Source organism: the organism of the source record quoted next, unplaced genomic scaffold (assembly GCF_019419815.1).
Source record: "Pyrus x bretschneideri cultivar Hongxiangsu unplaced genomic scaffold, Pyrus_bretschneideri_v1 Contig21, whole genome shotgun sequence".
NCBI classification, from domain to species: Eukaryota; Viridiplantae; Streptophyta; class Magnoliopsida; order Rosales; family Rosaceae; genus Pyrus; species Pyrus x bretschneideri.
In genome coordinates, this window is record NW_025999513.1 from 6,439,780 (window position 1) to 6,578,391 (window position 138,612).

Sequence of the window (138,612 nt, forward strand, 5' to 3'; positions counted from 1 at the left end):
TTCTGCTTTTTTTCATTTCTTTCTTTCTCAGTGAGGATCTCCCCTACCATAGCTGTTTCATGACTTGTGTACTTAAATCATTTTGCCTTCCTTACTGAGAAATAATTTCTGTTCCTTATTTCCTCCAAATAGGTGCTCTTGTGTAATTAACTTATGCCTATGCTATGTATGAGAGACATAGATAGGTTCTTATATATTTTGAGATCGGAGTTGTGTCGCTTATACTTAGTAAAAGTGCTTTAGAAATATGTGTGTGTCAGTGTGTGCTTCAGATGGTGGTTGTATGGGTGGATTGTGGAAGAGGAATGCTGTTTCTATACTTTTTGTAACCTGTAGTTAAAAGTAATATATCAGTATGGTAGTTCCTGTGAGTCTTACTGAAATCCAAGATATTTAGCTCTAAAATTACAGAATGCCTTTGCAGTTTGCACTCTGCCTTGCAGTTGGGAATATAGTCATTCTAACAATTATTGTCCGAATAGTTGAAGCTGTAGTCATGGGTCATTAAACATGAAATGTGGGTGTTTTGTCAGTTCACATGTTGATTATGTCAATTGATCACAAATGTAGAGTGCACTTCATTTCCTGAAATATAAAGAATTTCAGATTTAAATTAATATTTTGAGGTTTCTTTCCTCCGTTAGGGTGTTAGTTCCATCTAAGTGTTCTTAATTAGGTCCTTTTTCCTTGGGTCGACACAGGAACTTATTACAGATTTTGAGGTATCTGAAGGGATATATTCACGAGCTAGCATTGACGATACCGATTCAGTCTGTTTATGGCTGGGTGCGAACGTCATGTTGGAGTATTCTTGTGAAGAGGTATGCCACTTCTTATAGTAGCTGTTTAATACTTTTGAGTTTAGGACGCGAGCATCAGTTCTTCTGTAATACTTTGATGCAGGCTACTGCTCTTCTACGAAAGAACTTAGACAATGCTAGAGCCAGTTTAGAAGTTCTGCTTGCTGATCTACAATTCTTGAGAGATCAAGTGACAATAACCCAGGTACTAAATCTGAAAGAATCAGTTCAAGGATTTATGCTTTCTATATGTAGATGCTTTACGTCTTTTAATTATCGGCATTAAGGAGTATGAAATTTGTGATAGTCTAAGGTCTATAATCAATTAATTATGAACTTGTAATGCTTATATGCGTCTGTTTATATTGCTTATCGCTGGAAATCATGACGCTTTGACTACTATTAATCAGGTAACAATTGCTCGGGTGTACAACTGGGATGTTTATCAGCGCAGGATTCGACAAGCTTCCCCCAAGGATTCATGAATTGAATTTTAACCGTCACCAATTGGGAGTATGCTTCAATTCTAAACTTTAGTGACCGAATTGACCACCATCTATATATTTGCAAGAATCGTACTCTTTCTTCATTGTCACGCGTCAAGTTCCGTATTTTGCTTCGTTAGAGAACATTTGTTTGTGGAGTTTTGGTACATGGATGGAATATTTATGCTTGTTCTGTAACGTGTAAAATCACTACAACTCTCGATTGATAGGGCATGCTTTGTTGTTAAATAGATATTCAGTTGTGTTTCAACCCGTGTCTCATTTTCTTGTTTGTTAACCAGTAGTTTAAGACAACTTCCAGCCAGTTATGATCGTTCTATACGAGCAATACTGGGGAAAAGTCGAGACCTAACTCAAGACCTCAGTGCACGAGGTGAATGCTCTTAACTAACCGGCAGGAGTCTATGAATTAAATTTAAAACATTAGGATGGAAAATTATGTTATGGACCCACGGAAACTCCGATGTGAAAGAAGTTGGTCGGCAAACCCCGGCAGAAATTAAGGTGGCGTAACGCTGGGTCTGTAGTGATGTCAGTGCACATCTTTTTTTTTTTTTTTTTGAAACGCGATGTCAGTGCACATCTAATCCTTCCTCAAAAGGGTCGTAGATCTGGACGGTTTCTGATATAATATTTGCAGTCCTACACTTTTAGTCAGAAATGACATGATGTTAAGGCCTTAATGTGATGAAGTCAACTTATACAATGATTAATTTTTGAAGAAAACCCTAGTTGCTTTTGAAAGAGGGAAAATTATGTTCCTGTTTGTATAGTTTTAGGAAAAAGTTTTCCTCTCAGGCAATTCATCAGTTTAACTATCGAGTTAATACCCTTCTGTTCTTGATTAAGTTCAAACAAGTTGGTGTGATTGCACTTGATGATCTTCCGCCGAATTATTGTTGCTAGCTTGACACAGTCAAAGTTGGAATCATGAAAGAGCCGTGTTAGTATTAGTCCTAGTGTGGATCAATCACTGGTTTACGTGAAGACTCACATTAATCAATAATAGACATGTTGAATTAGATTTCCATGCGCGATTGCCGTTAGCATCTTTCACAATGCAGTATTTGCTAATGATTTGTGTGATACTCATATTAACTAACAGTAAAAATTTCACGGCACTTATCAAGACGACTGATACTAGCATCTTTCATCATGAAGTAGGGAGGAAGAAGTCACTGCTGTTCTTGTTGACCTTCGTAAAGCATACAAAATAAGCAAGTCATTGAGCATCTAATGTGAAAGCATTGGCAATTCTTCATCTTTACTTTTTTAGGTAAATCAAGCCACTTCTTAAGTTAATGTTTTATACATGAGAAAGTTTGAGATGGGATTTTTCTTGTAAGGTTTGTGTTTTGCACTTTTGCGTAAAGAGTTAGCTACTAAACTCATACAAGTTCATTCATTGCCTATCTGGTCTTTTCTGTTCCTTTGAATATATATTGTAGTTCTCCACCATTTCGAGTCCTTGTAATAGAGGATTAGAATTTGAAAAGGCAAACTATTTCAGACACGATGTGTTTTGCAATGCTTTTAAAATGAATAAAAGTGTTCAGATAATGAAAATTTATTTATAAAAGTATTTGCCGGAATCAACTAAATTAACTCTTAATCGTAAAACATCTTCTATTACCTAACAAAAAGAGTTTAGGAAGCAATTTCCAATATTTTTCTACAAGCATTAGGGTTTTTCATAAATTTTTGTTGCGTTTCTTATTAAAAAAAAAAAAAAAAAAAAAAAAAAAAGCACATATGAGCTATAGTACTTCTTACAAAAACAATTATAAACGAGTATGTGGAAAATTTTTAAATTACTTAGCACGACTGAGGTTGTATGCAGCCGTGATCAGCCAACAAGAAAGTTTTATTACTACAATAAAAATTAAGAAAAATGCTAGGGAGAACATGTTTTAAGATCATATTCTGTAAACCACATGATATGACAGATGATGATTAGATTTTTTTATATTAATGGTTAAAGAAAAGAATCCAACCATCAACCGCAACATCATGTAGCCTACAAAATATGATTCAAGTACATGATCTCTTTAGCACCGCCAAATAAATGCCCCATAAATAAATTAGAAAATTTTTTTTGGTGGTCCTGTGGATTAGTTTAGTTTAGGTTTGGGATAACAAAACCAAGAACACCTACACAAAATCCGGCGGACCACAGAGTTTGGTTCCCGTGAACCACCACTACCACACAGTTTATAACTCATATTAAACAACATTAATGTGTATATTTAGTCCAAGTCAAGATTCTACGTCCATAAAATTAAGAACTTAAGTTTTATTTTACTTTTTTTTTTAGGGTGCCAAATTCAGCACGACAAGAACCAAGTTGGAGTTCTGGTTTTTGGAGCTCGGTCTATCTTCACGCTTAGTTGACCTTGCAAAGAAGGGACCGCAAGTAATAAATTGATCGTTGCTGTTTGATCTGAATAATCCAACAACCAACAACAAAACAAATCTCACATTCTTCTTCTAACATTCTCATCCATCCATCCCTTTGCTTAATTTTATATATACATATATATATATATGTATATGTTTGTATATCTATAACGGAAATTGTAATTAGCATTCTAAAAATTTCATTATATATTCCTCATAAATGTATTTTTTTTTTCTAATTATGAAAAATTTAAAATGTAAAATAAATTTTTTAAAATGTTAATAATAATTCCTTTTATGAAAAATATATAATAAGATGTACAGTCCATTCCGTTGGACTAAAATACAAACTGAGCTTTAATTAGTTTTGACTCCGTCAAAACCCGCATTGTGGCAGGGCTTAAATTTTTCGTAAAGCTGGAAAACAAGTTGCAAGTTAATGGACTGTTCTTGAAAGACTTTCGTTTTCTTTCATGACTTGGACTTTTTAATATCAATCCTTGTTTCATTGATTCTTATAATAAATAATCAGAAATTTTGAAATCACATTAGAATATATAAGGTCAACTCTACATTAATATTGTGAAATAAAAGTTATGGTTAAGTTCAAATAATTACTCAATTTTTAAGGGTAATTCTAAATTAGTCATTAACTTTTTAAAACATTTCAAATAACTACCTAATATTTTAAAAAATGTACACATGTTAGGTTTACTAGCGTTAAGTGATGATGTGTTTTAACTCTCCAGTCATCTATACAGCTTTGAATCTCCAAATCGACACATTTTAGCTAAGCAAACTTATGGTTTAACTTGCCTAAAAGGGTTGATTTTGGAGGAGTAGAGCTCCAAAGATAGTGATGAATGAAAACTAACTTAAGTATTTGTTCACCTCATCATTTAATGCTTCACTTAATGTTGGTAAAGTCACCATTTAACGCTGATGACCTAACAAATATTAAATTTTCAAAACGTTAGGTAGTTATTTAAAATGTTTTAAAATATTGAAACTAATTTGAAATCATCCTAAAAGATTGAGTAATTATCTGTCCTTACCATGTAAGTTGATTAGATATCTAACCAATGATACGAAGAGAATGATGTCACTAATCAAATGATGGAAATATATGCATTTTCAAGTTTTAGGCGTATTTTTGGAACTTTGATATTATCCTAAATTTCTTTCAATTAGGATTCTGAACGAGTCTGGAGTTGAGTAGGTATAAAAACATTTATTATCATCTTGTTATCTACATATTATTCATACAACAATAAGTTTTGAGGTTTTCATATTTTCAACTGAATTCCAGACATTCGTTCTTTTAAAATCATGGTTAGATTCTTCCATTGATTGTCAGGTTGAGTCACTAAACTTGGATAAACTTAGAGATCCAAGTTATCATAAACAGAAGGAAATTACATAACACAACTGGGCAGTTTATTTGTAGCAATTGTCCAGAAAGACGAATATATCTTTCATACCCTAGGTAGTTTTTGTATCAAGTTTTTTATGGCCAATAACCTTCGACTAATTTCCAGTAGCTTTTATTTTATTCTTGGTTAGTTTACGAGTTGAAAATTTGGAACAGGTGTAAATTAAATTACAACAAGGTCGAGGAAGAGCAGGAAAACACGTAGGGTTTTACGTGCCGATGCAGAAGTACGCAAATCATGGCTCGAAAAGGAGAAGGAATCACACAAAACTTTTTGAGGATGCTAGCTACCTATTTTCCTCTCGTCTTTCATTTTTTGTACATTTTTCACACATTATATACTACGTGGACATTGCTTTCGCTTAAGATTATATATTTACAGAGTGTATTTTTGCTGTTAAATGTGTTTAAATTTTGATATACCTACACATTGCACATATCGTAAAACTAAAACTCATAAGTGCTGAACATCACAGTTATTTGAGGGCTTCGAACAAAAATATTCTCCATTTTTATAGAGCCGTGCACGCAAACACTGGTGGATTTGTCCTTATAATAGAATTTTACGGGATAATTTTTCATTGTATTACTTCCTTGAAATATATACAAATACAATCCTTATTCTATATGGAAACAATAATCAATAAAGGACACAACACTTAAACCTTCCTAATAAAGGACTCCTAACATTTACAATATATTTACATACTTATTTTTAATGACTCACGTTTACACTCTCCCTCAAGTTGGTGCATAGATATCACACATGTCTAACTTGACAAGTGAGTCACCGAACTTTCGACTACATACTGCATGAGTAAGAATATCTGCAAGTTGCTCCTCTGAATTCACAAACGGTATTGATACAATCTTCTTTTCAAGCTTCTCTTCAATAAAATGCCGATCCACCTGCACATGCTTCATTCTATCATGCTGCACTGGATTATCAGCTATATCTCTTGCTGACTTATTGTCACAATACAACTTCATGGTCTCTTTCGGTTTAAACCCAAGTCTCAAGAGAAGTTTTCGTAGCCAAAGGATTTCACAAATTCCTTGAGCCATTCCTTTATATTCGATCTTAGCTGAAGACCGTGACACCACTTTCTATTTCTTACTTCGCCATGTCACCAAATTCCTTCCAACAAAGGTAAAGTACCCAGAAGTAGACCGTCTATCGGTTACATCACCTGGCCAATCTGTATCAGTAAACCCTTCAATTCTCAAATGCCCGTGTTTCCCATAAAATACTCATTTTCCAGGTGCCAACTTCAAGTATGCCAAGATACGCATAACAGCAGCCATATGATCCACATTTGGTGAATGCATGAACTGACTCACAACACTCACAGCATAGGCAATATCAGGATGAGTATGAGCCAAATAAATCAATCTCCCTATAAACCTCTAATATCTACCTTTTTCAACCGGTTTCTGACTCGGATTCAAACACAAATGATGTTTCTCAACAATAGGAGTCTCTACCAGCTTACATCCCAACATACCAGTCTCTTTTAATAAATCCAGTACATACTTACGTTGAGACAAGAAGATACCTTTAGATGAGCGAGCAACTTCAACTCCCAGAAAATATTTCAAATCTCCTAAATCCTTCATTTCGAATTTAGCCACAACCGCAAGGTTTCCTTGAAACTTGGACATCTCATCAACGTCATCTCTATTATAATCATGTCATCTACATAAATAATCAAGGCTGTTACTTTATTTTGTTTACGCTTTACAAATAAAGTATGATCAGAATAACTCTGACGATATCCATTCCTTTTCATCACTTGAGTAAATCTATCAAACCATGCATGAGGTGATTGCTTAAGCCCATAAAGTGACTTACGCAACCGACATACTCCGGTATTCCCACCATTGCTATATCCAGGAGGAAAATCCATATATATTTCTTCCTCCAAATTCCCATGGAGAAACGCATGCTTCACATAGAACTGTTTTAATGGCCAGTCCATATTTGCAACCAAAGAGATAAGAACACGTACCGTATTCATCTTTGCAACTGGGAAGAAAGTCTCTTGATAATCCACCCTATATGTTTGAGTATACCCTTTAGCCACCAACCTTACTTTGTATCTGTCTGCAGTTCCAACAACCTTATATTTAACTGTAAATACCCATTGGCATTCCACTGTCTTCTTCCCTGCGGGTAGCATCATCACCTTCCAAGTATTATTTTTCTGTAATGCCAACATCTCCTCATCTATTGCTCTCGTCCACTTAGGATCTTTTAGAGCTTCCTCCACTCGAGTTGGTACTTGAATAGACTCCATATTACTCACCAAGGTCTGATGTTTTGGTGCAAGCTTGTTACAGGATACATAATTGGCTATCGAATACTTCACCTTCCCTTTAGGAGAAAACCTATGATGAGGCACACCTCGATTTTGTCTTGGTGGCAATTTATAAGTACTCACATTATTACTTAGATTAGTTACACAATCATTTACGATACTTACCTTAGGCATATTCAGAGAAGATGTATTGGGTGGCACGTCGAAACTAGAGAGATAGGGTGTACTGGGCTCGGCAAGAGGAGGTGTAGTGGGCTCAGCAAGGGATTGCTAAACAACAGGACATTCCTCTACACTAGCTGGCCGAGACTCTCTTATGGGTTCGGTCAGATTCAACCTCAAATCACCAACATCATCTGAGTTGTCAATACACTCGGTACCCAATGTACATTCGGCACCAACAATTCCAGGTCCTACACACTGTTCAATAATCACATCTCCCCCTAGATCCAACCAACTCAGATTACCAATAGTGTTCTCCCCCTGATGATCTGAAGTGGAAGATACAGAAGTGTAGAAGTATTCTGTTTCAGAGAAGGCCACATCCATGGTTACATACATATGCCAGGTTTCAGGATGGTAACACTTATACTCCTTTTGGTGAGAAAAGAAACCTAAAAAGACACACCGTCGTGCACACGGATCCAATTTACTACGATGTATTTTCTGAATATGAACATAAGCCACACAACCAAAGACTCGAGGGGTAAGAGTATTACTGGACACCACTGGAGCATGTTGTGTGAGGACTTGAAAAGGTGTTTGAAACTAACCACCCGCAATTAATAACATACACGACATAGGTAACCGCGTCAGGCCAAAAACGATGAGGAACTGAGGCTCCAAGGAGTAAGGCATTGGCTGTTTCCAAAATGTGGCGATTTTTACGCTCTGTAACCCCATTTTTTTGTGGAGTATGTAGACATGTGGTTTCATGGAGAATCCTTGATCACGGAGAAACTCCGACAACTCAAAATTGATGTACTCTCCTCCATTATCAGAACGGAAAACCTTGATAACAGAAGAATATTGTGTTTGAATCATCTGAGCAAATGACCGAAATATGGCACTAACATCACTTTTATTTTTCAACACATAAAGCCATGTCATACGAATGCAATCATCAACAAATGTAACAAACCACCTAATTCCGGAAGAAGTAGTAATTGGAGAAGGCCCCTAAACATCGGAATGCACAAGATCAAACGGAAACTGTCTTTTATTCATACTAGGAAGAAACGAAGCACGATGGCTTTTAGCAAGAATACATACTTCACAATGTAAGTTTGATTCATTTATTCCACTAAATAAACTAGGTAACAGATGCCTTAAATATCTAAAGGATGCATACCCTAATCGACGATGCAATAACCATACTTCTTGTAGATTACTATCACGGAACACTCGTATTGCATGAGCTCTGACAGAAACGACATCATCCATATAGTACAACCTCTCTCTCTTAGTGCCACGCCCAATTATCTCCTTGGTCTAAATACCCTGAAGTAGACAAAATGATGGATACATTAGAACAACACAATCCAATTGTTCAGTAAACTGTGGTATGGAAAGTAAATGATGTGATAAAGATGGAACAAGTAAACAACGGTGTAAGGGGAGAGAGGCCGTGAGATACACGGTGCCAGCACCAACAACAGTGGTACAAGTACCATTGGCAGTGGCAATATATTCCCTGTGAGATGTTGTCATACATTGAAACAGATTTTTATCACGTGTCATATGATCTGTTGCACCAGAGTCCAAAATCCAACAACCTGTATGATGCTCAGTTTCGGAGGCCAAAAGACCATGCCCTACAATACCTGTGGTGGAGGATGAGTCATCATGGGTAGAACGAGTCAACAAGGTTTGACTCGGGTTATGAGAAGTAGGCTCGGTCTTCTTAGCCTTCGGTGAAGCAGTGGCTAAGGAGGCATGGCCTCCATTATTGCCCGCACTTCCACGCTCATTTGCACGTAATTTTTTCTTCAATTCCAGAAACCAATCAGGCACCCCATGCTTAGTAAAGTATCCTCAGTATGACGGGTTTGTCCACAGAAAGTACACTTCAAATCATCTTTATTTTCTCGGTTGAAGGGAAGAGAATTTAGAGATTGATTAGAAGGATTATTAGGACGATGAGCACCAGCTGGGCAAGAGATCATGGCCATGGACGGTAGCCCTCATTGGTTGTTACTTCCACCCATCATAGTGGCATGTCGTTGTGCTTCACGTCGAACAACAGAAAACACCTTCTCAACAGATGGTAAGGGTTGAGTACGTAGAATATCACTACGTACCTTATCAAAGATATCATCCAAACCCGCCAAAAAAGCATACACACGATCAATTTGAATTTCTTCTTGAAGGGTCTTGACTCCATCTTGATTGGTCTCTTTTGGTCTAACTCCTGCCAAACGAACTTGAGGTCAGCGTAATACACACCAACGTGTCGGCCCTCTTGACAGAGTCTGAAAGATTTAACCTTCAATTCATAAATTTGAGAAATACCCGAACCATCATAATAGGTCCGAGCCACCTATTCCTAAACTTTTTTAGCAGTACACAGGTGAATAAAAAATCCCATGATAGCAGGTTCCATGGAATTGATCAACCACCATTTCACTATTGCATTCCTTGTCTCCCACATCTCATACTCAGCACTATCCTCCGCATGTTCCTTGGTACTCCCTGTCACAAAGCCCTTTCTACCGCGTCTAGCGATGTGCATCTCCAAAACCTTGGACCAAAGAGGACAATTTGATCCATTTAACTTCACTGTATTTGGTACAGCAGACGCATCGTTTTGAATAACCACAGGATTCACCACGGGATTATTGGTTGATGGGCGGAAACCACCCTCTAACTCCAAGGCATAGGTTTCTTCCACAGAAGTCATTCTGTTTCACAAACAACAAAAAACTGCACAGCAGAGCCCTGCGCAATACTCCAACCTCACGATAAAATGCAACACATCAGGCTTGCCCCCACACGGCAAGATCACACACTCACACGTACACAGCTTGACTGGATTTGGCAGAGAAGATCACATAAAGCTTGTCGCCGAGTACAACAGCAGCGGAAAAATATCGATTTACAGATTCTAGGGTTACGACAACCTAGGCTCGGATGCCAAATAGAATTTTACGCGATAATTTTTCATTGTATTACTTCCTTGAAATATATACAAATACAATCATTATTCTATATGGAAACAATAATCAATAAAGGACACAACACCTAAACCTTCCTAATAAAGGACTCCTAATATTTACAATATATTTACATACTTATTTTTAATGACTCACGTTTACACTTGTTGCCTAGTAGTTAAAGTCCCTTTGTCGTTTTGTTCTAGAAACGCGTTTTAGCATTATTGCAATTAGAATACTTAATTATATTCATTTTATTTTTTAAATGAAATAAAATTGTTGACTTTTGACCTCCCGTGTGCGGCCGAGATCGTAAAATACAGAGATCAAAATACGAGTCCAAAAAGATGTTATAAAAATATGGTATCTCAAAGTGGGTGATTTAAAGAATTGAAAAGAGGGATTAGAGAAGTTCACCTAAAAAAAAGAGAGAGAGAGATTAGAGAAACTTGAAGCTGCCGCAATCATCGTTGGGGTGTTCACTCACATCAAACATCTAGAAGTGTTACACAGTCAACGGCTTGGAATTGTCTCCACACACAGCATATATATAATATATATCTATGATAGCATTTAAGATTAATTATTTAGAGCTGTCAAATTTTTAGTGTTATTCTAAATTAATTTTAATGTTATTAAACATTTTAAACATTTACATGTTCATCTTTTTCTAGAATTTTTAATTGTGCTTAAAAACATATCGACTTTGGGCCATTTATCCTTGCAATTTGATAGAGGTTCAAACTGTTTATGATTTTGTTAATTTATTTCTTAATTCGATTTGTAATGTGTTAAGAAGTCTCCGTTTGGTATACAACTAAAAGAATGATATTTATTTTCTACAATATTAGAAGAGATTTCGAGTTAGAATTTAGCTTAATAATAACAGAAGAAGGAAGGTTTTCTATTACCATCGATGATTAATTAGTTCTATACATGTATGGCTTGTAAAAATGACACGTATACCTTTTAGTATGATCTTTGCATCTTAATTTCCAAAGGGCATTAACTTTTGACATTGTATGATCACCATTAATTGGTCCCAGAAACTGGAGAGGACTTATTTGTGGATGTCTAGATCAGCAACATTTATTATATTGTTGGTCAAGGGTCATTAGGTCGACCTTCAAGACCTTTAGACAACGGTCTTATTCTGGTATTGGAATTGGAAGGGTTGGAGGGACAGAGACTTCTAACTTCTAACTTTTAAGAAGATACATATGTTGACCTAGTGAAAGGATAAGTTCAGGGGTTTACAACTATAAATTTAATATGGACTAGGATTCTCTCCCCCTCCTCTTCCCATCTCCTTTCATTGTCTCCTTTCACATTCTTTACTAGAATTCGGGGACACACGCTTTTGACATACTTTTTTGTGAGCCCCACTTTGTAATGTATTTCAATAATCTAACCGTATATCTTTTATGTTTTACTTCAAAGATAGTGTCTATCAAAAATCACTCAAATCCGAAATCGATGACTGTTGAAAAATTTAGTGTTCCTTCATAAAACCGTATTCTTCTATTTTCTTCACTCCAAATAAATGTCTTAATGATTTTGTTTAATTTTTTACAAAAATAATCTATTAATGATATACTAAAATATAGACGGTTCAAATCCTTCAAATACATTATGAAATGGGTCTTACAAAATTAATATCAAAATATGTGTCAAAATCGTATGTCTCTGGATCCTAAACTAATATATAATATGTTAATTAATAAAGGAAAATCTTTCAGGATCCTGCTTATGCTTAACTAAGCAATTTATATAATGAAAGAAGAATAAATGGTAGTTCCATATATGCTTTAAAAAATAATAATACTTGGTTACTCATTAGTGAGTACTTACTTTTTAATTTTGTCCAATGATATTTTGACACATGTTATTTCTTTGAAAGATAATGGACATGTTATTGATTTTTCTTGGACTTTAAAAAATAAGGAACACTTGAAATTTTTTTTTTTCAAAATTAAGCTAAACCAGAAAGTGGGTACTAGACTACTCACCCGTGAGTACCTAAATAATATCCTATAAACCAAACAAATTTGATTTGGGTTATGCTTAATTAAATGATCAGCATTAGTCATATTTAAACTTCTTATCACCACAATGATTTTACTTTGATATAATTTTATTCTGTCAAAAATGGGAATCAATGGGCATTCAGAAAATTTTAAATTAATTTCATAGACATCGACCGAGTAAAACTCATTTAGTAAGCCGATTCCAAACATTTGGTTTTCAAGTATGCTATTTGACTATTTAACAGGAAAATCTAAAGGCAATAGAACTATCGAACGTATGCACCACAAGGTCCACAACCATTCAATATTTCCAAAATATAAATATAAATATATAAACTGCAGGTTGACCATATGCATGTCAATAATTCAGTCCCATCTATCTGCATACCTAAAATTCTATGAAAAAAACAAGTGAAGCCGTATAAACCTTACGAAAGTTCACACCTTAAATACTGAAACACATACATAAGATATGAAGTATAATAAAGTGGTCAGCGACAAGATATATGTTGGCAGGTTTGATAGAACTCAAATGGGGCAGTTGGAAGTTAGGGTTTGATCGGTCAATGCTGCCAATCATGACAGCGGCCACCAATGATTCTTCTGCATTTATAAACAATAATGTGGAAGAGAAAGAGAATCTTAGCCCTTTTTGTTTATAGAGAATGCACTACAAATGTGTTCTGAACAGGGACGGCCCAGGCCCATTGCGGCCAGGGCCACCGTTCGAGATCCAAAAAAATTAGAGGTACTAAAATTATTAATGTGATATATTTATATACGTTTTCATAAGAGTATAAATTTATAAAATTTGGTTTAATGATAAAGAAATTTAACTAGAACCTGTGATTTTGTTGTTTGAAATTAATGAAGAGGTCTTTGGTTCAAAACACCATGTGTGCTTATTTAAATTCCAATTTTTATATATTTCTTTTCATAACAGTATAAAATTATAAAATTTGGCTAAATGATTAGAAGTTTAATTAGAAGCAATGGTTTTTGTACTTAACATTAACGAGAGGTCCTAAGTTTGAAATGCTATGTGCATTTTTTTTTAACGAATTTTTGTTTGGTTGTTAATTTATTTTTAATTACTAGCTAGTAACTATGTGGGTTTCTATTTTTAAACATTCGTTCTTTTTCAAGTCTAATCTTCAACAAAGGGTGATGCGTAGACTAAATTCTTAGACCAAATGTGCAAATCATATGACATGTCATCAAAAAGTTTAATTTGGTGCCCATTCATTACTTATACATATCCTTAAAGACTCGAAAATATCATTATTTTTTTAGTCTTATATTGACAAGGTTAGTAAATAAGAAAAAACACCTCACGATTTATACAAAACACTTTCAAAGTTCAGATGGAAGACAAAACTCATAATCTATCTACTTGTAAACCTGAAGTTTTTTTGTTTCCTTCTCTCGACACAAAATAATTTAGATTTTTTTGTGTTTCTAAATTACTAAGTTTGAAGTTCTTTTTTAAATATAATTTTATCGATGTCTTACGTGTAAAAACAAATATTTTTTTTTTATATAAAGTGAGGGCACATTTTTTGACGTCACCCCGGACCACAAAAATCTCTGGACCGGCTCTGGTTCTAAATCGTTCTTAGTGATCAAAAGGCCAACCGCATGCAATATCTGATGCCTCTTAGTTCAAGATAAAAAAAGAATTTGCTGAAAAAAAAAAGGTTAGGGCTTATTAATTTATTGAATTCAAGACACAATTAATGAATTATATACCTGTGTACTAATTAATTTATATACGTGAACAGGGAATAATACTGTTCCTGGTATATATTCAAGTTTGGAATTTATAATTTTTTTGTTGGAGGAATTTAGAATTGGAATGTGACAGCCCGTTCCGGATTTTCGAATTGTATGGGTGAAATGACGTTTTTGCCCCTAGTGTGGTTATTTCGTTGTGTGGTTGTTTTTGGATTTTGTTGGCAGGTTTTGGACCACACACACACTCTCCCACACCCCCTCACTCTTTCCCCTGTCCTGCATCCCTGTCCCGAGCCCTCTATCTCTCCCTTTCCTATCCTCTATGTACGGACACACCCAAAAACACACCAAACCTTCACAGATCGAGGAAACAAATTACATATTCATGCTCGTGAGGTCCTTGGGAGTTCAACCATACCCATTTCAGGTAAGGATACTTTCGTTTTCACGTTGAACTCGGGATACCCCGATTTGGTCACTGTTCATGCACACGTTAATTCTTATGTTTTTGGGAATTTCAATCTTGTAGGAAGCTTGGTGAGGTCCTTAGGAGGCTCGGGGTGGTTCGTTTGAAGGTTTTGGACGTCGGGATCGTGAGTTTCAAGCTTAGCCGGAGTTGGTGGTGTTTTCCCGGCGAGATTCTGTGGATTTTAGTGCTTGAAAGTGGTATGGATTTGTTCCTCTTGTTGTAAGCTTCATTTTGGTACCAATTTTGTGAAATTTGATTGAAAAACGAAGAAGTTACAAGGTTTTAAAGTTTTCTCGATTTTTCGGCGCCGGCGACGATGCCGGAGCTTCGCCGGAGAAGATGACGGAATATTCCTAACGGCGTTAATGGAATCCGTTAAAGTTAACGGAATATTCCTAACAGCGTTAACTGACGCCGTCAGTGTGCTAGGCACGTGCCTGCGCGTGGCCGGCGCGTGTGGCCGTGCCTTGGCCGATGCGTGGGGGCGCGTGCGGCGTCAAAAAAATTTTCTAAAAATATGGGGATGTTCCTGAGGTTGAGTAGATCACGTTGGTGTATTCATACACCCCATTTGAGCTTTGTATGAGAAGTTATTTCATAAGGTGGGTTATGTGTTCTAAAATTAACGTTTTTATAGTTGTTTCGCATATAGGTGAGACCTACCCCGAGGGCGAGCGCGGTCACTCGAGGCAAGGGGGTTACGACCCTTCTACATACTAGTGAGTGGGCTTTTGGTTTTCCGTATGTACCTATATACTTATGCTTTTCCCAGAAAAATGAATTGAAACGTTTATACGTTTACATGCCATGTTTATTATTTGCCATTGAAATACGCATCATTAATCGCATATGTATATATATATATATATGTTTGATGCTGCGGACGCACAGGTAAGTGCCAGGTGAGTTATGATTTATGTTATGTTCAGTAGTGATTTGAGATACATAGAGAGCTCATAACCTGCACCCCCGATGTTAGTGCTCCTGCCCAGAGTTGGGCACAGTCCTTCATGTGATGTTCACCTCCTGCACCACACGCTCATCTTGGATCCAAGTTAGGTGCACAGTCCTGTTGTACAGACCACTTTAGGTGGTTCCGACTCGTAGGTGACCCGCAATTAGTCCCCCAGCCTTCACGTGATCGTAGCACTTGAGCGTACATATATTACACCCAGTCCTGTCGTTCAGACCACTTTAGGTGGTTCCAACTCGTGTGCAGGTACAGTTAGTGAGATACAGATTTGAGCTCTAAATTCAGCCGTACAGGTCACGTTAGGTGGCTCCGGCTAACAGCTTACATGGCATTGATTAATAATTCCTGAGCACTTGCATTCTATTTAGAGACATTTGGCATGGCATATTTCCGAGCATGACTTATATATATGTATATTCTATTTTTCTGAGAAGTATACAGGTTTTATGGCGAGGGGTTAGAATCTTGTTTTTGAAATGGTTTTTGAAAAGCTTTGTTTTTGCCCACTCACACTTTTTGTTTTGCGCCCCTCCAGGTTCTAGTTGGCTAGCACTTTTGGTGGCTCCCCAGAGGATTTCCCTGGCATATCTGACAGATTATCACCAGTGTAGGACCACCTTTGGGTGTGTTTACGTAGTGTTGTCTTTCCTGGACTGCATTAGGTCTTCGTACTTTTATTATTATTTTATTAGCTTCCGCACTGTGCACTTGGTTACGTCACTTCCACGTGACGGCCAGCATGCCCTGATCTTGATCGGGGTGTGTCATGGAAACTTGAGGAAAAATACCTACAAGAAATTTCGGCTGCCACATAATCTAAAATTATAATTTTCCTCCAAGACTGTTCTTTGTATCAGATCCTATAGTGCATAAGCTTTTGGTAGTAATGAACAGTAGCCATGCAATTGTATGAACAAAAATGATGCCACATAAACTTTTGGAGGTTTGTCTCTCCTTCTCATATAGGATGTGGGACAACTTTCAATCACACAGACGATTATTACGAATACTAGTAGAAGACGCAAGAGTTTTATTCATTAGTTTGGAAAATTTTCTTTCTCTATAAAATGAATTGTATTTGGACCATTTTGTTTGATCTAATGCGAAATGATTTTATGTACACCTCTATTATCATTATGCAAACACCCTTATTTATTTATGTTCCTTACCTAATTTATTGTTGATTTATTCAACTCAAATGCAAAAATAAGCAGCAATGTGCACACAAAGAGATGAGTATGCATATATAATTACTTTCTAAAATGACATTACTAGACATGTTTAATTAATCATGTTGGATAACTTGACACAACACTATGCTTTAACTTACTAACTTCTGGTGTATTTAGAAGTGTTTTTAAAATGATTGAAATGACTTTTAATGAAAGTGTTATTAGAACCAATCTTTAGTAAAAATGTAAGTGAATATTTTTTTTCAAATGAACTTCAAGAGGTTTTGAAACCTAAAAACTCTTTCACCAAAAGCATTTAGTCATGTTTAAAAAAATTTCAAACAAGTCATTCGTATTAGTTTTGAGGAGTATATAAAATGTAGCTATATTTCCCTTAACCTCTTTCATTTTCCCAATAACTTGCTCATTGACTTTTGGCTTAAAAAGAAACCAAAAGAATGCAATGCAACATGGATGTAAAGGCATGAAATATGGTTATCACAGAAGCCTTGTAAGTTCAAGGTAAACATAATAAGCCACCCCAAATCCCACTTGTAAAAGTGCTCGAAACCAAAGCTGTTTTCTGTGCAGCAAACAAGAACAAATAAAAAGGAAAAGATAAAACAACGCTGTTTGGTGTCGTTGAGCAAACAAATATTCAAAGATTTGACTATTGACCTATGCGTTTTGAGTTTTTCAGATCCCCACTGCATGTGACTCGGAAACCCTTTAGTCAAATTTAAATTATGGGTCACCTTCGATGTTTTCTAGGGGAGTCTATGAACATCTATCAGATCATCAGTGAGTCACCACGCCCCCAATGCATGTCGTGCTTTACACGATCTCTAAATAGTAGGGTTTCTGGTATTTGGTGTTGTTGAGATGTATGTGAAAGGAATATATGTGAAACCCTAGATACTGTTTAGGAATTCAATTTGCCCTTTGTTTTTCGGTCTCTCACGTTCTACCAAGATTACCTACTAAGCAAAACAGAGTCAACCAGGTCTCAACTATAACAATTTTGTATTTTATTTTTCAAAGTGTTGTGATGTGATTTTAAAAATACATACACTAACAGAAGAATCTTACTTCAATGGATATTGTATATCCTTCTGTGTTTATTTGGCTTATCACACGACTAATCACGTAAAAAAATGAATACAAATCGATATACATCTCGTTGTAGATAAGTTGTTCCAGCTACTAGTTCCTCACTTCTTAGACAGCCACCTATTCTATTAATACAGAGTAACTAAAATGTTAGCTAAAGAAAACTCTAATCTGAGTGTAATTAGTTACGAACACACCCAAAAAGTAAAAAAAGAACGCCCACATATTACGCAAGTTTTATGATATACATATACGTCAAATCTCGTGGAATATTGCAAATTTGGAAAACTTTTTCAGTAAATTAGGTGGTATATAATAAGGGAAAATATCTTAGCTAGCTATGAAGTGATGTCATGCATGACGACCCTCACAATCAATTACAACTGTAATTAATCAATCAAAAACAGGTTTGTTTTGTTTCCAAAAAAAAAAAAAAAAAAAAAAAAGGGGTTTCTTTTTGGAGTGTCTTTGTACATGTCAAGCAATTTTAGTTGGTTAGGTATGTTTAATTTGTAACACTTCTGTTAAAAGCATATTCAACTGACATAGCCTAGCTAAAAAATAATAATAAGACATGACATCCATGTACTCTTGTTCCTTTTTCCAAATCACACAATATATAAAATAAATAAAAAGAGTTAGTCTACGATACTTCTAATAATTAAAAAAAGTTATTGGTATTTTTTTTAGTTTGAATGATGATTTTGTAATATGTTCATGGATAACACTTTACAATGATAGTGTAACAATGTAAACTAATTCGAATCAATCACAGAATACAGAAACCAGAGAGAAGATGATCAGAGAAAGAGAGACAGAGAGAGTTTTTGAGATTACAGGGAGATGAGTTAACTTAACAACTATATACATTTCTAAAATTTAACAACTATAACAGCTTCCAAGATAAGCTAACTTTGTAACTGCCTATGTTATTTACTGACAAGTATCAAGCTTATAGCCATTGATCATATACTCCTAACATCCCCCCTCAAGCTCAGGAGCTGAAAACTGAAGCCTAAGATTGAAGCAATGCTTCTAGAACAATGGTGCAGATACTCCTTGGCCAAAATATCAGCAAATTGTTCATTGGAATTTACACACTGAACTTGCAGAAGTTTCTTGGCCATGCTCTCCCTCACAAAGTTGAGGTTCCACCATAAAACCAATTTGCAATATGGAGAGTCATTCATCCTCTTATAAGTCATTGCAAGGTTTCTTCTGGTGACAATGTGAGACTCTTTTACCTTCGCATTCTCACACGCCTCCTTATGTGTGGCAAATTTTCAAGTGAAACACATAGACAACACGAATTGGATAACGTGGAGCACGTATGGCTGCTGGGCGTCACACGTGGGCCAACCTGACCCTAATACCATGTAAACCAACCATAATCAATCACAAAATATAGAAACCAGAGAGAAAGATGATCAGAGAAAGAGACGACAGAGAGAGTTCTTAAGATTACTTAGAGAAGAAGAAAGGAAATGTATCTCATTCACATTAACCCTAATACTTCTTACAAGCTTAACATATATACATGTCTAAACTTTAACAACTATAACAGCTTACAAGATGAGTTAACTTTGTAACTGCCTATGTAATCTACTAACAAGTGTCACGCTTATAACCATTGATCCTATACTCCTAATAAATAGAATGTTCACAATGTAAATACCAATCTTCTTACAATATTAAGTGTCATTGAATGACATTGTAAACTATAACACTTTTATTATTATGTAACCTTAATTAGACTGTAACCCTTGCGATTGTAGCGTAACACTACATTTGTTGTAATCCAGATGTTGATGTTATCATCATATTAAACTTGAATGTATTGAGTCCAAAAGTAAATAATGATGATTGGTAATTTTATAACGTCCACTAAACAAGGGAACCGATACCTTTTTTTTTTTCTATAAAATGACCCAATGAATTTTTTTTTGTTATTTTGTACACTTCTAAACACATCCTAAGTCGAGTTAGTAATCTAAGATATGTGCTTCTAGGAGGCTAAACACAATATGTCACTGTCATATGGACATGACAATAAACATTAGTTAATTACATAATAATAAATTAATAAGGAATCATTTGCTAACTATTTTGTTTTCAATTTTTGGTTTTCTGTTTCACCTTTTTTAAAATTGAAAATTGAAAATATTTTTGGTAACTACTTTTAGTTTTCAAAAAAAATAAAAAATAAAAACCAAAATATGAAAATTCTAGACCAAATTTAGAAAACTCAAGAAAAAAGTTATAGTTTTTAACATTCCATTTTTTTTAACTAAATATTGAACGTAGTTACCAGAAAATTTTCAGTTTTCAGTTTTACAAAAAATAAAAACTAAAACTAAAAAATAAAAACAAAATAGTTATCAAATAGCCCAACAAAATTCAAAACGGTTTTCAATTAGTTTGCGGGAAGGATGATGCATCATTAATTATCAATGACATTTGAGATAGATCCATTTCTTCCATAACGTAGCTGAACCATAAGGTAAACCACAATAGTCATTGGTGTATTCCTGCAAAATTCAAATACGGAAAAGAAATTTCCCAGAAGACGAAGAACAACAAGAAAATATGATAAATATAATTAAATATTAAAAACTTGATCGTGAAAAGAAAGAAAATAGGATAAAGAAAAGAAATGAAGAGAAATGAACAAAAGAAAGAACAAAGAAAAGGCTCCAGACACTCGAGTGCGTGTAATGGAAGCAATCGTAGAATATTTATTACTCAAACCGCGTAAAGTGCATGTGATTTGAAACTTGGAAGCCTGATCAGATAAGAGAAATGCTAAGGAGAGAGTCTCCGTAGCATGCCAATATTATGGATTTCCCGCCAGTTCTTGTTTGTTGGCACAATTTTCATGTAAATATTATAAAATATTGTGCAAAAAACATAAGATTTCAGATAATTAGTAAAAAATTTCACTTTAAGAGAGTCTCCTAAGAATTTCTCCATCAAATAAAGGTGAACCTTTCGGTTTGATCTCTAAGCATCCCTCTGCATAGTATATGCTCCACAACTTTTTATATAACATTATTAAGTACGAATACATTATTTTTTTTTGTTCTTTTTTTTTTTTTTTTGCAAGGGTGTCGTATGAAATATTATGTGTATTCTGTTTTTTACATTGATAAGTCCCACTTCGAGTACTGAAAAATGATGACTTGCTTGTAAGGGTGTCGTATGAATTATTATATTAGGGGCCTATGTCGTGGCAATAAATTAGTATAATTACAGTAAATAATTTCTGTCAAAATTCTAAGAGAAATACTAAAGAGACTCTCTCAAAAATAAAACTCGCTACCACCTCATGCTTTTAACATAATATTTTATAATATTAGTATAAAATTAATGTAAAACTATAAGTTGGCAGAGAGTTTGATTTTGAGAAGTCCCTTAACATTTCTCAACTTCCAAAAACAGTCCAGTAGTCTGTTACTAATTAATATCAACATTATCTTGAACTAAACTACTTGTGACGTCCAATAAGTTTGAGTTCATCAAGTAACATGCTTCAACAACTTCCTGGAATAAAAATTAACGTATCCTTTTCATCGAGTTACGACACTTTTTGACGCTCCAGCTATTTCATTACACGACGATATATATACGTCCAAATGATATACTTATCTTGATGAAAAGATTTTAGTGACTGAAGCAAAATAATAGAAAAGATTTTCTCCTTCAAATAAAATAAAAAATGGTTCCAAAACAATCTTGAACTTTGTCTTTTAATAAACAAGACAACAAATGGATTCATACAAAAGAGTTATATATCGGTTTTCATATTATCATAATTGTCATATAAACTGAATAACTTGACGTTTACCTTGCTGTTGAAAGTTTGTTTAAATTTGAAAAGTTTCCAAACCGCTTATCAGATATTAACGGGTGATAAATACATAATCTCTTAAGAGAAAAGTAATTTCCAAGGATCGAGAAAAACAAAGAAAAAAAATATCTCCCTTTGTCTTGTAATCGGCAGCAATCTTTATTTAACTTTTTTCACTCTCTCTCTTGTCATTTTATCCTTTCTTCTAATCATCTTGATCCTCCTGTCATGTCGCTTTTTCTCCGACGAGAAGAGTTTTTGTACTTATCGTCGCTCTCTTCCTCTGTCGAGAAGAGCTTTTGTATTGTGGCTATGCCTTGTAGGTCATACTCGGAGCTTTGAGGGGCGATTGTTGTTCATAGTTGAGGTGGTGGATTAAGTCTTTCCAGTGGTTTGCATGCATGAAAAATGACTATGAGGATTTGTTCGAGCTGACTCATTGCAATGCTTCTTGGTCGATAATTGTAATACCATCAGAGGATGGTGCGGTATTTCTTTGTGGTTCCTTTTCGCTAATGTTAGCTCTCAAATTTGGGAGGTTAACAAATTAAGACCACTGCGATCGGCCCTTGGCAGGAAGGGTTAAAATAATAAGAACTGTGACAACAAGTATTAAGTGGTTCACCTCTAAAAATTGTGCTACATGCATTGAAGTGCTCGTATATATTGAATAAAGGTTACAAGAAGCTCTCGGTATAGTCTAAAAAATATCCTTTTGTTTTCTATCCTGTTTCCGATCCGTCACAAGAGGTACTTATCCCTCTTATATTGGTCATCAATGAGCCAAAAGTCTTTGGGCTCGAAACTCCACCGCTCTCGCATTTAACAAACCAAGTACGTAAACGTGACTTGCTAGCTACTCCTTTATCCTTTAGTTGACACATGGTAGTGAAATGACGTTTGTTCAAGTCTAAATGCATGTTTTCCTAGGTCAACGCGTACCAAGAGCCTTGCTCAAGTTTGAGGAAACTAAAGAACATGAAAGTTGATGATTGATTTATTATTTAAGCGTTAATAAATGTGTTCATTCATATTGTGGCACGTTATTTAGTTTACAAATTTAGTTTTCCTAGCATTATCCATAAAATAATATTAAACATATGAGATTGAGATATTTTAAAAATATTGTATGAGATTGCAATGGACTACAAATTTGAGCTAATAAATGTAATTTATCCTTCATTTTTTATTGTTTTAGAATTTGGCGTTTTAAAGTTAAAAGGCAAAGCCGCGAAAGAAACTTGAAGAATGGTTTCGAGATAGCTGCACATGCATGCAGAGAAGTGAAACCTTTATGGTAGCCCACGTGTACCTGCAAAAGTTCAACCCATCCACGATTTTTTTTTATTGTGCCCCGACTAAAAATAGTATATCACGAATTATTATAAAAGAAAAAAAAATTATATATTTTAAGTTATTAATCTTTTAATATAAATATTTACTACTTATATAGTGATACGGGGTAAATTCCCACTGACTCAAACGGTTCCGCACCAGTCAAAATCACGGCTAGAAACGACTATGAGCCCTCCTCCGCTCCGGAAGGGGCCCACGCAGTATCCGTTAATGCTCGGCCACCGTCCCGTCGACATTCCCCGTCCGCTGGAACCTCATGGACCCGTGTCTGTTTGGGTGAGAAACGTCTCCCAGCCAAGCTGTTATCCCAATCCCTGCCCAACTCCTTTCACACTTTCAAAAAATAAGAAAACTTTTTTTTTTTTCTTCTTTTATATTTTGGTTTTATAAAATAAAGCAAATAAAAACATCACTCGCTTTCTCTCTATCTTCCTTTGTACATCTCTCTCTCTCTCTCTCTCTCTCTCTCTCTCTCTCTCTCCTTTCTCTCTTTATATCTCAATATCTGAGAGACTGAACAACTTCAAATGGGGAATATGTGCTTCTGATTTCAAAACAATCCATGGATGGTAGAGAAGAAAAGCTAAAGACCACCGATCGTAGCAACAGCATGGCAAATTCGACAGTTTTCTCCGACGAGATTCCGACCAACTTTCCTTCTTTTTCCGGCATGTTCGACATGCCATCTTCGTGCGAAGATCAAAAGGTTTCTCTGGGAGGGTTAATGGACTTGCTCGGAATCCCAGACTACGCTCCTTCTCTATTCGATTTCACTCAAACCACGTCGTCGCTCATGATGATGCCACCTCACCACCATCAACAACAATCACTCCCCTCTCCGGCATCTACTTCTACAGTTGTAGCGCTGCCGGAGAGGGAGAGTGCTACTACTACTAATACAACCTCGGAGATTTTGAATAATAGTACGGCGCCTACAACGCCGAACTCGTCTTCGATCTCTTCGTCGTCGAATGAAGCTGCGGCGAATAATAACGAGGAACAAAAGATAAAACTACAGGAAGAGGAAGCCAATGAGCAAGATCCGGAGAAAACCCAGAAACAGTAAGACCTACTTGTTAATTATTCATTTGATTGTTTCTAAGGTTTTTGTTTATGTTTTGTCCTGTCTAATATAGTGCAGACAGCTACCATATAGCTAGTATAGTTTCTGTTTTTCTTATGTTCTTTTTATAATCAAATTTTTTGTGTGATATTGATTTTTCTTTGTTGATGGGTCACTGAAAGTTGTTGTTTCCTTTTCTGATTTTTACGATTTATGTGATTGATGATGGAAAAACAGATTGAAACCGAAAAAGAAGAACCAAAAAAGGCAGAGGGAGCCGAGATTTGCGTTCATGACAAAGAGTGAGGTGGATAACCTAGATGATGGCTACCGATGGCGAAAATATGGCCAAAAAGCTGTAAAAAATAGCCCTTATCCCAGGTATATATATTTTCTCAAAACCCTCGACTCAAATCTCTCGAATAACGCAGACTTGAACTTTAGTTAAGTTGACTACAACATTTGCTCTCTCACCGCACCCAAGATTGAAGTTTTGATTAAATTAGAGTAGACTACTGGTTGTTTAAAACAAAAATCTCTCCAAATCGCTTACCTTCATTCTCATCCCCCTATTTCAATCATTCATTCAATTTGTTAAAAAAAAAAAAAAAAAAAAATTCATTCATTGGTTCAGTGTATTGAATTTTCACGCTCAATTCTATGGGGCACGTAATGATTAATAATGTTAATTTATTTTGTAATGTTTGTTATTTATACGCAGGAGCTATTATCGTTGCACCACTGCGGGCTGTGGCGTGAAGAAGAGGGTGGAGAGGTTGTCCGACGACCCCTCCACTGTGGTCACCACATACGAAGGCCAACACACGCATCCAAGTCCCATTACGCAGCGTGGCACAATGGGAATTGCACGGCTGCCCGATCAGTCTACTGGGTTTATATCTGCTGCGGCGGCTTCATCAAATCCCTTTGGTTTTCAGCAGTTTTTACCTTATCAACATCACTATCAACAACAACAACAACAACAGCAGCAGCAGCAGCAATATGCTTATATGTATCAATCCTCCCCTTCTTTGAATATCAGCTCATCCCCTTACGGTGGTGGTTCTGGTGGTGGCCCTTTTAATATCTCCTCATTTTCTACTGGTTTACTTCAAGAGAGGGATAATTTGGAAGGACCCGCTTTTTCTTCTTCGGCTTCCAATTTTCTTAGAGACCATGGACTTCTTCAGGATATCGTGCCGCAGATTTGAAAGGATCATATAATATTAATTATCGTTTTATGTGTTAATTCCTGTCATGGTAAGTAATTCGATCTCTAACTGAATAGCTAGCCAGTGTACCATTCAGGTTCTCATTCGTACGTACCTTGAGCTTTTAATGGCGTTCTTTGTACTTAGATATATCATCGTGGAGATATTACTTAAATTATTATATGCTTTTGTACATCATTTTTTCTTTATGTTTCTCTTCTCATTAGCTGTTCATCTATCTTCATCATCTTCCTACTCTTCGTTTTCTTTCGTGTTTAATTTGGTTGGACCCTCGCATTCATATAATGAAGGGGAGGGGGTTGAATTTATCACAATTATAAATAGGTTTAGGGTTTTCATATTTATCAGCAAAGTGATCAGGTTTGGAAATGTTTACCTTGTTTTTCCATGTCTACTACCAGTAGGATTTTATGGGGAAAAGGTGGAATCTAGAATGAACATGGGAACTTGATCCTATACTTTTTGGTCAGTAATGGTAGGAAACCCTAAAAGGTATAAGATGGTTTTGAAAAAGTCTACATAGCCAAATTAATGCAATACCTTAGGGCATGCATAGATAGATATATCATATATGAGAATTGATTTTTAGACACTTTTTTTTTTTACACCCTCGATTATTTTTGTCCATGAATTCTCTTTGATTTATTGATTTAATAACAAAAAAAATAAGCAAATGTGTGTAGGGAGAGACAAAAAGAGTGTGACAATCACTTTAGTACATAAATAAATGGATGGATATGTATAAATTATATATGTATAATTAATCTTACTTGGCTGCCATCAATGCTAACTTTTTTATTTAATGACATTCTCTTCCTCTTTGAGTAAAAGAATTGGGGTTTGTTTGTCATTTAAGAATGGAGTGAGCTTCTTGGCAAGGAAATAGGATTGGGTTCTTGATTTGAGAGGATGGTGTAAGATTTTGGGGTGCAATGTGGGTTGCTTTTAGGATTGTTGAAGATAATATGGGGTTTCTTACCCATTGGAGTTCATGAAGTCCTCCATATCGTGCTGTCTTTGCTAGCTAGGGGATGGTATTAAATTCTTGAGTTACTTAAAGCTATACAGCACTTGAAGCCACATAATCTATGTGTAAGCTATATGTATAAGAGATAAGCATTAGATGCGAGCTTTCAGAATTGCGCCATGCATGCATGTGTAGCTACCCTTATCCCAATGATTCCTCGGATATATTTTTTCTGACCATTGCTGTTATGCGGGTTTAATTTTAACATTTGTGCAATACATTTAATCATACTTAACTAACAACAATCAGTGTGGTGATGATGTTCACCACTAATTTAGGGCAGTGAGCAAAATCGCATTAGTAATATTGTTTTCTTATTTGGTACTACAAATTAACAATCAATACAAGTGATCTTGTATAAAAGTATATAAACATGCAGCGCTTTAACTGGTGGTGAAAGCAAATATATGCTTTTGCACCATGGTGTGGGTTCGATTTCTACCGATTCTCCTTCATTCTAACAACTTACAATTAATCCACTATTGCTATCGTTTATCAAAAAATAAAAAATAAACATGTACATATAATAAGTAAACAAATGTAGGATTTAGCGTATGTTTTAAACCTGAACTTTTCTTAGTAGAATTAATGCTTTAGACAAATTTGGAGAACCGCACGTTTGTAGGAGGATGTTGAAAATTCGTAAAGATCTTACAAGTCGTCTTGTACAAAATGTCTAGCTCGTGCTTTTCTCAGAGTCCATACCAAAGGGATCTAATAAGTGGAAAAAGTTCGGCAAATTCACTATATATAGCTTTTCTACCATTTCAAGTTTCGAGTTTTGGTTTCTTCAAACAATGCATTTTGCAATAGATTTGTCTGCACGCATTTGCACATACAGCGATTTCATGAGTCCAAAAGTAGTATCAAATCTAAGATTAATAGAACTAAACGAGCAACTGTAAATATTGTGTTTGCCATCGCGACTCGTTGCCAAAATGCAATTTCAAACCGTTGAGCACATAAACTATGTATTCAGAAAAGTTTAGACATTGGCTCCACATGCAGCAGTGCAATAAGTTCAATGCTACCTAGATAATCAGATGCCTAAAGGAACTCCAAAAGTGTGTCTATATATAATCAGAAAAAAAAAAAAAAAAAAAAAAAAGGTGTAATAATATTTGGATATTCTTTGTGTAAATTTGATTCAAACAGCAGGGGAATACGCTTCAAAAATATGAACAGTTCGATTCCCATTAATTCACTGCTGCATGCCGACCTCGATCGAATTTGAGCTAATTGTGATTTGTGAGTGCGTCTTCAAAGTCTTGTCTGGCTGTACAAAATCATGTGAAAAGTTATCCAATATCATATCATATTCCCTCCGTGCCTGACATTCTTTTAATTTCGTGAGATTTAGAAATTAGAGAAAAGGGAACAAAATGCTTTTCAAGTTACCAATTAGTCAAAAGTAGATCCCTTATGCAAATTTAGTTACATATGTATTTGTGTTTGAGATGCACATGAATCCAAATTTGATTGGATTCCAAAATCTAAAGCTAAAATTAACCCATACAAAGCATGCAGATGCAGAAACTAAATGTACAGCCCAAACCCACTAGCACTCGGCTTGATATTTCATCTAACAAACATTTAAGTCATGTACATTTGAGGGGAAAAAAATCTGTGCAGAATATCCAATTTTTACCCAAATAAATACATACATACATATATACAAATATACGTGCGTACGTATGTACATACATACATTATACATACATATATGACCTCGTGGGATAAAGTAACGTTTTGAGCAAATTGTATGCTTTCCATTAAAAAAAAAAAAGAGAATGATTTATATGTAACGTGTTCACGGCCACGTTCCGTCCTCTGTCCAATATAATATATTTTCATGAGCAAATTTTTATCCAGATGACAATGCACTGGTGAATCGGAACACCACGTGATGGTAAATCTGTTTCATGTAAATTATTCCCTTAATAAAGGGGTAAGGAAAATCAAACTTGAAATCTCTCTTCAAACAATTAGAGCATAGATCATTATACCAATACCTAATTAATTACTATGTGATGTGCAATTTGATGGCCTACGTGCCACTTTGCCATCAACATTTACTTGCTAAAAATTTATCACTGAGGTAGCTATATGAAGCAAAGTTACTGTAAACACGAAAAATTCCGAAATTTTGATGTCTACAGTTACTTTGCAGGTACGGAGTTGACAAGGTAAATTCAGTTTGTCCCACTTGCCTTGTCACTTATATTGGAGGAATTCGAATCCATAACTCATTTCCCACCATCATTAACCACCTTGGATAATCTCAATTTTCTTCAGCCCCCTTTGCCAGCATCCCTCGGGCATACAATATCAACCCCCTTAGAACCTGGCATCACAGAAATATAAACACTATGGATCATTTTAATCATTGAGTGCAAGCGCACAGTGCCTTTCTTTGCTCGTAGGATGTTATTCTAAACCGGCCTTTTAAGGCCCTTAGGGGGCGTTTGTTTGCCCTCACTAAGTTGGACTGAACTGGACTGGACTAGCTATTAGTCCAATACTGTATTTGTTCCATGTTGGGACTAACATTAATGAGACTAAAGGGGACTAGCATGGACAAAACCCTTCACTAAGAGGTCTTAGCGAGACCCCCCAATAACCATGGGACTAGCTAAGACTATCCTCTCTTTCTCGTCCTCGTCATGCTCAACGACCACTCCCTACAGACTCCTCATCATCTCCGGTCACCTAGATCAATCATTAACTTTCTGACTCTCTTTCAGATCCATTTCACAACCAACTTTCATATAAAATATACCAAATTGAAGCTGGGAGTGACAAGATTACGATTTTACCTGAATCGAGGCCAAAATGTGGTCGAATGTGGCCGGAAAATAGCCTGGAAGTCTCGGCCTGTTTGGGCTTCTTCAAATCCATGACAGATTCGAGCATTCAAAGCTAAGATCTCGGTCTAGGGATGGTGATGAATTTTTTGGCGGTGCTAACTTCATCCAATTTAACGAGGGTTGGCCGGAAAACACATCGGGAAACCTGCAACTCGTCGGGAAAATTGGAGCCGTGAGGTTCCATTCGAACAACGCATTGCTAGAGAGGGAGGGAGGATAGAGAAATAGAGATTGGAATCAATAAGGAGTTTGACCAGGAATGAGAAAAAGACATGAATTGAGAGGTCTAAGAGGAAAAAGAGAGGGAGAGGGTGGGACGATGAGAGAAGAGGAAAAGAGTGGGACGAAAATGGTAGGAAAAGATGAAGAAAAAGATGAAGAAAAAGATAAGATCATAATAAAATATTAATAATTTATATATTAAATAATATAATATTAGAATTTGTTATTATCCAGCTTCTTAGTCTAATACTGCACCAAACGTTTCACTAAGTTAGTCCAATTTAGTCTAGTCTAAGCCAGTCCAGCTTAGTCCTTGAAGCTAATCCAGTCCGAGATAGTCCTGCGCAACAAACGCCCCCTTAAGGTAAGAAATTGCACGAACTTATTCAAACCCTATCCAATTGGAGTGCATGATTTCATTCTTCTAGTTAATGATGTACCTTCAATCGGATTAGAGTGATCTACACTTAATTACCAAATTAGTTAATTTGAAACCAAAACATGGTATTTCCATTATCCCAAATATTGATATACACGTGCATATGCGCTCATCAAACAATGACCTCTTATAAAAGCTTAATTGACCATGTCTCTTAACTATCCTCTGAACATGCTTGACTGTTCACATGTAAGGAATATTCTCGTTAGGTACGAGTCATAGTCTGACACATAAATATTATGACATTGTTCTGATAAAATAAAAAAAATAAAAAATAAAAAAACTTTAGGACATTGTTGGGCACTATCTTAAGAAGGAGTCATTCTTCATTCTTACAAATCACAGTTTAACGCATATACATACATAACTCATCAAAACACACATGCCAATTTGTGATTGAAATGAAAGTAGGAATGCCTATTTCTAAAGGAATAAGCCAAGTATCATCCTACAAACTAACCCGTATTTATAAAATCACAAAAGAAAAGATTATGCACATATCAAACCAATGAGGAACAAATCTTTACCCTTAAACAACCAATAATAGTCCGTACCCATTTTGCCTTTAGACCTCTTTCACAGACTCAAACACCAAATCTCAACGACCAAATCTCTCCTCGATGTTACTAAACCCTCCCATTCAACTTCTTTATAATACAAAAACTTCTACCACCCTTACTCGCCTTTTCACACTCCCTAAAGTACTGAGAGAATAGAGAACAGCTAGAACACAATATGGCCACGAAGTTGGCTCTCTTTTCACTATTCTGAACGTTGTGATTGTTCTTGCAATCGTGCCGAAAACCATGGGAGGAGGAGGAGGAGGAGGAGGATATGGAGATGAGGATTGTGGTGACCTCTTGGGAAATGATGTGTACAACGATAGATGCCCGGAGGCAGAGGCCATAATATATGCAGCTGCTGGGATCAGACTCAATGTGTTTGAAGACCCAAGAATGGCAGCCTCTCTGCTTCATCTCCATTTCCACGACTGCTTTGTTCATGCATGTTTTCTAGTTTCCACTATTTTATACATTATCATATTGCTAAATATATATACTTTTAAAATGATGTGAATTGTGCAGGGCTGCGATGCTTCAGTATTGCTAGATGACAATGAGAACATTGTTGGTGAAAAAATAGCAGCGCCTAACTTTAACTCTCTGAGGGGTTTTGGAGTGATTGATGCAATAAAACAGGATCTTGAACTTGTTTGCCCTCGAACAGTTTCATGTGCTGACATTATTGCAGTTGCTGTCCGAGACTCCATCGTTGTGGTGTGTGCGCTAAGAGCTACATATTTCATGTTTTTCTTTGTTAACAAGAAAGGGGTGCAACAGGAAGACTTCTCAGGAAGCCCAGATATGCTACCTTCGAGTTTCGACTAAAAATTTGAATTTGAACCTGCAGTCTGGTGGACCTAGCTAGGATAGTCAAATGGGAAGGAAGGGCAGCTTCACTGCTAGCAAATCGTTAGCAAATAACAACATTCCAGGCCCAAATTCTACTGTTGCACAACTGCTATCCAAGTTCCGAAATGTAAACCTTTGCTTGAAGGACATGGCTGCACTCTCTGCTACTCTCAATATTGTGCTTCATTTGAGTGAAAAAATAAGACCGACATTTTCCTCTGTTTGCCGCGGGTGCACATAAGATGGGAAATGCCTGCACCACCTTCACCGCCCGCCTACAACGCTCCACCACGGCTCTTGAATACATTCAGTTGCTGCGGCAGCTGTGCTCAGAATCCGACATTGACACGCTGGCAAACCTTGACCTAGCAACCCCAGCAACGTTTGACGACCAGTACTCTCTTATGCTTCTCTCCGGGGAGGGTTTGCTGCTTTCCGAATAGCATCTCGCGACCGGAGACGATCAAATGCGTGAACTGGTAGAAACCTACGCACAAGACCCGTCCGCCTTCTTCGAAGACTTCGAATATTGTATGGTAAAAATGGGAAGCTTGGGAGTAGTTACTGGGATGAATACAGAGATTCGTAGGAATTGCCTAAGTGTCAATTGACCTTTTAGCCTACAGTGGTAAACCACTTTCCTACAGTGGAAGGCTCAATTAGTTAGCTTTGTAATGCAAATTATGGCAAAGCTAATGACATATTATCTACCAAATATTTTATTTTTTGGGTTTAAGTACAAGCTAAACTAATATTTATCTGATTTCTATGTTTTACAATTATATCCTACGACTCGATTTTAGGCAAATGGTTGCCCAGTACTAATGGTACACGTGTTCAATTCAGTGAGCCAGTAACTGTAAACAGTTAAAAAAAAGGCTCACAAAAAAGGAACCGAAGGGCCGAAGAACGTTTCCACTACACTACACACATCCTACTCAGCATTTTCAAGCTCTAACAAGGACCCTTGGCTGCATGGTGATCAAAATTCATACAATTATGCTATCGTTCGGCTTCCTCCGAGCATCAATTCTTTTGCCGACGACGTGCCACCTTACATTCTGCTTGACCACTTCAAGCGCCTGGAGATTGAAAATATGTTCACCAATTTAGAAAGGGGTTAAAACAGTAGACAAATGCTCAGCGCATAAGACCCGAATATTTGACATTTCTTCTCATTCTATATAGACACAATAAACCTAGCCCTTTCTAGGAATTTTCCAATTTAACCATTACGAGTCCATTATCTTGCTAGATCAGTTAGTAAAACCCAAACTGACATCACAATTTGAACGAAAATAATTGATTAGAACCTGTTGGTTTATTCTTCCACATCCACTCCTGAGCAGCCTGAAGACCCTTGGCAGAAACAGAGAACTAAAGTTAATTTGTGATACTTAAAATACACTGAGCACCTGGATTTAAAAACTGAATACCTGTTGGTAGCGTGAAGGATCACCGACTGAGCTAGGTGTGGATAATTGTGAATAACTTCCTTCCTGGAGATACAAATGATGAAAAGAACCAATTAAAAATGGACTGTTTAGGGGAAAACTCAATATTTTTATTTTTCTTGCGAATGTGAATTATTTGGGTAATAGTAGGTGCAAAATTTACCTGAACATTTTGGTGACCTATAATTCCAGAGGCCTGATACTGGAATTCAAAGTAATGAGTTAGTAACCACAATCAAATCTTTAACATTCGAGAAACCATGAGGAAACACTGACCGATGAAGAAAACGAGGGCTGTTGTAACTGCAAGTTAGTCCGTAGCTGTGGTTGAAGCTGAGATTGATGATGCAGCTGTTGCGTTTGAGAAATTTGCTGTGCAGACCGATTTGGAGGGAGCGATGCGACATGAGGCTGCTGAACTGGTGCCTTTTGTTGCTGCTGTTGCTCAAACAATATAAGTTCGGCAGGTTTCTCCCACTACAAGTCACGTGAGCAGCATCAATCAGATTGAAGTCAAAAGGCCAAAAAGAGGGAATCTGAGTGACAAAATCCTTACCCTGCTTTCACCAGTTGCATTATTGTAATAGTACTTGTATCCATCTGGGGAGGTGTGCTCTGTCCAAACACATTTTGCAGGAGCTATAGCCTGGGATCCGGGAATAGCTGGAGCAACAGATGTGGTTGAAAGCACATCCACCGCCGGTGTGGAAGCAGTAGTGCTGGCAACTGTATGTGATGCAACCCCAGTCCACTGAGACTGCAGGAACAAATATAATGTTCAGCTTCCAAGGTTGGAGATGGTTAAGACAACTAGAAGAAGCAATAGAGCATCACAGACAATTTTATCCGGTTGACAGGCAACCAGCCAAATGCAAAGATCGTATAGGGCTTAAACTTCTAACTCTGAGAAATACGAATGGTATCATAAAATCAGCAGCAGGCAGGTCAAAATGATTAGGTTGACAGGCAACCAACATACACTCGTGGGGCAAATGTATGCAGAAGCTAAAATGCACAGCTTACTAACCACAGTTACAGATACAACCGAATAAAAAAACAAAGTGGCAAAAAAAAATGAACCTCTACTTCCATACATGTTCCCATTAACGTTCCTATATTCCACGTTCCTAAGTGTATTCCGCTCTCTTGAACCCTACCCTCCTGTCCTATCTTCTTTGCCCTCCCCTGTCTAGTAAAGTCAAAGTACTACTTTACTACTTTTGCATGTCCTGGGTAAAGTTGATGTGAGCCTGCTTCCAAACAACTTTGAGTAGAGTCGTTCAAAAATAAGTTTCTACGGCCCCCTTGCTCATTTAACACAGCATCCGGGTGCCAATGGAGATACAGCGACCCTTGCTCACTTATCACTGTGCTCGGGCCACACATCGCGCCACTTACAGGTGACGACCTAGCTTTAGCCATATTTTGGCAATCAAAACAGCATTGTTCTACAGTTCTATAGCCACAAGTCATGCAATCAATCCATTTAAGCAACTAAATTTACAATCCTCATGGTACCGCATCTGGGACATCCAATTACCACATACTCCTACAAGATAACAATTGACTAATTTTAAAGTACCTGTTGCTGTTTGTTAGCCTGGGGATTCTGATGCATTGCCAACCCCTGATTTGATGGTTGCATTTGCTGCAGCTGTTGTTGGAGCTGGGAGAACGCCTGCTGAGATGATTGAAAGCTTGCTTGCAGAGTTTGTGTCTGCTGCGACAGCATCTGAGCTAACGGAGAGGGTGACTGCTGAAGAGGCTGAATCAGTTGTTGCTGAGCAGGAGCAGAACCAGACTGCTGTTGATTTGATGCAGTGGGCATGGGCCGAGGTTGTAAGCTGATATTCAAAGGGGCTGGTAGTGCTGTAGCAGAAGGCGCATTCTTCTGAGCCTCAGGCTGAGGAACAGACAACTGTCCACCCAAGCCAAGAAACTGTTGTGGCGGTAATGCTTGACTAAATGGTGTTTGACCAGCAGAATGAGGAAGTTGAGCCTGACCAAGCTGCCGTACTGTTTGTCTGTGTGTGTATGATGCCGAAGTTTGAGGGTGCTGTTGGAGGGGTGGTGGCAAATGCTGAGGTGACTGAATATGCTTCTGTAATGGAGATATTTGCTGGCCAACATGTGGCATGGACTGGTTAAAACTCTGAAACAGATCCAATCAAACCACACTGAAATACGGGTAAATAAGAAATAATTATTTCGACTTTAGACTACCACGTAGATTAAAATAAAGTTCTAACACCTTGTACCTTTTGTGATGTTAAAGAAGACGAAACTGCCATTCCAGGAAGAGGACCCTCTGCAGAGCCGCCATGGCCACCCTAAAAATTCAAAGAGCAAATAATTAGATTTTTAAAGGCCATTAAGCACACTTATAACAAAAAACTCTAATAAGAAACTAGCATCATATAGATCGTGAATGTAAACAATAAAATCACAACGCCCCTGCAGCCACCCTTTCATCTTCAGCCGCAGATGGTATGAAAAGGTTACGGTAATATCATCCAATCAAGAATCACTACAGATGCGTTACTTACGGCATCTGTATGCCTTCCCTGGATGTCTTACGCGAACACAAGAAAAGGGACATTTCTTAGAGGAGCAATGTTGCAAAATCATTGAATTATTCTTACTGAATTCAAGGGAAACGGCATGTCTCCAGACCGAGGAAGCAAATTGCCCCCAAAGCCACGACTACCAGGATTGGTGGATGATCCTAAGTTTGGTGGACTCATTGGATGCCAAGTATTAGTTGGAATTTGGTCGCGCATAGGATCACCAAAGTTAGGCATTGGTCTGTTTGGAGTAAGTTAGAAACAAAGAATGTAAATGGCTACAACAAAGAGAATGCAGACAAAAAACTTCACAACAGCATTCGGATCATTGGGGGGATTACCTGGGCCCTGGGGCTTGAAATCGAGGACCAAAACCTGGACCCCCAAATGCAGGACCCCTAAACAAGAACACTGTCAGAAACATCTAGGAATCCGTTACAAATTGATATCTGCACATTGCTAAATATAAAAAAGAATCAATTAAATCACTCCAACGAACAATAAGATTTAACCAGTGGCCAAAAAAATATAAAGAAGCCTCAAGGCATGTCTAAGAAAAACAAAGAGGAAGAAACCTTGAATCTCCAAGCCTAGGCCTTTTAGGATCAGCAAACCGGACGGTTAGTGGTTGATCACAACCCTGAGGTGCAGGAATAGAAATATATGTGTGATATAATAGGATAGCATTTAATAACACAGTATTATACTAAAGTAATTCCAAAGAAAAAGACAAGAAAACACTCACTCTCATTGTATATATCCCATTAAGACCATTTATAGCTGCCAATGCCATATCTCTCTGGGAGTACTTTACAAATCCACATCCTAAACACGAATGGTTCAAAGAATGCATAAATCTCATATAAAGTGCTTTCCTTATATTTGAAATTTTAAATATGACTAATAAACACACCACGACTCTGCTTCAATTCATCACGCATGAGGTAAACATCTTCAACCTGACCAAATGGTGAAAAAATCTGCAAACAGAAAACAGCAATTGGTTTCTTTCTTTTTCCAGCTGCATTTATAACTTCCAACGGTAACATTTACTCTACTAAAATAAACTGAAGTTAAGATTCTTTTGCTTTAAGTTGAGAGTATATAAATCTCCTCTGAATTAGAAAAGGACATGTCTATAAAGGAAAAATAGGATTGTGGTTCTAATAAAGAGAAGATCTAATTTGTTTCAAGAAGAGAAAAGAAGACTGGAAAATAATAATCCTAGAAGATAACAGATATTGGTGTACAACATACTTCCTCAACTTCCTTTTCTGTAGCTTGTTTGTTCAGTGATCCCACAAATAATTTGTACTCAACCGCACCTACCATCAAAAAAGGGTTGACATCAACAAGGGAAAAACTATAAATTAATTAGATATGTGTGCAAATACAGAGGATATACAAAAGTTCCCCCATGGATACCACCTCATTCACACTACGGTCTTGATGAAAAAAATATAAAACCAAAGGTAACAGCATAATTGGTTGAGGACCACTCATAGGTTAGTAAGGGCTTAAGAGATCAAGAAAAATCAAGCACAAGATTACTGTATGTTGAAAGAGGTTCCTTCTCACTTATCATGTCCTCTAAGAAGTGGCTCCAACTCAAGCCAAGATATGACTGACCATTTGAGCCAGCAGTGTATCTAATATTTGGGGATGTGTGTCTAAAAAGGCTATACACATTTCATAATACAATTTGCACATAAAATGGAACAATCAAACATTCATACTGAGATGACAATTACCAAGGCGTTCTCGTTCACCATCGGCATATCTGACTTGGATAGGACCCATTCCCTGAAGGAACAAGAGTGTGGAACAACTATAAATTAGTTACAAGACGATTGAAAATCAAACGGTAAAAAAAAACTTACCCCAGGAAGAGTGTGTTGATTATGCAGAGCTCTAATTGCCCTACCAGCTTCTTCTGAGGTTGCATATTTTATAAAACAACAACCTGCATATGCAACTTATACCCTTGTAAAAAAGCCAAAGATAGGTAGCTAGGTTGATATCCATAATAAAATTCCCATTGAGAAATTTTAAAAACACACACATGGAACCTTGTATTCACAAGCTAATAAGCTAGTAAAACTATCATTTCAAAAGAAACAACTAAAAATAAAAATGATATATCACACACATCATATTCCTTAGTGCATGTACAAGCAAAAGGAAGAGCAATGGCTAGAAAAACGGTGTGAGAACCCATAACCTTAAACCACACATCTAGGAACAACCCAAAACACGTAAACAATCCATGGTTGTGGCGTTTCAAGATCATATCGGTATAAAAGAAAGGTATTTGTCAAACCCTTTCTTTCCAAATAACATAAGTTATCAATACTACAACTTCAAACAAGATTGTTATCTTAATAATATTAATGGCTCATTCATACGGGGCACAATCATTAAACCCAGAGGACATTAGCTAGGTAGAACAAGTGCATAAAAAAAAGCTTCATACATCAGATTTTTTCAGAACGCTTATCATGTACCAAATTTGGCTCATAATGGTGGGAAGCTTGGGGAGCCAAAAGAAACCATAACATCAAAAAAAAAAAAAGAACAATTCAATCTTGATTTCAGGATCATTGTCCTCTAATTGGAATAAATCACAAAATTAGACATCAAAGTAACATTCATATACCATCAGAATACACCATTCATCAAAAGTTTTGTAAATCCAGAAAGGAATATCCTGATAAAACAGCCACCACACAAGCCATCTCACGCCAGATTGGCTGTCTCAAAAGTAAGATCTTTCATCCGACACAACAGTCAGATTTAAACGAAAAGTTGATTTCAGAAGAGTGTCCTATATGATTAATATCACTGCTTGTTCAACATCCTATTTAGACATTATCAAAGCAATGTCCAGGAAGAATCAGGCCTGAGGAACTCTCCATAGGAATAGTTTAGAACAATCAATAACAAGTCCGGAACGAACATATGCACATGTTCATACCATGACAGTTCATGAGTGTACCAACAATTATGAAGCATCGATTGGGGAATTTAGAGGCCACAAATACCATCTTCAGAAGCCAAACCATGGAAATTATACAAGCTTTGCGTTTGTATGCCCTTGTTACTATGATTCTGGATGAGAAAACTTGGATTAAGTTCCACCTCCCACGTCACACTACCAGTCAAATCTCTAGACAAGCCAAGAGTCCTCTATACTAATATTGTAGGTGATAAACCTCAGCACAATAAAGGATGACAAGATCATTCAAGCAAACCAATAATTGAAAGAAAAAGCAACTCATTTTCTGCCATTAACAAAACTGTATCCTATGATACAACAAATCCCAGAGAAAGACTGTTCAGCTACACCATAACCAAAGACATAAATCATAAGTCTACCATTGCCTCACTAACTTCACCAAATATATGATGAACTTTCACATTACCAACAAGTCGACGAATGAGATAGTATTGCCCAATGCAAATCTTGACACTTAGAACCACATGGATATGATAAACAAACAAAAAATCAGCCAGATTGATGGCCGAAATTCGCAACTCAAAAAAAACTCGTACATTCACCCACACGAACAGAAATGGAAAACTACCAACTCAAGATACACATAGCATCAGAAAGTATAGAAGATTTGACGCAATATTCCCATACCAAACCTTCAGAGTAGTTTTTCCAACGCTTTCATGCATTCACAGGGGAGGTAAGTTTCAATAAAAGACTAAGGAAATTATAGAGAATACTAATTTATGATGATACAAAACAAAGGCGATACTTGCTCAGAGCCTCCTATCACTTGGGAGTGGGAACAAGATCAGCTCTAAAGTTGGAAAGCCCCAACTGGTGATGGAATTCCACAACCAGAAAACTCAGTTGCACTTCACAATAAGATCCCTGAATTCTACAAAGTAAATTTACTACAAGGACAGCTAAAACTAATATAAAAATCCACAAGGCCAAACAAAATACTTGCCCTAGAAATATTACAAACCTCAACAATAAATAACCTTACAAGAATTAAACATCAGCCCGCTACTGAAAGTGTCTTGCTATGTCAACACTACTCAAAACATGAGCCGCATGAGAGCTACTCAAGAGTACCAACTTCAAATAAGGTAACAACACACAACCACATTTTCCTTATGGTGGCACATCCAGCATCATAAAGAGACAAATGAGTTTCAACTAACACATCCAAATGCAAATCGGATCTCTTGCTCCAAAAGGAGGTATTTGCCATGCATACAACCATCCAAAGACCGTACCAGGAATAAACAAATAAATAAATCTAGTTCTGCCACACATTGATATCTTAAAATGTGTACAAGGAGGGGGGGCATAAAACCACCATATTGAAATATCCATCCCCATGTGCACACATGAAAACACGCCGAAACTTAGACAGTGAAAGATGTAAAACCAACAAACTCACACAAACCATCCAATAATCATCCATCCCTTCCAGAACATCCAACTTCACATCCATCACATCCTGTCAATCTCATAAAGTGATACATGACATTCCAAGTCATTCACACAGAGCACTCCCGCGTTCACCAAGATAAGAATAAACCAAAGAAATCCTCCAAATTACATTATGATTAATACTAGTCAAAAGCAATAAACCACGTATGTTCTGAGTCAATTTTCTGTACAACAGTTGCACTTCTAAACATCCTAACATAAACAAGCAACAGCTATGGCAACAGACACTCCCATTACAAATAATTTGTTAGGTAATGCCCCCACTGCTGCAGCCACTATCAGAAGCGCATGACCTAAGTGTCTTCCAAGATCCCAACAGCTATTCGAAAACTGGTTTTTAGTTGGTTTACATGTCTTGCCTTCTTCTTCTTTGAGAGGACGGACATGAATAAAAGGTTGCAAGCAAAACCAACAAGTGTGAAACTTGTTGCAAAAACAAAGTGAGATAAGGTGAGCTTTGGCATGCTCCCATCTGCCTCTCAGAGCACCTGAAATAAGATATTCCCGATAACAATTATATAATAAAATTACGCACACAGGTACCTTGCTGCTGTCCTGTTTTCTTATCTTTGATCAGAGCAACCTCTAACACTTCTCCATGTTCTTCAAACACAGGACGAATCTGACATCGTATAAAACCAACATGCATAAACACCATGGTGTAAACGTTACAATTTAAACATAGCACCATTTCATACATATGGAAAAGTCCAACAACAACATATATCGAGCATTTTGGTACAGTAATAATAGGCTAACTTACATCTTCCTCGGTGGCTGTCCTAGGAACTGATCCAATAAATAGTTTGGCAAAGCTGCCTCTATCGAAACGATCTGAAAGATATTCAAACTCATAAGCAACGCAGAAAGTAACTACAGCATAAACAAAATGAAAAGATACAGCCTTTTAGCTACTTGAGCAAGATTTTAAAGCAAAAATCAAACATTAATTGCTATTGACTAACTTTACAAACTATCTTCCCACGAGTTAAGTACATTGAAACTGCTTAATAAACTTAGCTCAAGCAAAACACAACATAAATGCAAGAAAATTCATCAAAGTTGCAGCAAATAAATTTCATTTTTCACCAACTTCTAAAGTGCTCTGAGGCTTGAAAACCGCAACATGAAATCCCAATTAAAGAAAATTAGAGAAAATCAGAACAACGCACCTGGAGAACCTCCACGAGTAAAACCTCGTTTCTGACCCGATAGCGGAGGCGGGTCCTGGTAGTTCGGGCCAAACCCTCCGCCGCCGCCGCCGCCGCCCCCAAATGACCGGAACCCACCGGGAGAGTCACGAGGTGGGGTGTCGAAGCCACGGTGTGGACCACCACTACCACGACCTCCTCCGCCACGATAGTTAGGAGGGCTGCGGCGAGTGTGGTGGCTCTGGTGGTTCATAGGCGCGTCGGAGAAGCGAGAGGGTCGACGGTAGGGGACCGAGTCCTGGTGGTGGTGGTCGCCGTCGTCGTTGTCGCCATAGCGGTCTACTCTGTACCTATCCAGCTTTACAAAGTTCTGCGTGCCCTAACCCTAACCCTAACCCTAGCGCCAAGACTGGTGCTTGAATTTCGGAAGAGAAAGACTTGGAGGTTAAAGACAAAGTGAAGTCCTTTCGTTGTGAGAGTGTAATAAGTAAAAACTCAGAGGGAAGCACAGATACTCTATGTGCTGTTTGCTGCGTCCAGACTCGAGGCGTTCGAAGGGTCGGTTCGGGTCAGACCGTCATGAGCAATCACAACGGATCCGACCTCGGTTCTATAGGTTCCAAACGGGACTTGCGCGGGTAGGATTGGGCCGCAATGGCGGGCTTCCCCTGGGCTTGTATTACTTTACGCGGCCGGTGAAAATCTTGAAAGTCGACCTTGGTCAACGTTTCGCCCCTTAGGAATACGGTCTAGTAGTATTATCTTTTACTTGTAATTGAAATGTCTTATGTTCAATTCTTATCAAAGGTGAATTTGACCCACATTATTTATGATAATTTGTTTGTAATGTGCATATCACGTGGGTTTTTTTTGTTTTTTGAGGAAGAAAGAAGATTAAAATAAAAAGAAATCTCGAAGACACCCAAGGCCTCAAGAATCATACAAGAGAGTTTTTTTTTTTTTTCTTGGGTAGGAACACAACCATCCCAAACATATGAATTTGTACAATTATGCCCACGAGAAGTGATGGCGTCCCCTGTGAAGTTTACTTCCCTATATACATGATTTCATTCTATCAGCTCGAATGATGAGGCAAGTCGTTTAATGTCCTCAACAATGGACCTAATTCTCCATGGAACTGCATCAATGACACAACCTTCGAGTCACCTTCCATCACAATTTTTCTGATTTGACGTTTTTTGGCCAAAGCCAAGGCATCCTAGAGAGCCTGAGTTTCAACCATGGTGATAATGTTTGGTCCAAGCTGTCGAGCACCCACGAGAGAAGGTTGCCTCCGATGATTTCTAATTATAAAACCCATAGCTGCAGAAGCGCCCTCGACCGACCCATCAAAATTGAGCTTATAAAAGCCTTCAACATGTGCTTTCCAACTAATGGTGTTGCTTGAGATCTTAGTATTCCTTGGTTTTTGTTTCAAATTAGCCTTCAAGAACTCTTTACCAATTGTAGATGTTGCCATCAGACAGTGAGTTGGATGAGGTATAATCTGTTTAAAAATAAAATTATTTCTGTCATTCCACATTTGCCAACAAAGAATTGAAATTTTACTAAGATGAAAAAGATCATCACTATATAAAGCTGACATCCCCATTTACCAATCATTCATATTGGTAATGGAGGAGGGTGGAGACATGTTATTACAAAGCTTCCAAACTTTTTTCGGGTAAATTATCCTAAAAGGAAAAGTTGCAATATACATTTGCGTCTTATATTCTTGTTTTACACAAATCATAGTCACTTACCATTAAAATTTGATATTAGAAATGAAAAATAAATGAATGCGCTTTTAATATTATCAAATTCAAAGACGAATAACTGTACGTACACGACAACTCTAATGTATATTCATTCACAATTAGTTGTTTTAATGAGGTGCCATTTACATGACTGACCAAATTTCGCACTTGATTTCCCATCAATTCCTTCACGCGAATCAAACGGGCCTAGTTACATAAGCAACGACAAACTTCTCAATCCATTTTTTGTCTTGCGAAAATGAGGTACTGAACATGGCTTATCCAACTAGCATGTCTAGTTCTAATCTTTCTTCCCCTAAGCCATTGCAGTAGGGCTGTGACCTTTCCAATGGATGCCAACTAATCGACCAAACCTGCAAACAAAACACCAGACTACAATCTCTGCGTCTCTTCTCTCAAATTGGACCCTCGAAGCGCAAAAGCGGAGGTGACCGGCTTAGGGTTCATCACAGTTGACATGGCCAAGGCTATGGCAACTGACGCCGGGAATAGATTTAGCGAGCTGCTTAAGCAGAGCCTCAGTGCCCAACCTTTAAAATCTTGCGCTACCTTTTACCATACAATTCTGGTAGCTGATGTCGCAGAAGCTAGTCAAGGTTTTAAGTAGGGTAACCCCTAAGTTTGCAGAGCACGGCTTGAACGACGCTGCCGGTGCGGCTGAAGCATGTGAAAAGGAATTTTCCGGCAAATCACCAGTGACCGTTGAGAACAAAGTTGTCCATGACCTTAGTAGCATGGCTGCAGCAATTGCCAGGCGTTTGCTTTGATGTATTTGAAAAAAATCATGTTACCTTGATAATCAATAATTTGTCTTAGCTATATATACTATATTTAATTCTTGTTCGTTTGAGAAGTAGTCGGGGGTGCGGGGGCTGTGATCCATGGTGGGGGAGGGTGCTTTGTGGGCCGCCGGGGTGTGGAGATTTCAAGTGGAGCTGCTTGCAATTTGAGCAGGTTACAAGTGGAATCTGACTGTTTGGAGGCTGTGGCCGCCTGCAATGGAAGGACAATGGATTTTTCAGGTCTCGCGTTTGTTGCTTCTGATATTAAGGAGCTCGTTTCCGAGTTATAAGAGTGTAATATTTCGTATATTCCGCGGAATTGTAACGGAGTGGCTGATCATCTTGCCAAGTCAAGTTTATATAGCAGTGATTCTCGTTGAGTTTCTTTGTCTTCCATTTTATCTGTATGTTTAATAGTAACATAAAATGATATAAGCTATTTTACTAAGACCTACTCTAACCTTTGTGGCAAAATTCAAATTCTAGGTTTTAAACTTACTCCAACTTACTCCAACCCTTGGAGCGAATATGAGGTAAAATCTAAAACTCATTTCTGGGGCAAATTTAGCTTAGGATTCCCTCTAGGTTAGTGGGACTGACCCACCATATATGTGTATTTTTTTTAGTTTAATATTTATAAATTTATTGAATTCAACGGCTAAGATATAATTTGATTAACTCCAACGGTAAAAATTTAAATCCAACAACTAAAGTAATTAAAAAAATTATTTTATGTGTTTCATATTCTTTCGTACTATCCCACGAGTTTCATGATGTTGGTTTAGTAATTTTTTAATATTTATTGGAGTTTAAATATTTTTAGGTTAAAATGTTTATAAAATTAAATTAGGATAGTCTACATATATATATTTTTTTTAAGTTACTTTAAGAAAAAAAGTTATCATAAATTCATTATTTAATAATCTCAGGCTAAAAGTTTAACCCATAATGGTTAGATGAGAGGAACTGTATCTAGGTTAAAAAACAAATTTTTTGGGTTAAAAATTTTAAGTTTTAACCCAAGGGTTGAAGATGGTCTAAAAGAGCTTACTTTTATTAATTTCAAAATTAAAAACACATTATATATTGAAATGACATTGGTAGGATATAGTAGGGATGGTTTCGGTTTCATTCAGTTCCGTTTTTTGGCAAAATCTTACCGAACAAAATCAAACTGAATTGGTTCAATTTTCTTTCGGTTTTTTCCGTTCAATTTTTTTTTAGTTTGATTTTGTTTGGTTCGGTTTCGGTACGACATTGGTAGACTAATAATAAGAAAACGGGGAAAGTGGGAAGGTCAAGTTATATCAACAACCTCAATTAAAAGAAAAATGATCACTGTTTCTATTAAAAAAGCAGATAAATAGAGAATTTCTTTTAAGATCCAAGGCCTTCTAAAACTTTTCTCTATAACCAATGAAATATCCTTCCTAATTGAACCAAGTATACTCCTTGAAAAAGCCCTAAGCTTAGTTTTAAATTTGGCAACAAAGTTTCACAAAAAAAACATCATGAGGATACATTCATAAAGTGTAAAGGAATTCGGTTCGATTCGGTTTCCGAGTCTTCAAAATTGAAACCGAACCAATAAGGTTCGGTATTTTCTTTTTCGGCTCAAAATTTTTTTTTCTTTCAGTTTTTTGAACTCACTCCTAGGTTACAGACCTAAATCAAAAACATAAAAAAATAACATACCTAAATTGTAAGGGTATTGCAATTTTGTTACTTGAAAGCTTGCAAACAACTTAAGAAAATAAAAAGTTTGAAGATAATTTCAAAAATCAACTTAAGAAAAGTTCACACACAAAACAATTGTTGCACAATCAAATTATTATATAAATAAATATATAGCCGCATATAAAGCCTGAATGATATATAGCCCTACATTGAAGGGGATTATATTTTAGAGCCTAAAAGTTTAATTAGGCTCTAAATTTTTTTTTTTTAGTATATCGATAATTTTATACTAAAAAAAGAGAGTTCAACTAAATCACACAAGCAGTCCAATTTTATATTAAATTCGTTTTCCACAGGATTCGAAGCTTTTAAGTTATATCCATCATTTTTTCAGCTCTGTATAGCGTGAGATGCTCTAAAGAAAGATTCATTTGAGAACCGCCATTTTTCTTTTTTCTTCAAGCAGTGTACAAGCGTCATAGAAAAGCCCATAATCGTCTCCAAATATTCTCTTCGCACACACAGCACTCCCATAAACTCCCTTATTCCCGCCACACCCCACGGCGGCGCAGGAAGGAAAGAGGTGGCACCCAGCAATTCCCTTCGCCGGAATGGACATCGATTCAGATTTCCAGAAAATTAACATCAAATCGCAGGAGGAAGGAGGTGGCGCGCCCATACCCATGGACTCCGAAGACTCTTCCACCATTCAGGTAGTCTCTCGCTCTTAAATTCCTGCACAGAAACCCTAAAACTACAAACTTATCTGGGGTTTTTTAATTTAATTTTTTGTAGTGAGTCATTGTTCTAACTTGTTTGAATTAAGTTGGGTATTTTTTTTTTTTGGAATAAGCTGGGATTTGTTTGATTTGTTCTGAATAAGGGCAAAGAAGATGAGGAACTTACTGATTCGATGAAGAAACTGCAAGTTGAGGAATCATCGTCAGGGCAGTCAGGGTCCAATTTCAAGAGAAAACCTGTCATTATAATTGTGGTGGGCATGGCAGGTAATTGCGTAGAATTTAATTGGGGTTTCTTTGTTTATTATAGCAATGTGGTCGTTCTACCTGATTCATTTCGGTTTTGAATTTGGTGGAGTTATGTTATTTGTGAGTGCTTGAAGTTGAATGATGGTAATGTGTTGTGGGTTTTGATTAGGGAGTGGTAAGACAACCTTTATGCAGCAGTTGGTTTCACACACTCGTGAATCCGACATTCGTGGCTATGTGATGAACCTTGACCCAGCTGTGATGACTTTACCGTTTGGCGCAAATATTGACATAAGGGATACCGTTCGGTACAAGGAGGTGATGAAGCAATTCAATCTTGGACCAAATGGGGGGATTTTGACTTCACTCAACTTGTTTGCTACCAAGTTTGATGAGGTAAAACGTTGCCTGTGAATCTTTGTCTTAAATAATTTCATTCTGTAGAACGTTCAGGATGTCTTGTAATGAGACTTGGTGCTGTTTTGTTTTTATTTGACTCATCCACACATAAGCATTGATTGCATTTTTAGGAATAATCGTTCGATTTGTTTGATTAAAGTGGTTCTTGTAGCTCATGCTTTGGCTTGTATCATTCTCTGTTTCTCTCACTTATTCAAAATGAAATTATAATCATGATCTCCAATTTCAGGTTGTTTCAGTCATTGAGAAGCGAGCGCATCAGCTTGATTATGTTCTTGTGGATACTCCGGGTCAGATTGAGATATTCACTTGGTCTGCCTCTGGTGCTATCATCACAGAAGCATTTGCATCAACGTTTCCTACTGTAATTGCTTATGTGGTAGATACGCCTCGTTCAGCTAGCCCGGTTACTTTTATGAGCAACATGCTTTATGCTTGTAGTATCCTTTACAAGACAAGGTTACCTCTTGTGTTGGCATTCAACAAGATTGATGTGGCTCAACATCAGTTTGCTTTGGAGGTATGCTTTAGATATGTAATATGTGTGCGAGTGCAAGCACAACAGAGCATGCTGACATAGACTGACACCCATTTCTGATGTAAATTCGGCGGTCGTCCCCCCCTATACCTAAGCACTTCAATGACATACTCACTTTGAATATACTTGAATTTGGTGGGTCTGGAAGCTTTAAGGGAACCACAATTGGAGTTGGTTTCCCACTAAATTAGCAGTAGATGGTTCCCGAATATATTGCTAGGGCTCAGTAGTGGAATCTGTCTCAAACTCAGGTTTCAAGTTTAAATTACCAAATTGATGTAAAAAAATGGAGAAAAAATGTTTATAGAGGCAGTCTGTCATGAGAAGTCTATGAGTAACGGTGAGCAGAACACAACACAACGTGGAGGTTATTTTACGTTATTTAACTTATTTTTCTAGGGGAATTGATCTTGTCCAACCGGTTCTGTTGTCAAGAATTCTACTTGACAATTTAGCCTGATTTCACTATTCATATTATTATGATTCAATAGTTGGAATACCATTTTTAATTCTTATATGTCCACATTTTAGTAGTTTGACTGATATGATACAAAAATCAAAATTTATATAGAAGAACTGTAGTTCAATGTACTTTCTGGATAACCAAGCTGTCTCAACTTTCACCTCCACTAACTTAAGCCTCAAAATTTTCTTGATTTTTAAGTGTGTAATTAAATATGAAATAATTTTTCGTTTTTGGTTAAATATGAAATAATTTTTCGTTTTTGGTTATTTTTCTCTTGAAAACTGCTGTTGATGCAGTGGATGGAGGATTTTGAGACGTTTCAAGCAGCAGTGAGTGCAGATAGTTCATACTCTTCAAATTTAGCTCAGAGCCTCTCCCTTATGCTGGATGAATTTTATAAGAACTTGCGGTCTGTTGGAGTTTCTGCGGTTTCTGGTGCTGGAATGAAGGATTTCTTTAAGGCCGTTGAAGCTAGTGCTGAGGAGTACATGGACAGCTATAAGTAAGGCCTGAACTTCAACAACCAACTTTTCTTCACCATATATTACATTGCCACGGAATATGGATGTGCATAATTGATCTAGTTTTCACAATTTGTTGCTTGTGTAGGGCTGATCTGGACAAAAGACGGGCAGAGAAGCAACGTTTGGAGGAGGAACACAGAAAGGAGAACATGGAGAAGTTGAGGAAGGATATGGAGAAGTCCGGGGGAGAAAGTGTGGTCTTGAGCACTGGTTTGAAGGACAAAGGTGAGAGGGGCAAAGCCATGATGGATGAGGACGAGGAAGATCAAGTTGAAGAGGAAGATGAGATGTTCACCGAAGATGAGGACGGTATAGACGAAGATGAAGATGAAGAGGCTGAAAGGTTCGCATTTTGATGCCTTGGGATTGTAAGTATTAACTCACTAGTTAGGAAAAGGGATTGGATGATATCAGTTGGGGCGGGCATTGATGAAAATTAGAGTATTTGGATCAGTGTTTGGATGAATGATGTGTCGTAAACTTGGTAGTTTTTAGGCATATTGTTAACTCTCGACATGCTAATGTTCGCCGGTATGTGTATATTATGGTCGCGTCGGCTTGTACTTATCAACCGTCAATTGCTAAGGTGTATGAAGATAATTTTGGATTGTATTCTCATAGCTTCTAGTCCCTAGATGATTGGTTTAGCGGATATATTTTTGGAATCAAATTTCCAAATTGGCTTCTAGTTGGAATGTATTCTCCATGATTTGACTACTACGTGGGCATCGAGGACAAATTACTCTTGGCTCTTGTTGGTAGAGATGCGCCACTAGAGAGAGAACAAAAAAAAATTACGGGTTGATTTTGGTCGTTGGCATTGTAATCAGAATGCCATAGGGGAGGGAAAGAAGAAAGAGTTTGAGTTTTTGTTTTTGTTTTTTTTTTTTATTATTTAAAGAAAATGAGATTATTATCGACATTCTAAAAATTTAATGTTGTATTCCAAATTTTTTATAATTAAAAAAAAATATATATATATATATTTGTAAAAAATGTAGAATGCAAACAACAATTCCAAAAATATTAAACTACTTTGTGATATTATGTTGTATACATGACAATGACATGGAATCACAGGAGGAATAAATAGGTCCTGATTATGCCAAGTTAGAGATTTAACGGATTTTTCCACGAAAACTGACAAAGTGACAAAAAAAAGTTGAGTTTTAGATGACAGAATGACGTTGATTTAGTTTCAAACTGCAAAGTAAAATCAGTGAAATTTTAATGGGTATGACAAAAAGTAAGCCATAGAATTGAATTAAGGCTTATTAGTCGAAATGCCCTTTGAAATTGCCACTGAGTTTCAATTTACCCACTAAAATTGGTTTTATCTCACTTTACCCCTTGAAACTGACATTTTCAACTTTTTTGTCTCACTTTTACCCACTTTTGTTAATCTGTTAAGTTTAAGGGTATTTTAGATATTTCAGTTTTTACACATTTGTTTGTAGAGTCATTTTACTTGCAATTGAAAAATATTCATTACAATAAAATCATAATACCATTAAGCTATCCTATCCAAAATACTTCCAAAACCAAAAAAAATCATTTAAATAAAATGTGCACAGTTTGAAACAAAAAAAAAATCACATTGTTGAGCACTAATTGTGACATCCTGTCCCGAGATTTATTGTATTTTATTATCAGTAGTAGTAAAATTATCAAAATGCCCTTGAAATGCCATGTAGGCCTTCCAAGTGGACCTCAATTTTTCCTTTCACTTTTTCACTCTTATTTAACTAATTATGAACAATATTCATTCGTACAAACACGTGGCTGAAGACGGAACTCAATTCAGAGTTATAACTAGCAAGTTATGCACGTTTCAAAATCGAGAGCAAAATGATAATTTTGCACCACGGAAATTTGTGACAACTGACTATATTCAGTTTTTGTTGTCAGATGGTCCTCGTGTAGACCAAATCCATGCATGGTCTAGAAATTTTGAACATCAGGTGGACTGTCGGATGGTCCTCGTCCTATCAAGGTGAATTTGTGATGGGGCCTGGTGTAAGCAAACTTGTGTGGGTGGCTTTGGGTGGGTTGCCAGGGATTTTGCTGGGATCTTTCAAGGTGCTGGAGGTAGGGGTAATTTAATATGTGGCTCTAGTTTGAAGGCGGAAGCGGAAGCAATGAGATCGGCGTTGATGGGAACAAAGGATTCGGGGTTGTTCAGTTGGAGACAGATTCAAAGGTCCTGGTGGAGATGCTTAATGAAGTCTTGGCTCCGGAGGCAGCGATGAAGGGTATCCTATGGGATATTCACCATATTCGACAACACTTGAGTTCTGTTGAGTTTTTATTTACTTCTCGTGTTTGTAATAGGGTTGTGCATCAAGTGACTTCTTATGCTACGCGTGTGGGAGGGTATCATATGTAGAATCGCTTTCAGCCAGAATGGCTATTTAACATTTTGGCTTCTGATGTAAACATCCCAATTCATCTTTAATAATATTTGATTTTCGACAAAAAAAAAAAAAAAAAACCCCACCCTATTCATCAAATTCTCACTTTCTTTTTTTCACTCTTAATACCCTCTTTCTCTCCCACTTGTTCCTTCACGGAAAATTTTTAATTGTAATTAGAACACGAATGGTACCTCATTTGTTTTTATGTAAGTGATGAAATTTTTTTTTTTAATTATTAACTTTCTGACACACAAATCCCACTATTTATATAATGACATATGATGTACCACCTTATATGCCGGTCATACTGAAAAATACACTACACTATTTCTCCCATTTTGGCCGGTTCCCTCTCATCTCTCTCTTTTCCTCTCTATCAATTCACACAACCGCAATTGTCATCATTACTCTCACACACGCTCTCCCACATTAACCATCACGTCACTCTCTCTCCTTCCACTAAATTCACTCAACCTCACAACTCACAGACTATATCTCATTTCCTCTCTTATCTCTCTCATGCAGCGTTTCCTTTCCCTGCACTCTGTTCTTCCTCTCGGACAACCCAGGCAACCATCTCTTATCACCACCAACACTGCCCAAACTCTTCCAAAAACTTCCTAGGACTCTCTGCAACTCGTCCTCAACCTTTGGTTGCAAGAAAACCCATAGGAAGACAAGGTCCACTCTTCGAGGATCGACGAACGCCGACGAAACCTTCACTCCTCTGACCATGGTAAGCTCAGAATTTCCATCCTGAAGCTCTCCCTTGACCTTCCAGTATATTTTACTAACACACCTGCACTTTTCAGTGCATTTGAAGGACAAATTTCCTCACTCTATTTTTCTGTCAAAGTTCGTAGGATTCCCAAGCAAAATCCGGACAAACCCCGTTGGTTTAGTTGAGTTGAAGGCACATGACGATTTCCCTTGACCCCTAGACCACGGGTTTGAGCTTGCATGCTCGAATCCACTTCGAAACCGATGAAAACGAAGAACTCCAACTCGGGCAGTCACTTTCAGGGCATTTTCCAACGAGCTCCGGCCATCTTTTGACCTTAAAATAGGTATAATCTTATTTCTCTCGTCCTAAGCTTCGTTTTGATATATTATAGGTCAAATTCGGTTGTGTAACGACTTCAAACGGGGCAATTGAATTTCTTTCCAAATTTCCGACGACAATTCTGTTATTGAGCAAACTAAAGAAAATTAGATTTATTACATTAATTATTATTATTATTTTATTAATTAGTGTAGTAATTTCCCATATAGGAGAGGACCATCCAGAGGAGTACCGCATGCAAAATAGTTGGACGATTTATGACCTACATGTATTTGTGAGTAGGTCTTTTCGTTTATATATATATATATGTGATTTTTCCTAACAACTGCTTTTATATATTATGATGTGATATGTGATGTTTAGCTTTACAAATAGACTTTTCGTACATATTATTTGTGAGCATAAACTTCTGGCATGATATTTTTGCATTTTATCTGCCCATTATTACGTATTTGCAAGATGTCTCTTAGTTATTTGTACTGTCATGGGTAGGGGTGGAAAAAATTCCCGAAAATCCCGAACCGAACCGAAAAAATCCCGATCCCAAACCAAAAATTTCTCAAACCGAAATTCCCGAAATTTTCGAGATGCTATCCCAAACCAATCCCAAAATTTCGGTATGGGATTCGGGATTGGCTTCTCGATATTTCGGGAATCCCATACCAAACCGAAAATATATAATATTAATTATTATATATATTTATACATATATATATATATTATTCTTTTATAATTGATGCTAGTAGTTTCTAATTCATGCTCAGCAACCTAGAATGCCCTACACCTTGCATATTTTTCATGTTCTGTTTGATATTCATGTGGATTTTATTATTGCTGCTGCCATGGCTGATGATTTCAGAAGGCTTGATTCTTTTGTCTCTCAACAGATTGCAAAAAGGGTTTAATTAATTTGAATTTTGACTATGATAAAAAGAGTCAAGCATGCCAGTGTTCAATTAAATGGTAGTGTGAATGAAATGAAATTCCTAGTTCATGAATGTGTTCTTGAATTATATATTTGAAGAACAATTCATAATTTCATATTTCAATTTGGGATTCCCGATTTGTCCCAAAAATCCCGAAAATATTTCGGGATTCCCGAAATTTGGGATTCCCGAAAATTTGGTTTGGGATTGGTCTTCAAATTCCCGTCCCGAAAAATTTCGGTTTGAGATTCGGGATACTAGTTTCGGTATGGTATCCCATACCGAACCACCCCTAGTCATGGGACTAGCTCAACTCACATGATGCATTACCATAATGTAAAACCTACACCCAACCTGTTCCATTGTTTGAATAACTCTCCAATGGACTTGTGTGCCTACATAAATTAACGAGCATTGATTTCTTGTAATAACGAATTGAGATTTGATGTTGATATACCTTGTTGTTGTGCCTACATCCTTTAGCTCACTTGTGCTGCAAGATACCTATTACATACTATTATTTTAATATTTTTGGGAAACGATATATTTGTTTTACAGCGAGGGGTTACACTTTTCGAAAATGGTTTACAAACTTTATTTTTCAGGCCGACTCACCCTTGTTTTTCATCCCTCCGGGTTTTAGTGGAAAAACTGTTGTGGTGACGAGGATTCCTGACAAAAGTTGGTATCAGAAATCACTTCCGATGGTATATTTATTATCCTAATTTTATTGTACTTTACGTATGCTTTAACATCACGTGTGAAATGAGTTCAATTCTGCTCACATGCACACTTTTACATTTAGTCACTTTTAAGTTTTAATTTATTCACATTTTCCACATCATCACATTTTATGGTTTCGTCACTTTTCCAGTGTTGGTCAGCACAGGTCGTTTCGGAGTGTGTCACTCATTCCACTGGGCATGAGGTTGTTTAAAGTATGCACATTTGCTTTAAAATGATTTTTTTTTTTTTTTTTGGTTTGGGAAGTATTTTGGATAGGATAGCTTAATGGTATAATGATTTTGTTGTAATGAATATTTTTCAATTGCAAAGTTTCGAGCTAATACATGGATATCTTGTAAGTGAAATGACTTATGAACAAATGTAACCCTTAATTTGGTTGATACAATGATTTTGTTGCTCAGAATTTCTCTATTGATTGGATAATTTATTTTTAAAAATGCTCAAAATTTATGCATTTGAATTAGAGTTGTTAAAAATAAAATTGAGACTTGCTTAGTGTGAGGACTAAAGGTAAATAAATGTATAAAAAGTGAAATATCTAAAATACTCTTAAATTTAAGAATCCATTAACCGAAGTGGATAAAGTGAGACAAAAAAATTGAAATTGTCAGTTTCAGCGGGTGAAATGAGACCCAATGAGAATTTCAATGGGCATTTCAAACTAATAACCCTTGTATTAATATGAGGATTGTTGTTGTTTTGCCCGCCACCCCTCCGCGGCACCGCACTGCCCGTGCCTCGCCGCGCACACCGTAAAAAGCGTACCGGCAGCAGTTGGACCTCACCCCACGTAATGTAACTGCAAAATAAAATAATAAAAATTCCAAAAATATATATTAAAAAAAACGAGTAAACCAATCCGAAACGACAACGAGCACTTCTATATCTGAATCCAGAATTATCCAAATCCCACGTAACTACCCATCAAGGTCTCAGATTCGCGCTGTAAAACCACTTCGAAATCTTAATCTTACTAGGTTGTTTATCTCCTTCCTTAATTCTCGTCCCCATAAAAATATCTTCTTCCTTAACTAGCGGGTTCTAAAACTCCGACTCCTCCGACTCCTCGCTCCTATTTCTTCCCCTTCATCCTTAATCCGAATCCCAAAGTGTCCTAAATTATTGTCTAATTATTAATTATTCGATAATAATTAGATAATTTTAAGTTTTTGTTTGCTTCCGTCGCCGTCGCCGTCACGGGGGGCTTTGAGTTTTCTTTAAGTGGTTGCAGAGGGTTCGGGTAATCAAGTAGATGGCACAAATGGCAAAACACGAAGAACTCCCCATCCCAATTCACGACACCCTCGACGCCGTCTACGGCGACTCCTCCCAACTCGACGAGACCCAGCTCCGATTCAACCGGATGAAGTCCAAGTTCCAGCACGTTTTCGGTCACCCTCCCCAACTCTTCGCTCGCTCGCCAGGTCCCTCTCTCTCTCTTTCTCTCTCTCTCTCTCTCTCTCGGGGATTTTTCAGTTTTCGATTTTGTGCACGTGTTTGAATTTGTGATCGGACGGTGGATTCAGGGAGAGTGAACTTGATCGGAGAGCACATAGACTACGAGGGCTACTCGGTGCTGCCGATGGCCATACGACAGGACACCATTGTCGCAATTCGGAAGCGCGACGACGGAGACACCGAGAAAGTTCTCAGAATCGCCAATGTCAGCGACAAGTACCAAATTTGCACTTATCCCGCCGACCCGACCCAGGTACCAAATTGTTTGACTTGATCATCCCCGTTGATATCGGTGTGCAATTTTAGTCAAAGTTTTTGACTTTTTAACTTTTTCTGGTGGTTGAAGGAAATTGACTTGAAGAATCACAAATGGGGGCACTATTTCATTTGTGGGTAAGACATAAAAATCCATGCTTTGATCTGTATGTTTGGCTAAATTTAGTTTTTTTCCGTTCTTTTTGTTTGATGATGAAAACATTTGATGTTCAAACGTTAAAACTATCAGTTTCTGAATGTACGGCAGAAAGTGATTGGTTTATGTTTTTGTTCAGGTACAAAGGTTTTTACGAATTTGCCAAATCGAAGGGAGAAAATGTTAGACCAGTTGGACTTGATGTTCTTATTGATGGAACAGTTCCTACAGGTGCATTTCCCATCAATTAATGTTGTAAATTTTAAGGTTGATTAGATTGATAATATCTATATATAAGTACAGGGCAACTAGTTTCTCATATGGTGGAGTAAAATTTGAGATTTATTGTTTTGCATAGGCTCCGGACTATCGAGCTCTGCTGCATTAGTTTGTGCTTCTACGATTGCAATAATGGCTGCTTTTGATGTGAATTTCCCCAAGGTATATTAGTGGTCTGTGTGCCGGTGCTATACATATTGTATAGATAAGTTTCCAATGTTGACATTGTTTCTTGTGAGCAGAAAGTGGTTGCCCAACTTACGTGCGAGTGTGAGCGTCACATTGGCACACAATCTGGTGGAATGGATCAGGTCCGATAATTTTATCATTTTCGATTAATTTGAGTCCGATATCTGTCACGCACCTGTTTGTCCTGATATTGGTTCAAATTGCAGGCAATCTCTGTGATGGCCAAGACTGGGTTTGCAGAACTAATTGATTTTAACCCTGTTCGTGCTACTGATGTGCAACTTCCGGCTGGTGGGACTTTTGTTGTGGCCAATTCTTTGGCAGATTCTCAGAAAGCAGTAACTGCTGCCACAAATTACAATAACCGAGTTGTTGAATGTCGTCTGGCTGCTGTAAGTTTGATATATTTTGGTCTTCGACCCAAAACTTATGTTCCAAATCCTAAATTCTTTTATGAGCTATTAATACAGGGGGTAAATATCAACCTGGGTTTTCAGCTCACAAGAAGGGTGTACTAATTTTTTTTGTCGGAAATATTGTGTACTCACATTGTGGACTCGGAAACTTTTTTAGATTGTGCTTGGGATAAAGTTGGGGATGAAACCGCAAGAGGCAATATCAAGTGTCAAAACTCTTTCCGACGTTGAAGAGTTGTGCATATCATTTGCTAGTACTCGTGGGTCAACAGATCCTGTCGTGGCTGTAAAGGTAGTTTTATTCATTGCCTACCAAAATTTTGTCAATCGGTGCTTGATACATTTGATTCTTTTCATTGTAGGTTTATATTAATCGCTTCCCTATCTATATCATTTAAATAACACTTTGTCTTTATCTACAGGAGAATTTAAAAGAAGAACCTTATACAGCTGGGGAAATAGAGGAAATCCTTGGGGAGAGTCTGCCCTCTATCTTGAAAGATTCCTCGTCTTCTTTGGATGTTTTGAACGTTGCAAAGAACTTCAAGTTATCTCAGGTACTTCTTTTGTTACCTATATCGAGTCATTGCTAAATTTGTCGATTATTTTCTTAAAAATTGGAAATTTTGATTTAATGTTGAAAAACTCTTGTTTACCAGAGAGCCTCTCATGTGTACTCTGAAGCCAAGCGGGTACATGCTTTCAAGGACACCGTCTCATCAACAGTAAGGTTTGTATATTAGTTGCGGAAGTGCCAATCTGTTGGTTACTAGAACTAGAAGGGGATAGCATTCCCCCTTCTATATCGTACCCCTCTCAGGGTTTAAACTCGAGACCTACCACCATTTAATAAGTAGGGAGAGATAGCACGTGTTACTAGAGCCAGTGGTGTACTATCTTAGTTCATTTGAACTCTTTTACCCCTACCCATGATGCAGTAAATATGGCTTAAGATATAGAATGGAATTGGCATATCGGTACTAAACTTAACTCTATGTTCTCTTTAGTAAACATGGGAATTTTGTATGTGGTGGTAGCTTAGGGTGCGGTTAAGGTACGATATAGAACTTGTTAGTGGCGGGAACAAATACAAGGTTTTATTCTAACACTGGAACTGTTTTTGCAGTGATGAGGATAAGCTAAAGAAGCTTGGGGATCTTATGAATGATAGCCACTACAGCTGCAGTGTGTTATATGAGTGCAGGTACAAATTTATATTTTTGATCTCCCTCGAATTTACGTGCACACTACTGACACACACTCGCAATAATAATTGATCACATCGTGTAAATTTTATCAATCTTATCTTTACCATCTTTCGTTTTCAATCAACTAGCTGTCCGGAGTTGGAAGAACTTGTAAATATTTGTCGGGAGAATGGTGCTCTTGGGGCAAGGCTTACGGGAGCTGGATGGGGCGGCTGTGCAGTTGCTTTGGTAAAAGATAGTATTGTCCCACAATTTATCCTCAACTTAAAGGTTTGCACATCTGCTAACATCCTTAATGGTACTTTCCTCCGTTGTCGATTTTGTTTGTTTATTTTGTTGAACCTAAATATCCTTTGCGGTTCTTTATCTGCATCAGGAACGCTTCTACCAGTCGCGAATTGACAAAGGCGTCATAAACAATAACGATCTCGGCCTATATGTTTTTGCTTCCAAGCCGTCGAGCGGTGCTGCTATCTTCAAGTTTTAGTCTGTGTCAATTTGTGCAGTGCTTTTAGATTTCGGGTTGAACTGTAGTGTACTCTGTTTTTAGTAAAATTTCTGTCGATAAACCAACATGAATTTCTGCTTAAGTTGATAAATTTCAAATATCAAAGGATCACAACAGTTAGAATTTCAATTGTGGTTTCCAACTCCCTTTTTTGATGGGCCAATCCGCCTTTGAATGGTACCTGAGATAAGAGGCCCAAGCCTCAGTATATTCAAGGGCCGCGGAGAGAATATGTATCGGCCGCACGTGGGTGTTAGTGTGAGGGTGGTGAATGGCGACTGCTTTTTATCACGAAGCTCGCTCGACATTTTAGTCAACATAACTCATCTCTTTGGTTCAATATAACTCATCTTTTTGGTTCTTAAAAATTGAAATCGATATAAGCAATGCTTGAGTTTCTTTACCATCAATTATATTGGTTATTTCGTATAAAATCTCTGTTAAATCAAGATTAAAATATCAAAAATACCTTCAATTTAATAAACAATCTGTCAAAATAGTTTGACGAAATTTAAGGGTATTTTGTTATTTCGGTCTACTTTAATGGAGTTTCTCATAGAATGACCAACATGTTTGACGGTGGACAAATTCAATGGTCACTTCTATTGATTTTAAATTTCAGGAAACAAAGTGAGGAGTTATGTTAATGTCAAAAACCAATTTGGCTAAAAAAACATATGCTAGAGATTAGATGCCTATATATCAATTGATGTTGTCTAGTGCTTCACATCCACTTGTAAATGAGACGCTTCAAGTTCGATTTTTAGTGTTTCATCATCACTTGTAAGTGAACAAGTTTTAGTTTGACTCATATAGATGATGTGTTCGATACCAAGTTATGACTAACTCATTATACGTAGAAATTTTTCTATATACCAAAAACACAAATCAGTATATTACGTGTCATAATATAAATAAATAAAGAATATTTTTTTTAAATATCCTCTACTTGTGTTATAATACATGACGTAGGACATTCTGATTTGTTTGTATATATTGAAAAATCTCTTCATCATAGGGGTTTGCATGGACCAATGAAGATGATAAGACTAATATGATAAATGAGCTGGATTATTGTACAGTTATCTTACCTCATGGAAAAACAAATTTAAGGTATAGTATTCGACACAAATCCAAAATATACATGACTTGACCTGTGTTGCCAAATGCAAATCTGTAGTGTATTCCAAGAGAAATGAATGGACCAAACTTTGATGGCAAGTGAACGTGCCTATTTAGTTACGTGTCATATTCAGGGGGCCTAACTCATATGCACCATTGTTTGGATTGATAGTGTAGTTTTAACATATGAGAAATATTAACGAGATTTTCTTAAAAGTGAGATTTTATATAAATTATTTGTCATTTTACAGTTTAACGTTAATTTTTGTGTCATATAAAATATTGAGCAAAAAATATAAGATAGAAAGTCCATAAAAAAATCCCACTTTTAAGAAAATCTCTTTAATGTTTGTCCAAACAGATTCTTACGTTGACCCTTTGACTCCTAAAAATGGCTGAGGATTACAACCATTTTTCTTAACCTTTTCATATCATTGTAAAAGAAGCAAAGGTAGGTACTGATGAGAAGCAAAACTTATCAACTGCTACAACAATAGTACTCCGGCAAAAGAAGCTTATACTAACTTCAACAAAAACCTGTCATCAACTACTACATATATAAGTTGTTTTGGTTTGGACCAAAGGTAGGTACTGATGAGAAATGCGTATGCGTAATTAGTTGAGTACAACTACAAATAGGAGCATGAGCGGAGATGATCTCGAGACCCCTTCTCCCTTCCCAAGTTCCTCATTTCCGCTTCTTCAATTTTCTCTTACATATCTCTCTCATCACGTGACTAGTCATATCACAAGAAAGATAAACTCATGATTGTACACAAACGTAAAATGTCAAACATATGTGTAAGCAACTTATACTATTAACTTGATATATCATATATGTTATCGTCTAGTCACGTGATAAAAAAGATAAACTTATAATTAGATTCAGGTTATAATCAATGACACGAAGATTTTATCGTCATGTTTGTATGATTGTGGGGAATCACCCGCCTAAACGACGCATGCACCATGCATGAGGGAGCACAAAGTCCATATAAATGTTTCGTATCTTTTGCTAATGGGTCCTCTATGGTAAACGATGGGACATAAACTCAATTATCAACGGATCAACTTCACATAATTATTAAAAATAAAAAAATAAAATAAAAAAATAAAAAATAAAAAATAAAAAAAAACTCCACGTATAGACAAAATGGGTGTCACCATTTTTAATTCACGTGGAGATCGTGGGCGTGGAGAGAGTGGGTGAGTGAGTGAGATGGTTGGCCAACCCCATAACCCATCCCTCTCCCTCCATTTTTATCTTCTTCTGTTCATCAAGTTTTGGTGACAGCACTACTCAGCAGGGATTCTTCTCTGAATCGTATGGATTGGAGGACTGCCTGAAATTCGGAGTCTCAATCCTCAAATCCCAATCCAGCCAGACTATATGTGGTTGTCTTTGTCTTTACAACGTTCTTATCATCACTCGAAAATAAATTATATGAAACAAAGATGGTAAAGTCACGGTGCTATAATTAAATCCATCATATAAGAGCGCACGTGAAAAACTTAAAACACATATTATCATGTTTATTGGTTCAAGTGACAATGATGATGTAGGTTTTGAGGGTGTAGGTAAGTCATTCTCAAATATACGAAGAACTTGAGCTCATTTTCAAATATTTGGACAATGACTATTGTTTTTGGGCCTTAAGCGGTTTTTTCATAGTTACCCATTCTAAAACTTTGTATGCATAACTTACGTTGTTAAGAACATTCTTTTCATGTCTATTTATTGTTTTATGTTCGTTTTTTTTCTCATTGCAACTATCGTCGGTGTATAAGTATAACAAATAAATAATACTTAGTCATCTACAAAAATAAATAATTTTCATTTAGAAAGTGTATATTTTCTTAGTTGTAGATACCATTATTGACGCGGTATGTGAAACACCTTGTTGAATTAATCTTATAATTGAGATGGTTACTTTTCATACAAGTACCAAAGAATTTTTCGTTAAGATAGTCTCCCAACATTTGTTAGTTGTTATGGGAGTAGGGTCAGTGAAGATCAAACCCGTACTAGAATGCATAAATATAAATTATTTTCCGACACTGTTGTAAAGCGTCTTTGGCATTGAGATTTTACCATTAAAAAGGAGAATTTGGTAAAAAAGAGATGAGATTAACGATGTCTTTTAGGTAAAGGGTAAAGTTACATAACTCCATATAATCCTAAACTTAGCATTACAAGATTAATGGGATAATCAGACACGCTCTAATACGTTTTGTCGTTAATATGCATACAAGTAAACTTAACTGACTTTCTAACAAAAGAATATTCCACAAACATTGTATAGCATATACCCATTTCCATGATTTAAATGCTAATCAAATTATAAAATCAATAAAGATCATCACTTTGTTTCAAAATAAAAAGTCTGTTTATAATTCCGAATCTCTCCCATCAAAGGTCCATGATCAAATGATCGGGACTATTGAAATTTAATTCAACGATTATAATTATTATAATTTTTAGAAAGTCTCCTATTTATAACTATTGAATCAAATTTAAATGTCTGGATCACTTGATCTGAACGTTTGATAATCCTTCCCTATCATTAATCACAAAGGCCAACCTTAATTGGTCCAAATATAATCCAAAATGATTTAAAATAAAAAAAATAAAAAAATAAAGAAAAACCCCACAAGAAAAGTCAAAGATTCAAAAAATGGCATGCAAGTGTCGGTGAAGCTGGCGAGGAAGAGGAAGAAGAAGACATCAGATGCGCGTCGTTTGCGGTGGTATTTAACCGACGAAGATATAGCGCCACAATATCAGAAATCAAAATTTGATTTTATTATATAAAAGCCCTGCACTTTCTCGGTGATCCCCCTAAAACTACTCGTGTCCGTTCCCTTATTCCTCTCTCTCTCCTCCCTCCCTCCCCTTACCCCCCCCCCCCCCTTCTCTCTCTCCTCTCTTCTCACTCTGACCCTCTTTAATTAGCACTTGAAGCTTCCATATTTGACGCTATCTTCGATTTAAGCTCTTTCTCCGCATCGGATCTGGGGCTTCTTCGCTTTCTTTTGAAGGTTTCTACTTTCCCTTTTCTCCCTTTTCTTTAGTTTTTGCATTTTTTTACATCATTTCTTAATTTTTTGAATTTTGGGTTTTCGAAAACAATGTTAAATTTCATGGCGATGCATAATAAAGGGTGTCGATTGCTGTAGTTTTGATGGGTTTTGCTTAATCTTTCATTATGTAGTTTTGTTTGATCAGGTTTGATTCATTTTAGCATTGCTTTTTAATCTTAAATTTGTACATTTAAGCAATTGTAATCTGAGAGACGCATTCGCATTGAATAAAGTTGATTAATTTCTTGATTTTCGACAAGTTTTGAATGCACATTGCATTTGGGTTTTTAGTATATTGTATTGTTGTTAATGCTTGGAGGGTTTTGTTGATTGACAGGAAAGGGAGGAAAAAAGAGGGAGACACTGTTGTTTATTGGTTGATTATTCTTTTGGGAAAGCGCCGAGCCGTGTCAAACAAGTAAAATTGCATTCAATTAAGCTGTCTTCGATATAATTGCAAGTTAAGTTGGAAATTGTTGTTTGATGAAGCTAGATATATTTGTTATCAAGTTTCACCTGTGAATATAATATATATTGTGAAGAGGCCATTCCTTCTAATGGGTTGACTCCAAGATTCAAAATTTGGTTGTTTCCATTTGGGAGGGGTGTAACGTGGCTTTGAGCATTTGGAGTCCGGGGAGGGAGTTAGCAATTAACTTGAGTTTGGTTCATTATAATGGATCAAAAGAGTCCGAGGGAAAAGGACTTTGAAGTTGATCTTGAAAATGGGGTGGTAGTTAGTGAAGAAGATTCAAGCGATAGCGCTGTTTCGAGTACTAAGAAGCAGGCAAAGACATTAATTGCTAAGGTTTGTGGCGGACTGTTGGATGGAACAGTTAAAGTTGAAGATAGGATCGGTTTGTGTGGCAATGCGTCCAACTCAAGTGTGGTGTGCCCCACTAACTTGAAGGTGGCAACAAACAAGGTGCTGGAGGGGAATGAGTGCATAGATCATGTAGAGAAGTCATGGGTGAAGGACAAGCGGAAGAAGACGAACAATAAAAAGCCTCCTAAACCTCCCAGACCTCCAACAGGCCCATCATTGGATGCGGCGGACCAGAAGTTAATCAAGGAACTCTCTGAGATTGCCATGTGGAAACGTGCAAGGATTGAGCGGATGAAAGCCTTGAAGAAGATGAAAGCTGCTAAGGTATCGTCTTCCAATAGCAGCACATTTGCCATGCTGCTCACCATTCTCTTCTGTCTCGTGCTAATCTTACAAGGTAATATTTCTTTATTGAACTCGAGATCTGTTGTATTTGATAGTTCTTAACTTGTTTGTTGGTTGTTTTATGGTTTTAAACAGTTTCAAACTGTTTAGGTGAACTTGCGATGTGCATATCACTTTTGCTCTTTGTGATTGACAATTTGAACTTTTGTATCTAATCAATGCTTATTTTAACATTTCTTTTGGTTATTCCCAGAAAAATAATGGGTTTGTTTCTGCAATGCATGTTTTAGTTATAAAGGTGATTCACAAAATAGTTCGTATATGTTTCTTATTACAATTGAAGATATTTATTAAACTATATTTACCTTCAATAAGCTTCTCAACATTTGTTGTTTCGGAGATCCCTAAAGCCCAAGACTTTTCCCTTATCTTTCTTATTTTTGTTATTCTATTATTTAGATTTGTTTCAATATTGTTAAATGAGATATGCCTTTGTTTTCTTGAGAGGTGTAATACTAATTTCTTTGTTAGTGAGAACTGAGAAGTAGGAAACAAGAGACTATGCTCGTCTTCTTGTCGAATAAGGTTATTATATCTCAGATATTTGTAATCTCTTAACTACATATGGTCGACAATCATAGGGAGACTAAATAGTTACTTAATTCTCGTTAGGCTTTATCAAATTGAAACAGTTAGGCTTTTGAAACACTTGGATGGAAGTGGAAGGTTATTTTCTCTTATTTTAATTTTTTATATTGGACAATTTCTAGGTGCCTTTTTTGGTATTAAGGATTTATAAATATTTCTTTTCCTACCCATTACTTGACATTCACATTCTATTGGCATTTATATGCAGCAATTTCGTATAGAAGAAGCTCACCTGTAAACTTTGAGGGATCTCCAGTGTCTGCAGGAGGAGCAGAGGGCAATTTGATCTCAGTTCAGTACTATCCAAATCCATCATCAAATGAACCTGGTTCTGCGTCCCCCAAGTATGTTAAATTCATTTTATCTTCGGTAAAAAATGCTTCTTATTGTTTTTTGGTTTTTATGGCATCTTCATGTATATGAATAAATATCGATATATACACTTTTCTAACTTGATGAACAATGTTGGCTCCACGGTCTGAAGTAAAATGTTCCACTTTGATTGCACCTTGCAGTATCGTAGAGCAGGTTGCTGGTTCGGATCCACAGGAGAAGCTGAAAAGATGGGTAGGGTGATATTATAACGTTGTTGCCTAGTCTATGTTGAGCAACAAATTCCACATGCCTTTGAATCCTCGTGCAAGCCATTGATGCTTGCACTTTTTTGTATGCATGATTACAGAAGCTGAATCTAGCTAGGTAATTGATACCCTGTATGTACAGAGAGAGAGAGAGAGAGGTTACAGTACAATTTTGTGTTTTGTAGGTGATGTCAAATGCATACTGATAAAGTTGCCGTCTATGCAACTGGTTTGGCCTCTAATAAAGTTGTGGCAATTATCCGACTAGAGAATCACCCGAATCTGATTCTTTTCCATTTCGAATGCTGCATTATTTTGGCCGGAATTTGAAGTGATACGTTATTCGCATTGTTACCGTTCTGCAGGCATCTGATCCGAACAGCATTTTCCATCTATGAATTTGGGGTTTTATGATGTTTGGTTTGTCTCCAAAGATAGAAACGTTTCCTCTATGGATGGAATGCCATGAATGTAGAATGGAGATGTCGATTTTAGTTCTTTGAGGTATGCTTTGCTAATGCGTGGATTAGGCGAGTTAGCCAGGCTAGCGTGCCTCTTTTTGCACCTAAATACGAATCCCTTCATTCTCTGGTATGTAATTTGTACACATTTTGGCTACAAAACGGTTTTAGCAAGGGAAAGATTCTGGAAACTTGGCAATAGAAAACCCCATTTAACTGGAACAGCTTGCATAAACCCTAACTGTGGAATTCCGACCAATAATACAATGTTATGTGTCACTTGTTACTCTAGCGTCTGTTGCGTTTCTTAGGGTGCATGCAGCAAGCTAAGGTTCCCCCATTGAACTTTTTATTTTCTTTTTGTTGAAGTGTTTTTGGCCAGGGTGTGCTTTTAACATGCTTTGAGGCATTGGTGCCGCATATAACATGTGATTTCACAGGGTGTTCGCTTCTTCTAGCAGTCGAGCGGCTCTCAGTATATTTGCTCCGTGAGTTTCCAGCAAATAATTGTAATTAAGTAGGAAGGGTCCCAATTGATCACAAGATACCATTTGCCTTCACATGTATACAGTAACCAAATCTTTTAATCTGGAAATCTTTGAGATGATACAACATGTATAAATGCAAATCACAAACGATTCTCAAGGATATGGCAAATCTTGATCGAGTGAAGCAGAAAATTAGGCTACAATCTGCAAGAGCGTACACTCTTCCACTCGATGTTCAAATTATCGACCTTGCAATATCGATCATGTTCATGGATTAAAGAAAGTGCGAAAAAGCTTTATCGTCCTCTATCATTCTATGTGTCTCTTCCTTTCTGCGTATGGAATTTCCTCTACCATTCTAATTTGAAACTGTATTTTCGATCGTATGGATGAACGAAAAACTTCACCTATAATTTGAGTTCATATGTTCTTGGGCCTTCATCCTTAGACACCTCATTACGATGAAGATATGACATATAAGGCACTTCACCATTCTTCATTCATGCCACGTACGATCTTGCACCATACACGACCACATAGGGTCACTACGGAAACTTGACCCGGCCCAATCCAATTCAAAATCTACGAGAATAACTTACATAAAATGAATTTACAGTCACAAGGCATTCTGATTCAACAATACATTATCATGTAGAGAAAACAATGCATTATTGAATAAAAAATATCACATAACAGTAAGTCCGTTCCATATAAGATCTTCTTCAAACCTACCCTTCAAAACAGCTAAAAAAAAGTTTTCATCTCATCTTATCCTACAAAGGAACATGAAGAGAATACAACTCTGATTTCAGTGGCTGAAACAGCAGCTACAAGTACAAATAAAAACTACACAAGAAAAGCAACATCACACAAATACTAACTATAATATTAGGAAACTGATTTCCGCACACTCGTTTTTATTTTTAACCTCTGAATTGAGCAAATTAAAGAAGAATTGACATAGATAAAACCAAAGCGTGCAAAAGGAGAAAAAGAATGTGCGGTTATCATTTATCATTTTCCTAATAATAAGATAGGGAAAAATCAACCCTCTAATAAATTGAGAATGGCAACAGCCACACCAGAAAGATCATCCACAAGAGCATTCCTATCAGTGAGAGGAGACTTCACTCCTCCTCCAAAACCCTTCTCGCATGCCTCAGCCTCCTTTGCAGCATCAGAAATCCCGTACTTTGCAAACCCAAAGTGCCCATTTCCCAATGCTTCAATTGCCTGCGGCAGGCTAAACATCACAACTGGGATGTACAACTCAGCACAGTCTGCCAATGCTTTCTGCAAATCTACCTCCGGGGACTGCTTCAGCAGGCTGTGGATGTAATCCAGTGTGTCACTTTCATTGGCCAGTAGAGCATCGGATACTATCCGGGCCAATCCCGGCACGTCGGCGTTTGAGCTGTCGGGGTTTGATTGGAGGGTTGAGAGGCAGAGATCATAGTGGGGTGTTTTTTTGCATGTTGTTTGTATCAGATCATTGCCTTCATCTGATGGAAGAAAAAACGATTGGGTTGTTGGGGGTGCAAAGAGTAAAACAACGAGTAGAAAAGGAAGAAGGGTTGAGAATCTTGAGATTGAGCTACTCATCTTCCAAGATGGGAACAGAAAAATGGAAACTTTGTTGGGATTGTTTGTTCTGATTCTGTTGCCAGTTAACTTATACTCATGTTTCAATTTCATCGATTGGCAGATTGATTGATTGCCACTTGTAGGCGCTTTTTGTAATCATGTGCCTATGAGTTCCAATTGCGTCTACATTTGTGTTGGTTCACATGTCTAGTATTTTGGTGTCATTCTGGTATTGCCATCTATTTTCAAGAAAAACTTACCTACGCCTAAGCTGCTATTGAGACAGTTCGAAAAGTCAATCACAAATTGGCACTTTTTTTTGTAACTTTTTTTCACACGCCAGTACGCGATTAGCTTGAAATACTGTTACCCTTGATCAGGAAGTTGTTCTCCTTCTTTGGTGCTCAAGTACAAGTAATGTGAAAATTGGAGGAATATATATGATTCAGTTATTAGCACCATTTTTAATTTCCTCAAGTTTTGGCCTCGATGGAAAGAAATAGTAATAATAAGGAACAAAGCTAAACAACAAGCAGAAAAATATATTGATAACATGTCGATTTGTTTAATAATATCAAATGAATAATCAATAGCATATCAAATTTCTTTGATAATCAACTGGTGTCTGTTCCATATGTAGTTGGACTAATTCAAGTAATGCAACATAATCCGTTCTTTAATAAACTCTATTCATCAGTATCATATATTTCTCCAGTTCAAAAGCATGTTCTAAGTTGTAACTAATGTATTTTTCATGTGTCAGGCACAACAAAACCAAGTTAATGGCGTTGAGAGCATCCCACATCGAAGGATGGAAGTCTAGCATAAGTCATAAGAGCCTCAACTATGTTGGGGCATTCAACTCGTTGCCACTTGAATTTTAGTTGGATGCTCACATTCTAACAATAACGTTGATTTGCAAGTCCAAGGAATGCAATTTTTGTTATCAAATTAATATGTAATGATTCGAGTGTAGTAAGTTATTAACATGTTCATATAAAGTTAATGATAATGATGAGCTAGCTAGATCACACAAAAGGTTTTAGATACTGTAATGATTTATTGAGTTAATTACCAAGGCACCATAGATGAACACAAAACAAAATCAAGGAACAAACTATTCTAACGTTTTGGCAATTGCAGCAGCCACAGCCGCAACATCATGAACAGCTTTGTTTTTATCCGTCAGAGGAGAGCTCCCCGAAAAACCGTTTTCACATGAAACAGCCTCGCCGGCAGCGTCATTCATGCCTTGCTCCGCAAACTTAGGGTTACCCAAACTAAAACCCTGACTGGCTTCCGGCACATCAGCTGTTATAACTGTGTTGTACACTTCGGCACAAGAGCTCAATGATTTGTCACCAGGCCTCTGCTTAAGAAGGTCATTAATTTGGTTCAATGTGTCCGTTGCCTTACCCTTAACTACATCAACCATTATGACGCCTAAGCCTTTGACGTCTGCACTGGAGCTTCGAGGGTCTGATCGAAGAGAAGAGACGCAAAGGTTGTGATCCGGTGTTTTTTGGCATGTTTGGTCAATAAGAGTGGCGTCATTTGGCACGTAAACCGGCCTGCATTGGCTTACCGGAAGAAGGGAAATTTGTATGAGAAAAGTGAGTGCTAGAGGGATTAAATTCTTCATGTTTCCCAGCAAGAAAAAAGGGTTTAGAAAATTTTGGTAGATGCTTGATTTGGAGATGATATCTGGAGAAACAGATTAATTGGTACAACATTTGGTAAGATATGAGTCTCTTTATATAGTAGTATGAAACTTTGTTGTCTGGATGGTGAAAAATCTGGTTTGATTAACTTTCTTAATGAGAAAATCCGACATGATTCTTACCATGCCTTGTGAGATGCTTCCTATATGTGCCGTCTTTAAGATGCTCACAAAATCTACTGCTATTCGCAAAGGCTAGCATATCAAGCACAAATCAATTAGTGGACAAAGGTAACCAGCAGCTTCCAAATTCAAATTATAGTGTATGTTCAAAGTCAACTTCTGGTTAAATGCGTTATATTGTTAATGTCATACAAATCGTTTCTGCTAATTATACTATTTAAACACACAAATTAATCATCTCCTTAATGCGGCCGATCTTTACTAAAGAATATGTCAACAATAAGAGTATATATATACACTCACATTATATATAGGGATATGATCAATATATGCTCTGATTCATTTTTTTAATTTGGTGATTTTCTTTTCAAATAGTTTATTCTTTATAGGAAAAATATTTAATTGCAATTTAATTGAAAATTTACTTTCATACTAAGGTTACGTTTAAAAAAAGAGAGTTTTAACAAAAAGCCACGGTACTATTCACTTTAACGAAAAACCATATTTTTACACTAAAAATTCAATCTTGGTACTATTCACTTTACCCTTTATTTTGTCCTTATCGTTAAAACTCAAAGTTTTCAAACTATTTTCATTAGTTTTCCTTTAAAAAAATTAGAATCAAATTTAAATTTATTTTTTCCTTTTAGAAGACAAGAAACTTGATTATTATCTAATTTACGTTATTGCAACAGAAAATTAATACATCAAAACAATGTCCTGGCAATTCCTGCTGTCACGGCCACAAGATCAAGGATGGCTTTGTTCATATCTAACAAAGGAGAACCGCCACCGCCGCCGGTAAAACCATTTTCACAAGCATCTGCCTTGACGCCAACAACATTTATGCCTTGCTCTGCTAAGTCATAGTCACCTTTAACAAAAGCTTGATTGGCTACTAGGATATCAGTTCCTAAAACTGCATTGTAGATTCTGTTGCAAGAGCTTAAGGCTTCAGCTCCCGGGCTCTTCTTAAGCAGCTCGTTGATTAGGTTTAGGGTTTCAGTTACCCTAGCCTTAACTACATCAACCATTATGATGCCTAAGCCTTAGACATCTGTGTCGGCGCTTCGAGGGTCTGGTTGAAGAGAAGAGACGCAGAGATCGTAATTTGGTGTTTGTTGGGATGTTTGGTGGATCAGATTGGCATCATCCCTTGGGAGGAAAACCGATCGACAATGGCTTGTTGGAAGAAAGACAACTAGACAAACAATTTGAATGAGAAATATGAGTGTTAGAGAGGTTGAACTCTTCATCTTTTCAGGACTAATGGTTTGAGAAGTTAAATGGTGCGTAGACACATTAAGTTCTGGGTGTGACTGTCACTTTATACAAAGAGTGAATCCAACCGGATTTTGTACAGAAAGATTTCCCCTTTTTGGGAAATTAATTAAGATGATCAGAAATCAAATCTCAACTATTGAACCGATAAAAACTAAATATCGACAATGTAACGATTAAATATCTATGTATAATGATAAAAGATTGATGACAAAGCGATCAGATATCCATGAAGTACTGGAAAACTAATCATTTCAGTAATTGAGATTTGGAAAATGATCATTTTGGCTATTTCCTAAGTCGTTTTTTGGTAAAATGTCGCACCGCTACTTGATATTACCAATTCACTTATATTATAACACGTGAATTTGTATGTCATCTTATTTCTGTAGGTAAATCTTTGTTACCATAACAATGCAATGCATATATAGCATACTTCAAAAGCTGCTGCTTTTGGAAAACCAAATTGGTGCTATCTCATGGATTTCAAAATTTTCAAATGGTACTGGTGAATTTCCAGTTTCATATAAAATTAACGATACAGGTGAAATATATTAAAATAAAGAAATTTATTTATTTCAAGGGTTCGATTCCTTCAACATTGTAACAAAAGAAATCATAATTTGAACCTCACATCAACAACATTGCCTTGATCGGGAAAGAAAATGCTGAAATTAATGTGTGACAAAAAGTATTATCGGCTCAATACTGCGGCAACATTTCTTATCAAACTTATGAAGTCAACTGCCCTGCAATTTGTGAACCTACAGTCCCGGTATCATGAATAGCTTTGGTGTAACCTGACAGAGGATTATCGGACCCTGCAAATTGTTCATCGCATAAATCAGCCTCATGGACGGTGTCCAGTATGCGGTCTTGAGCAGCGAGATAATCACCGTTGGTTAAGACTGAAGAGGCCTGTTGAATATCTTCTATAACATTTTGGTAGTTTTCATTGCAAGAGTTTAGTTTGTCTGTTGGCGCTCCTGGGGCCTGAAGTAGCTCCTCAATTTTTTTCTGGCCTTGGTTTGCCTTAGCCTGTGATATATCAATCACGATGAAGACTAAGCCCGTGGCATCTTTTGCTTCGAGACTTCGACTGTCTGATCGAAGAAGAGCCTCGCAAGCTGCGGAGTCTTTGGTTTTCTTGCATGTTTGGGTGACGAGATTCTCATCCATTGGGAAGAAAACCCTGCAGTGGAGCAACATTGGAAGAAGGACAACTTGAATGAGAAGTACGATCAATGTTTGAGATGTGAAACTCATCATATTTGCGAGCAGGAAAAAGGGTTTGTGAGAATTCGGGCAGATGCTTTTGCTCGAGATCAACGAGTTCTACACATAAAATGCAAAGGCGTGAGTCCCTTTATATACAGGGAGTGCGAGATTTCTTGGCTATTTTGTTTTGTACAGATACAATGCCAATATTGGCAGAAAACAGAAAAATAGCAGGCTCCCAAAATCTTACTGATTTTGGCTACCATATATATGAACCATGCCTTCTTTGGTTAACTTTTTTGGTCTGGGAAATTATTTGTTGAGCTATAATTCCTATTTCTTTAAATGGTTGAAAACAGAAGTACTCAAATTGTCGTTGAATATAGGATAAAAATTTGGGAATTTTAACGAAAAACTCCTGATACTTTTCACTTTAACAAAAAACTACATTTTCACACTAAAAAGTCAATTCTGGTACTATTGACTTTACCATTTATTTTGTCCTTATTATTAAAACTCAAAGTTTTCAAGCTTTTTTCATTAGTTTTCCTTAAAAACTTACGTTTTTCAACATATCCTACTTGAGAGGAATTTACTTTTTCTGACATAGCAGTGCCTTTGGTTTGGGATATTGTGTGACATCCCGTTAAGTGTTAATCAACGTGCTTATTTTTTATTGGTGATACATTATTCAGTTTGCATATTTAGTCTACAAATTGGATTTGGATCCCATCAAGATCCAAATTGTGAGGATTCTAGGGATACTCATATTTTAGTCATTCATCGTGTGTTATGTAGTCTGAAAAAGTTAAATGATTTATATTTAAAATTAAACACAAATAGTACTTGACGAAAACTGGCCGCACGATGTACGATAAACGGCTAGTATGTGAGGATCCTTAGAATTCCCACAAAATGGATCTGGAGAGGATCATCTTCCCTACAAATTTACGTACCTAGCATTACTCTTTTTTTATAAGAATAATGCTATGAAAACCAAATTTGCAAATTAAATTATGTGTCACCAATAGAAAATATAGAATTTTAACGAAAAGCTTCCGGTACTGTTCACTTTAACTAAAAACCACATTTTTACACTAAAACGTCAATCTTGGTATTATTCACGTTACCTTTATTTTGTCATTAACGTTAAAACTCACAATTTTCAAACATTTTTCATTAGTTTTTATTTGAAAATAAGCACGTTAATCAGCGCTTAAGTAATAATCCAACCATCAACATCCACATCATTTGGTTTACGAAATTTGGTTCAATAATTTTTTTCTTCCTAACATTATCATTTTATAATATTATCACAGAAATTAACGTTAAATTGTGAGCTTATATAGAGTATAAAATGTTATACTTTGAAAGAATCTCTTACGCATTTCTTAAAGAAAAATACTTTATTCTCCTCTCTCTTCTCTCCACTCAATTTATGCCATGTGGAATCAACTTACACTTACATCTATGTATTTAATGTGTAGAGAATTTTATTCTTCTCTTTCCAATATGTCCCTGATTAATGTTTCAAATTTTAACCAAGCAATTATACTCCCCTTTTATATTAAAATTTATTTTCCAAACAATTTTATTTAATTTTTTTTTAAAAGATTCTGTTTTTAAGCACTGAGCTGTGGCATCATTCTCCACTTTTTTTTGTAAAAGTTTTTTTTGACGCTTTTTTCTTTTAGTTTTGCCATCTTCTGAGAAATATTCCGAGAAATTTAACCTCTGCTAGAAACAATATAGGAGGTTACTGCATACTGTTTATCAATATTCAAGCGTTATAATTTATATATATAAAAAAAAAAGCATTATAATTATAAGCCTCACGCTTTTATATAAAATAAGTAAAAAGATGCACCTAAATATCGCTTTTGTGATTGTCAAACAATTTGTGCAAATTGTTATACAAAAAATGCAATTAAACAAAGTTAAACAATTTATATTGCTTTTATTGGGAAAAAAAAGTCTGGGAACAAAACAATGCATCTGAAAAAAGAACTGCAAGGACAATTTAAAAGAAAATAAAATTGGAAGACAACTCCAGCAAGATCTCAAGAACAGGATTTATTTAAACCAAAAAAATCCAAAACAAATCAGAAATGTTAAAAAGTAATTTAAAAAAAAAAGGGAAGTAATCATTGTATCGTTGAAATCTGAAACATTAATTAGGGGCGTATTTGATAAGAGAAGAATAAATTCTCTGTACATTAAATACATATGTAAATGTAAGTCAATTCCACGTCTCATAAATTGAATGGGAAAGATCAATGAGGAAGGGTAAACGGATGATAGATTTTTTGCTGTGTCCAAAACACGAGTCTATATGCCCTATATCATTATATAAGTGTAGAAACACTTGATAAAAAATAAAAATAAAAAATAAGAAAAACTTTTCCACGCTTGTACAACAACATATGACGTATCGGCACATTAAAAAATTTCTCCAAATAAAGAGTATAACTAGCATTCCTCTTTTGTTAAAGGATGTATTGTCTACTGAATAAGTATGGGAAGAATGTGAGATTCAGTTTCTCAAAGGGAACATTCATAGAGAATCTGTAGCATTTTATCAAAGGAAAACTAATAAAAATAGCTTGAAAATTTTGAGTTCTAACGATAAGAACAAAATGAAGGGTAAAGTGAATAGTACCAGGATTGACTTTTAGTGTAAAAATGTGGTTTTTCGTTAAAGCGAACAATACCATGTGTTTTTCGTTAAAATTCCCTTTTATCAATAGATGACCCTAGTATTAGGGACTGACCCATAAAAATTGCCCAAAAAGTCTAATAGGAATGGTCTACAGTGGCAATTGAATTTATAGTTTTTATTACAAATGGTCTATGAGATTGACCAAACTCATCATTTTGGTCATTCACTTTCAAAATCAATCAATATCGTCTTTGACATTCACTACCACACATAATTTGGTCATTCTGTTTAGATTCTGTCAATTATTATGTTAGTTTGTATGTGAGACCCATAAGTCCAATAAAACTGTGACACGTGTATTACACCAAAGAATGATTTTTATCCCAAATGGTCCCTGACATTGATCAAACTCCTCATTTTGATTCCTGAGATACAAAAATCAATAAATTTGGTCACTGACTTTCACTACCACACATCAATTGAGTCATTCCATTAAAATTTCGTCAATATTTTTTGTTAGTGTGTTGATGTGGTCCCACTAATCTAATCATATGGCGCTAAGTAGATTAACTTATAAGAAACTTTTTTTTTTTTTAGAGTGAACCAACTGACGAGTATTCCGCACTGGCATTTCTCTTGCATCCCACAATCCCAATTGAAAAAAAAATTCAATCTAAATTCGATAAAATCGAATCCAAATTCAATTCAAATTTGTTAGGATTATAACCAACTAGAGGAAATGAGAAGTGTGTTCAGGGAGGCCAACAACTTTAGTGGTCATGGTGCCTTCCTTTTCTTTTGAGCATACCCAGATAAAGACGATGATGTCTTTTTTTTTCTTTTAGTTTTTGTTTTTTAATTTCTTATTTTACTTTTAGTTTTAAATCTTAAAAAAAAAAAGTTTCTTACAGTTAATCCGCGTGACACCATATGATTAGATTAGTAGGACCGTATCAGCACACTAACAAAAAATATTGACGAAATTTAACTAGAATGACTAAACTAATGTGTGGTAGTGAAAGTCAATGATCAAATTTATTGATTTTTAAAACTGAGGGACCAAAATGAGAAGTTTGATTAATGTCAAGGGCCATTTACGATAAAAAAAAAAAAACCTTCTTTTGTGTAATCCACGTGTCACTATTTTATTGGATTTGTGGGTCCCACATACAAACTAACAGAATAATTGACGAAATCTAAACGGAATGACCAAATTGATGTGCGGGAGTGAATGTCAGGGACGACATTGATTGATTTTGAAAATGAAAGACCAAAATAATGAGTTTGATTAATCACAGAAATTATTGGTGATAAAAACTTTTGAACTTAATAGAGACTCATTTGTGGTTAAAAGAGACTGAAGGAAAAGTCTCATTAGAGCCAATTTTTAGTAGTGTGAGCCATGCACCCTTTTTTTCTTGTGTGATCAATACATGTCCTATATATATATATATGGAGTAGGGCTCCAATTAACTTGGGTAATGTTTCAAAGGATCTGCAGGAAACTTCGTATCCTATAACATTTCTATATTGTCAATGGGTTGACTTGTTGATTTGAATCATATAAGCTTATTATTTGATGAATGACTAAATTGAATAATCTTTTAGAGTAGAGAGTTACGGTGTGCTAATCTTGTGTACTCAAGTTCAAATCCAGCTTTACTCTTATAGATTAGAATACCCTGAGAACATAAGAGGGGTACCATTCTCGTTAGACAATATTCAGTGCATAACATGTAACATCTTATTCGTAGAAGCTTAGGGGGGTATAGTCAAACTCGAATTTGAGAGGATTTTGAAAGACTTTAAAATCCTAGTGTAGTCAATTAAAAGATTTTAAAGGATTTTAGAATTCATTCAAATCTAGATGTAGTCAATTAAAAGATATTAAAAGATTTTAAAGGATTTTAGAATCTATTCAAATTTGCATGTAGTCAATTAAAATTTTTTAAAGGATTTTTAAATCTATCCAAATCTAAAAGTGTATTAAAAAAATTAAGATTTGGGAGGATTTCAATAGTTGTGGATTTTGTGGGATTTGAGAGCAAAAAGTATATATAACCAAGATTAAAAAGAATTCAATCTCACCCCACTAGGATTTCAAATCCTTCCACAATCCATTCAAATTCTTTAAAATCCATATGAATTTTGTAGGAATCTTTAATCCTCTTAAATCCTATAAAGTCTATCACTTTTAAAATCCTTTAAAATATTTAATTCCTTTTGGGATACAATTTAAGTTTTTCAAAGTACAGGGATTTAATTCGAGCAAAAAACAAGACGGACAATTTAAACGAGCAGAATTAGGGTTAGTGGGTTGACTTATTTTCAGAAAAATTTCATAAGATTTGATTTCTTACAATTTCTAAATTGTCATAAATTCTGGTTATAATTTGCTAATATTTTCTGCTGATTTTATTTCATGCCTATTTTCATCTTCAAACGCACAATCTCGTACACTAATTTTTTTTTTTTTTTTAATGCTGCTTAAAACACCTTCCTTAATTCATTTTCTTCCTACCCTATAAATACATTGCTAATACAAGCCATTATTTTCCATCAATATTTCAATCGAAGTTGAAACTAGAAAATAGTATTCATCTTAGGAATCAAGAATTTGATCCTTCGCCATGGCCCTTCCATCTTCCACTCGGTTCACTCTCCTTGTTTTTGCAGCAGGTATACATTGACCAACCTACTTGAACTAATGATTTGAACCCACCATCTTTATCTTAATGATTATTTTGTGTGTTTGATCATATTTTTTTTTTGTCAATTTATCAATTTCGATAATTTGTTGATATTTCTATTGAATATTTCATGTATTCGGATCACCGAGATCTCATATACGATAGAAATTTAATACCTTTCAATGCATGCATGCAGTTGCAATATTGGTGATGTTGGTGAATGCAGAAGTACTCCAAGACAACGTCGGTTCATGTGAAGGGATAGGTTGCAACCTTGGTGCTCAAAAGGAGAAGAGATGTAATGATGGTTTGGGGCGTTGCAATGAGCAGTGCGATGAAGATTGCTGTGTGAAAAATTGTTTAGGTTATCATGCTAATGGAGTTGGATATTGTGACGATAGCCTTGGCCGCGCAAATGCATGGTGTCAGTGCAGTTATCCTTGTTAAGATTTACAACGATCATAAGAACATCCATCAACTATTTAACCGTTTATTTTTATCGTTTGTTCGTTTCAAAAACAAATTGAATAATTGTCGTGTTTATTTTTGTACCATGATTAAGAAGGGAATGACTAAACAAACTCCACTCCACCCTCTTATCTCCTTCCAACTCCCCTCACTTTCAGGGCCTCTACAATTGCTTTCCACGCCGCAAAACTGACCACAAACAAGAGAGAGAAGCAAACTTCATGTTTCAAAAGCCCCCTGAGCCATTTCGCTAAGCCCAAATCAATCAAGATCAAGACAATCCTAAAGGACCTAGTTTTAAAATAGAATATCGTTAGACTAAGAGCTCGTTGATGATTGAATTCAAACGTACCCCTAAGTCATACAAAATAACATGATATTGCTACACAAGTCAATGAAGTTGGAGACTTCAGCCACGAGTTAGGTAATTTTGAGTTGTTATAGAGAATATTTTGTCCTTTTCCTCTACTTTGTGTGTTTGGCATAACCATGGCTCGAGGAGGTGGTCTTAGAACTGCTTAGCAAACCACGCCTTGAAAGATGGTGAATGAAGATGTCACGAAGCTTGGATCCAAGTTTAATCTTACTTCTTGGCTGTGTTTTCTAGGACGCTAATTTACAAGCACATCTCACAAAACATAAAACTTTGGGTAAATTACATAAAACTACCTCAACTATTGGTGTCACGACACTTTCATACCTTATTTTTTAAAATTGACAATGTCATACCTCATCTTTAGAATTTGGTCCAATGTTATACCTTTCGTTAGCCTGGCCGTTAATTTGTCAGTTTTAAATACTGACATGGCTTGATCCAGACCCACTTTTTATTAAAATAAATTAATAAAATATTAAAAAAACTAAAAAAAATAATTTAATATTTTTTAAATATTAAAATAATAAAGAAAAGTGAAAAAACAAAAAACAAAACTTTTCATCCCTTTCCCCCTTCCCTCCCCCATCTACTTGCTGCAACCCAGAAAAAAGAAGGAAAAAAAAAAAAAAAAAAAAACAAGACTTCATCCCTTCCCCCCTCCCCCCGCGTCCTTCTCTCTTCTCCCCCATCCCCCCCCACCCCCTCTTCTCCCCCACCCGAGCCCCTCCCTACAACCTAGAAAAAAAAAAAAAAATCCCAGTTCGTCTTCCCCTCACATCCACCCTCCGCACCCACCCGCTGCGGAATCGGCCGGATGAACGGGATCTAGGTGTTTTTCTTCTTCTTCTTCTTCTTCCTCCTCCTTCTTTTTGGGTTGTAAGGGGTTAGATTTTTTTTGGGGGGGGGGGGGCGCACGAATTGGGTTGGGGTTTTTTTTTTTTTTTTTTTTTTTTGCTTCTTCTTCTTCAGGAGGCGGCGGCAGCGGGGGGTTGGGGGTTGATGGGTATTGGTTGAAGATTAAGCAGGGAAGAGGATGCTTCTTCGGGGGAGGGGAGGTGTTGGGGTTGATGAATTTTCAAATTTTTTTTTTTTTTTTTTTGGTTGAAGATTAAGCAGGAAGAAGATGAAGATAGGGAGAGAGAAGAGGGGGGGAGAGGGGGTGGAGGGAACGAAAGATTTTATTTTTTGTTCTTTGTTTTTTAACTTTTCTTTATTATTTTCATATTTAAAAAATATTAAATGATTTTTTTTAGTTTTTTTAATATTTTATTAATTTGTTAATAAAAAATAGGATCTGGATCAAGTCACGTCAGCATTTAACTGACAATTTAACGCCAAGTAACAGACGGTGTAACATTAGTACAAATTCGTAAGATGAGATATGATATTGTCAATTTTAAAAAATGAAATATGAAAATGTCGTGATACTAATAATTAAGATAATTTTTTGTCATCTACCCTAAAACTTTTTATATTTTATCTCACTTGATCTCAAATTGATCTTCAATAATGCCAAAGTTCTTTATGGTCATGTAGCCCTACCAAAATTTCTCTCGAGGCACAACCATCTATAGCTAAGGCAATCAAAAGGGACCATAGTGCTACTCCTGCTTGTAGGCTGCTAAAGTATTAACAGGGAAAAGCACTCTTCCCCTGTTTTTTTAACTTTTTAGCTTTTTTTGTGTTAAGTGAGATATTTATCACCATAAGTGAGATATTTGCTAGCAGCTTGGTACAGAGGTTTGCATTACAACTTTAAAGAAAACACACCATCTTAGATCAATAGAAGGCAATGCAACATACAGAAATAGGCATCAAAATTTCTATAATACCAAAACATAATTAACAAGAATATGAAACAGGTATGGTACGTTAAGAAATTGAGTTTCCACCATAAAATCAATTGGCAATAGGGAGTAGCCCAACTCCTTATAAGTACAAGCAAGGCCGGGAAATAATTTACTCTCAACACGTCCCCTCACATGCGTCCAATTTTCAAGTTTATTATGTGGACAACACAAATCGGATGATGCGAAGCACATGTGACCATTGAGCTTGACCCATAGGACAACCTACTTTGATACAATGAAAAAAATTGAAGTTCCACCATAAAACCAACGCCTTATAAGCATGCAAGATGCAATGCCCCTTCTTTATCTGATGTGAGATTCACTTGCAACAGTATGTGATACGTTACATATGAATATAATACAAGTACCAAACCTAACTTATCACATTCCTAACACATTATCTCACCCTCCCTAATCGCTTGAGCTAACCCTAACAAGTTTACAGGAAGTTTATATTAGCAATGAATTAAGAATTTACACCATAAAATTTGAAGGACAAAGAAATGTAAAATCAATTCCAAACAAATGCACTCCTAACATAAATCAAATTCCAGAATCAACTTATCTCAATCAAATGTCGCAAAATTGTATTGATTAATCAACTTAATTTCGCCAACGAACCCAACATCTCTCTGCAAATTCAACAAATTTTACTAACATATTCACAACCTAAATATCTGCATATATATAAATAAGAACTAATCAAGAAATTAACATGGATTAATCAAAGGGTACAACCACAGAAGAGAAAGAAGAAGCAAAGCATACAAGCCAAGGCCAAAGACTCCACCACAGTTATCAACGTCCACAGCACATCATCGAGTATTGAGAAGCCGAACCCCCCGAAGCTCTGCAAGTTCAAACTCCACCCAGAAGTGAAGTACGACAGGTTGAATATTTCGGCCCACGACCGCCGGAATATTCCTAATGACGGCATAGAGAACTCGAAATCCAGACAGCTGAAAGCTGCCGAGTACCACCTTGCTGCGCACATGATGGACTAACAGATGATCTCTCTCAAATACTTCTTTGTTCTGGCAGAGGGCTTTCTAGCATGTTCATAACAAAGTTGGAATATTAAGTAGGATATGTCTTGTATTATATGCTTAATTAGGTAATATTTATGATTGACACGTGTTCCAGCTACGATTTATTTGGATGGTGTTAAGAATTTGATGTGGGGACGACTGTCAGGTAACATATATTTCCATTTTAACATAAGGAAAGTAATGAAAAAGGGTTGAAAATTTTAAGCTTTAATAATAAGGACAAACTAAAGGGTAAAGTGAATGGTACTATGATTGACTTTTTAGCAAAGTTCTAAAAAACGCTAGGTGCTAATAGGGCGGCGGGCTAGCGCCTAGGCGGATTTAGGTAAATTTCTTGTATATTTTGTAAATAAGTGCATATTGACACTTACAAAAAATTATACTTGTATGAAATCCATGGATAAGATAATAAAAAAATGATAAAATGCAAAAAGAGTATCCAACAAGTCCAAAATTTAAAAACATATTAAGCATATATGCCATATAACCATAGTGAGGAGTATTGTAGGATGACACATGTACAACAAGTTCATAATTTAAAACAACATAAAATGGAAAATAAGAGGAAAATAAGGAAATTTAGTAATATACGATATTTATCTTTAGCATCCCGAAATTTAAGTTGATACACAACACACCTATTCTGTAAAATTAACAAAATTTCAAGGTATAATTAGAATTTAGACTTTAAACAAATTTCACCAAAAAAAAAAAAAAAAACCACCCAGCCGCCTAGCACCACCTAGGCCGCCTAGAGCCACCTAGAGTCACCTCGATTTTTCCAGCCGTTTTGCACAAAATCGCCTAGGTTCCAAAGTGCCTAGGGCGTTTTTTAGAACACTGCTTTTTAGTGTAAAAATGTGGCTTTTCATTAAAATGAACAGTACTAGAAGCTTTTCGTTAAAGTTCTCTTTTAACATACAGTGACATAGATTCTACTCCTTTTATATTATGTCTGGGAATGTGGTTTCATTTGCATCTTATTCTAAGAATTAGAGTGGGAAAAGGTTCCTAGCCATCCATGAGAGATGATAGATGCTCTCACAATGCAACAGTGGTGGAGTCTTAATTTTTGTATAGAATGGGGCACAAATGTCTCAATTTGTAACATTCTCTCGATCTTACAAAAATTATTTTGTCGTGTTTGAGCAATCGATCAACATCTTTTATGTATGGTACAGTTTCGTTTTCATTATCCTCTTCCTTAAACCTAACCCCAAGGCTTTATGACTTTCTTCTTCTCTCCCCCGCTGATTCTAGCCCAAAATCATCTTCAAAACTCACAAGAAACGGATTGTCTGAATTCTATAAGAGCCACCAAATTTTTATATGTGGAAAAAAAAAAACATCAAGATTGGCATGGGTTTAATTACAAAAGAGAGAATTGAATTTTTATCGTGAATAGTGAAATAAGTGTTGATGTTAGAATAATATTACCGTCTAATAATAATAGTACATTTTAAACGATACTTCTCTTTACATGTAAGTGAAATATTTTAAATTTATAACCCGTGAAAGAAGTGTTCCTACGAATGAGAAGAGAGACATTGAATGCAGACAATTGCTCTTGCAAGAGGGAAGGTCATCAGCTTCTTCAGTCGAAACGAAACGCTAGTTTCTTTGGACTGTTATGGATCATGACATTGAGATGATGACGGGAGCCATGACTGCTGACTCTTAGGTGGTGAGTATACATCTCTATTGCTATCTTAATTGTGATATTTATGTTTTTTTTCCAAATAAACAGAATAATATACTATATAAAATACAGTTTGAGCAATGAGTTGCTATCCTATAGCCAACACGATATTCTCTGGATTCTCTTTTAGAGAATTTTGATGATCAGTGAATCGTGTTTATTCATTGTATATTATACGGTTAGTTTTCGTTAAGTACTGTTTGTATTTATTTTAAATAAAATAATTTAAAATGATTTTAGACTACATAATATATGATAAAGAAAAATGATCTCCGAGATCCTCACAAACAGACTCCAAAGAGGATCCGGATTCATCTTGTAGGTTATCTACTATAGTAGCTAAGGCTTTGAACACCATACCCTGTCATTCTCAATCTTTTATTTTATTTTATACTTAATAGTTTTGAATTTTCTTTTTCTTGCAGAGGAATTTGAAATTCTGACCTAATCGGGTTTGAATGGCAGAAGACAATGCAAATTCCTTCACGAATATAACTTCTCCTAAATAAATCACTCTCATTAAGTTTTAGAATCTGCTGGCTAAAAATCTTTTGATATAACCAAAACCGCTTATAACGATGATATTTTTCAGAGAAGCATTTCCGAACCAGAAATCTTCACTATTAATTATTGTCGAGTTAGTCTTCTTGTCGTCGTGTATGATGTTGCTATGAAGAAAGCAACAATTAAAATTTTGGCCATGTTCCACAAAAAAAGCCAGATTTTGCCCACTAATTAGTTGCCATGATTTTGCAAGTTAGATAAGGACACCGACATGTGCCTCGTAGGGACTTTTTTGTTTAGTAAGCTGTAAACCAAAAGAAAGTTTACCAATAAACCAAAGGGAATTTTAACGAAAAACTTCCGGTACTGTTCACTTTAACGAAAAACCACATTTTTACATTAAAAAGTTAATCCTGGTACTATTCACTTTACCATTTGTTTTGTCCTTATTCTTAAAACTCAAAATTTTTAAACATTTTTCATTAGTTTTCCTTAAACCAAAATGTCAATAGAGCATGAAGATCTTTGATTGAAATACTCAAAAAGTAAATAACAATTAAAAACCAAACCATAAACATATGATTTTTCATGAATAGCCAAATAAAGACGAAATGTCACCGATATATAACGTTAGTAATTAGTTTTGCCATGATTTTGCAAGTTAGGTAAGGACACCGACACGTGCCTCGCAGGGACTTTTTTGTTTAGTAAGCTGTAAACCAAAAGAAAGTTTACCAATAAACCAAAATATCAATAGAGCATGAAGACCTTTGATTGAAATACTCAAAAAGTAACTAACAATTAAAAACTGTTTATGACTTTACATGAACAGCCAAATAAAGACGAAATGTCACCGACATATAACATTAGTAATTTGTCTACTATTTCGTAAGAGAATTGTAATTCAGCTGGTTCCAAATATTTTAATGATAGAATGTTTAGAGAGAGGAGAGGCTATCCTATTCTAAGATCAAGGCGCATTTTATGTTTTTATGAGGACTTACAAATGGGGACTTATCTCCATTTTTGGTTTTTATAAATCACCGACAAAAAGAGATTGCTGATAGCAATACTCAAATAGTTAAGGATAGCAGTATGATCCTTAACTTAACCAACCCTAGTTGGCATTGGTTCAAAATATCCACCACATCTAAAGATTTGTGCTTTCCTTCATATTAATGCTTAAAATGCTATTTTTACCGTCTATTTATACTTTTTTTTTTAATAAAGATGAGATTCACATACATTGATAGACCGTACCTCTATTAAAAAAATAATACAAATAGATAATAAGTGTACGACTCCATAAATATATATTTTTTGGTTGTTGCAGAAACTGCGCTTAGATTATTACAAGTGGCGCAAATGCAACCAAATAAAAAAATATTGCCAGCTTAATACCACTAAACTCATGTGTTTAGTGCGAACGTGTCAAGGTTATTTTTGACTAATGCTCGTGGGACATATTGTATCTTTGGATCCCTTGAAAGGAGGAAGATTCTCTGCCCTCCCATTTTTCGTGTTCTCCTGTTTTATATGATCACGGTTAAGCCACATCAATATTTTATATTAATTTTTTTATAAAGATAATAAGATAAAAATAAATAATAACATAAAATCTTAACGTGATTTAATCGTGACCACAGAAATAGAAGGACACGAAAAATGAAAAGGCGCCTCCCCCTTGAAAACAAGTTGTAAACAAAATTCTTACCTTAAACTGTCTACGGATCTTCGATGGGTGAAAGTACACATGAGAAAATGCTCTAGTGCGCAACATATACTGCACGCCTTTTCTGGCATTTTTATTGGATATTTACAAAGTATATCCACACTTTAAAAAAAAGTGACGTAACGTTTGTTTAAGTTTTTTTTTATCAAACGATATTATTTACATTAAAGAAGTAAGAGAGTGGATTAAATCTTACAATAGCTAGTAATAATATAGTTCAAATTCGCTTTTAACTAATAATAAGGTTCAAAATCGCTTTTAACAAAAACCGAACATAAGATCTCTCACTTACAAATAATGAGGAATACCATTAGAATGTAGTACTAAGTGACAATGTTTGTTCTAGTTTACCTATAAAAACCCAAAAAATATAAATAAAAAGGAAATAATTATCCACACATTTTCATCTTCTACGCACTTCTCCTGATATTGACTTTAAATTATTTATTTATTTATTCAATCTCTTTTTTTTTTTAAGAAAACTAATGAAAAATGTTTAAAATTTTTGAATTTTAACGAAAATGATAAAATAAAAGGTAAAGTGAATCGTACTAGGATTGACTTTTTAATGTTAAAATATAATTTTTTGTTAAAATAAACAGTATCAAAAATTTTTCGTTAAAGTTTTATATATTTATTTATCAAAGTATTCAATCTCGTATCTAAAAAAAATACTTGAGCAAAAGTTAAAACAAACAAAGACAACGCGAGGAGGAGGTGGGGGCTCCACAGCATATGACCCACTGAAAACGATGGGCCAGAATTTTTGGTGTGTTCCCAATCCCATCAATTGAGAACCTGGATTTAGAAAATAATCGAAGTAGACCAAGAGCCTAGCCCAACAACATGGGCCCAGAATCTGGAGAACCCGAAGAGAAACCCTAACCCTAGTGACCTCAGATTACGCCATCCCTTGCACGTGACAAAGCATCTGATTACAAAAGTGAATATGAAGCGCCGCAGCAGGTTACCCTATTAGCGCAGAAATACAAATTGGCTCACCAGGACCGTCGGATTTCCCCCCACGTCACCTATCCGCGTCAACCCGCGTTTCAGCGGCTCAGATCGCTGGTTGCAGAGCTACTGCTTGAGCGAACCAAGCAGCTCCTCTCTCGTCCCTCTCTCCCTCTATCTCACTCCCTCTTCCAAATCCAATCCCAATTCGTTTTCTCGAGAATACAAAGAGCATATTTTCTCTGGAAATTTGTGTGAGCTTTGAGAAGATGAAGGCTATGGAGGAAGTTGTGGAGGAAAACGAAGTTAAGCCTTTGACTGCCGAGCAATTGGAGCTGTACGAGTCGCAATCCGAGTCCGAGTCCGAGTCCGACGACAGCGTAGGCGAGGAGGAGGAGGACGCCGATGAGGATGACGACGACGACGACGACGCGGATGAGGACGAAGAGGACGACGATGAGGACGAAGAGGACGACGACGACGATGTTCAGGAGGTCGTACAGTCGTCTGGTGGCCCTCCGGTTCACGCGGTGGACGACGAAGACGACGATGACGAGGACGAGGACGACGAAGGCGGTGACGACGATGACGATGGCGAGGGAGACGACGACGACGACGACGACGATGACGAGCCTGAGGAAGAGGTATAAACACAACCTTTACATTTTTCGATTTTTTTCTTTCTTTTTTTATTATTTATTTTTGGTTTAGATTCAACAGATCTGGTATTTTTATATGTTTTTGTTGTGTTTATATGAAGAAATAATTTTTGATATTATTAATCTGATTTTTCTAGCGGCCTGGTCTTGAAATTCAAGTTGGATTTAAATTTTCTTTTGATTTTTTCCTATATATATATATATATATATTTTTTTTTTTTAATTTTAATTAGATTTCAAATATTTTCCTGCGATCTGTTAGTCTGTGTTTTTGCAGTGAAGCATGGCTATATAGTTTATTAATTTGTATTATATTTGAGATTTCTAAATATTTATTTCCTCCAGGGAGAAGATCTCTCTTTTAGCCAAATTTTAGAGAAAAGTCCTCCATCAGATTTTCTTGCAGCTTTTATTTCTCTGCCTCTGCTAGGCTTGTCATAAAACTTTTTAAATTATTCTTAAAGCCTTTTATTAATTTTGTTCTTTTTTTTTTTTTTTTTTGGGTACAGATTCATTTGGTTTCTTTGTTGCTTGTTGATTTGATCCTTTATTTTCTGTAGATCAAAGAGCTTTTCCTTTTTACCCTTGTGTAAATTTGGCTATTTTTATATGTTTTTGTTGTCGCTGTGGCTAGTGTTGCTTTTAAATCGAAAAGATTTTCGGCCTAAAGCCGTTTGAGATTACCGTCCTTCGTTCACAAATTATGTCTACTTCTGTAGTTACCCGTTGTCGGAATTTGACAGCGACAAGCCTAACGGATCTGTCTGGCTACCAGCTATGTTTATGCTGACTGTCGTAGTTGCTCGTTTATTGTAATTGTTTGAATGGCAGCTTCTGTTATCGGCTCATTTGTTCATTGTGTATGTTTCTGTTTTGTTATGGTATGTGCTGGTTCAATTGCTGCTGACATCTTTTGAAAATCTGCAGGATGAGCTAGGAACTGAGTACCTCGTCCGCCCAGTAGGTCGTGCTGAGGATGAGGAAGATGCGAGCGATTTTGAGCCCGAAGAGAATGGAGTTGATGAAGATGAAGAGCAGGGCGATGATGCTGGTGGGAAGGTGGAGGCTCCCCCAAAGAGAAAGAGATCGGACAAAGATGACTCAGATGACGACGATGGTGATGGAGGAGAGGACGATGAGAGACCCTCCAAACGATAGGGGTTAGAGGACGGACCATTAACAAAATGGGTCAGTCTCTCGCTCTCACTCACGCTTAAACTCATCGTCACGCTTGTAGAAAGAAGGATAGGATGAATTCGGAATTCTGTGGTGCCGTTTATGTTGGTGTAGTAGTATGATGGTGGAGTAAATTTCGTAGGTTTACAAGAAGCTTTTCATATTTGGTTAATGCTCAGTTGATGTGAGTCGGTCAATTTGAAAGGGGTTGGTTTTAGAGAAGTTAATGTAAGTTTAAGTTTAAGAAACTTGATTAAGCTTGATAGTCTTCTTAATATTTTCTTGTGTTTTTTTATCTGGTAGGGTTGGTTGCAGGTTTATTAGGTAGGACCCTTTTGAACTCTTGAACTTTTGGTTGGTTGAGACTTGGAACTTGAAAGGTTGGTAGATCTCAATGTCTAATCCGATGATGGTTGATTCTATTTCTACATGTAATGGTGGACCGTCATTTTTAGCTTGTGAATGAATAAACTATCATCAATTTATATGAATTTTTGCACAAATGACCTTGTAAATTGTATTGATGATTGATGAGATTGAGTGTTGAAACGGGGAGGTATAGGGTTTGTAAGTGTTTTTAAAATTGTTTTTTGTGAAAATATTTTCGGCACGAATTTTTTGTAAAAAATGCAAGTGATTTTTTTAAAAATATTTCAAAATGCTTATTGTAGTAAGCACCAAGAAGCATATAATTGATTGAAGCATTTAAAGTGCTTTTAAAATTCAAGATATTTTTTAATAAATAGTTTCTCATAATGATTACCATGAATTTTATAGTCGAGTAGATTTGCAGGTTATGATTTGTGCAGCTCTTATAATTATCCGTTGAGTAAAGAGTTTTTGTTGTTTAAACTATGATTAGACATAGCGTGGGCTTATAATAAAAACACAATTAGTATATTTTGAATGGAAATATTAGCAAATTAAAGAATATGAATAATGGTTGTTGATTTTATTTAATTACTTTAATTTTATGTCTATAAATAAATAAAAATACGTGAAAAGTTAAAAAAAAAAAATGAAAATCATTTTTATTAAGATTTCGTCGCACAGTACGAAAATCATCCAAACTCTGATTAAAGCAAACTCTTCAAATTCCGCCGACAAAAATTAGGGACCAAATAAAATAGGAAAAGTTAAAAATAAAAATAAATAAATAAATAAAAACAAATAGGAAAAGAAAATTGATAAAAATATCCAAGACGGCAATGGCAATGGCATTGCTTAGTAGTTACTTCTCTCGGATGGAAACGAATCTTGACGATGGTCGGTCCTTGGATCCTCCAATCAAATTTGTATTAAAATATGGAGTTTCAACACCATTATTTTAATTCATATTGCTTCTCTAAATTATAAAAATATAGAAATAGGATAAGACTATAAAAATAAAAATATAATAAAAAAATGATAAGACAAAGTTTGATAGGTGGGTAGAGCCCAAAATTAGAAACATTTAATTATAAGAAAAATTAATGAAAATAGTTTGAAAATTTTGAGTTTTAATGATAAAGACAAAATAAAAGGTAAAGTGAATAGTACTAGCTTTGACATTTTAGTGTAAAAATATGATTTTTCGTTAAAATAAACAGTATCGTAAGTTTTTCGTTAAAACTCTCATTATTATAAGCGTCATGGTTCCATTTACTTGAATCAAGTGTCATCCTCGTACTAAATAAGAATTTTGTGGATATTACCCAAATTGCAAGATTGGATGGTACAAGTTTGGTGTTGCATCTCCCCCTCTCTCTCTCTCTCTCTCTCTCTCTCTCTCTCTCTCTCTCTCTCTCTCTATTCAAAATCGAATACATAAATAAGACAACCAACACAAAAAGGGAAATTAACGGTGAGTTTGAAAAATGTGATATGATTTGAACTTGGAATGAAAATTGAAAATCTAGTTTTTAATCTCATTCGTCTGAAAATCACCCTTAGCTCGTTCTGTACAATGGGAAACCAAATTTAATTGTCTTTGTAGTTTGCAGTAATTATAGAAATTCAATATGAGTCGTCATGCCTCCCTTTAGGCAAGTTTGTTCAATGTGAGGTCGATCTGGCAGTACCCTAATGGAAAACTGGAGGTGAGGGGATCGAGTTTGTTAAATCTACTACTAAACAGTGTTTTGTGATATGATTTGCTACCACGATATCTTTCTATAATGTTCCTATAAAAATATAATTTTTTTCATGTCATAATTGTTTTAAGAATTTTCATCTCTCATATGATATTGCAACAATGAACATGGACGCTCCAATCTCTTTCTGTATAATGTTGTATTTGGTCTAATCCGGTCTACTTGGACGTTTAGGCAGAATTGATGAAAAATCAGAAGTGAGACCCGCAAATCCACATCCACACCGTCGGATCCAAATCCAACGCCCCATAAAAAACGAAGGGCACAAATTTAATGAATGCAACCATTTAGTAGTTAGAAGAAATGGTGCTATCACAAAAGAAAAAGGAAAAATAGGAGAAAACAATTGTAAGCATGTATGGTTGTCAGTTGTCACTCATTAACTCGCACCGTCTCTCTCTCTCTCTCACTGCGTCTCTATTCCTCAGTCGTTTTTCACCTTCTTCTTCCCTCCGACGCTCTCTCTCTCTCTCTCTCTCTCTCTCTCTCTCTCTCTCTCTCTAAATTGAATACTCTGGATCGCAGCGTATATTACAACGCAGAGATTGCATTTGCTTCCTCAGATTTCAGCGGCTGATCGAATCCGATCTGTGAAATGCTTGCTCATTGATCTCTCATCTCCGTCCGATCCGCGGCCTTCCAAAGATGATGATCTTTAGCCCTGTAACTGCCGGCCAGGTACTCATTTTCTCAGCTTCTACTGTTTTCTTCCAGATCTTGCTCGAATTCAAGCCCTTGCTTCTTGAATTTGTGTAATTTTGTCACTGATTCTGGTATAAAGTGGTGATTTTTGTTGAAAGATAGTGATGATTCTGTTCCGTGTGGTTGCAGGTTTCGTTCTTGCTCGGAGTTATTCCGATAATCTCAGCTTGGATTTATGCCGAGTATTTGGAGTACAAGAAGAATTCACTTTCTTCCAAATTGTGAGTTGAACAATTGTTGCGCTTTAGCTCAATTAATTTCTATGCATTTAAGCATAACATTACCGAAAGCTCAAACTTTGTATTTATATGTATGTGTAAATTTTTGTAGTTTTTTGCGTATGTGAGTGATCGAAATGAGATCGTTCGGATTTGTGCTGAGTGAGATTGGTTTTTAACATTAGTAGGTGCTCCGAGGTGAATTTGGTTGAAGTGGAAAAGGAGGCGGTTAAAGAGGATGACAGAGCTGTTTTGTTGGAGGGAGGAGGTCTTCAATCTGCCTCCCCGAAAGCTCGAACTCCATCTGGATATCCGCCAATTTTCAGGTTTCTAAACGACACTCATTGGACTCCGAGTTGTTAGTTAATGATTGCTAAGCCATGTGCTAACGCCTAACGGTCATTATATGTGTTTAGGTTCATGTTGATGGAGTCGTCTTTCTTGCTTGATAATCGGCTGACACTTAAGGCAATGTAAGTGAATTTTTTCATGGCTTGAATAAAAGGTATATCCTTTTTTAATGTATCAGAATGATGACCTTGCCTCTCTTTGTGTCTCTCTTACAGATCTGAATTCAGTATTCTGTTAGCATACTTCTACTTATGCGACCGCACGGATTTCTTCAATGCATCAACAAAGGTGACATTGATAACTTAGTTATATTATGTTAAACATGTCCCTCTTCATTATCGGCAATGTTTGGTTTCGAACGAAGCAGTGTCTCTCAACAAAATATTTGATAAAAAGAAAGTACTGCCAAAATTCATCTCTATTTCAACTTTTTTTTTAAATATCTTTCTGTGATGAGCCTTATGTTCTTGAATGTCATCTGTTTGTGCAGAGTTACAATCGGGATCTTTTCATATTTCTATACTTCCTTCTCATCATAGTTTCAGCAATGACTTCTTTCACGATACATAATGAGAAGTCGCCATTAACCGGGAAAGCCATACTGTATTTGAATAGGCATCAAACTGAGGAGTGGAAAGGGTGGATGCAGGTTGGTAATTTTGTAATCTTTTATGATGTATGCTTGTTTATGTGCACTTTTTGGTACTGATGTCCAATATAAAAAGCCATTAGGTCTTTATGTATGATTACCAAACCATGCTTTTGTCATGGCGATTAATAATACAAGTCATCTGGCTTTCCATGTCGGTCTTATCATCATTGAGGTCTAACTCTTCTTTGCTCTTTGTCACAGGTGTTATTTTTGTTGTACCACTATTTTGCTGCAACAGAAATTTATAATGCAATCCGAGTATTTATTGCTGCATATGTCTGGATGACTGGATTTGGAAACTTTTCTTATTATTATGTTCGCAAAGATTTCAGCCTAGCAAGATTTGCACAGGTATTGGGGGTTTCCTAGATCTCTAAGATTGTGTGGGTGAGTTTGCCATGTTTAGCATTTATATAACTCATCTCATTCCTTTTTGTTGTGTAGATGATGTGGCGGCTTAATTTCTTGGTACTGTTTTGCTGCATTATCCTTAACAACAGTTACGTGCTGTACTACATCTGTCCGATGCACACTCTATTCACTCTTATGGTTTATGGGGCACTTGGTATTATGAACAAGTACAATGAAATTGGGTCAGTGATAGGTGTGAAAATCGCCGCTTGCTTCTTGGTTGTTATCTTGGTGTGGGAAATACCTGGAGTGTTTGAATTTCTTTGGTGGCCATTTACATTCCTCCTTGGTAAGTAACTGGTACAGCTTTATTTACCATGTCAAACATTGCAGACCACTGACCAAAATTGCTAAACAAATTTGCAGGCTACACAGATCCTGCGAAACCAGGTTTACCCCTCTTACATGAATGGCATTTTCGGTCGGGCCTTGATCGATACATATGGATAATTGGAATGATATATGCTTACTATCATCCAACTGTAAGTCTTGATTAAAATCCCGTCCATTTCGCCCATTTTCCAGTCCAATTTTGTCATTGGTGTAATTTTTCGTACTTGACTGGTGGACTCAATATGAAAGCATCTGTTTAGATTTTGTCATTCTTTGGAGTCAGTAGCTAACCAATTGGCATTTATCTTTATAGGTTGAAAGATGGATGGAGAAACTGGAGGAAGCAGAATGGAAGCGTAAAACATCGATCAAATCAGCTGTTTCTTTGATGGCCTTAACGGTATTATAATGTTGTATTCAGGAAAATCCCTGCTTCTTAAATATTGATCACTGACAGTCTGAATTTCCAGGTGGGGTACCTATGGTTTGAGTATATATACAAGATGGACAAACTTACTTACAATAAATATCATCCTTTTACCTCATGGATTCCTATAACGTATGGTATCTCTCCTTGAATACTTTTAACAAATTGAATTGTATGTAAGTTATTCTATATACTAATATAGCATCTTGTTCTTGTTGATCAGGGTCTACATATGTTTGCGAAATGTCACACAGCAATTCCGCAGCTACTCTTTGACTCTTTTCGCGTGAGTGGCTGTCTTGTGATACCTCTGTTTTTAATCTATTTTATCTCAACCTTTTAGAGTATTATTTGTTTTGGACAGCATTAGGTTTAACTGTAAAACATTATGGTAGCTTTAGTTTTTAGTTTTAGTTAGAAAATGCGCCTTTATCTGTAATTTCGAAAGGTTCTTTTATATTTAAAATTTCTTTTCTTTTTGTCCTTGGGACATTGTCTTTGGTTTACCAGATGGCTTGGAAAGATCACACTGGAGACCTACATCTTGCAATTCCACGTCTGGTTAAGGTAAGCGTTTGATTGTTCCTGCAGCACATTTAAGGTTTCACTAATAAGACCGGCTTTGCAAGTACCCCCCCTTTCCCTTTGTCAGCAAATATTTGGTCAGTGAGAACTGGTGGTGCATTGTATACATATTTCCGATTATGTACATACCTATGTTGGCAGATACCTTTCTTACTCTGGTTTCTGTGTGACTTTGCAGATCAAGTACCCCTGATGCTCAGCCTAAGTTGTTGCTTTCTATCATCCCGGATTACCCAATGTTGAACTTCATGCTCACTTCTGCCATATACGTTGCTGTAAGTAAATGACGTTATTTGCTGTAATCAGAAGAAGATACTCTATTTCTCATGGTTCAAACTTTGCTATAATGCAGATCTCTTACAGGCTTTTCGACCTGACAAATACATTGAAAATAGCATTTGTACCTAGTAAAGATAACAAGCGCCTTGTCTCCAACATAGTTACAGCTACCGCAGTTTCATGTGGGTTATACCTCATCTCTTTCGTCTTCCTCAAAATCCCCCAAATACTGGTAAGTTTTATGCCTCCGAATTGGTTAGTTAATTAAGTCCGAGCCCATTTCACATTGTTCAAAATGGTAGTACGGGTGTTTCCCTGCTTCATTTGTTTACTTCAAAAGTTCTCACATGGTTCCCATCTCACACTGCGATTTTATTACTCTTAAAAACTCCACAGGCTTGAGCAATCAAATATGTAAAAGATATAGAACAACACAAGGCCAGTTGCTTCTCAAGGTTTCTGTGTCACGGGAAAATACCGTTCGACCGCAAGAGTTCTTGCATCCGTAACCCGGTGGGGATATCAATTCATCGGCTGCTAATCAGAGCCCTGGGTTGTTAATCAAAATGCAGATCATTGTATTAGTTCTGTTTTTCATTGTTTTGTCTACGTTGTAATAGTATTAGATTTCGGGACCTAAATTGTACAGGGAAGGGTGAGTAATTGAATTGATTTGACCTCCAACCCAGGAGGATACCTTTGCCATTCTTAATACTACCAAATGTCGACGTTTTTACTAGTTTGCTACCGCAAAAATACTTGGAGCCATGGCTGTTACTTTCTTTGTAGATATGAACTATGAATGCAATTTACCCCCTTCCCGTTAATTTATGGAGTTCAAGTTGCGGCAAACATTTGAAGCATTCGGAGTTGAACAGAGCATTCGCTTTTGCACTCGAGCACCTATGTTCGATCTCTCCCCTACAATATTGTATGATACATACTAAATATTGGAGTTTTAAAAATTTTAAACACCTGCAAACTAACTAGGGCCTGTTTGAAATTGCTTATGTAGGAAGCACTTTTACCAACATAAGAAGCATTTTTATTAGCAAAAAGCGCTTTTCGTTCTTCCAATACAATATCAAACAAGCCACTAGTCCTAAAGAATTCATCAACCGTGAAAAGTTAACCGCTGTACTCTCAAGGCTCAAAGGCGGCCTCAAAATAGCCTTTGTCCAACATTCAAATTGGTTAACAGAAAACTAAATCCAAATATAAAAACAGCTTTCATAAACATGACCTAAAACAAAAAGTTCTCCAGAAATCACCAACAAGCCTACGCCTTTTAGCTATAAGTAGTAATCATCGGAAAAAAAGCCTACAACGACATTCGTTTGGTACAAATAACTAAAGACCATTTTCAAATGGGCAGCGAAAGACGACATTGCAGGAAGCAGCATGGGGTTCAGACCCTTCTTGAAATAGAAAACAGTTAGCAGCAACACAGGGTACCTTTCATCCGAGGCGTAGCTGATAATCCCTCAGAATATGTGTACAATGTCATATGCAAATGTCCAGAACAACACGAATGATAAAAGCCCGCCCAGAAAGCCATCAAGTATAATCTGGGTCCAGCTATCAAAATATGATTCAACTGCAAACCCTGTCTTGGCAACGAGTCCGACAGAGGTGACGGTCATGATAAGAAAATACCAAATAAATCCAGTAAGGCCAGTGAATCCCAAAATTCCAGCAATGATCCCACCGATGATAGACATAAATGTTCGACTGCACGAAGGAAAAATGCAGACATTTAAGTATTAACCCAGAAAGTTAAAAAAATGTATTTTCTAGCATGAAAACGTTTTGTAGATAACAAATCATTTGGTTTGACATCTTCCCGCATGCCATATGATTCATCCACAAGGTCATTATGTCACACAGTTCCACTAGCCAGACATGATACAGAAACCGACATGATTAATAATTTAATACATGGAACTGTGATCCCTCCCAACATTTAGCAAGATAATTTATCATCGATTACTGGAGGATTGACATAGAAAGCAACATTTTGAGGCTTAACAAGTCCACATAACAACACATGGGAGACATAAAATAGGTTTCATGATGAGCCATGAGGTTGTCAAACAAACCTGTAATATATAACTTTCATGTTGCTTTGCAAATTTTCAGCGTTGAGGGTTGGCACATCAAATGCGGCCTCGCTAGATTTCTTCTCAGATGCACCCATACCTTCTTCTTTCTGTGAGCTGAGAATTAATTCCTGAAGAACAAGAAAAAACGAACCAACCTTTCCTCAGTTCTGTATAAACCATCAGCCTAATGTCATTGGGATAAGTAATTAATGCAAGTTCAACAGAGCAGCTAGTCCATAAAAACGCAAACCATAGCGTAATAGGGAAAAAGAACACAAACTTAAACAGGTAAAACTGTGGAGGAAGCAAATATACACAAAACTTTCAGGAACTCCCAGGCATTCGCTACACTCACAAACATACCGCAAATCTGAAATTTCCACCAGAGGGGAAATCTATAGAGTACAAGTTCTACAATCACATAGATGACTCATTGCTGCTTCGCAAAATTACGATGAACTAAACTATCGAGAATTCAATGCATAAACAGCACATAACCAGCTAAAACAAGTCCCGTAAATTGCCAATCTTCGCACCTGAAATCCAAATCAGACGCTTGATATCGATCACTCAGCAGAAACTGAACTGGGTTTTTTCGGTGCCCCGAAGATTTCTAGGTTTCGTGAGATTAGATGGGCTGGGCTATGTCTTCGGTCTGGACTAAGGTTTTCATAGTATAGGCACAGTGTGTTACGGATTAGTAAACGAGCCATTAGTGTCCCGAAGATTTCTAGGTCTAGGGTTTTCAATAGTATAGGCACAGTAAAGTAACCAGACTACAAACAAGTCAACCACCAACATCGCACACCATGAAAATTACGCATCAACAGAAACAGAATCACATAAACTCCAAACAATTACCCTGAACTTCTATGAATTCAAAACCCACCCCCCTGTTCTGGAACTAAAATTTACAAAAATTAAAACCTTGCCCCCAAAACTCCAGATTCAGTGTAATTATCGAAAATCTAGTGGTACAAGATCTGTAATTTGTGAACTATCATCCAATTCGCTGAAATACAACACAAAGGAATTGAAGAAATTGCAGAGATGAACTTACAGTGAGGAGCGATCGGAGGGCTCTGCTCTTCCAGTTTGCAGAACGAATGAGAGCTTTGTTTTTGCCTAATTGGGTTTATGGGTCTTTGAAGGAAACCGAGTCCGAGTCGGAGTGTCCGACCCGTCAATCCTCTTTTGATTAATTTTCCAATATCGCCCCGAACGTTTATAAATTTCATAATTTGCCCACCTACTGAACATGAAATCCCATTTCTGTCCTCCCCTTCTTCACCTAGGCTGTATTTTGGGGTCATCTTCTCGGCAACCCAACCATAAAAAGCCTTCAAATTCTTCAACGTTAATTGGATATCGAGCGTCCCAGAACACAAAAATTGATCTTTTAGCTGTCATTTGATTAGGGGTTTGAAGTTTGCTTCAGATTACACCCATTAACAACCACTTACGAAACTTTTTTTTCAGATTACACTCATTATCTCAAGTTTTGGGTCGAACTAATCCATTGACACATATAGTTCATGAAAGAAAATCGAGTTATCCGGGCCCTGGCTTCCGCTTCGTCGGTAAATGTCTTGGTAGGTGCATCTGAGACTTGGAACAACATGTTGAACCGTGTGGTTGGCGTCCTAATGTTGTAGCGTATATCTGCATGTTGGACGTTCTTTGTAGGAATTTTACGTTTCATCAAGCTCATAATCTTGTAGAAGATATGTCTGCTGAAGGTTTTCCTCCCAATACAGTTACATGCAACACATTTATCACAGGGTTATGCGCCGATGGAAAGGTAGATTGGACTGGCAAGATGCTCGATAGTATAGAGAAACGTGGGTGTTTGCCTAACTTATAACGTATGATGAGTTATTGGACGGTCTCTTCAAAGCTAACAGATTCGAAGAAGCTTAAGGAATTGTTAGTGAGATCGAGGAAATAGGGAGTGGACTGAATTTGGTAACTTACAATACCATTTTGAATGGTTTTTGCCACGCTGGAATGACCAAGGAGGCTATGCAGCTCTTCGGAAAGATGCTGGTAAGGGGAACGAAGCCTGATGCCATCACATATAACACGATATATATGCCAATTGCAAGCAAGGTTAGAGTTTCGACAGAGTTGGTGCAGAAAAGGAGTGGCAACCAGATGGAGTAGCTTATACCAGTACTGTGTGGGGGGTTTGTAATTGGGTAGGTTTACATGAGGCCTTGGTTTATCTTGATAAGATGATAAGTGATGGGATCTGCCACAAAATCAGTACATGGTATGTTTTTGCACCGAGCTAGCTTACAGACATACTTACACATTAAAGTCCGGTTACCTGTGAATATCTAATTAAGTTAGTTCATACATTCGTTCCAAGCTTCCAGCAGTCGAACATACTGTTAATGCAGTTGTGGACCTTGGAGGCCATGGAAAATTGATGTACAGATGGTTCTGGCAGCAGCAGTATTCGGTCTGCACCGGAACTATTGCATTGCCTGAAGTCCGATGGTGGCAGATTAAGAGCAAAAGCCAATGCAACATGTTGCCCAGAATGCTGCAACAGGTTACTGATCTTTACCTCTTTTGCTTATGGCATATTTGCTTTGCGATCTTGTTGTAGCAATGTGCAAGTATTTTTATATAAGTAATATACATAGTTTCATTCTTTTTTTTGGTCGAAAATGTAATCCCTGTGTTTTGCTCACTTATTTCCTTATCATGTTCATGAGTTGTGAATAGAAAATTTTGGATGAACAGATGCAAGTAGTGCAACATATTGTAAGAGTATTTTCTTACTGCATTTGGCCTTTTTGGTCTATTTTTCCAAGTTCCCTTGTAATCTGATATTATGTGAACAAATCAAACGATTATACAAACAAAATGAAGCGTGAAACGTCATTGGATCAAATTATTTAAGAACATGATCTCTTCTGTCTAGCAAAGAAAAAGAAAAAAGATCCTTAACAGGGTAAACTAAATGGCAACCAAACTGGTCCCATTTGTTCAGGTTCTATTCCTTTGTCAAATAAGATTTAGCAATCCGGCCGTCAGCTCCTTTAGGGTAGATACCACCAGTGACACGTTCATCACCTCTACCATATACGATCCTCAGTATATCCTCTGGGGTCCTGTCATATGCAACTGAGTACTTGTCTCCAGCGAGAATGTTACCGCTGATTTTTCCCTCAGCACCTCTGTATTCGTGAACCACAAGGCCTTCATCTTTCAAACCTGTGCGTCCTAGCTTATTCCTTAGATCTGAAATGCGATTTGTGAACTCAGCCGCTGTAATACCATACGGTTTCACTATCAGGTTCGCGTGCTCATATAGCAATGCTCGAATCACTGCATCTTGGCCTGATTCCACGCCCAAAAGACCTGCAACTAGCTGAACATGACCAACATGCACATTCAGGTTCACAATATTATTATGCAATAAAGATTAAATTTGGTTATGCTTTTGAGGTAATGTTCTCTCACCGGACTTATTTTTTTGGACAAATTCTAAGACTATACATCTGGATGATGAATCATGTTGATTTTGTCGTAATGTGCGGTTGTGATTGACAGTCTGAAAACACGAAAATTATACGACATAGTACTTTTAATTCTCGGTATTGTGTTTGAAGCTTACCCTTTTGGAAGTAGCACCTTGGAGCTTAGGGCTTGCACCAACATAGCCAGTGAGACCAACATAAGGAATGAGATAGGAAGCAAGGAGATAGTTGATTGACTTGGCATAAGGGTCAAATGGTGGATTTAAGGGACTCCCAAATGCAGAATCAAACACATGAGCAAATGATTCTGCACTTAAATTCAACAATGGCCTTGGGAAACCCTTCACAGTTTTCTTAATAGCTCTGCACAAAAAAAAAAAAAAAAAAAAAAACATATAATTTTGTTAGATAAACGCTCTAACTATGTAGCATTTGTAAAACATAAATGATTTCCGCATATTTATTTTTCGACTATGCACTCCCTATTTATTGTCTTTGATTATTTTTTATTTTATCCAATCTAACTGGCAGAACAGTCCATGGAGAAATGAAAAAGTTACAAGAAGATCATAAATTAGAAAGAAAAAAAAGTGAATAGAGGATTAACCTCAAGTGTCCAACTTCTTGCCATCCAAATTGAATGATGACATCCCTACTGAAGCGGTCCAAATGTGCCCTTTTAGCACCAACGGGAGTTGGACCTCATAGGGTTAAGCTCGGATCAACTGTATCCAAGCCATGCCCGAAAGCACCATATAAAAAGAACTCAGCTTCCAGATACTCTAAATTCAAAGGAAACTCCAAAAGATCGACGTCCGATTGCGTGACAGAGGAGGAGCCATCGTCGTGGTGGTGGTCCAAAATCGATTCGGATGAGCAAGACAGGGGGAGGAGGATGAGGAAGGCGGCAATGGCGGTAGCTGTGGTGGCATAAGCAAATGTAGCCATGTTTGTTACAGTTTTGAGTCTGTCTCAGTGGGATGGACATGGTCAATTTATATAGCATTCTGATGAGCTCATGAGTTTAATGCACATTTAAAAAAAAAAATAAGAAAGAAAAATCTCATGAGATTGAGAACATCTCTATTTGCATGCATGCTGGGTGTATGTGGCTGATGATCGGGGATTATTCTTTAAGAGTGCAACGATTTCATGTTAAATTTTTTTCTACAATTTACTTTTTCAATTAGGTAATATTTTTAATTATCGAAATCGTTTGGATAGAATATTAGCAAGTATTAATATTTGGATTTTTACGAATATGAAGTCAAATAGATAAAATAGAAGTTTCTTTTCAAGTAATGTTTATTACGCTTCATTGTGTCTCAATAATCGGATTAGAATGGATAACTCATTATATTCAATTTTTCATTTGGAGGAAATTGAGAGGTGGATAAGACGTTAAGAAAACTTATCATTCTAGTTCTATCATTTGAGGAGAATTGGTATTGTAAAGTTGTTTTAAGAGTATCATCTTCTACCTTTAAGTTGTACACAATGTTTCATTTCTCCCTTCGACATACCTTAAATAGTTAGGCAACAAACAAATCCTTTCACACATATACGTTAATTACGTTAGTTGAAACTCACTGATGCAGGTGTGTCCTACAAATATGATATGACCAAACTTCAAATCTTCCTGTACTATTCACTTTAACGAAAAACCATATTTTTACATTAAAAAAATCAGTCATGGTACTATTCACTTTACTTTTTATTTTATTATTATCGTTAAAACTCAAAGTTTTCAAGCATTTTTCATTAGTTTTTTTTTTTTTTTTTTGGGGTTCAAAAATGTAATCCGTGTGATTTGCTCACTTATGTGTCATGTTCATGAATTCTAAATATAAAATTTTGGCAACAGATGCAAACTGCAACGTATTATAAGAGTTTTCTTATTGCATTTTCCCTGCTCTGTTAATATAATATTATGTGAACAAACTCGAAGGATTTATGCGAACAAAATGAAGCGTGAAACAATTCCTTACATCAAATTAATTAAGAACATGATTTATTCTGTCTAGAAAAGGGAAAAAAAAAAAGAAAAAAAAAAACATTCTGAAGAAGGTAAACTAGATGGCAACCAAACTAGTCCTATTTGTTCATGTCCTATTCCTTGAGAAATTTTTAATTGTGACGGGAACACAGGTAGTACACTACGTGTCTTTATGTAAGTGGTGAGAAATTTTATTTTTTAAATTATTAACTTTTTAACATACATATCCCACCATTTATATAATAACACGTGGTGTGCCGGTCACATTAAAAAATCGCTCCTATTCCTTTTTCAAATAAGATTTAGCAATCCGGCCGTTAGCTCCTTTAGGGTAGAAACCGCCAGGTACACGTTCATTACCGCTACCATATACGATCCTTAGTATCTCCTCCGGAGTCCTGCCATATGCAAGTGAGTACTCGTCTCCAGCGAGAATGTTGCCGCTGACTTTTCCCTCAGCACCCAATTGTTTGGGAACCACAAGGCCTTCATCTTTCAAACCTGCGTGTCCTAGCTTATTCCTTAGTTCCGAAATGCGATTTGTGAACTCAGCCACTGTAATGCCATATGGTTCCACTTTCAACTCTGCGCGCTCGTATAGCAATGCTCGAATCACTGCATCTTGGCCTGATTCCACGCCCAAAAGACCTGCAACTAGCTGAACATGATCCACATAATCAATGATGTTAGAGCTGTTAAATTCACAGACCCTAATTGACGGAGTTTTAGTTTAGTAGAAATTATGGTGAAAGTTCATGGATCATTTCCAAATTTTACTCTTCAAAATAATTGTGTTTGAAGCATAGACCAATATAAACATAAACTGTTTGAATTTAGTTACAGGTTAATGTTTTCTTGTCAGACTAGTTTACCAAACAAATACAGTAAAGCCATATTTATTCTTGTCATAAAATGCGATCAAGATTCACAGTCTGCAAAACATAAAAAGAATCTAATAGAATACTTTAAAATACTTACCCTTTTGGAAGTAGCACCTTGGAGCTTAGGGCTTGCACCAACATAGCCAGTGAGACCAACATAAGGAATGATATAGGATGCAAGGAGATAGTTGATTGAATTGGCATAAGGGTCAAATGGTGGATTTAAGGGACTGCCAAATGCAGAATCAAACACATGAGCAAATGATGCTGCACTTATATTCAACAATGGCCTTGGGAAACCCTTCACAGTTTTCTTAATAGCTCTGCACAAAAATTAGAAGAAAAAATAAATAATTTTGTAAGCTTTCTAACTATGTACCATTTGTAAATCAGACATGAATTCCGCAAATCTATTTGCTGATCGAATTCATTCAATCTAAAAACTAGAAACAGCCTGTACGGAAATGAAAAAGTTAGACGAAAATCATAAATTAGAAAGGAAAAAAAGATTGAACCTCAAGTGTCCAACTTCTTGCCATCCAAATTGCTCGATGACATCCCTAGTGAAGTGGTCCAAATGTGCCTTTTTGGCACCAATGGGAGAGGGACCTCCTTGGGCTAAGCTCGGATAAACTTTATCCAAGCCATACCCCAAAGAGCCATACAAAAAGAACTCAGCTTCCAAATACTCTAAATTCAAAGGAAACTCCAAAAGATCGACGTCCGATTTCTGGACGGAGGAGTTGCCCCCGTGGTACCAAATTGATTCGGAAGAGCAAGACAGCGGGAGGAGGATAAGGAAGACAATGGCGGTAGTGGTGGCATAAGCAAATGTGGCCATGGTTACAGACTGGCAGTTTTGAGAGTATGTCTGAGCAGTGGTGGACTTGTCCATATATATATAGCATGGTGATGAGCTCACGAGTTCAATGCACATTATCTTTGAAAAAAAAATAAAAAAATATCCCTCATGGGTTTAGTGACACGTGGCAGAAGGATACTCGGTCAAGGTTTGAATAGCCAGCTGATGAGTCTTTTGATCTCAATCCCTTACAATTATTTATTATTTTTTCAGGATTTTAATTTGGATTATTGAGGCAGTTACTTAGGATCCTGAATAACGTTTGTCTTTGATGCATGGTTCGTGTAGGTAGCCAACGATCGGGGGATGATTCATGATTTATAATAGTCAACAAACCACACGTTTTCAACGAATTGTCAACAAACCACACGTTTGCACGTTGAAAGTTTTAGGTAGGGGACCGATGAATTCAATGAAAAATAAAGACAGATGCTTAACAACAATCCAATGGGATCGCCGATGAATCGTGCCGTACGGGAATTGATTTAGATTGTGGTGGCGCGTGAAAGAACTGGCGTGAAAAAGAAAGACCAGAGCTAATAGGAAATCCAAACAAAAATATATCCCAAAATTCCAAAAACTCATGAAAATATGAGTTTCCTCCCTCATTTAAATACAACTAGCCTTCATACATGCGCTTAGACATGTGCAAAAAATATTTTTTGAATCACGGCATGCTACGCACAATTACATATTTTTTGAATCACATTATTATTAGCCCACTGTGAGGCCAAGCTCACCCCTCTCAATCTTAGTGTAAATAATATCGTTTGTTAAAAATAAAAAATAATTATTTAACAACTAATTGAATCACATTATTATGTGCGTGTGAAAGACATTTTTGATAACCGGCACTACGCGTTTCTTAAGATGTTTTGAACGTGTTTAAAAATAAAAAAAATAATATTTAATAAATAACTGATTGAATCCAATTATTGCTACCCTATTGTGGGGTACTAAAAAAATAATTATAAAAAACACTATTTATATGACATAAACACCCTTGCGCTATTTGATGCTTTATTTTGGGTTGCTTTTAAACTTTTTTGTTTGGAGGGTATTGCTGTCCAAAACTTTTTGGTGAAGCCTGTCACCCCAAATGGGGCTATGTGCTTTGTATAGTAGTATAGAAGTATATCCTAGGGGTGGTTCGGGGATCCCAAACTGAAAATTTTCTGGATGGAAATTTGAAAACCTATCTCAAACCGAAATTTTGGTATTCCTAATTTTCAAGATTCCCAAAATGTTTTCGGTATTTTGAAATGGATTAGGATTGGATTTTAGGTTTTTTGCTTTTGGATTTTTGGGTTGAAATTTGAAATTTTTGGGCTATGGACTGAAATTTGGGCTTTTCGCCTAAAATTTTGTTCTCTAATTTCATATCAATTGAAATTTAAGTTTTTTTTTTATCTCATATCAATTTGAAATTTCATACCAATTGAAATACCAATTTATTCATATCAAGTTAAATTGATGTTCTAAAGTTTTAAACTACTTAATTTCATACTTCTATTTCTAATATAGTTTACTATAAAACTACTTAGGCCTCGTTTGGCAGCTCGGACTGTACTGACTATTTCTGTCGGATAGGATAAATAGCCACCGGATAGTATTGACTAAATTAGTCGGGTGTTTGGTGCAGTATCGGACTAGTGACCGTATTATTTATACTGTGTTTGATATTATACTAGATAGGAGGCATCAAACTTTAAAAAAAAAAAAATTTTAAAAATGAAATCATTTTTTTGTTCCCAGGTCTCTCCGCACCCCCCAAACACCCTCCCTGTCTCTCCCTTCTTCTTCCCCGACGATAGAAGAATCCCAAATAATTGTTCCCCAGCTCTCTCCGCCACACCCCCCAAACTCCCTCCCTTTCTCTCCCATATTCTTCTTCCCCGACTAAATAATCCGGACGTTTTGGTTGGTTTTATTAAGCGGGTGTATACCGTATTATCCTATCCGACCGGTTAAATTAATCTGGTGCTTATTTAGTATGAGTGAACGTCAAACACCCGGGTCCGTATAACTAATCCTATCCAATCCTTTATCCGATCTGCCAAACAGGGTCTTAAATTCACCAAAGCAATGGAGGGCTTCCTCCCTTCTTGTTCACGTTTGCAGATAGCTCAACATTGTACAATCAATCACGTCGTTGGAATTCAAGGGAATCTCCATAGATGTACTTTGACTTTGGCTGCCAATCCCAAGAGACAAATAGGCTTCTAGAGTTTCTGCTGTTTTAAATTCCCAGTTTTATTCATTTTAAGTTTTAATCTTTATCTGTTTATGTATTATATTACTTATAATTCATGTCATTGCTCATGTCATTTAATGAATGATGATGTGAATTGTAATTTCAAAGGTGCAAAAGAAATGTCAAAATATTAACCCCCTGATCCTATTTCATAGATAAAATAGAAGCTTCTTTTTCAAATAATGCTATTTAGGCTTTGTGTGGATTGCATTAAAATAAACAACTTGTTATAAGTGAATCAGACATTAATGAAACTTATCCATTTTAATTAACTATTTTGAGGGGAATTTTTGTTTGACAATTGGTATTTCATTAATCATCTCAAACAATACATAAGTGCTAATTGGGTACAATACTCCAGTGACCAAGAAAATGATATGGAGGAGAATTTGCTTAAGCAAGACAACAATAGTAAACCCCTAGACGGCTACCACATGTATGGAAATTTCACACGCCACCATACAAACTGTCACAGAACGATAGATATAATAGATTTGTATCAGCAACTGCGAAAGGTCACCATCGAATAGCAAGGCCACATAAAGTCATCACGGAAGTGAGACCATATAGAGTCATCTTAGGTAGACGAGACCAAATAACACATCACTCAATTCAAAAACCATATCTAGCCATGTCGTTGCAGTGCGACCACAATACTAGCTAGGCAAGACAACATAACTAAACTAAGCTAAACTAAACTAAATTAAACTAAGCTAAACCAAACTAAACAAAACTACTTCGGAACCACAAGTCAAAATAACTTTATATTACTTTCAATATTAGGTGGTATCTTATGATGCACGGCATACACGATTTTATGAATCGAATTTAATATGTGGGGTCAGTAGAATTTATCTTCGCTCCTCAAACTTGTAACAAGACAGCACATCTAGCTTGTTTCGTTTGTGGTAAGGGAATGGGGCTTTCATAGTCAGTAGAATTTATCTTCGCTCCTTAGACTTGTAACAAGGCAGCACATCTAGTAGCTTCGTTTGTGGTAAGGGAAGGGAGCTTTCATAGTTGGAATGGTCTTGAGCTTGAATAGTTGTTTGGAATGGTCTTGAGCTTGAATAGTTGTTTAATACATTGACTTTTGATGTAAACTTCTCTATTCAAATTTAATAAAATTCTTACCTTTGAAAAAAAAAAATCGAATTTAAATATCGAATATTTTTATATACTTAAATGGGAATCAAATCAACAGTTTTAGACCTGGTTTGGACCTGGTTTGGTACTGAGGTGACTCTGAAAAAAGCTGCTATCAAAAAAAGCTGGGAGCTGTTTTTGTGTTTGGTAAACACTCAGCTTCAGCTTTTTTTCACAGTTTTGGGTGGAAAAAAGCCAAAAATAAGAAGCTGCAAAACCCAGCTTTGAAAAACTGGCTTTTTTTCACATCTGTTTTACATAAAAGTTTACCAAACACTCTAATACTGCTTTTTTTTCTTTTCAAAAGCACTTTTATAAAAAAGTTTACCAAACACTCTGCTGCTTTATTTCACAGCTGCTTATTCTCACAGCACAGCAGAAGCATCTTTTTTTCAAAGCACAGCAATACCAAACCAGCCCTTAGTATATTTAAGTTCAAATCAAATAAGATACACAAATCCAAACAAATCTTTTATATGCTATTTAAATTTAATCAAATAAGATACACAAATCAAAACAAATCTTTCATATGCTACCATCTACTTAAATATAATCTATTGTTTGAAACGTTACACAAATTTATACAAAAATATTTGTCACTTTCCCTGCCCTCAGTTTTCATATCAATCCTGGTTTTCCTACACTAGTTGTTCTACCCTTCTTTGTTCCCTATCTTCTTCTATATCGTCATTGTCAGCGTCAACGATAATAATCCCGTCTTCATCGTCATCTTCATACTCTTCGTCATCATACTCCATATCATCCTCTTCGTCATCATACTCCATATCATCTTCTTCGTCTTCATCAGACTCTGTACCTCCACCGACGGTGTGAAACTCGGGAGGAGGGCAGTCTTCTGTGATTGCCTCATCCCTCTTAATCACAAGATGCCGAATGACTCTTTCATCCTTGTCTAGCATGGTCTTAAAGTCATTTATCCATTTGGCTTCCATCTCAAAGTTCATCAAAACATAGTAAGCGTTCTTCGCTTTCTTTATTTGGTATGCTAGTCTTCGCATTCCTCAATTGCTCACTCTCCATATCCTGGCTTTCTCCTCCGCTAGAAACTCTGCAAGTAATTCATAGATAAACTTCAATATAACTTTGTTGATATATTTCAAATGCAGCTCAAAAGGGTAAGGGAACTTCATGCTACAAGAATTCCGATAAGTATACGCCGCATCAGTAGAATAGAACGTTAGCAAGTTGCTATACAAATGTTCAAACTAAGCAATAATTATAGATAGATGAAATTCTATCAATTACAAGCTCACCTGCCACGTTAGGTGGAAAAAGAAATTATAACGTTAAAAACAAAAACAAAAAAGCTATCCATCCACGTTCATGAAAAAATTTCACCACTCCCCAAAATTCTACAAATATGATTGCTAAAGTAAAACTGCTAAAGATTATTTCATGGGCAACCTAAATGTGAAACCCTCACAGATCAACATGTAGCAGGGCAACCATTAACACTACAAAACATCCACACATCATCACAGCATTTTAACTTCTTTCGACCTTATCTTCTGTTTCGTGTCTCTTTACCGTACAAAGTAGTAAGAGAGTTAGAAGATAAAAGTTTGAATACACCAAAATTCATGATAAACCTATCATATTTGTTTCAGTAATAACAGATACATTACAAAGAGAGTTAGAAGAGAAAATTTTGCGTGCATCAAAGTTCATTGTGAATCTATCGAAGTTCCCGGAGACATTACTAAGAGAGTTAGAAGTGAAAAACTAACCTTCAATTTTCTCTTTGACACTCCCAACCTCTTCGGCATGTTTCTCATGAATCAGATAAACCAGCTCATAGTGGCGCACTGCAACAAGGGAAACAATAAGTTACAGCCAACCAACCATGGTTAAACACTAAATAATATTTTCCATTTGTTCTATGAACTATTAGAAGACAATTTCTTTCACCATTTCAATCACACAAGTCAAACCAAGAGGCAATCCTACTACCTAGAAAAGTGAGCATGAACCACACTTACTTTGTTCCTCATTCAAATCGCTTTGCAGCTGAAGCTTCAAAAATTCAGACACCTTCTCTGCATAGAAATGAAAACAAAATCAATAACTGCAAGGCCCCAAATCATTCTTCGGAAAAAATGGCAATCGCTATTCCTTTCGAAAAGCAGCAATCCATTTGAATCATGACAGCTTACCTTCTTCGGCATCTGCAAACTTAGGGAGAAGGTTTCCATCTTCATGAACTTTCTTCTGCAATTCATAACAAAGTCTCATCTCAAAACCATCCACAAATAAACTTAAGCAACCCAAAAAATCTTATCTTATCCACCTTCATTTAAATTTTCAAGAAAAATAAAATCTTTCAGAACGCAAGGCTCATACGTGAATGGTGAAACACAATAATCCCAAGAAACAAAACAAAACAAAAGAAACCCCTAAGAAGCCCACAATTTGAATGTATCAGAAACACGAATTTACTAACCTTAAATCCCAAGTAACAGATTTTGAGCATTCTACAGCAGCCAAAAAGTAAAGGGTCGCACTCAAAAGTCTTTGAATTTCGGAAGCCAAAGTTACAAAATAAAAAAATCCATAAACCCAAAATAAAGAAGTGAAAAGGAGTAAAAGAAATAGGGAGTTTGTGTAGAAATATAAACGAAAGGGAACCTGTTTAAGCAGCACAGATTCAGGGAAAGGCCCAGCGGCCTCATCCGGTTTCGATGCAAAGCTGTGGTTGTCTTCCTTCTTCTTCTCCTTGTTGCAGTTCTTCTTCGCAAAAACAATCACCGACCTTCTGACTCTGACTGGGAGCTTCTGAGCTGGAAATGGCCGACGAGAAGAAAACGAAGAGAACCCATTTGAGAATTGCAAGCTTAAATTTTGGTTTTTGGAGGAGGACCCATTTGTGCAGACCGTTTTAGAGCCGTTGGAGCGAGAGAAGCTACAGAGAAGGAGTGTATGAGTGCCCCCATTGAAGCTGTTCTGGAGCAGAGAGAGACCCGGTTATTAACATAATGTAATATTTTCCGTTACTTTGTTATATTGCACACGCAGGCTTTTTAGTTAGCTTAGTTACTAAGTTTGACAGCTGGTGTTTAGCTATAAATTGTAGCTCAACCCCTTGTATTTGTATCATTCATTACACTGAAATATTCATCGTGCTCTACAAGCTTCTCTCTTTCTTGCACTTCATTTTACTGATTCTCAATCTTCTTGAAAATCATGATTTCTCTTTAGTTATCATGGTATCAAGAGCTTAGGTTCGGTGAATCTAAGAATGGATCTTGGTTTGCTCATCAGACAATGGAAGAACTCGTTGCGCGGATCTGATAGCTGTTTGGGTTGAATTTTTCATCGATTAATTGAAGCTTTGTTTCGGTGAATTAGGTTCAGGTCCCTCTGATTGTTTTTCGTAATTGTGATCGATCTTTGTGGAATTGTTGGAGGTCTCTGTTTTTTTTGTGTTGATGAATCTAATTGCTATATGATGATTGATATGGTAATTTTCTAGGGCACAAAGCCTTCAATTGACTGTTGAGATTTTCTTATATTTGAGAAATTGAAGCACGAAGCTCTCTGATATATTCAATTTGTCTGCGAATTTGTATTTGTGTGTGGTGAAAATGTGTTGAAGTATGAGATGAAGATTGATTTGGTGATTTTCTAGGCACTAAGCCTTCAATTGATTGTTGAGATTGTATGTGATCTAAGAGTTTTTGAGCACGAAGCTCTCTGATATAAACAATTTGTCTTAGACGTTGTATGTGTGAGGTGAAAATTTGTTGAAATATGAGCTTATGTGGATTGTTCTGAGTATTTTGTAGTCAGTAGTTGATTGTTGTTTTTTGGCACAAAACCTATTATTGATAATATTTGAGCACGAAGATCTCTGAAGAAGTAAAAGTTTGTGGTTGATTAATCATGGTGTGGTTGTCAAAATCAAAGCAATGGCTATGAATTTTGTTAAGTTGGATAGCTTACTGGGGATGTTAACTATGAGACTTCAGGATGATAATTTTGTGAAGTGGTCCTTTCAATTAAGATTAGTCCTTGAAGGTTATGAACTATTTGATCATTTTGATAGTTCTTCAGTGCGTCCTCCTAAATTCGTATTCACTTAAGCGAGTGGGATTACTATTGAGCTAACACAAGCGTACAAGGAGTGGATTAAACAAGATAGAGCTCTTATTAGTTTGTTGTTAGCTACATTGGGAGATGAAGCTGTGGAATATGTTGTAGGTTGCAAGACTGCCCATGAAGCATGGACTAATCTCCAAGACCATTATGCTAATGTCTCTAGAGCTCGGATTAACCATTTAAAAACAAAATTGCATACTATCAAGAAAGGTGCTGATGGCGTGGAAAAATATATGCTCAGACTCAAGGCTTTTAAAGATCAACTCATTGCAGCTGGGGAAGTTGTGTCTGATAATGATCTCATTGTGGCTGCTTTGGCTGGTTTACCTGCAGAGTTTAACATGATTCGCACTGTCATTGTTGCTCGAGAAACTCCAAGCTCTTTAAAAGAATTCATGGCACATTTGTTGGCTGCTGAAAGAACAGCTGAAGAATCACAGTCTACAATGACCTTTCCTATGTCAGCCATCTACTGTCAAGGTGAATCATCGAATGCTGCTCCAAATTCTCAAGGGTCTTCTCAATATTTTACTGGTGGATATGGTTTTGTCAGTGAACAAAATAATGAGTCTTAGATTCATGCTTCAAGGCTAACTGGTGGTACCGTGTCTCAAGCAAATTTGCCTCAATTTCATCAATAAGGCAATGGTAACTTTCAGAATCAAAGAAGTTATCAAAACTATAGTGGAAATAATGGAAGGTTCAATAACAGACCAAGGTATAATGCTGTTAATTCTGGGAGGTTCTCTGGGAATTCAAACTTTTTTTCAAGAAGTTCAAGTAATAATGGAGGTTCTAGTTTTGGCTCAAAGGGAGGTTCTACTTGGCAGCATTGGAATGGCAACAATGGATAAAAAACTACATTGATTCCTGAATGTCAAATATACAATAAGCGAGGCCATATTACACCAAATTGCTACTCTCGATATAATGCAAGTACTAGCATTGCACCTCCAATTCTAGAGTGTCAAATTTGTGGGAAGAATGGGCATACTGCTCTTAATTGTTACCATCACAGTAATTATGCTTATCAAGGTGCACTGCCTCCAGCATCTCTTATTGCCCTTATTGCACAAGCTCCATCAAGTTTTGCTTCTTCTTCACAACCAAATTGGGTGTTAAACACTGGTGCTACACATTATATGACCGCTGATCTGGATAATTTGACTCTAGTGACTCCTTTTGATGGCAATGATAAAATTATAGTTAGCAATGGTAAAGGGCTTTATGTTCCTAACATTGGTTTGGGTTCAATTTACAATCATTCTAAACTTTTAACATTACAAATGGTTTTACATGTTCCTCGATTAGTTACTAGTCTTTTGTCTGTGTATAGACTTTTTAAAGATAACAATCATTATGTTATTCTTGATGAGTTTGGTTTTTGGGTGCAAGACAAGGCAACAAAGAAAATCATATTGAGAGGAATGCATTTCTACATGGCTATCTCAAAGAGGATGTCTACATGATGCAACCTCCTGGTTTTATTGATCACCCTAAACCGCATCATGTTTGTAAATTGAATAGGTCACTCTATGGTCTAAAACAAGCACCCAGGGCCTGGTATAAAGCATTTTACAGTGCTATTCTTTCATTGGGCTTTCTCTCTTCTTCTTCTGATACTAGTCTTTTCATCAAGAGTGATTCTACCATTACCTTTATCCTCGTCTATGTGGATGATATCATCATAATTGGGAGCTCAACTACTGTTTGTCAGTCCATCATCTCCAAGTTGCAATCTTTGTTTCCTGTCAAAGATTTGGGAGATATTCATTACTTCCTAGGCATTGAAGTTCATCAATCCTCTACCAGTCTTTTTCTTATTCAATCCAAATATGCCTTGGATTTACTTAAGAAATCAAACATGCTTGGTGCCAAACCTTGTTCTACTCCAGTGAGTTTAGCTAAGTTGGATCACTCTGGTTCTGTGCTCTCCGATCCTACATCTTATCGGTCAACTGTTGGTGCTCTTTGGTATTTGACCTAGACACGACCTGATCTGGCTTTTGTAGTGAATCAGGTTTGCCAGCACATGCATGCTCCTATAACTATACATCTCCAGGCTGTTAAGAGGATTTTAAGGTACCTCAAGGGCACCATTAACTCAGGATTATGGTTTAAACCAGGCAAACAGTGTCTCACAGTTTGGTCTGATGTTGATTCGGCAGGTTGTCCAGTAGACCGAAGATCAACTAGTGGCTATTGTGTTTTCTTAGGTCCTAATTTGATCTCTTGGAGTGCTAAGAAACAAACCAATGCGGCACGGTCTTCTACTGAAGCAGAGTATCAGGCCTTAGCCAATACTGCTGCTGATATCACTTGGGTGTGCAAAATATTGACGAATATTTCTTTTCCTCTTTTACAAACTCCTGTGATTTGTTGTGATAATCAGAGTGTTATTGCATTAGCCAAGAACCCAGTTTTTCATGCTCGAACAAAGCATGTCGAGATTGATTACCATTACATCCGAGAGAAGGTTCTTCAAGGTCATATTAGCATTTATCATGTTGCTACTCTCTTTCAGGTTGATGATATTTTTACTAAATCCTTACCTACAAACAGATTTGCTACTCTCAGTCACAAGCTTTCAGTTTGCTCTCCTCCCTTCAGCTTGAGGGGGTGTGTTAAGGATATTGAAGGACTATATACTAATCGTGAGCATAATGCATTAGAATAGTACTCAGATACTTAGCTTAATTGTTAAGTTTTGGTTTGTTAGAGTTAGTTGTGTAAAATGCTTAGTCAGCATTATTGTGTATTTATGTGTATATATACACTTTGTACTTTGGGAATGTTTTAATGAGAATCATTCTTTCACAAACACTATCTCTCTCTAGAAACTTTCTCTCTCTAAATTCTCTTTAGGATCTAGAATTTCTTGCAGATCTCTTATCTTCAACAGTTTTGTGGAAGGGAGAGTGCACGAACCTCTTGACTTGTGGAAGCGGATGATTTGCGAGGGATTTAGGCCGAATATTGTTGCATATACTAGTCGGATACATGATCTCTGCACTAATGGAAAAATGGGGGATGCTGTATCTGTTTGCTATGAGATGGAGAGGAATGGCTCCCCTAGACCACATATAGCTCTCTTATTGATGGCTTTGCAAAAGCAGGTACCCTTGTTGGCTGCCCTCCATCTGTACAACATGATGAACCGTGGTTGCCGCCCTAATGAGTTTTTGGACGGTCTATTCAAGGCAAACAGATTTGAAGAAGCTTATGGAATTGTTGGGGAGATCGAGGAAATAAGGATGGGACTGAATTTGGAAACTTACAATACCACTTTGAATGGTTTTTCTTCAGGCTGGAATGCCAAGGAGGCTATGCAGCTTCTCGGAAAGATGCTGGTAAGGGGAAGGAAGCCTGATACCATCACATATAATACGATTATATATGCCAATTGCAAGCAAGGTTCGATTAGCACTACCATCACATGGAATGCACTAGTGCGGTGTTTCTTTAGCATTTTAGGTCATTTGGGGCCAATCTGCATATTGGACAATATAGTTCGCAAAGCCTAGGAAATGTGAATGCGATGTTCTTATAGAGAATCATCTAATTTTATGATATGATTAGCCCAACTATTATTAAAATGTGACAAATGCACCGGGCTAGCTTACAAAGTTTCTTACAAAATAAAGCTCTCTTACCTGTGAATATCTAGAGTAGCTCATACGCTCATTCCTTACTTTCAGAAGTCGAACACGCTGTTAATGCACTTGTAACCCCTTGGAGGCCCTGGGAGATTAGTGGCTCTGGAGGAAGCCTAGAATCCAATGCAACATGTTGTCCAGAAATTCTGCAACAGGACACTCATCTTTAACTCTTTTTCTTATGGCATACTGGCTTTGCACTCTTGTTGTAGTAATGTGCAAGAATTATGTATGTGACCCACATAGTTTCGTTCGTTTTTTTTTTTTTTTTTTTTTTTGGGTCAAAAATGTAATCCGTGTGATTTGCTCACTTATGTGTCATGTTTATGAATTCTAAATAGAAAATTTTGGCAACATATGCAAACTACAACTTATTATAAGAGTTTTCTTACTGCATTTTCCGTGCTCTATTAATATAATATTATGTGAACAAACTCGAAGGATTTATGCGAACAAAATGAAGCATGAAACGATTCCTTACATCAAATTAATTAAAAACATGATTTATTCTGTCTAGAAAAGGGAAAGAAAAAAAAGAAAAAAAAAACATTCTGAAGAAGGTAAACTAGATGGCAACCAAACTAGTCCTATTTTTTTAAGTTATTAACTTTTTAACACACATATCCTACCATTTATATAATAACACGTGGTGTACCACTTCATCTACCGGTCACACTGAAAAATCTCTCCTATTCCTTTTTCAAATAAGATTTAGCAATCCGGCCGCCAGCTCCTTTAGGGTAGATACCGCCAGGTACACGTTCATTACCGCTACCGTATACGATCCTTAGTATCTCCTCCGGAGTCCTGTCATATGCAACTGAGTACTCGTCTCCGGCAAGAATATTGCCGCTAACTTTTCCCTCAGCACCCAAGTCTATGGGAACCACAAGGCCTTCATCTTTCAAACCTTCGTGTCCTAGCTTATTCCTTAGTTCCGAAATGACAGTTGTGAACTCAGCCACTGTAATGCCATATGGTTCTACTTTCAACTTTGCACGCTCGTATAGCAATGCTCGAATCACTGCATCTTGGCCTGATTCCACACCCAAAAGACCTGCAACTAGCTGAACATGATCCACATAATCAATGATGTTAAGGCCGTTAAAACCATGGTGAAAGTTCATGGACCATTTCCAAATTTTACTCTTCAAAATTATTGTGTTTGAAGCATAGACCAATATACACATAAATAGTTTGATTTTAGTTACAGGGTAATGTTTTCTTGTCAAACTAGTTTACCAAACAAATATAGTAGAGCCATGTTTATTCTTGTCATAAAATGCGATCAAGATTCACAGTCTGCAAAACATAATAAGAATCTAATAGAATACTTTTAAAATACTTACCCTTTTGGCAGTAGCACCTTGGAGCTTAGGGCTTGCACCAACATAGGCAGTGAGACCAACATAAGGAATGAGATAGGATGCAAGGAGATAGTTGATTGAATTGGCATAAGGGTCAAATGGTGGATTTAAGGGACGCTCAAATGCAGAATCAAACACATGAGCAAATGATGCTGCACTTATATTCAACAATGGCCTTGGGAAACCCTTCACAGTTTTCTTAATAGCTCTGCACAAAAATTAGAAGAAAAAATAAATAATTTTGTAAGCTTTCTATGTACCATTTGTAAATCAGACATGAATTCCGCAAATCTATTTGCTTATCGAATTCATTCAATCTAAATACTAGAAACAGTCTGTACAGAAATGAAAAAGTTAGACGAAAATCATAAATTAGAAAGGAAAAAAAGATTGAACCTCAAGTGTCCAACTTCTTGCCATCCAAATTGCTCGATGACATCCCTAGTGAAGTCGTCCAAATGTGCCTTTTTGGCACCAATGGGAGACGGACCTCCTTGGGCTAAGCTCGGATAAACTTTATCCAAGCCATACCCCAAAGAGCCATACAAAAAGAACTCAGCTTCCAAATACTCTAAATTCAAAGGAAACTCCAAAAGATCGACGTCCGATTTCCGGACGGACGAGGAGGCGTCGTGGTGATGGTTGTGAAAAATCGATTCGGAAGAGCAAGACAGCGGGAGGAGGATGAGGAAGACAATGGCGGTGGTGGTGGCATAAGCAAATGTGGCCATGGTTACAGACTTAGTTTTGAGAGTATGTCTGAGCAGCGGTGGACTTGTTCATATATATAGCATGGATGATGAGCTCATGAGTTCAATGCACATTAAATATAAAAATTTTGAAAAAAAAAATTAAAAAAAAATCCCTCATGGGTTTAGTGACACGTGGCAGAAGAATACTCGTTCAAAGTTTGAATAGCCAGCTGAGTCTTTTGATCTCAATCCCTTTCAATTATTTATTATTTTTTCAGGATTTTAATTTGGATTATTGAGGCAGTTACTTAGGATCCTGAATAACGTTTGTCCTTGATGCATGGTTCGCGTAGGTAGCCGATGATCGGGGGATGATTCATGATTTATAATTGCCAACAAACCACACGTTTGCACGTTGAAAGTTTTGCTGTAGTTGTCCTTTTTGGGTAATATTTTATAATAAGAAAAATATTAAGAAGACTCTTTCAAAGTAAAATCTCACAATTTAACATTAATTTTGATGTGAATATTATAAAATGTGGTGTAAAAAATATGAGGTGATAAAAAATATGTGGAGAATCTTGTTTTTAATATCTCCTTAGTATTTATCTTTAAAATAATGCTATTGTTATTATTTATTTGTAATACAATTTTATTTCCTCTTTCAGATGGCATCTCATGTGACGAGAGATTTTTCAGTGAGCTCGGATAACAGAGTAGTACACCACACGTTGCTATATAAATAGTGAGATATTTGTGTTAAAACAATAACAACTTAAAAAATAAAATTCATTCCACTTATATAATAGCACATAATGTACCACTTGTGTTCCGAGCGTAATGAAAGATTTTTCCAACCACATTAATTTCAATTAAAAATAATTTAAAAGCCATTTAATTAAACAATTTATGATGATTGGAGTTTAGGACCTTCCTTCCCATTAATGTCTGCTCCTTCCGTCCTCTTTCTTTTTCACGCCAGTTCTCTCGACCATATAATCTAAACTGATTCTCATACGGCATGATGAATCCTCAATCGGTCCCCTACTTGGATTATTGGTAAGCATTTACCATTATTTTTCATTGAATTCCTATTTTTAAGTCTTTTTTTTAAATGAAAAATAAAGACAGATGCTTAACAACAATTCAAGTAGGGGATCACCGATGAATCATGCCGTATGAGAATTAATTTAGATTGTGGTGGCCTGTGAAAGAACTGGAGTGAAAAAAAAAAAAAAAAAAAAGACTTGAAAGGAAAAGGAGCAAACTCCTCGTAAACTTTTATTTGATCCTATCTTTATTCTCATCTTGCCGTATGAGAATAAAGTATGAGAATGACATGGCAACGAGAATTGATTTAGAGTACTGATTCTCAACTAAAAGTTAAGATGACTAGTAAATGACATGGCAATGCCTTCATCTTCCTCCTCTGCCGTTTAGGTCTGCAACTCTCCAACAACAACAAAAAGCTCTGCAATATGCCATTAATGAAATTCATCTTTGTCTTTGATGCAGTGAATCAGTTGCCCGCCATTTAAAATAATAATACAAATAAATAAAAAATAAAAAAAAACCAAAGCTAATTGGAAATCCAAACAAAAATATATCCCAATATTCGAAAAACTTATTCTATCTGCCATGAAAATATGAGTTTCCTTCCTCATTTAATTACAACTAGCCTTCATACACGCTCTTACGTGTAACTACATATTTTTTGAATCATATTATTGTTAGTCCATTGTAAGGCTCATCCCACCCCTTCTCCTTTCGTGTAGATAATATCGTTTGTTCAAAAAAAAAATTATTTAACAATTAATTGAATCACATTATTATGCGCGTGTGAAATACCTTTTTTATAAGCTGCACTACGCTCCTCTTAAGATGTTTTGAACGTGTTTAAAAATAGAGAAAATAATATTTAATAATCAACCGATTGAATCCAATTATTGTTAGCCCATTGTGGGGTACTAAAAAAAAACTGCACAAAAATAATTAATTATAAAAAAAAACTGTTTATATGACGTAAATTGCTTTTGAACTTTGTTTGTTTGGGGGGTATTTCTATCCAAAACTTTTAGGTGAAACTCATGACCCCAAATGAGGGTTGCGCGCTTTATATAGTGGTTCGGTATGGGATCTCAAACCGAAAATGAGATTCAAATCCCAAACAGAAAATTATTGGGATGGAAATTTGAAGACCAATCCCAAACCGAAATTTCGGTATTTCCAATTTTCGAGATTCTAGAGATGTTATGAGTATTTCAAGATGGATTGGGATTGGATTTTCGATTTTGGACTCTTGGGTTTTTGGGTTGAAATTTGAAATTTTTGGGCTATGGACTAAAATATGGGTTTTTTGCCTAAAATTTTGTCCTCCAATTTCATATCAATTGAAATTTAGGCTTTTTATGTCGTACCAATTTGAAATTTCATATCAATTGAAATATAAATTTATTCTTACCAAGTCAAGTTGATGTTCCAAATTTTCAAACTACTTAATTTCATGCTTCTATTTCTAACATAGTCTACTATCAAGGTACTTAAATTGTAAGAACCTGTCCCCAATTATTACGATTTTTATAATTTTTAAATGTGAATTTACGAAAATGCCCTTCGAGGTAAACTGTTGACTTTTGTTGACTGCCGTGTCATGTCATGTAAGGTTCAATTTCTTGGTGTATCCTCGTAGTACTCGTCGCCACAAACGCGTGGGCGCAAACGGATTGTGATTTGGAGTTATAACAAATGAGTTATTAACGTTTAAAGTTGGGGGCATTTTAGTAAATTGGTTTATTTCTAGAATGCTCCAAATTTTTGGAGCAAAATCTAGAAAGCCACGTGTGTGGCCCAGATTAAAAGGTAAGAGTGTTGGATGGTGGAGATGAAATATAAAGGAGAGAAAGGGGGGAACCGGACTAATGAGAAAGAAGAGAAAGAGAAAGTGATCAATGGGAAGAGAGAAAAAGGAGGGAAATGAGGGAGGAGAAAAAGGAGGGAAAAGAGGGAGGAGAAGGAGGAGGGGAACCTGCCCGGTTCTCCTTGACCCATGCCCAACCCGGCTTCTCCACACCTTCCAACGCCTTTGCAGGCGATTTTTCCGGCAAATCGCCGCCATTCATCACCTGGAAAACATTCCACTACCCTCCCCCTTCCTTTTCCACCTAAAATTATAATGAATTTGGTTGTATTTTGAGGAAAACATCCCGACGGAACCATGGGCGCCATGAGGACCTTTGGCCGAGATCCACCAAACCTGAAACATTTTCCTTCAATCAACATCACCAATAGACTCTTCATGAACCCAGAAACAAAGCCCAATCAACCTTGAAGGCGTCGGAGCTTGTATGGAGTCGAATCAAGAACCACCCTTTAAAGGGTTTCCGACGGGTTTTAGTGGAATTGGGGCTTTTCTCGGCCAAATTGGCCTTAGTCATAGGCGGCAATCGTTTGTGACGCCTTGATATTTGTGCTAGGGAGTTGTAGCGCAGACTCCAGGTGAGTAGGCTTTTGGTTTTCTATATATATACGTATGTATACTTTACGTTTTTCCTAGAAATTGTTTTAAATGAAATGTGATTGAAATGCCATGTCATACTTGTGTTATATTTTAGTATATACATTATTGTAGTCATGTATAATGTTGCATGATGCTGTGGAGCCCAAGTAAGCTACAGGTAAGTACATTATGTGGTTAGTGGTTATGATGTATATGGTTATACATGGATGCATTTGGTACTCATTATCATGCACCTTGGTGTTAGTGCTCCGTCCGAGGTCAGGGCCAGCCTTCACATGATCATTCACCTCCTGCACCGTACATTCACCTTGGATCCAAGGCAGGTGCAAGCCTATCGTACATACCACATTAGGTAGTTCCGACTCGTAGGTGACTTGCGATACTTCGTACAGCCTTCACGTGATCGTAGCACTTAAGCGTATTTATTTACACCTAGCTTGTCGTACAGACCACATTAAGTGGTTCCGACTCGTGTGTAGGTTTAAAGCCGTACAGGTCACGTTAGGTGACTCCGGCTGGCATATCATTTTATATTGATTTATTTCATCTGGCTTACTTATTTCATTGCTAAGACACTTGACATGACATATACTTGGTTTTCACTACTCTCTAGCATAATTTCTATATACGTATGTATTATTATTTTCTGGGAAATTATACAGGTTTTACGACGAAGGGTTATAATGTTTTCAAAAAGGTTTTTATTAAAAACTTTATTTTCAGGCCCACTCACCCTTATTTTTGCACCCCTACAAGTTTTAGATGCTGAAAGTCCGTATCGACGAGGATTTGTGGCGAATATCAGTATAGGTTGCTACCTCTAAGGGTATGATCCTTAACCACACTACTGTACTTTAGTTATGCTCTGACGTTGCGTGTGAAACGGGCTCGTTCCCGCTCGCAGTGCACTCTGGTCCTTAGGCAATTTTAGGTTTAAATTTAATCACATTTTCCACATCACTGTACCTTATGGCTTCATCACCTTCCAGATGTCGGCTAGCACAGCTCGATTCGGAGTCCTAGTGGACATTCTGGGTCAGGTTGTGTCATAAATTCAATATTTAACATGCATACAACCAAAATAAATATATATATATATATATATATATTTGGTTAAATTCGAGATTCCCGAATCATTAAATATGTAATCCCGATTCCATACCGAAAAGTTCAAGATTGGTTCAATATGGATCCCAAAAATTTCGGTATTATCGGTTTGGGAATTTTTTTGTTTGGTTTGAGATTTTCAAGAAAAATTTCCAGCCCTAGTATATCCTAAAAAAAAAACTGTACAAAAAATTAATTATAAAAAATACCATTTATATGACGTAAATACCCTTGCATTATTTGATGCATTATTAGCTGCTTTTGAACTTTTCTTGTTTATGGGGCATTTTTGTCCAAATTTTTTTAGTGAAGCCCGTGACCCTAAAGAGGAGCTGCGCGCTTTATATATAATATAATAGTATAGATTTTCCTCGTGAAATATTAATATTCAACCATCAATGACACATCCCAACCCGGAATGTCCACTAGGACTCCGAATCAAGCTATGTTGGCCGACACTTAGAAGGTGACGAAGCCATAAAGTGATGTGGAAAATGAATGTGAATAAATTTAAACCAAAAAGTGCCTAATCAAAAGAGTGCGCGGGTGAGCGGGATTGAACCCCTTTCACATGTGATGTCAGAGCATGAGACAATATAGTAAATAGGATGAAGGTTATACCACTAGTGATAACGATCTCTTGAGATTTGCCAGAATCCTTGTTTACACATAAGCACAGCTACTAAACCTGGAGCGGCAAAAAACAAAGTTGAGTGGGTCAGCAAAACAACGTTTGTAAGAAAACCTTTATTTTCGAACATACTAACCCCTTGTCGTAAAACAAGTATAGTTTCCTTAAAACATACTACGTAAGTATGTAACAACAATACAATAGCAATATAACCAAAAATATGCCAAGTCATGATATATCAAATGCCACAGTAATATAATCATGTGATAATCAAGTATAATCATTTGCTCATCAATCTATGCTAGCACACGAGTCGGAGTTGCATAATGCAACCTGTACGACATAACTGTGTATAATCAATACGCTCTAGTACTAAGATCACGTGAAGACTGGTGCCGAGGCGTGGTCACATACGAGTCAGAATTGCCTAATGCAATATGTACGATAAGACTAGCACCTAACTTAGATCCAAGGCGAGCGAATGGTGCGGATGTGAACATACACGTGAATGACTGGCCCTGGGTGAAATACTAACATCAAGGTGCAGTAGATGAGCATGTAAAAATATGTTTGAATGTCATGACAGTAATATCTCAACCATATAGCAGCATTTATCACAATCTAATATCACAATAACGATACTTGGCAATATAAGCGTAATAACGGAATAAATACGCATTTATGGAAACTATAACTATGTATAGATATAAAAACAAAATGCCCACTTATAGATGTGCAATCGAAACGAAGCCTCCGACCCTCGAGATACATTTCCCCTATTTGTGAAATTACTAATTAATTTAGTTTAATAACACATAAATGGAAACTTAAATAAAACTTCCGCAGATTGCTCAAACATAAGGTTTGAATATACGAAATTGATTTACTCGACATCACGGACCTACACAAATTGACAAAAGGTCAATGGGAGGCCGGACGTGCCACCACAAGTGGCTGCACCCACTCGCCTACGCGCCGAACACAAGGAAGCTACCCACACGTCCCACACGCCGCGAGTACCACGATACTTGCCTTCCCCATGAAGACCAACGATTTTGTAGGTTTTTGGTCCTACTTCCAAAGCTCCTAACGAGCTTGATTCTCAACCAAATTCAATTCTACAAAGACCCACTTGAAGCTAGGAATGTAAAGAATCGATCTATAATTACTGAAAGTTCAAATGTGGTCCGTGTTGTCCAGGAATTTGGCCTGAAAGTGGCCAAATGACCATGAATCCTAATTTCTAGAAATCTGGGAATTTCTTCCCAACTTTCTAAGTGAATGTCTAGTTCGATAGTTAACCAAACTCAGTGATTCAAAATCCATTCTGAAGTTAGGAATATAGAGAATAAGTCTATATCCATTCTCTACCCTTTTATTCTCATCCCTTTTCATCCCCTCCTCCCACACATTATTTTTTATCTTATTATCTCTATAAAAAAATCAATATAAGATGTTGACGTGGCTTAACCGTGACTGTTCAAATAGGAGGGGATGAAGGGGTAAAGAGATTAGGAGGGTAGAGAATCCTCCTCCCAGAAAATGTCTCCATATCTAATACAGTGTTTCTAACACTGATTGATTTGTACACACACGTGTACAAAAATACCCGTTATCCTCGTACTTTGACGGAGCGTAACTTTTTTTTGTTACAAGTATGTTTCAAGTCTAACATGCACTCACACGTTCATATCGACGAGTACAAATTAAGTACAAAACTATGAAAAATAATTAGTAGGCGAAAACAAAATCCACGTCAGATTACACGTTTCCCAAAAAGGGCAAAATCGTTCAAACACACCAAAGAAAAAGAAATTCCAGTGAAACGTAAGGACAAGTCGTCACAATAGGCTAGCAATAATGTGATTCAATTTCTTTATTTTTAAACACGTTCAAAACATCTTAAGAGGCGTGTAATGACGGTTATAACAAAAGTTTTTCACACGTGAATAACAATGTGATTAAATTAATTGTCAAATGATTTTTTTTTTTTTAACAAACGATATTATCTACACTAAGAGGGAGGAGTGGGCTAACAATAATGTGATTCAATCAATTATTTATTAAATATTATTTTTTCTATTCTTAATGTAAATTCTATAGAAACTGATTTTATTATGTGAATTCAGCTGTTTTAATTGTTTTATGAGAGGTTTCTTTTAGCATGATTTAAAATTGTTCATTTACTTCAAATATTTGACTTTCCTTTTGTCAATTTACGCATATAAATATATTTAAAACATGTAAGTTGCGTGTAGCACGTCATAATTCAAAAAATATCTTCTACACAAGATTAAGCGCGTGCATAAAAGCTAGTTGTACAATTAATCATGGAATTCAAGAGAACCTCCATCCCCCAATCTCCATAGATGTACTTTGACTTTGGCTTCCAATCCCAAGAGACAAATAGGCTTCTAGAGTTTCTGCTGTTTGAGGAAATTCCCAGTTTTATTCATTTTAAGTTTTAATCTTTATTTGTTTATGTATTATATTAGTTATAATTCATGTCATCGCTCCTATCATTTAATGAAGGGAGATTATATTCACACCTTAAATTACTTCTTTCATATTTTTTTAATTTTTTAATATTTTTCTATCAAGTGTTAGTGGTGTGTAGAAAATATTAAAAAATTAAAAATGTGTTGGAGAAGTAATTTAGGATGTGTGAATATAATCTTTCTTTAATGAATGATGATGTGAATTGTAATTTCAAAAGTGCAAAAGAAATGTCAAAATATTAACCCCCTGATCCTATCTCATAGATAAAATAGAAGTTTCTTTTTCAAGTAATGTTATTTAGGCTTCCTTATGTGTCTAGGATTGAATTAAAATAAACAACTTGTTCTATTAGATTTTTTATTTGGAGGGGATTGGGAATTAAGTGAATCACACATTAATGAAACTTATCCATTTTAATTAATTATTTTGAGGGGAATTTTTGTTTAACAAGCAACGATAGATTGGTATTTTATTAATCATCTCAAACAATACATAGGTGTCAATTGGGTACAATACTCCAGTGACTAAGAAAATGATCTAGAGATGAATTTGCTTAAGCAAGACAACAATAGTAAACCTCTAGATGGCTACCACATGTACGAAAATTTTACACGCCACCATAAAAACTGTCACAAAATGATAGATATAACAGATTTGTATCAGCAACTGCAAATGGTCACCACCGAATAGTAAGGCCACATAAAGTCATCGCAGAAGCGAGACCATATAGAGTCATTTTAGGTAGACGAGACCAAATAACACATCACTCAATACAAAAATCATATCCAGCCATATCATTGCAGCACAGCCACAACACTAGCTAGACATGACAACATAACTAAACTAAACTAAACCAAACCAAATTAAACTAAGCCAAACTAAACCAAACTACTATGGAACCACAAGTCAAAATAATTATATCTTACTTTCAATATTAGGTGGTATCTTATGATGCACATCATACACAATTTTATGAATCGAATTTAATATGGCATCATACGAAGAGTGAGGTCAGTAGAATTTATCTTCGTTCCTCGGGCTTGTAATAAGGCAGTACATCTAGTGACTTCGTTTGTAGTAAGGGAATGAGGCTTTCATAGTCAGTAAATTTATCTTTGCTCCTTGGACTTGTAACAAAGCATCACATCTAGTGGTAAAAGGAAGGGGGCTTTCATAGTTGGAATGGTTTTGAGCCTGAATGGTTGTTTAATACATTAACTTCTGATATAAACATCTCTATTCGAATTTAATAAAATTCTTTACCTCTGAGAAGAAAAAAAATATCGAATTTAATATCCAGCGTTATGATATTTTTATATACCAGTCTCTTAAATGGGAATCAAATCAACTGTTTGAGTATATTTAAATTTAAATAAAAAAAAATACATAAATGATAAATTCAAACAAATCTTTTATACGCCACTTAAATTTAAATCAAATAAGATACACAAATCCAAACAAAACTTTTATATGCTATTTAAATTTAAATCAAATAAGATACATAAATCAAAACAAATCTTTCATATGCTACCATCTACTTAAATATAATCTATTGTTTGAAACGTTACACAAATTTATACAAAAATATTTCTCACTTTCCCTGCCCTCAGTTTTCTTATCAATCCTGGTTTTCCTACACTAGTTGTTCTACCCTTCTTTGTTCCCTATCTTCTTCTATATCATCATTGTCAGCGTCAACGATAATAATCCCGTCTTCATCGTCATCTTCATACTCTTCGTCATCATACTCCATATCATCCTCTTCTTCTTCATCAGAATCTGTACCTCCACCGAGGGTGTGAAACTCGGGAGGAGCAGGGCAGTCTTCTGTGATTGCCTCATCCCTCTTAATAACAAGATGCCGAATGACTCTTTCATCCTTGTCTAGCATGGTCTTAAAGTCATTTATCCATTTGGCTTCCATCTCAAAGTTCATCAAAACGTAGTAAGCGTTCTTCGCTTTCTTTATTTGGTATGCTAGTCTTCGCATTCCCCAATTGCTCACTCTCCATATCCTGGCTTTCTTCTCCGCTAGAAACTCTGCAAGTAATTCATAGATAAACTTCAATATAACTTTGTCGATATATTTCAAATGCAGCTCAAAAGGGTAAGGGAACTTCATGCTACAAGAATTCCGATAAGTATAAGCCGCATCAGTAGAATAGAACGTTAGCAAGTTGCTATACAAATGTTCAATCTAAGCAATACTTATAGATAGATGAAATTCTATCAATTACAAGCTCACTTGCCATGTTAGGTGGAAAAAGAAATTATAACGTTAAAAACAAAAACAAAAAAGCTATCCATTCTTCAAATATGATTGCTAAAGTAAAACTGCTAAAGATTATTTCATGGGCAACCTAAATGTGACACCCTCACAGATCAACATGTAGCAGGGAAACCATTAACACTACAAAACATCCACACATCATCACAGCATTTTAACTTCTTTCGATCTCAACTTCTGTTTCGTGTTAGAAGACAAGTTTGAATACACCAAAATTCATGATGAACCTATCATATTTGTTTCAGTAATAACAGATACATTACAAAGGGAGTTAGAAGAGAAAATTTTGCCTGCATCAAAGTTCATTGCAAATCTATCGAACTTCACGGAGACATTACTAAGAGAGTTAGAAGTGAAAAACTAACCTTCAATTTTCTCTTTGACACTCCCAACCTCTTCGGCATGTTTCTCATGAATCAGATAAACCAGCTCATAGTGGCGCACTGTAACAAGGGAAACAATAAGTTATAACCAACCAACAATGGTTAAACACTAAATAATATTTTCCATTTGTTCTATGAACTATTAGAAGACAATTTCTTTCACCATTTTAATCAAACAAGTCAAACCAAGAGGCAATCCTACTAGCAAGAAAAATGAGCATGAACCGCACTTACTTCGTTCTTCATTCAAATCGCTTTGCAGCTGAAGCTTCAAAAATTCATACACCTTCTCTGCATAGAAATGAAAACAAAATCAATAACTGCAAGGCCCCAAATGATTCTTCGGAAAAAAGGGCAATCGCTATTCCTTTCGAAAAGCAGCAATCCGTTTGAATCATGATAGCTTACCTTCTTCGGCATCTGCAAACTCAGGGAGAACGTTACCATCTTCCTGGACTTTCTTCTGCAATTCATAACAAAGTCTCATCTCAAAACCATCCACAAATAAACTTAAGCAACCCAAAAAATCTTATCTTATCCACCTTCATTTAAATTTTTAAGAAAAATAAAATCTTTCAGAACGCAAGGCTCATACTTGAATGGTGAAACACAATAATTCCAAGAAACAAAACAAAGCAAAATAAATCCCTCAGAAGCCCACAATTTGAATGTATCAGAAACACGAATTTACTAACTTTAAATCCCAAATAACAAATTTTGAGCATTCTACAGCAGCCAAAAAGTAAAGGGTCGCACTCAAAAGTCTTTGAATTTCGGAAGCCGAAGTTACAAATAAAAAAAAATCATAAACCCAAAATAAAGAAGTGAAAAGGAGTAAAAGAAATATGGAGTTTGTGTAGAAATATAAACAAAAGGGAACCTGTTTAAGCAGCACAGATTCAGGGAAAGGCCCAGTGGCCTCATCCGGTTTCGATGCAAAGCTGTGGTTGTCTTCCTTCTTCTTCTCCTTGTTGCTGTTCTTCTTCGCAAAAACAATCACCGACCTTCTGACTCTTACTGGGAGCTTCTGAGCTGGAAATGGCCGACGAGAAGAAAACGAAGAGAATCCATTTGAGAATTGCAAGCTTGAATTTTGGTTTTTGGAGGAGGACCCATTTGTGCAGACCAGTTTTAGAGCCGTTGGAGTGAGAGAAGCTACAGAGAAGGAGTGTATGAGTGCCCCCATTGAAGCTGTTTCGGAGCAGAGAGAGACCCGGCGAGGATATGCGATTTGCGAAACAAGTGAAGGAGTTATATCTTGATGGTTAAATCCTGTCCGTCTGTAAGGTTGTCCTGGTCCACCGTTTGATTCATCTAGTTCTTCGTGATAGATATCCAACGGTCTAGTTAATTGGTTTTCCTTCTTTATCGATTTTGTTTTAATTCTTTTTCTTCTGACCTTTTAGGTTTTTTTCTTTATAAAACGGATGACTCATTATTTTAACTGAAAATATGACTTTAGTCTCTAAAATTTAATTTTCTCTATATAAAATTTGACATAAGTTTTTTTTCTTAAATAAAACTCATTGACTAGATTTCACATCAGCAAATTCATTGATTATGTTTGACACATTAAAAAAAATTCGGATGCCTAAATAACCTATTTGATTTTTTTTTTTTTATAAACCCTATTTGAATGTTTGATGTACAAAATTAATGTCATGCGGATGGATGGTAAAGGAGAATTAATGATTTTACAAAAAAAAAAAAAAAAAACATTAATGTTATAAATTCATTGCCTAATATATAATAACATAAAACATGTCTAATATATGTTATCATACATGCTTAATTAAGTCAATAAAATTATATTTTACATATTAATGTAGGTAAATTATTTCAGACACACATATATAAATGCCTGATATATGTAAAATTCATGCAAAATAATTTACCTACAAAAAAAAAAATTGATTCAAATAGTTCACCTACTATTAAATTTTTAAATGTTAGATTGCTTAAAAAAAGAAAAATAATATACCCAATATATGTAAAATACATGAAAAATAATTTACCTACATAATAATAAACCCACATATGCAAAATACATGCAAACTAATTTACCTTATAAATTCATCGTTTAATTTTCAAAAGAAACAATGTTTCTACTAGTTTTTTTTTTTTTCCAAAAATAAAGTACCTATTACTTAATTTTTACGAAAATTGTGTACCTATTGTGTTATTTAAAAAAAAATTACATATTGTTTTTTTTTAATGAAAATAATGTAACTATTGTTTAGTTTTTACAAGAAACAATGTATCTACTTGTTTATTTTTACCTTTTTTTTTTTTAATTTTCACAAGTTAATGTATCTACTTTTTCAATAGAATGTATATTGAACTAATTAGATTTGGATTAGGAGATTTCACATAAAAGAAGAAAAGAACCTTTTTTTTTTTTTTATTAGTTAAAAGCAAAAAAAAAACTTAAACTAATTGAATGTTGTTGACAAACAAAAGACAATAAGTTAAAAGTCATACAAAAAAAAACCGTAATAGCCATATTAATGTTGGTGGCATGGTGTTAATAAATTTAAATGTATGGACATATTTTATCTTACATGGCATCAAATTCAAAATTTGGGTTTTATCTAAAGGTTAAAAATTGTAAAGGGCTAATCTAAAACACGCTTATTTTAATCAACTGACCTTTGTCGATAAATAAATAAGGCTATAAGAATATAACAATATTGCATTAGCCAAACCCCAATGACATAACTAAATCCGAGGCGGAACTTAAAATTTTCACTGAGGTGGAATATAACTTCTTTTTTTTTTTTTTTTTTTCCATCTATGATCAGTTAGGATGAAAGGAACGAATTTTGCTTGGTGAGATAGGCTAATTTTTAAAAAGCACAGTTAAATTTTGAAACGCTAATAACAATTCTCTTATTTGTCCAAAAAAATTGTACTGAACGGTAGCTCAACCCAGTCTAAGCATAGTTTCGCCCTTGCGAACCCAATGTACAAAACAGGTCGTTTTTCAAGTCCAAAATTTGACTAGCAACAAGGGCGGATTAGCATCAAGACATTTCAATCTCCATTGCCACCCTAATTAGGTGCCCTGTCAAGAATCCAATTCAAATCGAGCCACTGGAGATCGAAAAACCAATTCCGACACCACAATTTCAAAGCTGAACCACCAAACTGATCATATCGGGAGCATAACAAGGAGTAAATCGACTCTGTCGCGGGTTATCATATTTGTTAGGGTTCATCCCATGAGGTAAATAGCTAACCATCAGATTACATGGTTTCATAAACTCCATATGCATAGTAATGCACTGCCCAACATCACTTGCTTTTTCATCACTCCTTGCGTCCAACCAGTTCCTCTCCCTACACAAGCCCAAGTGCAAAATGTAGGCAGTGCAACAACATTATTGCCTTGACCTGCCACGAAAATGTAAACTACCCTAATTTTGGCAGCTCGAATTTTCTTATAGCGGTCTACGGTCTTGTGAAAATGGGGAAATAATGGAAGAAATGAAGACGATTAAGAATGATGAGACGGTATACAAACTCTCTGGTGTTGCAGACTAATGGTGATTGGATTCTATACTTATGATTAATGATGTCAAACTTTCCTCAGGCATTCTTTTCTGAAAAAAAAAAAAAAGAAAATAAAAACAACAGGCCAACATTGAACATATGAACTTTCTTCTCAGGAATCAGCATCACTAATGCTTGGATAGTGCGAAACAAACGGGAACAACTTGGATACTCACCATTTCTTTCCCTTTTTCTTTCTCTTGTTAGCACTGCCACTGGTGCTGCCACCACTCTTGGTACCAGGTCCAGATTTGGCAGATGGGCTCTCAGTGGAGGTGCCGGTACCAAAATTTTCAAACATGCCAGTTTGCACTGCATTCTGTAACCACTCGAAGAATTCTTCCTCTGTCATGTTCTCTTCCAAGTTCGATGTTGGCATCTGACCTCCTCTTTGCCCCGAACTTGTTCCCTTTCCAGTATTATGCTTAGAGGTCACACTAGTGTTAACATGAAAACTTGGCTTGTGAGTGTTGGCTGGACATCTCATTCCCTACAACAAAATTTAGCTTCATGCACATCTGCTTTCAATGTGACAAAAACTGTGTGTGGATGCAGAAGGCGGCATGAGTGTTATTCTAAAGGAAAAAGAATATCCACGATAAACTTAGTAAAATAGTTCAAATTGAATTACCTGGCAAATATACCACTCAGTAGCATTGTATATCTTGCTATCCGCACAAACAAATGCGGATGGAGCATCTATCTGCACATACAACATTGTTTAAAAAAAGGATGATCTTGCATTACGTAAATTTCGGCAAACTATAATTGCACTGGTGATAGTTCTTTTTTATTCTCTTTTAACGCAAAATTCTAAAGCAACCTTTCTCCAGCATATATAAATGCACATACTTTCTGCAACATTCCAAAGAAGAAGGGTTGGGAAGATTGTTCAACCCACCCATCACCATCTTTTGCTTGATGAAAATCTTTGCAATCCTTTCAAAAGAGAAATTCCACAAAGAGGAGTACATTAGCACCAGGCGAAAAAATCTCTAACAGCATCATCTTTAAAGATGCAAACTAATAGAACATCATTAAACGCTTAAAGGTAAACGAAAACCTGGCACCATCGTGCTTGAGATTTTGATTTCCTGGTGAGCACCCAGACATGAAAATTGCCGCACTTATTGCAGGCGATTCTCCTTGAATCCCCAAATGGGTCTTCACCATCAGCTTCCGGGTGTGCAAATCCAGGGGGAAAGACACCGTGCCCTCCATTCTAGGAAACACATTGCAATATTAGGTAAGGCGGAAAAACTTAGAACACGTAATACTTGACATCCCTCAGAACTATATTCAGTAAATGAACAACTAATTCCTAGCAGAAGCCATAGCAAAGGGATGTATCCAAAACAACATAAGCTTCTACTAACAATTCCAAAGTAAATCACAAAGTTGAATGAAAGGATCCCGGGAGCCGACTGACAGGCTTCACTGTCAATTATCAACCCCTTCTTACATTCCTCATGGATATGGAAGAGATTGGTCAAAAAATTTTGAATTCTAAAACCAATTACAAGAAAGCATAAAAATTAGATATATATTACCTTTTGTGAAGTACTTTGAAATCTACAGAAAATGTTCAGCAGTTCCTCTCTCCTTAATTCGTCGTCATATGTTTTTCGCTTCAAGGAATCAAGCAAAATCTAGAAAATATGGGAGCAAAAAGGGCCAGTGGTACAATCAGAACCATAATCAAATCGATCATAGAAAAAATCTCAATGGACATCAAATGATCACCTCATATGCATTCTGAAGTTTCTTGAAAGCTTCAGCAGCTTTTTCGTTTCCCATATTTTTATCAGGATGGACCAACATTGCCTGATAAGAAATATAACAAACTTGTTAAAGAAAAAGAAATATATTAGCAGAACAGTATAGCCTGTTATCCAGAAGCAGTACTTCTACATATGTAGACGAATCTTCGGAAAGATAAAAGTCATCATTCACTAAACAAAGTTAGATCTCAGACTCAATGCTTGGCCATACAAATCTTGAAACTTCCAAGAGAATAACATAACAAGAAACAACAAAGAAGTCAGGAAAAGATCCCTTTTCATGCTTATTAGAGCAAAGAAAGAATGGTACTTACCTTTTTCTTGTACTCCCGCTTCAGTAAAGAAACATCTATATTTTCGTATCGAGAAAATCCCAACGCGGAATAGTGATCAGTACAGTTTAACAGCCGAACAACTTCATCTTCAGAGGTTATCTCAGAATCAGTGCTACTGGTTGAGGGTACTCCTTGGCTACGATCGGCAGAAAACAATGGAACATTTTCAGAGGATGAAGCATGTGCCTGCTCACTGGTAAAGAAGTCTGGTTGACCTGGAATTCCAGATGTTTGTTCAGGGGATCCGTTGGGTCTTCTCTGCTGATTTACGTTGTACTTTAGGAAATATATCAGACAATCACTTGAGATAAAAGATAAATTCAACCCCAAAAGCAAACCCAGCCATCCAACATATGTCCAAGCACAATAAATTGAATACACAGTGGCAATGGACAGGGCAATACGCTCATGGCTCAGTGTGAATGCCAAACCTGAATGTCAAAGAATGTCAAAGCTCAGCAAGCTGTGATGAAGAAATATGCATACTTGAAAATTGAAATAGATGATCTGCACTTGAAAGGAGGTAAAAGAATCACCTCCTAAGAAGATTGCAAATCCTGTTGTCCAAAAGCTTCCATAGAACCACAACAAAAGAGCTCCACAAAAAGCAACCACCAAAATCGAGAGCATGAACCCAACGAAAAGTCCAATTAAAGCAGCAAAGACCTGGGAGTTTATTCAATATGTATGAGAGCATACTAATGCAAACTTTAACAGATACTCTTAAACTCACCCATCCGCCTCACCCATTGCAAAAAACAGATAACTATTCATAAGGAAACATACATAAAAGTCTGGACGTTCAACAAGTGAGAAGTAAACATTAGGAACCAGGGAGGTTTAAAAGGACAAAGGGACTCAAAACAGGTGCATTTTGCTGGGAAAAAACAAGTAGAAAAAATAAAGCCACCTATAATTATAAACATCCCAGCCAAAGAGACTGTAAGTTATAATGAGGTGAGTCGTCCGTAGCAATGTAGCAATACTAGGGCTTACCAATACAATCAGAAACTTGAACATCCCGGCCATAGCAACTACTGAGAGAATGCTGCACCATACAACTGAAAAGAAGGATGTTGTTCCCATCCGAGCTAAGCTATCAATGCCCCTTACGGTACAATCCAACCAGGCCATTGATAAAAGAAACAATATACCCCCCAACTGCATAAGCCACTTCAAAACAATTGGATATGCCTGCTCAAACTTTGTTTTGACATAATCACGGGCACATAGTGCCGTACTTTTTACGGTAAGAAACATTGGCTCGTGCCTCTGCAACCATTCACTAGCCATCTTCAAGAATGGCAAAGCTGATGCCTTCAAGTTTCTAAACAATCGGGTATCTGAAAACTCTAACCGAGCCATCAAAGCTCTCATATGCCATCTATTCAGGGAGGAACCAGATTTTTTTTTTGTATGTTTTCGGCGTAAGTGGCTCGGAGGTAATATCCCATTTTCTTCTCTCATGCTTGGAGCTTCATTGTTTCCATTGCAATCTCCTGAATCACTCCGTAAAGGACTTGATTCCTCTGGACCCTGCATTACATCCATACCTTGCTTCTCTTTCCTCAAAGACTTTCCAGATTTTTGTTTGCTTTTATTCTCCTCCACAGGATGATTGGTTTTACTCGAACTGGCTGAAAGAGGACTGCTTGGCTGGTCACCATTTGGCAGTTCTTCTCCAGGGAAAACTTTCACCTCACTTGCTTTCCCATGCCCTTTCGTTTCTCCTAGTGTACACCCTGAATCTGGACCCTTCTTTTTGTGCCTTGATGTCTGGCGATCTACAGCATTCTTCTGTTGGTTACCCTTCCGAGCCATAGGGTAAAAGACCTTAACGTACTGTAAGCTAAGTCAAGCTAGACGACTTACAATCGATTCAAAGCAGCCATTCCAGAAATACAATCTGAAAATAAAAAACAAACAGTCACAAGGATGCATGTATACATAAAATCAAAACTTTTTGTAAGGTACTTCCACGAATATACGACTCTTCATAAATCATCACATATCAGACAAGAATTTGTTTTAATAAATTGATTACCAAACAGAAAAATGGCAATGCATATATAAGTAAAAATCTAAACTTCCCAACTTTGCTGATAACAGGACCTTTACTTAGAAAACTATTAAAGAGTAGAATTAGCATTTAGCAATGGAAAAGGGGTCGTGGATGGTGGACCCCATATATCAATATTGGGTAATCTGCATAACTTGTGAGGTGTGAATTAAAACAAAAACCCAAGAATTTCAATCTAACAAATAACCAAACTTACATTGTTCATTTCGCAAGAAACAAAATTCTCAGGAAGAAACACATAATACACCGTATTGTATCAACTTATCACCCACGAATCGATATAAATTTCAATTTAAAAGTAAAAATCGAAAAACCCCAACTGAGGTTTAAATCCCCAAATGTCAGAAAAATGATCAAACCCCATTTCCAACAATTCAGTAATCCCAACACACCAAACAAAAATTCGATGAAATCAATAAAATTGAGCAGACCCCATATCATAAAACCACTGGAAATCAACATGGAGAGATTGATACGGACACACCTGGAGCTCTGAGGCACACAGGGATCACTGAGAGAAGAAAATCATACCATAGAGCATCAAAGCGGGATGTTTGGCGAATTGGGTTCTTCTGGACATGGAGGACCTGAGCATCCAGTAATCAATCAGCAATCAGCAAGCAATCCAAATGTCACAGTTTTTTTGGGTCTGCGAAAAAAGGACAGAGAAGCACTCATGAAGAAGCTCTAAAGCCGAAGGAGGTTTTCTCTGTGTGCGTCTCTCTCTCTCATCCGAGACGTTGAATTGGGGTCTGGTTGGCTGACTGGATTTCTTTGTTCCGAATCCGGATTGGACATCGCCGCAGATTAACAGTTGTCGTGCCGCTGGACTACGCAGAGCTCGGGGTCCCACGTGTCCTTTATTTATTCGATTCCCTTTTTGTCTAAAGCCCATTAAAATGAAAAAAGGCCTTAAAGTTTTCTTTCGGTGTGGTATGACCGTGTGGGCCTTGAAACCAAACTTCCACTGGATGATTGCTCTACAAGTGCTTTTTGATTATGTATAGAGAAAATTTTTAGGATAAATTATACTTTCGTACATCAGGTTTGAGATCTATTTCAATTCCTTACAACATCTTCAAACATTTTACTTTCATACCTTAAATACTATTTTATTTCAAAATAATACCTCCGTTACATTTTTCATCCATTGATCCTTTAAATGCTGACGTGGCTGCCAAATGTATTACACTTGGTAAAAAAAATATTAAATTTTTTTTTAAAAAAAAAAAACCTTAATCTTCAAAAAAATATAAAATAAAATCAAAATCAAAAGCTACAACACATCCCTCAACCAACCCCGCCCATTATTCCTTCCGCCCCTGTCCCCCCTGGCGCGTGAACGACCCACTCAAACCCACCTTCCTCTATGACCCACCACACCCAAAAACCAACCCTCTTCTACACATCCCACTCATTAAATCCACACCTATTGGGAGGATCTAGGTTGCAGGGAAAGGAGATGGGTTTTTTTTTTTTTTTTCTTTTATTTGCTAGGTTGCAGGTAGTGGGTGCGGAGGAGGAGGAGGAGGTGGAGGATGGGTGCACAGTGGGTTTGGGGAAGACGGGAGGGAGAAGAAATGGGTGGTTTTTATTCTTTATTTTTTCTTCTTCTGGGTTGTGGGTTTTTTTTTGGGGGGGGGGGGGGGGGGGATGGGGATGGGAAGATGGGTGCGCGAAGGATGGGGTGGGAGTGGTTTTGGGTTTGGGTTGCAAGGAGGGACAATGAATGGGGATGATGATGAAGGGGATGGGGTTTCGGCAGCGCTCAGGGTGGGGGGGGGGGGGGGGGGATTAATGGGTTTTGGTTTTGGGGGGAAGGAATAATGGGCAGGGTGGGTTGTAGGGATGTGTTGCAGCTTTTGATTTTTTTTTTTTTTTTTTTTGGAAGAATAAGGTTTAAAAAAAAAAAAATTTTGCCACGTGTAATACATCTGGCAGCCATATCGGCACTTAACGGATCAATAGATGGAAAATGTAACGGAGGTATTATTTTGAAATAAAACAATACTTAAGGTATGAAAGTGAAATGTTTTGAAGATATTGTAAGGAATTGAAATAGACCTCAAACTTAAGGTATGAAAGTGTATTTTATCCAAAATTTTAAAATGCGTTTGAGTCATGGAAGTGTTTCTTGGGATATGCCTCTTGAAAACTTCAACATGGTTATTATGAGAGCCCTTCGAGTAGATTCTCTTATGAGTAAAAGTGCTTTATGGAAAAGCAATTTCAAGCAAGTCTGAAAATAAATCATTTTTGTTTTGTGCATTATGCTTTAGCACTTTCACGAGAATATTTCCAATTGTATGCAAGTTTCTCCCATAAAGACGAGATATACAATTGTGTATCCTTAAGTTTGTGAATCTGATAGATTATTTTGGAACAACTGTAGTAGTGACCAGCCAAAGCAGTAACATGAGCTGCCAGCACTAATGCAACAAATTCGTGCTCCCCACAACTTAGAGGTCGCAAATCAACTCATTGGTTGTTAGTGGATACTCGTTAAGACCTTTTTAATTTGATATCACCATAATATAAATGTGAGATTGATAGTTATGATAATATTGTAACGTGAAAAAAGCAAAGGTAAGTGATTTTCAGATACTCATTTCCTTCCCCTTCGCACCGCTGTTTATTTCTAGCCCTCGAATTAAAGCAATCATATGAGAACCAATGCATAGGAATAAACAAGAACAAGAGTGCATATGAGCAAGGGGTCCCATACTCAAATTGATGAAAACAAGTAGAAGATAATATGCCACGACCAAAAGCATAGGATTATTTATACTGCATAAGTCAAATGTTGATAGCTGTTGACAAACCCCAACGGCCAAACATATACAGATAATTAACATAGGAAATCCATGTACAGAACAAGTGCATGACATGTAGTTTCACATCTTACTGACAAGACAAAATCGTGCTCCGAAATGCATGTGCCGAGTACCACAACGGGAGTGTAGAGCTGTTCTTCACAGAGTACATCTCTTTCCACACACGAGTCTTGCGATAAAATACCAATATCTGCTTGTGGGTTGCCAAGAAAACGCATTCACCAGTCTGACATATGGGGAAGATGCCCGGCACAAGTCCTTTGATACATCGAAGACTCACCGTATCCACCAAATGCCACTCCTCTCTCCCGTAACCTTTCAACACCCAAATTTTCATCCAAGCATCTGAAATCTGGATCACCGACAGGCAACCATCTGACTCCAACAAGTAAAACCTATTTCCGGACACACAGGTCACTTGTTCCGGCAATGACATCTTCCTCCAAACATCAAACTCCAAATCGAGCACGAGAATACAGGAACTACCAGTCAACCAATGAAGTGCACCATTAACAAACACGACTTGGCTCTTATTCATATGGGTGAACTGATCATCCTGAAACGAAACAAACTTCCTCCATTTGCCCGACTCAGAATCAAATATCATACATACAAAAGTTCCATTCGGCCTATGACCAAAAGTCCGATGGTAGCCCGCTAAAACAACATTAAACTTCTGAGTGGACAAATTGCAAGCCAATCCCACCAGGGTTGCCTCACCATCAGGGTAAAATCGGGTCACATGGCGCTCCCTACTCTTCGGAAGCAACCTGAACTCCCGAGTAATGGGATTACAAACATAGTAAACACCCTTATCAGGAATGCTAGAGCAACACAACAAGCCATTACAGGATGCTCTGACCTTAACCCTATCCCTCAAGAAATCTAATGAAAATTCGGAAACACCCCTCCGATTATCCACGACAATCAAATCGGATTTCGATCCCGACGAATCCGAAACCTCAACCAATAACGTAGGGTTCTTAGCAGACGTCTCATTGTACAATTGAATGAAATACTTATCGGAAACCAATCTGTACCAAAGTTTACAAACAGTTTTGCTCCTGAACAGCGACTTAATGGGTAGTTTTGAGAGGATTTGGAGGACGACTTCGTCCGGGAAAAAACCACATCTTTGGGGTTTCATGATCAAATTCCAATAAATATGAACAGAATTCAAATTACCCAGATGACTAAATTACGAAAAGGGTATGGAAATCGCTTACCGGGTGAAAAATTCGAGATGGTGTTTGATCGAACGCAGTCTGATGCATCGAGATGAAGTGGGATCTCACTTCTGAGTTTCCGAGTTCGCCATTTTTTACTTTCACAGAGGAGTTATGAGCAAACGAATTGTAAACGTTGATAAAAGGTTGGATCTTTGATCCATAATTTGGGGGGACAAAAAGGGGATTGGAATTAAATTAGGGATTTTGATTTTTGAGAATCGAGAAATCGAGAGTTGGAAGAAAATTGAAGGTGCTTAATAGAATTTGACCAGATTGATGGGCTTTGTGGGCTCTAATCAAGTTGGTTAATCGCAATGGGCCACCGATGACGAGGAGGTTATCCAAGAAATGTTTTGCGCCAACAGGCTGAACCCAAGTGATCCACATATACCCTTTTTACCTTTCACTCACACTTCTTAAATTTCGGCCGACGAATTA

The 138,612-nt window shown here is 36.5% G+C and overlaps 21 protein-coding genes, 1 long non-coding RNA gene and 3 pseudogenes across 26 annotated transcripts in view; 11 read left to right on the forward strand and 14 right to left on the reverse strand.

The window, feature by feature from the left end:
• LOC125477316 (probable prefoldin subunit 3) overlaps window positions 1-1,556 on the forward strand; it is a 3,048-nt gene extending 1,492 nt beyond the window's left edge. Inside the window, exons 4-6 of the mRNA XM_048584284.1 lie at window positions 702-821; window positions 904-1,005; window positions 1,211-1,556. Coding sequence (XP_048440241.1) covers window positions 702-821; window positions 904-1,005; window positions 1,211-1,285 — 297 coding nt within the window. The 3' untranslated portion in view covers window positions 1,286-1,556. The remainder of the gene's footprint in view (window positions 1-701; window positions 822-903; window positions 1,006-1,210) is intronic.
• A 22,174-nt stretch (window positions 1,557-23,730) lies between these two features.
• Window positions 23,731-25,765, forward strand: LOC125477317 (WRKY transcription factor 23-like). Its single transcript, XM_048584285.1, has 3 exons — window positions 23,731-24,355; window positions 24,594-24,737; window positions 25,078-25,765. Exons 1-3 carry the CDS (start codon window positions 23,856-23,858, stop codon window positions 25,565-25,567), a joined length of 1,134 nt encoding a protein of 377 aa, XP_048440242.1. The 5' UTR covers window positions 23,731-23,855; the 3' UTR covers window positions 25,568-25,765.
• A 5,184-nt stretch (window positions 25,766-30,949) lies between these two features.
• LOC125477385 (peroxidase 40-like) lies at window positions 30,950-31,531 on the forward strand. The gene is made up of 2 exons (XM_048584416.1): window positions 30,950-31,141; window positions 31,229-31,531. Exons 1-2 carry the CDS (start codon window positions 30,950-30,952, stop codon window positions 31,529-31,531), a joined length of 495 nt encoding a protein of 164 aa, XP_048440373.1.
• A 720-nt stretch (window positions 31,532-32,251) lies between these two features.
• Window positions 32,252-41,769, reverse strand: LOC125477366 (flowering time control protein FCA-like). The gene is made up of 19 exons (XM_048584386.1): window positions 41,220-41,769; window positions 40,811-40,881; window positions 40,591-40,669; window positions 37,454-37,536; window positions 37,325-37,376; window positions 36,831-36,898; window positions 36,487-36,553; window positions 36,319-36,398; window positions 36,149-36,213; window positions 35,915-35,971; window positions 35,652-35,814; window positions 35,268-35,339; window positions 34,592-35,161; window positions 33,566-33,766; window positions 33,286-33,486; window positions 33,173-33,211; window positions 32,992-33,054; window positions 32,869-32,914; window positions 32,252-32,637 (listed from the first exon to the last, which is right to left on the reverse strand). Exons 1-19 carry the CDS (start codon window positions 41,449-41,451, stop codon window positions 32,630-32,632), a joined length of 2,217 nt encoding a protein of 738 aa, XP_048440343.1. The 5' UTR covers window positions 41,452-41,769; the 3' UTR covers window positions 32,252-32,629.
• Window positions 41,770-42,592: 823 nt separating this feature from the next.
• Window positions 42,593-44,131, forward strand: LOC125477386 (annotated as a pseudogene).
• Window positions 44,132-45,832: 1,701 nt separating this feature from the next.
• Window positions 45,833-48,984, forward strand: LOC125477469 (GPN-loop GTPase QQT2-like). Of its 2 annotated transcripts, none has more exons than XM_048584617.1 (6): window positions 45,833-46,148; window positions 46,289-46,442; window positions 46,594-46,820; window positions 47,074-47,364; window positions 48,145-48,350; window positions 48,458-48,984. In XM_048584617.1, exons 2-6 carry the CDS (start codon window positions 46,349-46,351, stop codon window positions 48,726-48,728), a joined length of 1,089 nt encoding a protein of 362 aa, XP_048440574.1. In that variant the 5' UTR covers window positions 45,833-46,148; window positions 46,289-46,348; the 3' UTR covers window positions 48,729-48,984. The 2 variants fall into 2 exon arrangements, with proteins under 2 accessions (XP_048440574.1, XP_048440573.1); XM_048584616.1 differs by having other exon boundaries at window positions 45,834-46,148; window positions 46,319-46,442.
• Window positions 48,985-51,232: 2,248 nt separating this feature from the next.
• Window positions 51,233-52,294, forward strand: LOC125477323. The gene is made up of 3 exons (XR_007258458.1): window positions 51,233-51,522; window positions 51,643-51,853; window positions 52,059-52,294. It is a non-coding gene; the product is annotated as an uncharacterized LOC125477323 (long non-coding RNA).
• Window positions 52,295-54,414: 2,120 nt separating this feature from the next.
• On the forward strand, window positions 54,415-58,121 carry LOC103961282 (galactokinase). The gene is made up of 13 exons (XM_009373826.3): window positions 54,415-54,946; window positions 55,049-55,233; window positions 55,327-55,373; window positions 55,532-55,623; window positions 55,751-55,833; window positions 55,914-55,982; window positions 56,067-56,252; window positions 56,434-56,568; window positions 56,699-56,833; window positions 56,936-57,006; window positions 57,403-57,480; window positions 57,613-57,754; window positions 57,861-58,121. The coding sequence occupies exons 1-13, from the start codon at window positions 54,775-54,777 to the stop codon at window positions 57,969-57,971; spliced, it is 1,506 nt and encodes a 501-aa protein (XP_009372101.2). The 5' UTR covers window positions 54,415-54,774; the 3' UTR covers window positions 57,972-58,121.
• Window positions 58,122-61,794: 3,673 nt separating this feature from the next.
• LOC125477402 lies at window positions 61,795-64,867 on the forward strand. The gene is made up of 5 exons (XM_048584449.1): window positions 61,795-61,944; window positions 62,068-62,153; window positions 62,533-63,418; window positions 64,223-64,358; window positions 64,530-64,867. Exons 3-5 carry the CDS (start codon window positions 62,872-62,874, stop codon window positions 64,588-64,590), a joined length of 744 nt encoding a protein of 247 aa, XP_048440406.1. The 5' UTR covers window positions 61,795-61,944; window positions 62,068-62,153; window positions 62,533-62,871; the 3' UTR covers window positions 64,591-64,867.
• A 1,327-nt stretch (window positions 64,868-66,194) lies between these two features.
• LOC103961279 (cell wall / vacuolar inhibitor of fructosidase 1) lies at window positions 66,195-67,391 on the reverse strand. Its single transcript, XM_009373824.3, has one exon. It carries the CDS (start codon window positions 67,237-67,239, stop codon window positions 66,589-66,591), a length of 651 nt encoding a protein of 216 aa, XP_009372099.2. The 5' UTR covers window positions 67,240-67,391; the 3' UTR covers window positions 66,195-66,588.
• A 335-nt stretch (window positions 67,392-67,726) lies between these two features.
• On the reverse strand, window positions 67,727-68,908 carry LOC125477403 (cell wall / vacuolar inhibitor of fructosidase 1-like). The gene has a single exon (XM_048584450.1). The coding sequence runs from the start codon at window positions 68,768-68,770 to the stop codon at window positions 68,246-68,248; it is 525 nt and encodes a 174-aa protein (XP_048440407.1). The 5' UTR covers window positions 68,771-68,908; the 3' UTR covers window positions 67,727-68,245.
• Window positions 68,909-69,678: 770 nt separating this feature from the next.
• Window positions 69,679-70,005, reverse strand: LOC125477387. The gene has a single exon (XM_048584417.1). The coding sequence runs from the start codon at window positions 70,003-70,005 to the stop codon at window positions 69,679-69,681; it is 327 nt and encodes a 108-aa protein (XP_048440374.1).
• A 979-nt stretch (window positions 70,006-70,984) lies between these two features.
• On the reverse strand, window positions 70,985-71,431 carry LOC125477388 (pectinesterase inhibitor-like). The gene has a single exon (XM_048584418.1). It carries the CDS (start codon window positions 71,429-71,431, stop codon window positions 70,985-70,987), a length of 447 nt encoding a protein of 148 aa, XP_048440375.1.
• A 5,328-nt stretch (window positions 71,432-76,759) lies between these two features.
• LOC125477389 (defensin-like protein 181) lies at window positions 76,760-77,266 on the forward strand. The gene is made up of 2 exons (XM_048584419.1): window positions 76,760-76,808; window positions 77,016-77,266. Exons 1-2 carry the CDS (start codon window positions 76,760-76,762, stop codon window positions 77,264-77,266), a joined length of 300 nt encoding a protein of 99 aa, XP_048440376.1.
• Window positions 77,267-79,531: 2,265 nt separating this feature from the next.
• LOC125477443 lies at window positions 79,532-80,601 on the reverse strand. The gene has a single exon (XM_048584569.1). It carries the CDS (start codon window positions 80,505-80,507, stop codon window positions 80,238-80,240), a length of 270 nt encoding a protein of 89 aa, XP_048440526.1. The 5' UTR covers window positions 80,508-80,601; the 3' UTR covers window positions 79,532-80,237.
• A 4,885-nt stretch (window positions 80,602-85,486) lies between these two features.
• Window positions 85,487-87,777, forward strand: LOC125477356 (prostatic spermine-binding protein-like). Its single transcript, XM_048584368.1, has 2 exons — window positions 85,487-86,095; window positions 87,038-87,777. The coding sequence occupies exons 1-2, from the start codon at window positions 85,721-85,723 to the stop codon at window positions 87,266-87,268; spliced, it is 606 nt and encodes a 201-aa protein (XP_048440325.1). The 5' UTR covers window positions 85,487-85,720; the 3' UTR covers window positions 87,269-87,777.
• A 2,009-nt stretch (window positions 87,778-89,786) lies between these two features.
• LOC125477355 (protein REDUCED WALL ACETYLATION 2-like) lies at window positions 89,787-94,115 on the forward strand. 2 transcript variants are annotated; one of them, XM_048584367.1, is made up of 16 exons: window positions 89,787-90,096; window positions 90,250-90,341; window positions 90,527-90,664; window positions 90,755-90,811; window positions 90,905-90,977; window positions 91,180-91,338; window positions 91,543-91,692; window positions 91,786-92,041; window positions 92,119-92,234; window positions 92,399-92,485; window positions 92,556-92,644; window positions 92,736-92,798; window positions 93,023-93,079; window positions 93,276-93,372; window positions 93,450-93,608; window positions 93,773-94,115. In XM_048584367.1, exons 1-16 carry the CDS (start codon window positions 90,064-90,066, stop codon window positions 93,776-93,778), a joined length of 1,632 nt encoding a protein of 543 aa, XP_048440324.1. In that variant the 5' UTR covers window positions 89,787-90,063; the 3' UTR covers window positions 93,779-94,115. The 2 variants fall into 2 exon arrangements, with proteins under 2 accessions (XP_048440324.1, XP_048440323.1); XM_048584366.1 differs by having other exon boundaries at window positions 89,788-90,096; window positions 90,524-90,664.
• A 477-nt stretch (window positions 94,116-94,592) lies between these two features.
• Window positions 94,593-96,684, reverse strand: LOC125477300 (ER membrane protein complex subunit 6-like). The gene is made up of 3 exons (XM_048584262.1): window positions 96,539-96,684; window positions 95,476-95,606; window positions 94,593-95,107 (listed from the first exon to the last, which is right to left on the reverse strand). Exons 2-3 carry the CDS (start codon window positions 95,571-95,573, stop codon window positions 94,861-94,863), a joined length of 345 nt encoding a protein of 114 aa, XP_048440219.1. The 5' UTR covers window positions 95,574-95,606; window positions 96,539-96,684; the 3' UTR covers window positions 94,593-94,860.
• Window positions 96,685-98,467: 1,783 nt separating this feature from the next.
• Window positions 98,468-100,637, reverse strand: LOC125477306 (annotated as a pseudogene).
• Window positions 100,638-100,934: 297 nt separating this feature from the next.
• On the reverse strand, window positions 100,935-102,706 carry LOC125477305 (desiccation-related protein PCC13-62-like). Its single transcript, XM_048584274.1, has 3 exons — window positions 102,362-102,706; window positions 101,944-102,169; window positions 100,935-101,623 (listed from the first exon to the last, which is right to left on the reverse strand). Exons 1-3 carry the CDS (start codon window positions 102,685-102,687, stop codon window positions 101,246-101,248), a joined length of 930 nt encoding a protein of 309 aa, XP_048440231.1. The 5' UTR covers window positions 102,688-102,706; the 3' UTR covers window positions 100,935-101,245.
• A 3,860-nt stretch (window positions 102,707-106,566) lies between these two features.
• LOC125477416 lies at window positions 106,567-109,090 on the reverse strand (annotated as a pseudogene).
• Window positions 109,091-114,251: 5,161 nt separating this feature from the next.
• Window positions 114,252-116,015, reverse strand: LOC125477415 (desiccation-related protein PCC13-62-like). The gene is made up of 3 exons (XM_048584494.1): window positions 115,644-116,015; window positions 115,230-115,455; window positions 114,252-114,947 (listed from the first exon to the last, which is right to left on the reverse strand). Exons 1-3 carry the CDS (start codon window positions 115,976-115,978, stop codon window positions 114,570-114,572), a joined length of 939 nt encoding a protein of 312 aa, XP_048440451.1. The 5' UTR covers window positions 115,979-116,015; the 3' UTR covers window positions 114,252-114,569.
• Window positions 116,016-125,145: 9,130 nt separating this feature from the next.
• Window positions 125,146-127,608, reverse strand: LOC103961275 (30S ribosomal protein S6). Its single transcript, XM_048584495.1, has 5 exons — window positions 127,244-127,608; window positions 126,772-126,826; window positions 126,598-126,654; window positions 126,346-126,423; window positions 125,146-125,733 (listed from the first exon to the last, which is right to left on the reverse strand). The coding sequence occupies exons 1-5, from the start codon at window positions 127,547-127,549 to the stop codon at window positions 125,327-125,329; spliced, it is 903 nt and encodes a 300-aa protein (XP_048440452.1). The 5' UTR covers window positions 127,550-127,608; the 3' UTR covers window positions 125,146-125,326.
• Window positions 127,609-129,895: 2,287 nt separating this feature from the next.
• Window positions 129,896-134,953, reverse strand: LOC125477377. 3 transcript variants are annotated; one of them, XM_048584406.1, is made up of 11 exons: window positions 134,643-134,951; window positions 133,028-133,937; window positions 132,568-132,697; window positions 132,011-132,462; window positions 131,659-131,739; window positions 131,466-131,564; window positions 130,979-131,137; window positions 130,768-130,854; window positions 130,547-130,618; window positions 130,092-130,405; window positions 129,896-129,965 (listed from the first exon to the last, which is right to left on the reverse strand). In XM_048584406.1, coding segments are annotated over exons 2-11 (2,220 nt in total). In that variant the 5' UTR covers window positions 133,853-133,937; window positions 134,643-134,951; the 3' UTR covers window positions 129,896-129,964. The 3 variants fall into 3 exon arrangements, with proteins under 3 accessions (XP_048440363.1, XP_048440362.1, XP_048440364.1); XM_048584405.1 differs by having other exon boundaries at window positions 129,896-130,405; window positions 134,643-134,950; XM_048584407.1 differs by lacking the exon at window positions 129,896-129,965 and having other exon boundaries at window positions 130,339-130,454; window positions 134,643-134,953.
• Window positions 134,954-136,867: 1,914 nt separating this feature from the next.
• Window positions 136,868-138,441, reverse strand: LOC125477446 (F-box protein At5g49610). The gene has a single exon (XM_048584573.1). It carries the CDS (start codon window positions 138,090-138,092, stop codon window positions 137,013-137,015), a length of 1,080 nt encoding a protein of 359 aa, XP_048440530.1. The 5' UTR covers window positions 138,093-138,441; the 3' UTR covers window positions 136,868-137,012.
• Between the last annotated feature and the right edge of the window lie 171 nt (window positions 138,442-138,612).

Excerpts from the sequence above, each read along its gene's own strand:
- LOC103961279 (XM_009373824.3), bottom strand. The coding sequence starts at position 67,239 with ATGAAATTGAAACATGAGTATAAGTTAACTGGCAACAGAATCAGAACA.
- LOC125477388 (XM_048584418.1), bottom strand. The coding sequence starts at position 71,431 with ATGGATGAGAATCTCGTCACCCAAACATGCAAGAAAACCAAAGACTCC.
- LOC125477446 (XM_048584573.1), bottom strand. The coding sequence starts at position 138,092 with ATGAAACCCCAAAGATGTGGTTTTTTCCCGGACGAAGTCGTCCTCCAA.
- LOC125477377 (XM_048584405.1), bottom strand. The coding sequence starts at position 133,852 with ATGGCTCGGAAGGGTAACCAACAGAAGAATGCTGTAGATCGCCAGACA. Across the intron at positions 132,698-133,027 it reads TCAAGTTTCTGATTGTATTG|GTCTTTGCTGCTTTAATTGG; the intron begins GTAAGCCCTAGT and ends ATAAACTCCCAG. Across the intron at positions 132,463-132,567 it reads ATTTGCAATCTTCTTAGGAG|GTTTGGCATTCACACTGAGC; the intron begins GTGATTCTTTTA and ends TTTGACATTCAG.
- LOC125477385 (XM_048584416.1), top strand. The coding sequence starts at position 30,950 with ATGGGAGGAGGAGGAGGAGGAGGAGGATATGGAGATGAGGATTGTGGT. Across the intron at positions 31,142-31,228 it reads TCCATTTCCACGACTGCTTT|GGCTGCGATGCTTCAGTATT; the intron begins GTTCATGCATGT and ends TGAATTGTGCAG.
- LOC125477317 (XM_048584285.1), top strand. The coding sequence starts at position 23,856 with ATGGATGGTAGAGAAGAAAAGCTAAAGACCACCGATCGTAGCAACAGC. Across the intron at positions 24,356-24,593 it reads CCGGAGAAAACCCAGAAACA|ATTGAAACCGAAAAAGAAGA; the intron begins GTAAGACCTACT and ends ATGGAAAAACAG. Across the intron at positions 24,738-25,077 it reads AAAAATAGCCCTTATCCCAG|GAGCTATTATCGTTGCACCA; the intron begins GTATATATATTT and ends ATTTATACGCAG.
- LOC125477402 (XM_048584449.1), top strand. The coding sequence starts at position 62,872 with ATGGATCAAAAGAGTCCGAGGGAAAAGGACTTTGAAGTTGATCTTGAA. Across the intron at positions 63,419-64,222 it reads TCTCGTGCTAATCTTACAAG|CAATTTCGTATAGAAGAAGC; the intron begins GTAATATTTCTT and ends ATTTATATGCAG. Across the intron at positions 64,359-64,529 it reads CCTGGTTCTGCGTCCCCCAA|TATCGTAGAGCAGGTTGCTG; the intron begins GTATGTTAAATT and ends TGCACCTTGCAG.
- LOC125477415 (XM_048584494.1), bottom strand. The coding sequence starts at position 115,978 with ATGGCCACATTTGCTTATGCCACCACCACCGCCATTGTCTTCCTCATC. Across the intron at positions 115,456-115,643 it reads CAAGAAGTTGGACACTTGAG|AGCTATTAAGAAAACTGTGA; the intron begins GTTCAATCTTTT and ends ATTTTTGTGCAG. Across the intron at positions 114,948-115,229 it reads AAGGTGCTACTGCCAAAAGG|CTAGTTGCAGGTCTTTTGGG; the intron begins GTAAGTATTTTA and ends GATCATGTTCAG.
- LOC125477389 (XM_048584419.1), top strand. The coding sequence starts at position 76,760 with ATGGCCCTTCCATCTTCCACTCGGTTCACTCTCCTTGTTTTTGCAGCA. Across the intron at positions 76,809-77,015 it reads TCTCCTTGTTTTTGCAGCAG|TTGCAATATTGGTGATGTTG; the intron begins GTATACATTGAC and ends GCATGCATGCAG.
- LOC103961275 (XM_048584495.1), bottom strand. The coding sequence starts at position 127,549 with ATGGGGGCACTCATACACTCCTTCTCTGTAGCTTCTCTCACTCCAACG. Across the intron at positions 126,655-126,771 it reads GTTTGCAGATGCCGAAGAAG|AGAAGGTGTATGAATTTTTG; the intron begins GTAAGCTATCAT and ends ATTTCTATGCAG. Across the intron at positions 126,424-126,597 it reads CGATTTGAATGAAGAACGAA|TGCGCCACTATGAGCTGGTT; the intron begins GTAAGTGCGGTT and ends CCCTTGTTACAG.
- LOC125477443 (XM_048584569.1), bottom strand. The coding sequence starts at position 80,507 with ATGTGCGCAGCAAGGTGGTACTCGGCAGCTTTCAGCTGTCTGGATTTC.
- LOC125477403 (XM_048584450.1), bottom strand. The coding sequence starts at position 68,770 with ATGAAGAATTTAATCCCTCTAGCACTCACTTTTCTCATACAAATTTCC.
- LOC125477305 (XM_048584274.1), bottom strand. The coding sequence starts at position 102,687 with ATGGCCACATTTGCTTATGCCACCACTACCGCCATTGTCTTCCTTATC. Across the intron at positions 102,170-102,361 it reads CAAGAAGTTGGACACTTGAG|AGCTATTAAGAAAACTGTGA; the intron begins GTTCAATCTTTT and ends ATTTTTGTGCAG. Across the intron at positions 101,624-101,943 it reads AAGGTGCTACTTCCAAAAGG|CTAGTTGCAGGTCTTTTGGG; the intron begins GTAAGTATTTTA and ends GATCATGTTCAG.
- LOC125477356 (XM_048584368.1), top strand. The coding sequence starts at position 85,721 with ATGAAGGCTATGGAGGAAGTTGTGGAGGAAAACGAAGTTAAGCCTTTG. Across the intron at positions 86,096-87,037 it reads ATGACGAGCCTGAGGAAGAG|GATGAGCTAGGAACTGAGTA; the intron begins GTATAAACACAA and ends GAAAATCTGCAG.
- LOC125477366 (XM_048584386.1), bottom strand. The coding sequence starts at position 41,451 with ATGAACCACCAGAGCCACCACACTCGCCGCAGCCCTCCTAACTATCGT. Across the intron at positions 37,377-37,453 it reads ATCAACACACTCTTCCTGGG|GGAATGGGTCCTATCCAAGT; the intron begins GTAAGTTTTTTT and ends TTGTTCCTTCAG. Across the intron at positions 35,972-36,148 it reads CCTAGGCTTGGAGATTCAAG|GGGTCCTGCATTTGGGGGTC; the intron begins GTTTCTTCCTCT and ends GTTCTTGTTTAG.
- LOC125477469 (XM_048584616.1), top strand. The coding sequence starts at position 46,047 with ATGGACATCGATTCAGATTTCCAGAAAATTAACATCAAATCGCAGGAG. Across the intron at positions 47,365-48,144 it reads AACATCAGTTTGCTTTGGAG|TGGATGGAGGATTTTGAGAC; the intron begins GTATGCTTTAGA and ends CTGTTGATGCAG. Across the intron at positions 48,351-48,457 it reads GAGTACATGGACAGCTATAA|GGCTGATCTGGACAAAAGAC; the intron begins GTAAGGCCTGAA and ends TTGCTTGTGTAG.
- LOC125477300 (XM_048584262.1), bottom strand. The coding sequence starts at position 95,573 with ATGGGTGCATCTGAGAAGAAATCTAGCGAGGCCGCATTTGATGTGCCA. Across the intron at positions 95,108-95,475 it reads ATGAAAGTTATATATTACAG|TCGAACATTTATGTCTATCA; the intron begins GTTTGTTTGACA and ends TCCTTCGTGCAG.
- LOC125477355 (XM_048584366.1), top strand. The coding sequence starts at position 90,064 with ATGATGATCTTTAGCCCTGTAACTGCCGGCCAG. Across the intron at positions 90,978-91,179 it reads TCTTCAATGCATCAACAAAG|AGTTACAATCGGGATCTTTT; the intron begins GTGACATTGATA and ends CTGTTTGTGCAG. Across the intron at positions 92,486-92,555 it reads TTTCTTTGATGGCCTTAACG|GTGGGGTACCTATGGTTTGA; the intron begins GTATTATAATGT and ends CTGAATTTCCAG.
- LOC125477387 (XM_048584417.1), bottom strand. The coding sequence starts at position 70,005 with ATGGTTGATGTAGTTAAGGCTAGGGTAACTGAAACCCTAAACCTAATC.
- LOC103961282 (XM_009373826.3), top strand. The coding sequence starts at position 54,775 with ATGGCACAAATGGCAAAACACGAAGAACTCCCCATCCCAATTCACGAC. Across the intron at positions 55,374-55,531 it reads GGGCACTATTTCATTTGTGG|GTACAAAGGTTTTTACGAAT; the intron begins GTAAGACATAAA and ends GTTTTTGTTCAG. Across the intron at positions 57,755-57,860 it reads AATTTATCCTCAACTTAAAG|GAACGCTTCTACCAGTCGCG; the intron begins GTTTGCACATCT and ends TATCTGCATCAG.